Source organism: Trachemys scripta, chromosome 10 (assembly GCF_013100865.1).
Source record: "Trachemys scripta elegans isolate TJP31775 chromosome 10, CAS_Tse_1.0, whole genome shotgun sequence".
NCBI lineage: Eukaryota > Metazoa > Chordata > Testudines > Emydidae > Trachemys > Trachemys scripta.
Window position 1 is genome coordinate 49,751,967 of NC_048307.1, and position 144,179 is coordinate 49,896,145.

General features: G+C 42.3%; 2 protein-coding genes across 4 annotated transcripts in view; both read right to left on the reverse strand.

Annotated features, from left to right (window-relative positions):
• Positions 1-9,909: 9,909 nt before the first annotated feature.
• PSTPIP1 (proline-serine-threonine phosphatase interacting protein 1) lies at positions 9,910-102,317 on the reverse strand. 2 transcript variants are annotated; one of them, XM_034784613.1, is made up of 15 exons: positions 102,005-102,317; positions 65,512-65,612; positions 60,477-60,551; positions 41,942-41,976; positions 39,996-40,102; positions 36,607-36,669; positions 33,955-34,053; positions 32,233-32,278; positions 30,920-30,999; positions 26,044-26,142; positions 24,731-24,827; positions 20,696-20,780; positions 19,484-19,554; positions 15,200-15,300; positions 9,910-11,172 (listed from the first exon to the last, which is right to left on the reverse strand). In XM_034784613.1, exons 1-15 carry the CDS (start codon positions 102,035-102,037, stop codon positions 11,041-11,043), a joined length of 1,224 nt encoding a protein of 407 aa, XP_034640504.1. In that variant the 5' UTR covers positions 102,038-102,317; the 3' UTR covers positions 9,910-11,040. The 2 variants fall into 2 exon arrangements, with proteins under 2 accessions (XP_034640504.1, XP_034640505.1); XM_034784614.1 differs by lacking the exons at positions 60,477-60,551; positions 65,512-65,612; positions 102,005-102,317 and adding an exon at positions 48,008-48,095.
• Positions 102,318-133,756: 31,439 nt separating this feature from the next.
• RCN2 (reticulocalbin 2) overlaps positions 133,757-144,179 on the reverse strand; it is a 19,375-nt gene continuing 8,952 nt past the window's right edge. Inside the window, exons 5-9 of one of the 2 annotated variants that reach the window (XM_034784770.1) lie at positions 144,151-144,179; positions 142,403-142,516; positions 139,749-139,845; positions 137,176-137,318; positions 133,757-134,617 (exon numbers count right to left, since the gene is read on the reverse strand). The exon at positions 144,151-144,179 is cut by the window's right edge and continues 58 nt beyond it. In XM_034784770.1, the coding sequence (XP_034640661.1) occupies positions 134,465-134,617; positions 137,176-137,318; positions 139,749-139,845; positions 142,403-142,516; positions 144,151-144,179 (536 nt within the window). In that variant the 3' untranslated portion in view covers positions 133,757-134,464. The remainder of the gene's footprint in view (positions 134,618-137,175; positions 137,319-139,748; positions 139,846-142,402; positions 142,517-144,150) is intronic. The other variant, XM_034784769.1, reaches the window with a different exon arrangement.

Genomic DNA, 144,179 nt, shown 5'->3' on the forward strand with positions numbered 1-144,179 from the left:
GCTCTCTCCAAATCATTGGCACTGCAAAAGGCATAGATTTCCTTTTCCTGTTCAACCACTGGCGAAGATTTGTTGCACAAGTGTTGCAGCATATGTGTGGGGCCCACCTCTCGTCCTGATCTCCAATTTTGCAGCCAAAATAAAGGTGATAGGCTTTCTTAACCATAGTAGTTATACTGCGCTTTTGTGATGCAAAAGTCACTTCACCACAAACATAGCAGAAGTTATCTGCACTGTTCACACAAGTACGAGGCATCTCTGCTCACTTTGGCTAAACAGAAATGTGTCCCTTTGCAAAATCAAACACTGACAAATAAGAGAGCATGACACTGTATGATTTCTAGAGCTGATATAGGGCAATTTGTTCAGCAGAATGATGTAAGCTTCCTTATGATTGCATCATCCATGACTTCTAGGAATAACATGATGCAATTCATATCATGTATGATGCAATACCAGCTTCAGATTGCATCATTCATTGTTTTGCCTAAAAAGCAAGTACTGTCCAAACCCAGTCATAGATTTATTCATCGATCCAGTCAAAGATGTATTTTAGTCATTTCTGGTTTAAATTGAGATCCCTTCCCTTTATAACTCATAGACTCATAGACTTTAAGGTCAGAAGGGACCATTATGATCATCTGGTCTGACCCCCTGCATGCTGCAGGCCATAAAACCGTCCCTACCCCTTCCCTGGACTCTGCTGTTGAAGTCCCCAATCCTGTTTTAGGTGACTTCAATCGGCAGAAACCCTCCTGCTAGAGATCCCTGCCCTATGCTGCGGAGGAAGGCGAAAAACCTCCAGAGGCTCAGCCAATCTGCCCTGGAGGAAAATTCCTTCCCGACCCCAAATATGGCGATCAGTAAGACCCCGAGCATATAGGCAAGAGTCTCCAGCCTGACCCCTGTCAGCCATTATACAATTTACCTACCATTTCTTGGTTTTCCTTATCCTCCGCCATTCCCAAGTCAAGGGTCGTATATACTGACCCAATAGCATATCTTGAAAACTAGAGCCGATCAACAATTTTAAGCATCATTTTCGTTCTCAGTGATCCAGAATTATTTCAGAAGCATTTTGGCTTAGGAGCAGTGTTACTAGTGTTAACATCTTAACTGAAGGGAGTCAACACGTTGAATCTATAACAAAGACTTCCTTTATCCAAAATGTGAATTGATCATTGGAGTTAAATATTTGCCACCAAACCAAAAACAACAGTTTAAATTGTTGTAACTTAAAAGTTGCTTTGTCGTTTTTGATACTTGTGTTATTGTTTCACTAGTTCAGCAGGACGTGAATTTCTAATGTAGAAGAATAAGCCAAAGTCCTTCCCCATCATTTGGAAGAAAAAAAAAAACACCCCACAACACCTTTCAGCCATGTGATTTACAAGAAGCGAAGAAGAACCCAAGCCCAGTTTTTAATTTTCTTTTGCAGGTCACCTTTAGGCAATGTTCTGTGAAAGCCGCTTTCATTGGCCAAGGGGGAGTGAGGCAAAAGCCCAGCTCCTGTCTCCTTACTGGTGCTAAATATGCTGATCATGCTCAGTGCAGGTGCAATATAACAGCAGCTGAGTACAGTTTTTCCTTGCATTCAAAAGGGCGGTGAGTGGGGTTGGCAGAACAACAGTAACTTATCCTACTTCTGCTTTCAGTTTTGCTAATTAACAGCCTGCAATGTTTTATCTCTAACAGGGCTTAGTTGCCCAGTGCTGTAAGTATTACCTCCTATGTCAGCTGTAAGGGATAGTAAGAAACAAGTTGCTATGTAGGAGTAGTGGCTGATTTTTCAAGCCCTGACAACTTGTCTGTTTTATGGTCTTCAAATTTGGTACAAGCCTGGGCTAAAGGCTAATGGTGAGCTTTCAGCGAAGGAGTGGACAGCAAACTGCATGAAGTGCACTTATTGGAGCTTGGCTACTCTAAACTTGTAGTTGAGCCAGCTTGCTAGCCCTGATGACAGGGGCAGCAGCTCTCAGCTAGCAGATGCTGTGTGAGCAGCTGGGTGACACCCTACTCAACATACGCCAAACTGCTGGATTTATGCACAGGACATCTTCCCTGCAAGAGAAACAAAACAAATACAATTCTACACGTACATCACACCCTGGAAGTGTGTGTTAATATCAGCTATTCTATAGACTAGTGCTCAGGCTCAACTGCTCTCAGCCCCCTCCCCCCCTTCTTTTTGGCCTGAAGTAAGCATCACTTGAGGCCTAGCTCCTAATGAAATGCACGTTGATCTCCACCTGCTTTCACTTAAGCTGTATATAGCAATCAGTTAGTTTCCTGATGTAATCAGGAGTCTCCACTAGGGAAACAGCTTCCAGAGAAAGATTTCAGAGGAGGCAAAGATGCTTTTACCATGAAGGGGTAAAAAAATTTCTGGCTAATAAGGAAAGAAGACAGATAAGGTAGGAGCTGTTTTTGTTCATGTCTTGCTCACATGTTCTGTTCTCACTAAAGCTGAAGGAAGTTGAGTGTATTACCTGAGGCAAAGCTGAGGGTAAAATCTTTTGAGGTGGCAAACAGTTGGGGTGTCTTATGTAGTTACCCTATTGCATTTCTGCTAACTGTAACAAGAGCTGCTCAACTAATCTGCTGTGTAAGGTGCTTTCTTAGGCAGAGGTGATTGTAAAAACTCACTGGAAACACTTCTAGCTCCCTCCACTAAAGAGAAACTGTTAGACCAGCTGTTCAGGAGAGGGGCTGCCTTTATGTCTTGTAGAGCACTGCGCATGTTGGTGGTTCTTTAATAACAGGGGTGATGGGAGCCAGCTGTTTCCACCCACATGTCTGTTGCTTTTTATTACTGTATTTTATAAATAACTCTGTGGTGGTCCCCCCCCCCCCCCGCACCCCAAACCTAAACCCATTAGTTAAAGGATATGCTGCTCATCGTCCAAGGACTATTGTGGAACCATTGTGGTCAAGTACTTACTCCTTTTTCTTTTTTTTTAACCTGAACTTCCTATTCTTACTCTGTTTAGCTATGTATCTGTTTGAAATTGAGCTCATTACAAGGACAGGGCTGGCTGGCTTGATGTCCTGCGTCAGGGGTGGCCAACCTGAGCCTGAGAAGGAGCCAGACTTTACCACTGTATATTGCCAAAGTGCCACAGTAATACATCAGCAGCCCCCCCCATCAACTTCCCCCCACTCCTGCTTCCAGTGCCTCCCACCCACTGGCAGGACTGCCCGGGGGGGGGGGCAAGTGGGGCAACTTGCCCTGGACCCTCACGAGCGTTTTCAGGGGCCCCCACAAGAGTTTTCGGTGGGTCTTCAGCAGCAGGTCCTTCAGTGCCACTGATCACACCCAGAGCAAGTGAAGGACCCGCTGCCAAAGACCCGGAGCTTCTTCCGCTCCGGGTCTTCGGCAGAAATTCGATGGCAGGGGCTCCTTCTGCTCCAGGTCTTCGGCGGCGGGTCCTTCACTTGCTCCGGGACCCGCCGCTGAAGTGCCCTGAAGACCCGGAGCGGAAGGAGTCCTCGCCACCAAAGACCCCAGGCCCCCTGAATCCTTTGGGCGGCCCTGCCCCCCGGCAGCCCCACTGATCAGCACCTCCTCCTCCCTCCTGATCAGCTGTTTCGTGGCATGCAAGAGGCTGGGGGGAGGGGCGGGGAGCGAGAACATGGCAGGTTCAGGGGAGAGGATGGGAAGGGTGGGAGTGGGGACTGGGCCTGTGGCAGAGCCAGGGGTTGAGCAGTGAGCACCCTTCGGCACATTGGAAAGATGGCGCTTGTAGCTCCAGCCCCAAAGTCGGTGCTTATACAAGGAGCCGCATATTAATTTCTGAAGTGCCGCATGTGGCTCCGGAGCCACAGGTTAGCCCCCCCGTCCTACGTAATGCAGGATTTGCCATATTTCAGTGAGAATCTCTGTGTTCTTTATAAGAGGAGCATGTGACCGCCTGTCAGTCTGGAATAGAGAGAATTGGCTGGCTTCCTGGGAGCAGGACACGGTTCCAGGAACCTGGACTCTTGCAGAGCTCCGTAGTTCCATGAGCAAACTTGAAGATCCACTGGCTGCTGAGTTGAGGATCCCTAAAGAAGCATCTCTTCGGTTCCCACCTCCTTCCCTCTGGAAATGAGATGCCTGGCCTGAGAAAAGCCTGCTGGTGCTTTCTCTCTCTTGGCAGCTTTCCAAAAAGCCCAGAAAGCATGTGGCTTGTCCTTTAACATCTGGCAGCACCTGTGCAGTAATTGCCTCTGGCTAGCTCCTGACAGGTTGAAGGGACCTGTGCCCTCTGCACATCTTGCACCAAGACCATGACCCCATACACATTCCTCCCACTCTGGGGCACCCCAACTGGGTATTGCTCAGGCTCTAGTTCAGCCCTTCGTTCCAGGGCTTGGAGAACTGTGTGGAGGAAGCATGCTCAGACAGCCAGTATAGGAGAAGGTGCTTTCTGCACCTTCCTTTCAGCAGGGTTTTATGGGTAGAGGACCACGGCCCTCAGTAGTATCTTGTTGGGTTTCAGAAGGACTTTCAGGTAGGTGACCTTATCTGGAAGGATTCTGGACCTGCTACAAGGGAGACAGTAAAGAGGTGGGAAATATTAGTCTGAAATGCAAGAGGTGTGAGGAACTTCTGGCAATAATTAAAATGCCGTGGGTATTCTAGTTAAAAGACTGCACCAGATGTCTACATTGCAGTTAGACACCCGTGGCTGGCCTGTGCCAGCTGACTCGGGCTTGCGGGGCTGTTCAGGTGTGGTGTAGGCACTCTGGCTGCAGCCTGAGCTCTGGGACCCTCCCATCTCGCAGGGTCCCAGAACCCCGGGCTGCAGCCAAAACCTGAACATCTACACTGCAGTTAAACAGCCCCTTAGCCCGAGCCCCATGAACCTGAGTCAGCTGGCATGGGCCAGCTGCGGGTGCCTAATTTCAGTGTAGACATACCCTAAGTGTGTGTCTTTACGGCAGAATTAACTCAAGTCAGCTGCTGGAATTAACCTAGCTTGAGTGAGAGACTTTTCCTGGAAACGCTGTGAAATCTACACAGAGTGATTGTGTGGTCACATAGTAGTTATCTCACTGTAAAATCCTACCGGAGACAAGGCACATCATGTAGTTTTTTCCACAAGGTAGCTGGAAGAGGTGAAACTATATCCCTACCCATGACTGAGCTTGCCTAGCTACGTCACTGTCAAAACTACTGTCCCTTGTCTCCAATAGGATTTTACAGTGACGGAGATAGTATGCAGTAGTGATCCCATTGTAAAAACATGCTTTTGGCAAAGTGAAGACAAAGCCCTTTTGAAGAATATGGGGGAACCTTCAGGTTACTGCTGCCTGCCAACTTGTGTGAAAACTACACCTGGCTTTGTTTTCAATAGGATTTTACCATGTGATAGTTACCTTAAATTAAGAATATACCTTGTCTTTGTAGTAAAGACAACACCTTCATGGCTAGCTTGGAAGTGCTCAAAGGAGAGACTCAACAGGCTGTCAGGTGATGCGCCCTAAATAGGGCTATTTGCCAAAACTTAAATTCAGAACCAAAAATCAACTAAATCCCTGAGCTACAATTCGGCTCCTGTGTGTCCTGGTGTCCTGTGTCCTGGTATTTCCTGTCCCTTTGGTGGGGCACTGTCAGCTGGGTGGATTGGAGATGCCTGCAGGTTTCTTAGGGACTGGTCAGGATATCCAGAAAATGAATAATAGTCTATTGTGCAAACAGAACCCCACCCTCTGGAGTACAGTCTAACTCAGCTCAGTACACTTATTGCGTACCTGCCCTTTAATTACACTACAGGCTACGGTGGTGCTACTGGCAGTTTCTCACTTGTGAAGCTGTGGACAAACTCATGAGTGTTGGGTATTTCGCAGCCTGCATCTCTGAGAACAGATTCATGCATGTGAAAGGAGAACTCCACTCAGTCCCAGTCACACAGCTTACATGATGAAATGTGCTGCTTGCTGCAAGTGTCCCATGAAACAAAGTTCACTCTGAAACTGTACAGCTTTGTCAATAGTTGTCATTTTGGCATCTCCCATTGGAGGGAGCCAGTTTACTAAACAGTGATGCTGTCCAGGTGAGACCAGAAGTTTAACAGTCCAGAACAGTGAAACAAGATGCTTTAAAGTTAGTTTAACAATCAGAGAAAAGGTGATGATTAACAAAGATGGCCAGAAAATTGGCAGTTTACCTGCAGAAATTTTTGCAGGGACAATCCTCTTTTGAAATTTTCCCATCTTAGTAAAAAACTTTTCTCCCACTTTTTTACTTTACTTCCTCCCGCCCCATTTTTTCCAGGTTGGGGGGGGGGGATTAAATTGGCAGAAAATAGGATTTTCTCCACTTTCTTACTCATTGACTGTTTCCCAACTGAAAAAGTCAGTGTTACTTTGTGCCTAAATGAAAGTATTTTATATATACACTGTTAATTTCTTTTTTTCTTTTCTTTAATTCTTTCCCCCCTTTTCTAGGGGATTTTATTTTTGTCAAGGAAGGGGTTTTTTTTGGGGGGGGGGGGGGAACATCTTTTTTTTTTTTTTTGACACAGTTTCTCTTTCGGGACAAACTTCTTTTCTGAAAAGCTTTTAAACATGAGAACTGGTCAAAACATTAAACATGACTTTTACTGAGGCCTGTTCCTTTCTCTTCCCTGAAAATAGGGTAATATGTGTAAGCAGAGTCAGGATGAGCTCTACCCTGACATCTGGTGGTGAATTGTGGCAAGTTGTGGAAAAGAACTTCAGGGGCTGATCTTGTTTGCATAGGCACACCCACCCCGCCTAGCATGAGCCTACAGCAGCCCAGTGGTCACTTTGGCCGCTGTGGGATCCCCAGTTTCTCTGTTATTGGGGCAGGAAGAATAAAGTGGTGTTACCCTGATTATGTGAATTAAGGACAATGGAACTGTTTTATGACAGAGGAACTTGCCATCAACTAAGTAGCATTCACTAGGCAAGGGACATAGGTTCCAAAACCCAGTGAATTGAGAGAGGCTGAAATACCAATTGCACCTTCTCCTCTCTCCACTGTGGAATATCAGAGCTAATTTTGATTCCATTAGGAGTCTATTTACAGGCTGCTGAGCTGAATTCACTTTGGGCCAAGGGTGCACTAGCATTGAGGTTCCCCTACTACAAGCTGAAATCACTTAAGAGCTGAAATCACTGAGTGCGGGGGGGCTGAAGATATGTTGCTGAGTAGCTGGTGGAGCAGAGCAGTTCACAGGATGGCTGGAGTGGCTCACGGGACAGCTGGTGGAGTGCAGCGGCTGGTGGAGCAGAGCAGTTCGTGGAATGGCTGGAATGGCTCATGGGACCGCTGGTGGAGCGGAGCGGCTTGCAGTGAAGGCTGCAGCAGAACCCCACAGAGAGGCAGGGCAGTTGGCCTTGGACCACATAAGGTGCCCCTTAACACCCCTGTTCCTGCCCCCCCCCCCCCCCCGTGTAAAACTCTGCAGATAAACTTTTGAACTCTTGGGCTGCACTGACCAGGGACAGAGACTTTTGGATTGTTGGACTTTTGGGTGATTTTTGGGTTGCTGGACTTAGACCCTGATGGGAAAAGGACACTGCCAAACTTACTTGGGAGTGGGTCTTTTGCTATGAATCCTGTTTGTGGTGTATCCCCAACATAATGCCACATTTTTTCCCTCCTTTATTAAAAGGATTTTGCTACACTCAGACTCTGTGTTTGCGAGAGGGGAAGTATTGCCTCTTAGAGGTGCCCGGGGGGGTGGTATGTAATTGTGCCAGGTCACTGGGTGGGGGCTCGAGCTGGTTTTGCATTGTGTTATTGAAACGAAGCCCCTAGATACTGAACCCGGCCCTTGTTGCTGCCAACTCAGACAGGCAAAAGGGTTACATATGCAGTTTCACAACCAAATGTGAAATATTCCTTTTGCTGAATGTTTGGTTTGCTGTGAAAGCTCTGCACAGCTCTAGTGAGACTTTGTCTCCAGCCCAATGCAGCACCTGGAATTTAACCTTTCGGCCACTCACCAGGTGTGGGTGATTCCTAGAAACTGCCTGTGCTCAGGGGGCTGGGATATTTTGAGTGGTTCCTCAGTGTCCTATTTCTGACACATGCTGCCAAGGTTGATGGGGTGAACTGCATAGTTACATATATTTTTGTAAGCAATTATCAGCCAAGCCCTTCACTTTAAAGAAGGGAAGATAAATCATGAGACCATTGCAATTGCCTTTACACCTACAGAGCTATCCCAAATTATCATCCAGTGCCCAGATACTGTAGCGATGGGTAGATTATAAATACCTACATACATAACTCCTTCAGTCTATAATTTATTTCACTTAATCAAGGAATGACTGGTGGAGATGGCAAAGTATAAAATGCTTTTATGGAATGGCAAGAAGAGCCCGAGAATAGCAGTCATCACAAAACTGGTAATGACCTCATGATCAGAGATGCAGGTAATACCTTGCCCACAGCAAGAGAAGCTGCAGACAATGTGGTAACCAGGAGGGGTGCTCCCATGCTTGGTGAAATCCTCTGAGCCCTAAGAAGAATGTGGGCTTAACTGAATACCTGTGTTACTTATTTACAGATCAAACAAGATCTTGAGGGAAACTTTTTTTTTTTTTTTTTTAATTGAAATCTACAAAATGTCTGCCTGCATCAATTCTGGCTGAAAGACTTGCTATTAAAGGAGGCAAGTATCTAAAATCACTCATACTTTAGGTTTCATTTCAAGATGGTTACAACACAATTGTTTGACTAGCCACATTGCAGGTGTCAACTGGCATACAGTACATGCCCTAGTTGTGGCCTATTGTTCTCCATGATTCTTAGGTTATAAAATTCAGATCTGGCCACACAAGGCTGTCCCTGGCATCAGCAACCTGTAAGGAGCACTTTATTGTTACTATTTATACTGTGGTAGTGCTTAGAAGCCCTGATCAGGGACAAGCAGAACAAAGATAATCCCTGCCCCACAGAGAAGTTGTCAGTCACTCATGCTCTGCCTTTCCACAGCCAGCCCTGGGAAACAGCCCATCACTGCATCTCTTTGGGTTTTATGTTAAAACAAAACTGTAAGCACCCATTCAAGGCACTTCTAGATGTACTGTGTACCCAGGGCCGGCTCCAGGCACCAGCTTGGCAAGCAGGTGCTTGGGGTGGCCACTCCGGAGAGGGGCAGTAGGTCCAGCTATTTGGCGGCTATTCGGCGGACGGTCCCTCACTCCCGCTCGGAGCCGAATTGCTGCCGCAGATCGCGATTGCAGATTTTTTTTTTGCTGCTTGGGGTGGCCAAAAGCCTGGAGCCGGCCCTGTGTGTACCAGGTTTAGGAGCGGGGGGAATTGTAGGGAAGCCTTCCTCGGAGGGGGAAGTGCAAGGGGTGACAAGTGAGGGGGAACGTGTGTGCAAGAGAGGATCCCCAAAAGGGCTGCACTACTTGGTTTCTCAGCACAAAACTGAATAAAATCTGCTATGGGTTTCTATGGACTGATTCTAGTTCATTAACATGCTAAAGTCCTGTTGACTAAAATGCTGGAACAGTCCTTATAGATTTCTCTCCGGCTTTAAATTCCTCACTCCACACCCACAATGCCTCCTCACTTAAAAGATTTATCTGTTAATGGTGATTATTGTGCTTTAAATTGACTTTGATTCGATTTTAAAATCTGAAAATTTGGCAGTTCTGTCCCTAGGAAGCAGTTTTTTCCCCAAGCAAATCCTCGAAGGTTTGTACTGCGTCACTAAATACTGAAGGAGAATCTTATGGTCTCTATTGGGTAAATACTGTGGATTTTGGAAGTATTTCTAAATACTAGTCACCTGATAGAGTAGGAATGCTGTGGAGAAATTGATCTACAGTGTACAAAATAGCCAGCTTTGCTTATGAGAACTCTGTACTCACACTTTATGAATGTGAGGAAGGGAAAAGGAACGAGGACAGACCCAATGATCTTGGAGATGCAGAGGCTGCAGGAGGGTTATCGGGATAATCGGGAAATCATTGGGGAGGGGCCTCTGAAAGGGGTCAGGAGAAGATAATGTAGGCTGGGAGATGGGATGAGCAGAAATTAAATCAGATAACATATAGGCCAATTACATGTAAGGCTACCACGAGATTGGCAACTCCCCGATGAGCTCACAACAGGCCATTCTGGGTAATACAGCTCCAGTGAAAGCCTTTACTTAGCTTATTTTTAAACATGACAAATCATATTAAGGTTATGACACAATCCATCAAAAAAGGCCACGTCCAACAAAGATCAAGATCAGGGTCTATCCTTATCTCTTTGCCTTTGGATTCCACACAAGGCTGGAGTAATAAAGGACTTGGGGTTTAATAGCAGGAGGAGTTGGTGGTGGGGTGGAAAGGCTTATGTTTTCTTCTTTAGCTCAATGCATGGCACAATCCTTTTAATGTTCTTTAAAGCAGTGTTTCGTGTTTGATTTGCCCTAGTCGCTCTGATGATAAAATAGGTGGAGAATCCTTACCCGTTTCTCCCATTCATGCATTTGGGGCTGGGGAGGGGGACTGCATGAACTTCTGTCTCGTGTCATATAGCCAAGACCCTGCTATGTCTTCATCCTGAGCACAGCATACCTACACCACCATCCCCGTATTCCACACATCTGTCAAAGATGCCTATGCTATTTATGCAGATAAAGAAAAAGATAATTGGTAGAGAATGACGGTTAGCACAAGAGTGTCTCCAAGCCTATCAGGAGGTGATAGACTTACTGAGGGACACTTCTCATTTTCCATTTTTATAAGCAATTTTTTTTTTTGGGTGCAGAGAAATTTTTGTTTTTTTCCCATACTTGTCATAACTTTGAGGTGCTGATGGAATGTGTTCAATGCAATGTTGATGGAACAGTCAAAGGGATAAAAAGCCCTTGTAAGAGGGAAACACCTGCAGTGTCTCTGGGAAAACTCCAGTGTGGGGGGAGAGAGGCCTAAAGAAAAAGGCATGGACAATTTGTTAGCTCCAAGTGATAATCTTAGAAGACAATGATATGGGCTCCTCTTGGTGAGCCCTGGCCGACCATGTGTGCCATTTTAGAGAATAAGGTATTTTTAAGGTCTTAAAGTAGATGCATCTTTTTGTCAAAGCTTTTCGAGATAAGACCCTGGTACAAATCCTTGTTGACCATTCCTTTCTGCTGTCCACCAGCCATCCTCGCCTTCTGCGATGATTGCTATGATGTCTCCTGCACTGATGTCCAGTTCATCGGTGCTCTGAAAGGAGAGACCCAACAAAGGGAATGGAAATCTGGTTAGCCTCAGTACTCATACTCTTCTGCATGTTTTGGGGGGGGGGATTTTCCTAGCTTCCACGGTCCTAAAGTATATCCTATGCATCACACATTATTCACATAATGAATCTGAAATATCAGACTCACACTCAGTGTGTGGCTCCATTTTTACTGAGCTTGTCATATTGGGGGCTATCAACTTTCTTCCCATCTCCTCAAGATCTCCGAAGTGGAACAGAAATGTACCCATCCTGCTGTCACTCCCTGTGCAGATTAGATCTTGTATCATAGGAACATCCTCTGCCAGAAGAGACTAAGGCCAGGTCTATGCTATAAACTTACACGGGTATAATTATGCCACTTGGGGGTGGGGGGGTGAAAAATCCACACCCCTGAGCAATATAGTTATACCGACCTAACCCTTGGTGTAGACAGCGCTATGTCGACGTGAGAGCATCTCCCACTGACGTAGCTAATGCCTCTCGCGGAGGTGGATTAACTATGCTGATGGGCAGTGCTTAATTTGTAGTGAAAGAGGTACCAGGGTTTAAGCAATTTTTTACATTCATAACTGATGTGGAAAGGCTAGAAGTGCCGGGGCTCTGAACTGCCAAACCTAGAGGAGCCGGGGCTCTGAACCGCCAAGCCTAGAGGTGCTGGGCTCAGCCCTGGCACAAATTAAGCACTACTAATGGGGGAAGCTCTCCCATCAGCGCAGCAGCATCTTCAGTAAAGCACTACAGCATCACAGCTGCATGGGTGCAGCTTTTGAAGTGTAGACCTGTCCTAAATGCAACTCCCTCCTGAACCAGCCAGTCATGCTCCTTCGTTAGAGCAATACAAGGCTACATGCTCAAAGGAGATAAAAATGATGCCTCCAATAATCTCAGTCTGGGAGAGATTTCTCATCAGGACAATTGATCTCCGGTTACCTGCATGGTAGAACAGATCCCTGCTGCTGAGCAATAGTGGTCAACGGTGGTATAATGATTATTCATAAAACATGCTATTTTCCCCCCCAGGAAATAGCCAGACTGACTTGTAGTGATTCTATCAGCCCATTAAGTGATGCTGTCCTGTTTTCTGTGGGATGGGGCATCAATTCACTGTCCAAAAAGCAATGAAATTAAAACAGTGATAGCAAAGCTCCAAAATTTTTGCATTCAACAGATCAATCTAATTGGAATATAATGCTCAAGTGTGTGGCAGTCTACCCCCAGGTTAGGAATAGTCCATCTTCATGAAAGGAATTCAATAATTCCCCTTAAGGCAAAATGCCATGAATGCTGAGGTACATTAAAATGACCCTGAACAGGCCGTAAAGCAAATATCTCTCCAACCAATGAATGAGTAGAAAAAACATTTTAACACCCTGAACTACATAAGAAATTCTCTTCAGCGGCACTGACATAACCCAACTTTTGTTTGGCTTCAGTTAGAACAGGGGTAGTCAATTATTTTTTGTCAAGGTCCAAATATCTTGGTCAAGGAATAGTCAAGGTCCAGGCTCCAGATAAAAATGATGATGATAAATAAGTTTAAAAAAAAAAAAAAGACTTTGGGGTCTGTTCAAAAGCATCTGGTGGTCTGGATTTGGCCCGCGGGCTGCCTATTGACTACTCCAAGTGAGGATCTGACTCATGTTGACCTCTTACAAAGAGTCTCTTAAGTGACGTGTTTTTAATGTGGGTCTCATAACACACGAACAAGGGCACTTTCTATGGAGCCGAAAGGTGGCCAATTCAAAACTAATAGAAGGAAATCTTTTCCCAAACAACGCATCATTTGACTGTGGAACTCTTTGCCAGAGGATCTTGTTGAAGCCAAGAATGAGCACAATTCAAAGAGAGATTGGCCATTTGTATGGATAGCAAAAGTATCCATAGTTCATGCTAAGGAAAAGAATATTGGAAGGAAGGTTAAACCCCATGTTTCTGGGTGTAAACCAATCTCTTGCTATTGGGGATTCGGATGAGATCATGGGGGCAGATTATCCCACATCTGCATGTGGGGCTTCTTGCACCATACTTTGGAACATCAGGCCATTGTCAGAGGCAGGATGATAGACTAGATGGACCTGGCCAGTAGAATGACTCCTATACTTCTATGTTTCCTGTGTAAGAGCATTAAGGGCAATCGTAAGGCTAAAGGCTCTTGGGCTGCTTTGGCATTCTAATTTATAAACATCATCCCCACTTTACCTCCTTTTGAAAAGCAGTCTAAAATCTACAGATGAAAAGGTGCGTGGTGTTAGCAAACTCTTGCTTTAGCAAGTCAGCTTGTCCCTGTTGTGACTTTACTCATGATGTCTAACGGAATTAGGTCTGAAGTCAGGAACATTACAGTACCCTAGTTGAGGACGCTGGTTGCTCATCAGCAGTGTCTTCAGATTAGTGAGCATGTCAGGCCAAGCTCCTTCCATTTGCCCAAGGGGCCTGTGCTGGGACTGGCACTTGGCAGGAGCAATCAACAGGGCACAGTGTATTTCCATGGGACAAATGTGAGGGAGGGCTGTGCCGTCTGACTCCAACATCAGAATGTCAGTGTGTGTGGTGTGTCGGTAGCTTTTTCATTGATCTAGTCCCTCCTCCTGCATCTGTTTAATGGAGCTGGAATAATACAAGCTCATAGTATTTCCACCATGCAGGAACTGGAGTAGCATGACAAAGCCAGATCTTGTGGTGTTGTTTCAGCTCCTTTTAAAAAGTGCCTCAGGGGTTATTTAAGTAGAAAATGGATACAAATATTTATATTGCAAATCCCCCACAAAACCATAACTAAACTGAGGCAAAGGCAGAAGACAGGCTGGGAGTCTGTCTCTGGCAATAGTTATGAACAGGAAATCAGTATGACTTGTTCTAAAATCCTTTTGTGCAGTGGAGATTGTGTTGGAAGTCTGCCCCTGCTATGGAATACAGACAACACATCAATCTGGTCTTGGGGTAGGATTCTCCAGATGAGGATGGGGTCAAATGGAGAACAGCTTTTAGATAATATTTGACAGACTCTCACTCCTCTTTTCTAGGCTGAATAAAAGCCAGGGAGGATTTTATAACATGAGCTGCAACCTTATTCCCTTGGGCTGTAGTCTCAAAAATTTCACAAGTGAAGTAGATTCAGAATGAGTCATTACTTGGATGGGAGATCACAAAGGAAAACCCAGGTGCTGTACAAAGTGGCGGTGCCATTCCCTGCTGACCTGCTGTAGATTCAGTGTCTCAGTATGGTGTCTGAGGGCGCTGTTTTCCAATGAGCTGTAAAACAGGGTCCTGACCATTTTGTCAGTAAAGATCCTATTGTCCTCTTCAGCAAAAACAGTAAGAGGGGACTCGTCTTTCTATGCTGCCAAGATTCCACTTGGAGTATATGCATTCTTCTACCCTAAACTCCCTCTACATTTGTAACTGGATACAGTAGTCATCATTTCCTGCACTAAGTTGCTATCCAAATGTTCTGGATTCCAATCCTACATCAAGATCCGCTAGTGTGTACCTCTGTAGAGACCCATTGATTCATGGGATTAGGGGTTGCACTAGCAAATCCTGATGCTGGATCAGGATCTTAACTAACTTCTCTTACATTTTTATTGGGACTATTTTTATACATCTTCCTGTAAAGCCAGGTGGTTTAGTTACCATCAGCCAAAATGTACAAAGCTTCTGTGTTGAATGAGTCTCTTCTATCCCTAAAGAGACAAGGGTTGGGATGGTTTGGCACTGTTATTGATGAAACACATTAATGTGCAGCAAATTGAAATAAACTTTTAGATACTGTTATCTTGGGGGCAGTATGGTCTAGTGGCCAGAGCAGAGACCTGGGAGTCACAACTCCTGGCTGCCACAGACTTGCTAGGTGACCTTAGTTAAGTACTCTCTGTTCCATCTGTTTCCCCATCTATAAAATGATAATGCATAACCCCTAGGGGTGTTGAGAATTAATGGGCTCTTCGAGTCAAAGGTACTATTTTAAGCCTAGTGCATTACGACATTCGTTTTTAATCCTTTGACTACCTGGGCTGTGTAGTCGTAGAGCACTCTGTAATCCTGTGATGGTGTGGTCGCTGCTTGTTCACCCACATTAATAGCAGCGTAGACTCCATCCACTTTCTCGTCTAGAAAAACAGTGAAACAAAGGAATATAAATGCAAGGAATCATTTGCAAGAGTTCACAAACACAAGGGTGTCTACTCTTCTCTCTCTGCACTAGGATGTGTGTGCCTACAGAAACTGCTATGGACTCCAGGTAAAGCTATGCACAACTGCCACTGTCTAGAGGAGTCAGAAACTAGCTTTCACTCCACTACATGGTAAGACTGCAGGGTAAATGTTTTCCCTGCTTAAAATATAGTCCCAAATGGTCTAACAAATAATTATAATAAAACTGGTTTGTGGTGGGATCTGTGATTTTTCTGAGGGGAAAAATAAAATTATCTAAAATATAATGCAGTGCAAGAAAAGTTCAGTGAGCCTTAGTAGTAATTTAGATGGTGCCATGATGGAATATGTTACTGGCTTGACCTTTCTGAAACATATTGATTATTTAATCCAACCTGTCATAACTGAGAAGAGGAAAACATTCATTCAGTGTTATTGCAAAAACAGATATAAATGCCTCGGTGAAATAGTGATAATTAGGCCTTGTCCACACTGTGTTTTGGTAGTATACTTAATCTAGAAAGCCCTCCCAGTGTGGAGATAATTATGTTGCTATAACTGTGTCTACACTAGTGCTTATGCTGGCATAACTATGTTGGTAAAAGAATCACACCCTTATCTGCTACAGCTATACCAGTATACCATAGCTATACCAGTATAATTTTTAAGTGTAGACCTGACCTAAGGATTGTTCAAAAAGAGTTTGATCCTGCATCTCTGTAGCCAATGAGAGTTTTGCCATCAGTCCAAAACACCTACCAAGGCACTTCTTCAAAAGCATTTAGCACTGACCTAATTCTGCTCTCATGGAAGTCAATCCCCTTGCTTCATAATAAATTAATGGCCATTAAGGCAAAAGAAAGCTGCAGTGTATTAAACAGGCAAATGTCACACTATTGTTTGTATTGTCAGATTTTTATCTCAACACTATGACTTTAGGTGTTTGCACTTAACCAGAATTTGGAATGTAATTAAGTCCTGGCTGGTTAAAAAGAACTTATTACAGCATTCCTCCACAATGCTATACCTGCCGGGTCTGTCCTCCTGCTGAGGCATGAGGGAATTTCCCATGTAAACTGCCTGTACATCCCTGGGATAATAGACCCCTTGCAGAGGGCTGAGAAGATAGGATCCTTGTAAACCAGCCCACAGTAAATCCTGATCCCATCCCATTCCAAGAAGTGGCTTGGATTCTTCAGATGACTGAAAGAACAATGTAGCAGGAAGTGAAGAAGCTGAATTCAGGTAGATAACCACAATATGCACAAACCTCTGAAGGCCTTGTCTTCATTAGGAACAAAGTTGTATTCTTAACTTGAGTTAACTAACTTGAAGTAAAATCTTAGTAAAGAGCAGGCAGTCTATAATTTTCACATGAGTTGTAAGTCACGGTAAACCCTAGGCTCCCATAGAGTTGTTATCTCAGCCTGCTAACTCATGTGAAAACCACAAATTGCCTTGTCCTTGGTAGGATTTTACCTCATGTTAATTACCACATGTTCGCTAATGTGGGCTAAGAATTCATGTTTTTTTCCTAGTGAAGACACACCCAGAGTCTCAGGCATACCTGGGCAAACTGCAAGAAGAATGTAGGTACCAAAATCCCATTAGATTACCATGCATATTCTCTCTAAATTTAGGGGCATGCTCCTGCTCCCATAGAAGTCCATGCCAAAACTCCCATTGATTGCAGCGGATGCAGAACCTGGCCTCAGCTCACTAAATGAGACCCATTCTGTCAATGGATATGAGTTCCGGGTTCCCACAGGCGCCCCCAGAGCCCATCTGTGCATAGTATTTGGTCCCAAGAGTAGCATCTCATTTTACAACGAGCCTGCTCTGATCCTTCAACAAAGTCACAATCCACCCTTTGTGACATCAGGATTTACTATCATGGAAGCAATTATGACAATAATTATCCGATAGTGGCCTTGATAAATAGCATGATCTAAACTGGCAGAAAGGAGAAGTTAATATAATGTAGACCGGTTTCAGTGGTAGCTGTGTTAGTCTGTATCAGCAAAAAAACCGAGGAGTCCTTGTGGCACCTCTAAGATGCCACAAGGACTCCTCCATTTTTTTGCTAATCTAATGTAGACGCACAAACAGCTGTGAACAGATCGGGGAGGCATTAAATGTGACAGGTGCTGTTCATATACTACTGTATAGACATGTGGGACCCGATCCTGGGAGGCACTGAATGCCTTCAACTCTCATTCAAGTTGTATTCACAGGGACACCACTGAATTCTATAGAAATGGATGGCACTTGGGCTCAGACTTTTAAAGAAGCCTAAGTCTCATTGCAAGTCAGTGGGACTTAAACTCCTAAATGCCTATTTCATTCTCAGAAATGAGACTGAGGCTCCTAAATCAGTTAGACATTGTAACTCTGAGCAGAGCAACATCTATGTACCTTTAAAAACCCAGACCTTGCAGATCTAGCCTGCATGAATGGCACTGAAAATTCCCACTCTTCAGGGGAGTCAAACAAGGGATTTAGGAGAGACTGTATTCCATTTCTGGGTGGCCGCGTGCAGAGGCAGATGTAGTGAAGGAAACTGGTTCCAACAGCATTTTTTTTTTTTTTTTCATTAGGGGACAATCACAGTTTAAATCTCCTTTGCTGGTTTTAAATCAAGCCAATAAAAATGTCACAAACCATTATTTCCTGTGCTGTCAAAATATTATGCTTTGATGGCCTCTAATGAGTGATACAAGTGACGTGCACGGCCATCCTTAGGCATACTGCATACGCGGCTGCATAGGACACCTGAAAATTTGGGGCACCCCTGGGCTTAGTGTCCACCCTTCCACCTCTTCCTATCCCTGTTCTGACCCTTCCTGCAGGCTCCCACCACAGCTATCTGTGGCAGCCTGGTGAGTCTTCTCCAGAGGAATTTGTTAGTCTCGAAGGCCTGGTCTACACTGGTGGGGGGATCGATCTAAGATACGCAACTTCAGCTACAAGACTAGCGTTGCTGAAGTCGATGTATCTTAGATTGATTTAGAATCACTTACTTTGCGTCGTCACGGCGCGGGATCGACGACCGCTGCTCCCCCGTTGACTTTGCTTCCACCTCTCGCCGAGCTGGAGTTCAGCAGTCGACGGGAGAGCAATCGGGGATTGATTTATCGTGTCTACACTACAAGTAATAAATCAATCCCCGATAAATCGATCCCCAATAGATCGATCACTACCTGCCAATCCGGCGAGTAGTGTAGACGTATCCTAAGGTGCCACAAGTACTCCTGTTCTTTTTGCGGAAACAGACTAACACAGCTGCTACTCTGATTCCTCCAGAGGGGATCTAGTATTTAAAAGTGAAAATGCCTGCCAGACCTATTAGCACAACACTGAAACTGTTAAAGAGGCATTCAAGTAGTAATGAAGTCATTTAACAGGCATTTGCCAACCCCCAGGTATACACTGTCAGTTTCTGAATTTACTGACAAAAACAGTTGTGCATTACTATAATGTTTACTCACCACATGTTTGTCTACAGGACCTTAGTTTAAAATTTGCTTTAAAAATATTTCATTAGTGTGTTGCTAAAGATTATAAATAACATCTCTTAAAAAAAGTCTTGCATAGATTTTTTTTTTTTTTTTTTTTTTTTTAATAAATCCTTCAAATGACTACCTTCATCTAAAATACACATCCGAGCCCAGGCTGCTGTCGGGCATAAGGGCACCAGTTTAATAATACTGCATAGGGCCCCATAAATCCTAAGGACCGCCTTGGACATGGGATTGGTAAGGCAACATAACATTTGAAGCAGTACGGATGCCTGTGTTCACTGGGACACCAGGCTGGGCCACAGGAAGGCTTCGGAAGGTTTCCCCATGCTCTACGTAAGTAGAGGAAAAAACTGTGTTCCTAGACCTTGAGGTCTCAGTCAGAATTTAAACTTCACACATCCAGAGGAATAGTACAGCTCATATCAGTCTCCATGGTGGGGGAAGCTGCTTGCTACATGTTTGTGCTGTACTGATGTTTAGATTATAGTCTCAAGCTAGCTCATAGGATAGGTAACATATTAATGTCTTATCACATAGTTTATTCTCCATGCAACAAGCATGTAAATGATTGATTCATAGGACCAGATACATCTTTTGATTTACATCTGGTAAAACATACCTATAGGAGGGGCTGTGGGAATGATGGTTTCACTGGAGTTTCTGCTATTTCCATGTAACAATCCGGAGAATCTGTGGAACCAAAAGAAGCCGGTCATAGAATGTACAGAATATGTTGTATATTCCTCAAACTTCCAGAGCGCTAGTCCACTGCCATGTAATCTTCCTCATTCCTCCCATTTGTCACCAAAACTTTTGGCCAAATGTTTCCTCTTTGGAAACTTTTTTGTTTTGTTTTGCACTAGAGCAACAGACACACTTATTTTCATTTTAAACAAACCCTGGTAAACTAGCAAATCTTTTGAAGTTTGCCAATCACTAAACTGTACACAAAATAAAGTATATTTTTATATTATACATTTATATTTTTGTGATAGTTTTATCTTATGGACAATTCAAGATCTAAAGACACATGAAGCAAAGCTTAAACCATCCCATCGTGACAACATGATGGATCTGTTGTCTGGTCAATTTCAAGGGGTGACATCCTTTTTTTTTCCCCTTTCCTTTTCTCCTCATGATAATGCACTTGAACATAGAAAAAATGCTGGCTTTTGGAATGTTGTAGACTATAATACACTTGTCTAAAAACTGTCAGTTTTAAAATATAGCAAACTATTTATATTTTTCTTCCTGGATGTTTCCCCAACCAGCATAAACTGTACTGGTATAAACAATCTTCTACTAATATAATTGGGCCCACATTAGGGCTTTCATCGGTATAAATATTCCTGTATAAATCTGATCCCTAACCAACAAGTCTATATCTCTGAAACTTTTAAGCGCAGGCCAGGCTTAAAGCTATTTGCTAATCTGTGGCATGGTAGTGCACTATGGTTTAGCACAGAAGGTATGGCTGGAAAAGACAACTGTCTGTCCCCCTCTCACCACTTAAGTCGTTTTTGTCACTATATGTCCGAGTCCTATCACATAGCAGAATTAAGTGTGCCCCAATTACTTGCTGGCTGGTCAGTTTCTTTTAAAGCTCTCCCTTCCCGCCAGCAACAATGTGAATAGCTAATCTTGCTTCACTTTAAATTCTGCTAAATTAATTATTGGTGTATGTATATGATATGCATGCATATCACATCTGCCTTTCACCATGATTATGGAAGCAATTACTTTCAAGGTCTGTATTTGTCTCTTGCATGTATGTAACCATATATTGCTTTCTACACAGAAAAGCATTTCCATAAGGAACCAATATACTCACCTTTTCATCATCCCATAAGACTGGACTGGGCTGTTGCTACATCTAGGAGATTCTCTGGCATAATAATTCTCATATCCTATTGGAACTATAATGGGATAATTGTTAAAAACAAGGGAGTAAACAGGCAGAAGGTATGCATTTTCCCCCCTCTACCAGCAATGCAATTGATTTGTTTCCATAGCATGGTGGTTAGTCTTCTAATCTAGAGCAGGAGTGGCCAATGGAATTCTGCAGTGTAACCACGCTCCTCTTTAATACATAGGTGCAGCCCACGCAGACCTCTGAGCTCATCTATGCTAGGAAAACTACTGATGACAGATGTCAGTAATGGGTACTGCTGAGCTGATGCTTAATACAGTTCTGCTGCAAGTATAGCACAGCTGCAGCACCATTTCAATAGCTATGGTCAAATTCTAATCAGAAAGGCTGCTGCCTCAATAATAGGACTTCTGCCATCTTTGTCATAGATCATAGGACTGGAAGGGACCTCGAGAGGTCATCGAGTCCAGTCCCCTGCCCGCATGGCAGGACCAAATACTGTCTAGACCATCCCTGATAGACATTTATCTAACCTACTCTTAAATATCTCCAGAGACGGAGATTCCACAACCTCCCTAGGCAATTTGTTCCAGTGTTTAACCACCCTGACAGTTAGGAACTTTTTCCTAATGTCCAACCTAGACCTCCCTTGCTGCAGTTTAAACCCATTGTTTCTGGTTCTATCCTTAGAGGCTAAGGTGAACAAGTTCTCTCCCTCCTCCTTATGACACCCTTTTAGATACCTGAAAACTGCTATCATGTCCCCTCTCAGTCTTCTCTTTTCCAAACTAAACAAACCCAGTTCTTTCAGCCTTCCTTCATAGGTCATGTTCTCAAGACCTTTAATCATTCTTGTTGCTCTTCTTTGGACCCTTTCCAATTTCTCCACATTTTTTAAAATGCGGCGCCCAGAACTGGACACAATACTCCAGCTGAGGCCTAACCAGAGCAGAGTAGAGCGGAAGAATGACTTCTCGTGTTTTGCTCACAACACACCTGTTAATGCATCCCAGAATCATGTTTGCTTTTTTTGCAACAGCATCACACTGTTGACTCATATTTAGTTTGTGGTCCACTATAACCCCTAGATCCCTTTCTGCCGTACTCCTTCCTAGACAGTCTCTTCCCATTCTGTATGTGTGAAACTGATTTTTTCTTCCTAAGTGGAGCACTTTGCATTTGTCTTTGTTACACTTCATCCTGTTTAACTCAGACCATTTCTCCAATTTCATCCCATCTTTGTTTAAGGAGCAAAAGCTAAACACCCTGCAGCTCTCCGCTACTAACTGAGGATGGTGACTCAGTCAGCTCTTCTGGGTTTTTTTTAAATGTATAGACAGAGATTCAGGAATTCCAGCCACATCTGGGGAATTTTTTGGCCCTGTTGTCAGATGCTGTAAAGTAAGTATTTCCTGGTATCCATGTGTAGATAAATATCAGCCTACCTCTCTTGTCCCCAAAGCGAGAGAGAGAATTTGCTATCCACCATGGGGCTAGTCAGGGCTAGTCGACTTCACACCCACAACTCACATCACAATTAGTTTTGAAGAGAGAACTTTTTTTTTTTTTTAACAGCAAAGTCCTCGTCTGTGGTTCTCTTGTATAACAGAATGCATGTGGTTACCTATGTATCTTGTACTTTAAAATACTACAGCTTTCAGGCCAGAAACTAGCCACAAGCTATGCTGGGAAGTAATGAGCCGCAACTGAGGGTGAAGAGTAGCATTCATACTGAGAAACTGCTGATGTGTAAAAGTAAAGAAACATGCCTCTGTGCCTCTCTCTGTCTCTTTTCTTCTCTATAATGTTTAAAGGAGGTCTGAATGCTTTTTTTCTGTTTATTTTAGAAATAAAGGGTGGGCAAACTATGGCAAACTATGGCCCGCAGGGCACCTCCAGACCTCCAGCCAGTTTAATCCAGCCCTCGAGCTCCTGCTGGGGAGCAGGGTCTGGGGCTTGCTCTGCTCCCACGCTCCAGCAGGGGAGCGGGGTCAGAGGCTGCTCTGCGTGCGCAAGCGGCGAGGCTCCTAGAAGCAGCAGCATGTCCCCCTTCTGGCTCCTAAGCTTAGGGGCAGCCAGGGGACTGCGTGGGCTGCCTCTGCCCCAAGCTCCACCCCCACGGCTCCCATTGGCTGGGAACTGAAGCCAGGGCCGGCTCCAGGGTTTTTGCCGCCCCAAGCGGCGCAAAAAAAAAAAAAGAAAAAAAGCCGTGATCTGTGGCGGCAATTCAGCGGGAAGTCCTTTGCTCCGAGCGGGAGTGAGGGACCGTCCGCCGAATTGCCGCCGAATAGCTGGACGTGCCGCCCCTCTCCGGAGTTGCCACCCCAAGGACCTGCTTGGCAAGCTGGTGCCTGGAGCCGGCCCTGACTGCAGTTAATGGGAGCTGCAGGGCCGGTGCCTGTGGACGGGGCAGTGTGCAGAACAGCCTGGCCGCGCCTCCGCATAGGAGCCGGAGGTGGGACATGCCACTGCTTCAGATAAGCACCGCCTGGAGCCTGCACCCTTGACCTACCTCCCATGCCCCAACCCCGTCCCAGCCCTGATCCCCCTCCCACTCTCCAAACCCCTAGGTCCCAGCCTGGAGCACCCTCCTACACCCAAATCTCTCATCCCCAGCCCCACCCCAGAGTCCGCACCTCCAGTCAGAGTCCTCCCCCTCACCCGCTCCTGCACCCCAACCCCAATTTTGTGATCATTCATGGCCCACCATACAATTTCCGTACCCAGATGTGGCCCTCAGGCCAAAAGTTTGCCCACCCCAATCTACACTGTTTTTCATAGAAGACTACTGACAGCTGGAGAACTGGAAAGCTTATTCATCAGAGATACTAACACTAGTCAAACCTAACTGAGGGTACATCTACACTACAGCAGGGAGTCGATTTAAGATACGCAAATTCAGCTACGTGAATAGCGTAGCTGAATTCGACGTATTGCAGCCGACTTACCCCATTGTGAGGACAGCGGCAAAATCGACTTCTGTGGCTTTTTGTCGGCGGCGCTTACTACCACCTCCGCTGGTGGAGTTAGAGCGCCGATTCAGGGATCAATTGTCGCGTCCCAACGGGACGCGATAAATCGATCCCCGAGAGGTCGATTTCTACCCACCGATTCAGGCAGGTAGTATAGACCAGACCTGAGAGAGGAAGCTTAATTTTACTCAGGGCTTGTCTAAACACAAAAGTTGTAACAGTTTAACCTATACCAGTGTAGATAAAGTGGTACAACACTTTGTGCTGAGTCTGTACAGTGCCTAGCACAATGGAATCCTGGTGCACAACTAGAGTGTCTAGGTGCTATGATGATGATGATGTGGACACAGTTATAGCAGTGTAAATATACCACTATAGCTTGTTTCTATATGGGAAGAGGAATAAGCTACAGTAGAACTGCAGATTTATGAACACCTTGGGAATTGAGGTTGTTTGTAACTCTGAACAAAAAGTTATGGTTGCTCGTTCAAAAGCTTCTAACTGAAAATTGACTTAATACAGTTTTGAAACTTTACTATGCAGAAGAAAAATGCTGCTTTCCCCTTTTTATTTATTTTTTTTTATTTTATTAGGATTGTTCCATTTTACAACTGCTGTCCGTTCCACTCCATGTCATCACCAAAGTCCTGATCCAATGCTCATTGAAATCAATGGCAAGAGTCCCTTTGACTTCAGTGGATGCTGGTGGGCAGCCCCCCTACCCCTCCCTTGAGCTGTAGGACTGTTTCTATATTCTGGCTCTCTCCAGCTGAGGAAATCTTCCCAATGTTTTTGATGATAGGATCTAGCAATGTGCCTCTTCAAAGCCTTCTATAAACACCATCTATTTAAGCTGCCTACTTTCCCTGTGAGGTCAGTATGTATTATTTTTACAGAGGGGAGAGAATGAGGAACAGAAATGTAAGTGATTTTCCAAGGCCACAATTAGAGAGGCAGCATTTCTGTCATGGGGACTCTACTTCTAATTGGTAACAAGGCCAAAAAAAACCCTGAGGTTTATTACCTGGTGGATCTGTTCCTGTCATTTTATTCTTAATGAAGTAATCCATGTCTGATTCTACATTGCAGTTCTCCAAGCTCACTCGAACCTCTTCATACATCTGCAAAACAGAAAAGAAGGATTTTAAGTTTCAGCTTTTAGTGATGAGCTCTTAACACAGAATCCTCTGCTAGGATTTCTCTCCATCTTAAAGGCACACTGTCCACTTTATATACACACAGACACACCATGATTAAACACATTTCTCTACTTTTGCTGTGGACAACATCTTAGAATATGAGGAAGAAGGGAGACCCAGCTTTAAAAGCTTATAAACCCTGGTTCTAAAGGGTTCTTTTAATCCACTGGAAAGAGGCATCACAAGAACCAATGATTGGAAGTTAAAGCCAGACAAACTAAAACTAGAAAGAAGATAAACGTTTTTAACAGTGAGGATGACTAGAACAAGGGAAGTGGTGGAATCTCCATCTTGAAGTCTTCAAATCAAGGTTGGTTGCCTTTTGAGAAGGAAGGCTTGAGCTCAGTAACTTGTGCTGACTAAATACAGGGGTAACTAGGCCTGTGTTAGAAAGGGGTCAGACTAGATGATCACATGGTCCCTTCTGGCCTTTAAATCTATTAGTCAGTTTCAGCAATTTGTTATTTCCAAATGTATCTCTGAACATTTTCTTGGGCCCTGTGCTAGAAGACCCAGGCCCCGACCCTGTTCAAAGAACCAAGTCTCCCCCACTGAAGTTGGTAGAGCTCTGCATTTGTGCAGATATGTGAAGGATTACACCCGGATGAGTGGAGGAGCAGGGGCAGAAAAGATTATTTATTTTCCCACACACAGACACTCTTAAGAAAACTGTATAACGCAAAAAATTCCAGGGGACATGCCCGAAATTTCTCATCCAAAGAACTCATGGGAGCAGGGGGAAAGGGGAGATAGTAGTTTGATGGTTCACACATGTAAAGATTTTCACTATTAAAATGGAAGTAGTCATTTTTTCCCTGTATAAAAGGAATAACAATAAAAAAATACTTGGAGGTTTGAGATTCTACCCCATAGCTTGGGAAGAGGGGACAGAAGCTTGGTGGCACCAAGTTTGCTATAGAATCTCTGAGTCTGTGCTGGCCTAAATATTCATTTGTAATTCAGTGGGGAGGGCAAACCTGGCTCGTGGTTTCTTGCCCTGGCCAAGTGGGGTAAGATGCACATCACCACTGCTGGAGGCATTTGATGCGTGGAGAGGGGCGAGCCAGTATGGTGGCTTTAGAGGACACATTTTTCTCCATGCACAAGGACTGGGATTTCTTGGGGAGAAAGCCTGTACCTCATCATCCTTCACACACTGCATGGACAGCTGGTTACAATGAACCCAAAGGGAGTTCCGGAGGATGGTGATACGATCACATTCCTGGAGCTGAAAGGCCTAAATCCAAAAGAAGAGATGTCAAGCATCATGGTTATTATTATTTATTATGTGTAATGTGGTAGCACCTAGAAGCCCAAGTCATGCATCAGGATCCCACTGTGCAATGTTTGTACACCTGCAAACCTTTCTGAAACACACTACAGTCAGGATGCACTATCAACTGTAGATAATAATCTTAAAAATAAATCCACTTTTACATTTAGTCACTCAAATTGCACACAGCAGATGAGGGGTTTTTACCTGACTTCTCTAAATTCACTCTGAGTATCTTTCCCAGACCTGAAGACGAGCTCTGTGTAAGCTCAGAAGGTTGTTCCTTTCACCAAGAGAAGTTAGTCCAATACAAAATATTATCTCACCTTTCACTAAGTTAAAGTATTGTTACCCCTTTTGACCCAAGCGGCTAGCCAAATATTCAGGGTCTTATAGGTTGCAAGTTGGGAAGAAGAAATTGATGGTGGCATTAGATACCTTTTCATGCAGTTGTGTTTATTTACAAATAATGTACAAAGTCCTGTTTCCCTGAAGACAAGAGGAATGAAACAGGAGATAATATCCTTGCTCCAAACCTCTTTTAGCCAGCACCAAGTCCAAAAGATCCCTCTCTAGTCTGTTCCAGGACCATATATACTGTGCTTGATTAGGCTGTGCTTGGCTTTCTGCTCCTTCTCTGGGCTGACCAATACTACACAGGCTTTGCTGGCATAGCTATGCCAGCAGAGCTCCCTAGTGGAGGTGCAGCATAAACCATCAGAAGAAGTTCTGGTGATATATAAACACCGCCTCACCGAATGATACTAGCTAAGCAGATAGAAGAATTCTTTGTCGTCCTAGTTGAGTGTACCCATGGGTTTCAGCTGCATAGCAATACTAGCAAAACTCTGTAGTGCAGACTATAGCCATGTCCAGGGGCGGTTCTATGGTTTTTGCTGCCCCAAGCACGGCAGTCAGGCAGCTTTCAGCGGCAAGCCTGGTGGGTGGTTTGCTGGTCATGCAGATTTGGCGGCATGCCTATGGGAGGTCCACCGGTGCTGCGCCTTCAGCGTCCCTGCTGCCGAATTGCCGCCGAAAGCACAAGACCGGCGGACCTCCCGCAGGCATGCCGCCGAATGCAGCCTGACTGCCACCCTCACGGCGACCAGCAGGCTGACCCCCGCGGCTTGCCACTCCAGGCACGCGCTTGCTGTGCTGGTGCCTGGAGCAACCCCTGGCCATGTCTACATTACCAACTAAATCAACATCACTGCAATCGATGCAGTGGTGTCGATTTAGTGGGTCTGGTAAAGACACACTAAGTCAGTGGGAGAGCACTCTCCAGTTGACATCTGTACTCCACCTCCCCGAGAGGCAGAAGCTATGACAATGGGAGAGCATCTCCTGCCAACATAGCGCCATGTAGACACCCCTGTAAGTTGATCTAAGTTCTGTTGACTTCAGTTACGTAACAGATTGACTGACTTACAGCATTAGTGTAAACTAGCCCTAAGCCTCTATGGTTGTTTCTGTGCTGTCTTGCATGTGTCTCTCACATGTACCCCTTACCCAAAACGATACCCAGCAAACCTCCCCATCCATATAGCTCAAATTCCTGAGTGGCTTTTGTGGCATTACACCCCATATTCTTCATTGTAATATTATGATTATATGAATATGGCATAATTATGATGTATTTTGTGCAAGATGGATCATGTGAGATCATTGAAAAGGTCATGATGTACTGAATATGATCATCCTATTTGTATGCATGTATCATTTTTGTATCTGAAGTTAGGAATATTGTCTATGCATCTATTACAAATGTGTTTACACTTGGGGAACGCCCACTAGACAGAATGTAATCAGTCTAGATGGCTAGCTGGGAAGGGCCATTAAGGAGAACAATAGGTCTTAGAAGATGCTAATCCCCCACCAGGGAGCCTTACTGGGGATACTGAAAACAGCCTCTGAGTCATGGCTGCGGTGGCCCTACAGAGACATGTGACCAAGTCACCTGGTACTGGACTCCATCATAATGCTAGTGTTTTTCCGCTGGCTGGGGGTGGAAATCAAACTGGGAGACAAAGGGTTCCCACCATATGCTAAAACTAGTTAAGGCAGGGAGTGACATCATCGTGGTTCATTCTTCACTGACTCCCCACCCAAGAAGAAGGCTGCTGGAAACTCCTGAGAAACAAACACTGAGTTGGGGGAGAAGGGCTGAACCTAGGCTAGAGGCTAGAGCCTGTGAAAGGAATAACTGGAGTTTTAAGCTGCAAGCAAGTGGAGCTTGCCTTCAAGAATCTCTACAATCTGCCTAAAACAACATTTAGGGTGAGAATTTGCTACACATATACAATTTCTTTGGTATATTAAGCTTAGTTTGAGTGTGTTTTATTTGCTAGGTAGTCTGCTTTGATCTGTTTGCTTTCCCTTATAATCACTTAAAGTCTATCTTTTTGTAGTTAACAAACTTGGGGTTTTTTGTCTAAAACCAGTGTGTGTGGAAATCATAACTTGGGGAAGAAAGCTGTGTCTATTCCTCTCCACATTGAGGGAGGAGGTGAATTTCATGAGCTAGCACTGCACAGAATTCTGTGCAGCACAAGATGGTATGATTTTGGGTTTACCCTCGAGTGGAGGGGGTGTGCACTTCAGTACTGGGCAGTTCCTCAGCTGAGCCTTCCCATGCAGAGCTGATCTCAGCATCTGTGTGAAGCTGCAGCTGGATGTGTCCCTACCTGGATGTGTGCTGGTAAAGGGCATTCTAAAGCCTGAGGGAGGGCTTGAAAGGTATGCACAGCAATACAGTGTAAAGGGAACCCAGGCGAGGTCAGTGATACCCCAGTTCCAGGAGTCACCCTGGGGGGCGGGGGAACCCATCACAGCCTTAGGTGTGCCTTTGATTTGGATGGTGTCACGTGCCTATATTTTGATTCGGAGACTGCTGTTATTTCACAAAGGAGCTTAACTGTTCCTGCTATCTTAATGAAGGGTCGTGGGTTACACTCAAAGCTTCAAGAAAGTTTAACCCAACCTTTAACAACATTTCCCTGACAAAAAATAAAGGGGGAAAGAGGAGAAGGGGACGGCACTGTGATTTGAATAGCAAATGATCCCAAGGATTTAGAACCCAGAATCCTGTTGTAACAAGATGAGGGGACAAGCTTTTTGGATTTATAATACAGGTAATCCCCTAATGGAAAGCTTTGGGAAAATACTGTATGTCGAAACTGTTGGACTATTTGCGTAGCAGAACAGAGTTTTTGTTTCTTCTGAGTTCACTTGCTCCTTTCTTCCTCTGCTTGAAGTCATAATACTTTAGCAGAGCTGGGGGGGGGGGGGGATGCAGCTTTCAGTGTGGATTCAAGAGGAGAAACTATTTTTACAGCAAAGTCAGAAATAAAATTGATCTCTAAGCTGAACTGTTCTTCTAAATAGAATGTGCTTATTTATTTTCTGTAAGGTGTGGGAAGCTCAAACTCTTCTAGCCATCTGCTCCCTACTTTTGTTACGATGCACATCCATACCACCACAAAACTAAGTACATATAACGTTTTACAAAATATTGAGTAAGATACATTCCCTGTCCCCTAAAGATCTCATTGTGTAAGAAATAAGGCATGGCACAACTAAGGAAGGGTGTGGAGAAACCAGCTGGTGAAAAGAAAAGGGTAGGAAGCGTTTCTGGGAGAAGTAGCTTTTAAGAAGAGATTGAAAGAATGAGAGAAAGTATTTCATTTGGGGCAGCAACTGGGCAAAGTACTTAAGCATATGGCTAAAGTTAAGCACTACAGGGACTTCTGAACACAAGAAGCCATTTGCAGTGCATAACAACTATTCTATTGCTCACAAGTGCATCAGTTCATTAAAACAGACACTATTATTTTGATGTAGATGGTGAACTTAACATGCCAACTACATATGCGCATGTCCAAATACTGGTTTTTATATACATCTTTCATAAATTGCTAGCTTAGAATCCCCTTAGAAATTTAGTAGTCCTGGATTTAGCCACAAACACATCAAGAAGGGACTCAATGACTCCATTTGCTGAAGAGTGATAAATCTGTACTAATTGCAGCGGGCAGGCTCTGGCCAGGTTCCGAAGAGCACTCCCAGTCTGGGATATGTATAGCAGTGATGGAAAGGGGGGAGGGGAGGAAATCTGAATCTTAGAGGAAACTTCAGATTTTTTGACACCATTTCTGTAGAATGGTTGCCATGCCAGCTATGGGAGAATTCCAGAAAGTGAAAGCTACAGGGAGGCAGGGCTGATGTAAAAATACCTGGCAAGCATACAGAAGCGGACCACAAACAAATTCTCTGTGGGCTAAGAAGAGTTGGTAGCTCCTGGACTTAAACTGGTGTTCAGGCACTTTTAAATTGTGTGCTTCTAATCAGTCACTTGAGAAAGAGGTTTAATTTGGCTTTGATTTAAATAAGGCAGCCCTAAAACTAGCAGGATCTTATATTCCACCCTGGGTTAGATCCTCAGCTGGTGGAAATGGGAAGCGTACTGCTGTAACTATGCCAATTTAAACCAGCTGAGGATCTGGCAACCTAAATTTAATGGGCAAGCAAGAAACGCATAAGCAAGTCAGAAAGCTAACAGCTATAGTTTAAATCCATGGTACTGTCAAGTGTACTCTTGCAGCAGTCATCTCTAGCTAATCACAGACCATCAACAGTATGTATCAGATCCCTCAGCGGTAACACTGCATCTGGGACTGAGATCCGTGAGTGAGTAAAATAAAAAAATGCACAAACAAATGATTCCAAAGGTCAAAGTATTTACCTCACAGGTGCTGATATGTTCCTTCTCCCACTCCATTCTGGCCTTATCCAGCTGTTCTATATACTGCTTGTACGCCCTTTCTGTAAATAGAGAGATGAAATGGAAACTTCCTGACTGAGAAAAAATAATACAGAGCCCCACATCTCCTCCTGTTAGGTATGGTGTGACTTTACTTTGGTAAAACATAGCCCTAACCTATATCCTACAGAATATAGTATAATAGAACCTGGTTAAGCGGAAAGATGCCTGGGTTAGTTCATGGTATTTTTACTGGAGAGAATGATCTCTCTGACTTGCCCACCAGTATGCCACAAACATCTCAACTGGACAATGTGTATGTTGATAGCAGCCATGGATTCTTAGGCTTGAGTGATATTGTAGGATAGCATTGTCCTAAGTCAGGGGTCCGCGAGTGCCATGGCGCCTGCCAGGGGGTCTAAGTGCGCCCGCGTACTGGCTGGCGGACGAGCATCTGCCGAAATGCCGCCGATGCGGCTTGTCGGCAGCATTTCGGCGGATGCTCGTCCGCCGCCACAGTCCTCTGCGGCTCGTTGTCTGGCACCCGCCAGACGAGAAAGGTTGAGGACCACTGTCCTAAGTGAACCAGGTGCCCAAGAAGGATACAGAAGGACCCACCCAACTGGCAGAGGAGACAAACACGTGAAAGTTCTGCTTGATTTAGCATGCTAAAAATCACATTGTGGCGAAGGTGCAACAGGCAGCTGCTCAGGCTAGCTGCCCAAGTACAATCCCACCCGACCCCTTGGGTATGTACTTCAGCAGCTAGCCCGAGCCGCCATCCGTGCCACTTCGGCTGCACTGCTATTTGTAGGCTGAGCTAGTGCACATCCATCTCCTGAACTGGGAATTACACCTCCCTGCTGCAGTGTAGATGTACCCTCCCTGAGTTTGGGCTCATAGCCGGATTCAGAGAACATAGCCATACTAGCTTGCCCATGTGTAAGCATGCACACCTACGTCTTCCTTGCCCTGGGTTAGGGTGGCTGAGGACCCAAACAATGTTAAAGAACAAATGGAAAAGAAACCCCATTATTAAAGTGTTTTAAATAAACTGTAGAATACATAAAGGGCATCTCCTAAGTATATGCAGCATCATATTTATCTTCCTTTAGTGGAATGTAAACTTGGGGTCTAAAGTAGCTGATAGTTGCCTTTAACTGTACTTTCATTAGTTTAGGAGTCTTTAGGAATCTGCATTTTTATACATGAGTTTTTTTTGTTTGTTTGTTTTTCCCTCTCTTGATAGCATGCCGTTAAATCAACTGGGTGTTAGACTTTATGTAGAATGGTACCTGCTTCATTGGCTGTGTCTTTGCATTGCTTGGCTTTGTTCTGACTCTGAAATATAAAAAGAAAACATTGAAATTAAGCCCTTTCCATTTTCATATTTTTTTCCCCCTCAGGTCACAAAATCCCCCTGATAAAATATGAAGTGTCTGTCCCTGCAAATAATTGCTACTTAGTTTATTGCTACAAATCATCCCATTGACTTTGCATTATTCAAAGTAGGGGCCAGATCCGCAGCTGCTGTAAATAGTCATTGCTCCATTGACTTCAATATAGCTATGACAGTTTGACCAAGGGGAGGCCCTGGTCCTAGGTACTGCACTTGCAAAGACTCTACTTTCTTATTTTGTTTTAAAAAACAGTGTTTGCAGAATCTGGCCCCATTTTTGTTCCCACTGATAGATAACTTTTATAGAACGTTCAAAATACTGCTGTGTAACAGAAGTTTATAAATAGAAATAAATGGCAATTGAAATTCCTCATCTCCTCGGGTACCGTTCAGAGATAAGTAACCAGACTTTTTAAAGGAACACTGTCAAACTTTTACACTATGTTCTGAACGCTAATGTTTCCTGGCTGTTTCCAATAACACATTCATGATTTCAAGGCCAGAAGGGCCCACTGTGATCATCTAGTCTGACTTCCTGTATAACACAGGCCAAGAAATTCCCCCAAAAACTGTCCTAAACTGTTCGCTGTTGCTCTGCAGAGTTAAACAGCTGGTGTGTGTGTGTGTGTGTGTGTGTGTGTGTGTGTGTGTGTGTGTGTGTGTGTGTGTGTGNTGTGTGTGTGTGTGTGTGTGTGTGTGTGTGTGTGTGTGTGTGTGTGTAAGTAAGTAAGTAAGTAAGTAAGTAAGTAAGTAAGTAAGTAAGTAGCCACCCTAGGACTGTTCTGGGTAAAATCCTGACCCCATTCAAGTCAATGGGAGTTTTGTCATTGACTTGAATGGGGCCAGGATTTCACCCACTATAAATAAAATCTAACTTGTGACTTGTGGAAGATTTTTGGAACACTGTGGGTATAAAATGCATATTTCTAATGCCATTTTTAGATTGCTCCTCCCCTCTCCCCTGCAAAAAAAGATGAGTTTGGATCTCTGCTTACGCTACCCTGAATTTATGGAGAAAAAGAGAGTTAGTTTATTTTTTTCTCCATCTGCTTCATTGTAAAATGTTCTCATGAAAGGTTAGTAGGTTGTCAGCTAAACATGTAAGATGATGCAATGAGGGATTGAAATGTCTTGTTTTCAATTATTTATTTTCAAATTTGTAAATTCCGATGAAACTAAACTATCTACCAGGAGACAGTTTGATAAAGAAAGGGCATTTAATGCAAGGTACTGTACCTACTTTGGTTAACATGGGATCCAAAGGTGGAAACAGCAGATTAATATGTTTCAGACTTTTCCTTTCATTTTTATGAATAATTTGATTCAGGAAGAAACTGAATTTGCATTCTAATGATAGGCCATACCAATTGTCTCCCTAAATCTCTCAGCCTCCCATGCTTTTTAAAAACACAGGCAACTATGAACTTGTTCCAATTCTATTGATTGCTCAAAAGGCACAGCCTATCTGTGGAGGAAAATTTCCTAGTGAATTTTACAATGTTTATTAGAACAGAGAGCAGCCTCTGAAATGTGCAAGCTCTGATGCAAAGCGGATTGTCTATGAAAACTACAGAGCTGTCTGCTACCATTGCTTAAATAGCACAGTGGTTTCCGATACCTTTTCTGTTTGCTTTTGGTTGCCTGAAGCGCTTATCCTCTCGAAGGCCTGCTCAGCCTCGTCTGCATCCTTGCACTTCTGCTCGTAGGTCTTCTTCGACTGCATTAAAATAAATTCAAAAGAATGTTTTCTTTTTGGGCTAGATAACCCTCTCCACCCTGACATGGTCTCTTCTGCAGGCAAGGGGAACAAATCAGGCATTAGATTGGAACAATTTACATTTTAAAAACTTTTAAACATTAATTTAAATTTTAAAATTGAAAGGGGCACAATATTAAATTGATATAAGAATGGCCATACTGGGTCAGACCAAAGGTCCAGGTGCCCCAGAGGGAATGAACAGAACAAGTAATCATCAAGTGATCTATTCCCTGTCACTCATTCCCAGCTTCTGGCAAACAGAGGCTAGGGACACCATCCCTGCCCATCCTGGCTAATAGCCATTGATGGACCTATCCTCCATGAATTTATCTAGCTCTTTTCTGAACCCTGTTATAGTCTTGGCCTTCACAACATCTTCTGGCAAAGAGTTCCACAGACTGACTGTGCGCTGTGTTAAGAAATACTTCTTTTTGTTTGTTTTAAACCTGCTGCCTATTAATTTCATTTGGTGACCCCTAGTTCTTGTGTTATGAGAAGGAGTAAATAACATTTACTTATTTACTTACTTCACACCAGTCATGATTTTATAGACCGCAGTCATATCCCCCCTTAGGCGTCTCTTGTCCAAGCTAAAAAGTCCCAGTCTTATTAATCTGTCCTCATATGGAAGCCGTTCCATACCCCTAATCATTTTTGTTGCCCACCTAATCATAGATGGACATAAAAGAGAGAAGAAAAAGCAACCTGGATGCTGACATATCAAATGAGCAGCACACCAAGCAACCCGCTCCAACATCCCCATATGTGGTCCTGACACTAGTCACTGTAATTATTTATTTTATGACAGGATGCCTAGATGCCCTATTGAGCAGGGCACTGTACAGCCACACAGCTCTTCAGGGTAGGGACTGTTTCTCATTAAATGTCTAAATACTAGAGCTGGATGGGAATTGGATTTTCCATTTCTTGGGAAATTCTGCAATTTTGAGGGGGGAGGGGAAATGGAACAAAACAAAAAAGATTGAAATTTCATGCAAAACAATAGTTAGAGGGAGAGAGAATATTGTTTTGGGTTGATAGAAATGTTTCTTTTTGATCAAAAGGAAACGCTTAAAAAAAGGCATTTTGATAAGGTCAAAGTTTCATTTAAACTATAAAGCTTCATTTTCAAAGAATCAGCATTTTCCAACAGAAAAACATTCCATCTGAAAACTTCCCACCAGCTCTACTGAATGCACAAGACAGACAAAGGGTAGAAGGGGAAATGACTTGCCCAAAGTACACACCAGGTGAGTTTCAGAACCAAAAGCCAGGTCTCCTGAGTCCCAGTGACCAGTGCCCTATCCAGTAGACCACACTGCCTCCCAGGCATCCTACAGGGTTAACCATGACCAGTTTAACACATTTTTAAATATGACATGCCCTGTCCACAGTAGGTGCAAGGTCCTGTTTAAAATGGTTGGTGGTTATTTGCATTGCAGTAGCATCTAGGTGCCCTACTCACAGACCAGGACTCCATTGTGCTGTACAAACACAAAACAAAAAGGCAGTTCTTCCTCTTGCCCCCCAGGAGCTTACAATTTAGGTAACAAGAAACACCAGGTGGGTATAGCAAACGTGGGGAAGCCTAACAAAACAATACTAATCAGCATGGTAGGCAGTGGCCTCAAAACACCAGCTGCCTATCTGTCATCAAGTTTTTTGTGGCATCGAGGAAAAGGAGAGTTGTAAGAAGGGATTTGAAGGAGAATAAGGAGTTAATTTTATGGATTTGACAAGGAGCACCTCCCATGGATAGAGGCAGCATGGGAGAAAGCACAAAGGTGCCTGGTTTGAAAACTGAACGAGTGGGTGATGGTAGCTGGCATCATTATCAGAGTGGAGTTTAAAACATGACCATTTTCCTAGTTCTAGACATGGCACTACTTAATCAACAGAGCTGCTCTCCGTGTTTATCCAGCGTTATAGATGCCAACCTCAGCCCAAAATAGGTTTTCCCTGCTTTTCACTCTAGTTAGCCCTCCAAAGTTAACAACTCCAGCAGAGGGCACTAAATTCCATTGTTGCTCATGCATCATCATCGTTGCCATCTAGTTCAACAGCTGAGCCAAATTCTCTCATCGTTTATACCATTGGAGTTGCACAAGTGATCCTCAGGTCGCACTTGGCCTGTAGAATCTTCATTGATGGTGATGATGCATGAGCCTGTAGGAATTCACTTGACTTTCAGATCCCCAGGCTGAGTAGGCCAGGCTGAATGGCAAAAAAAAAAAAAATCTTAGCCTGTAAATTTGTTGAAAACAGAAATAACGGTGGCAGTAACTCAAAGTTAACCCTCAAGGTGCTGTAAGAGACCTTTAACTAGGTGTGGCAGGGAAAACATGTTTCCATGTCTTAACCTTATGGCTTGGAAACACATACTCTTTACTTTATTTCATCATGTTCTTGACATTCCTTTAAGATATTGTCTGCAATGAAAATTTCACCCTCCCACCCTAATTTTCCTCCGTGTGCAACTGGATGAATGTATTATTAAACCACATAACTTACCTCCATTGTTTTCTTATAAAGGGACACCTTGCTCTTTTGCGCACGTTCCATTGCAATCTCGTACTGTAAGAAACACACAGGACTAAACATTTCTCCTTTTAGTGGCAGGATTAGAAGAGCAATTGTTTCACCATTTCTAAGAACCATGTTCCTGTGCAGAAAATGCCTTGATGTTGCTTTTGTAACTCACGCCCTTCTAAATGACACAGTGCAAAGCTAGGAAAAATTAATCCAAGATCATTTTGCTTCAGTGGCTTCCATTAATAGCCAAGAGGATAGGTCTTCGTTTTCTCTACTTATCTGAAGAAGCTTAAATTGCATAACACCCAGTCACACTGTACATAAGCTTTGCCAGCCGAGTTCTGCGTAACAGCACAAGCCCTGGGATAGGATCTTGTGCTGCTGCTGCTGTGTTTGTGCAGTCAAACTAGTGCCCCACCTTGCTGAGTAAGGACTTCTATCCATTCCAAATGTGAGCATATCCTGTATGATTAATAACAGATCCCATTACCTCTGTCAAATGACTATATTCTACCTAATTTCCATGGGCATCAGCAGGTTAGCTTGAAGGGCATTGGTCCCACCTCCTCTTCTTCAATTTGACATGGTTTGAAATACCCAGCTCCAAGCTTAAAAACAAGAGCCTTTCCTATTCGGCAGCCAGACATGACTCTCATCCCATGACACAGTCTTTTTAACAGAGCTTGATCTGAACACAGATGGCTTTGTTTCAGATTATGAAATTTCAATATATGTAATGCTTCTCTCCCAACAGCCTTGGCTGATCACCAGAGATCCTAGTTTTCCATGATTAAAAAACTCCAAAATTCTCTGATTTAAAAAAAAAATGGATTTCTGAGGTGGCTGCTGATTACTGCTGTAAGTGTTTAATCCCTTTTTTTAAATTTGGGTAAGAAGGTTACTTCTATAATATCCTGCCGGAGCACTAAAATATACTGCAATTGAAGTAGTAGCAAAGAGTTTGAGCCTTGTGTTGAACTCAATGTCTAGATCATCTCATCCATGATGTCAGGGAAATGCTGGGAATCAGGGTTTCTTCCCTGGAGAAGGTGGCGGGAGGAGGGGCATGGACGGCGGGTGTTGAAAGCTGGGGAAGGCTGAGCCTCCCCAAACAGCCTTGGGTGGCCCTGCCCATGCTCCGTCCCCAGGGCCCTTCCTGCTTCCTGGCACTGTGCTGTGGGGAGCTCTTTCCCCTGTGGCAGGGACTAATGGGGGCTGGCCTGTGCTCCAGGGCTGGGAGAGGCCACGTCGCCTGTCTGTCCGGCGCTCCAGGGCTGGGGGAGGGGTGATGACGGCCATATGCGGGGACCCTCTGGGCTTCAGCAGGCCGGGTGGGGGTTCACCCGAGCCCAGGGTTCACCCGCCGCCCATGGGGAGGGGAGTCTAATTCTGCAGTCTTTAGACCTTATTCAAGCAAAACTCCCCCTGGTGCCAACAGAGGTGTTGCCTGAGTAAGGGCCAAATGGTGCAGTCCAGAATGTTGCTGTTGCAGAGCTAGCACAAAGACCCACACTGCTGTGTTTTGGGAGATCACCGGAAATGCTGGCATGGTTTGCTCTAGTGCTACTTTCTTGGCAGCCAGCCAATGGGTGACCGAAAGAAAAACCTGCAACTGACATGGAGAATCCAGAAGAGATCTTTGCCTTGCTCCCAGTAAAGGTTTCTCTTAAAGGCTTCCAATGCAGAACTATTTCAAAAAGATACAGCCCCTGTTTCCATGCAGCTCTCCAAGTAGTAAATGGGGTGGTGGAGAAGATAAATACTGATTCAAATATGAAACAGACATGGAATTGTGTCTAAATTGAATGTGCTTCATGAAGCAGCTGTGGAGCTCGAAAATCAGACAACAGCACTGTCAGAAACAGGATCGTTTTTACCCACTCTGAAATTCTGGAGTGTTTCATTGGCTAAGTTCCCATCTGTGCTATAGAGATGATGAGGTTGGTGCACTTGGAACTACCTGGATTTGTCCTGTTTTGTTTTAAAGGGGCATGGGATGTGGAAATTTTGCATGGCTGCCAAAAACCATCATTGTTTTCAGTGGCAAGGCCACGCCCTTTATTTATTTCCAGATAGAACCAGAGAGGGTGTAAAAATTAACATTGTCACTCGCTTAGCAGATACCTTGTTCAAAGGATGCTGAATTTGGGAGGATCAAAGGGAATGAAAGCTGGCTTGAACATAGCTGGGTTCTTTTAATACAACACCTCTGGTGAATACTAGATTAATATCATTTATCTTGTGGATTTCTAACACACTCATCACCTTATTACTTAGGCTTCAAGTTCAACACAATGCACAAACTTTTGTTACTGCATCAATTTCAGTGTATTGCAATGCTCTTACAGGATTTTTACTGAAGCAACCTGCTTAGCAAGAGTTTTAAAAAGGGATTATATACTTAGGGCATAGCTACACTTGCAGATGTAGAGCACTGAGAGTTAAACCCGCCTTCGTAGAGCGCAGTAGGGAAAGCACTGCAGTCTGTCAACACTTACAGCTCCTTGCGTACTGGCGTGGCCACATTTGCGGCACTGGGAGCGGTGCATTATGGGCAGCTATCCCAGCATGCAAGTGACTGCAACGTGCTTTTCAAATGGGGTGGGGTGGAGTGTGACAGGGAGTGTGTTGTGTGTATGTGGGGGGAGAGAGAGTGGGGTTTTGGGGGGGCTGAGAGCATGTCAGCCTGCTGTCTTGTAAGTTCAGACAGCAGCAGACCCCCCCATTCTCCCCCACACCTCTCTCTCACAGCATTCCACACTAATGGCTTGCATGCCGGCTGTCAGAAACAGAGCTTTGAAAGGGCATTTCCGCATTCCTGCAGGAGTTCAAAACAATGACAAGAGTGGTCACTTGACTTAAGGGGATTATGGGATGTTTCTGGAGGACGATCACAGTGCAGTAACCCAACCCCTTGTTCACACTGACGCCCGTGCGTTGTAGCCAAGGCACAGCAAACGTTATTCCTCTCGCCGAGGTGGAGTACCAGCAGCGCTGTAGCCGTGGATTCAGAGCGCTCTACGTGCCTTGCCAGTGTGGACGGGGAGTGAGCTAGGGCGCCCGGGGCTCCTTTATTGCGCTGTAACTCGCAAGTGTGGCCAAGCCCTTACAGGAATAAGAATAGCATCTGCAGTTACATTAGCTAGAAAGTGACAAGGGCTCTCAGTCTTCATAGGTTCAGAGCATTATCTCATCACCAGCTGTGATCACAGAGAGAGAGAGAGAGAGATTCACCCCAGTATCAAGTTAGCTAGGAGCCTGGGTGGAAGGGGGCGATTATCGTGCATTGAAACATCCATAGCACACTGCTAGAGACAACCTATCTGAATAAATGGGCCATTGGTCTGACAATTCTTATATTTCCTCACCTTTTTTCGTTGCTCCTTCTGTCTTTCTCTGAAATCCTCTATTCCTTTCAATTCATCCTTCAGCATCAATGCCAGTTGGATATGAGAGTTTCCAACATTTTCAATTTCTAAGGCAGATGAGAATTTATAGACAGTCAATGAAAAGGCCTCTAATAAATACAAAGTCAGGTTTTTCAGCATGTATTTACTGGGAGGTGGCATGAATGTATTACTTACATGCACCTGGCAGTCTTAGAAACTTAAGGAGGGCTTTTTTTATTCAGATCGTTGTATTATCTCATCAATTAATGGAGGATAGGACTCATCACAATCCCCTTGATGCCTGCAACATACATGGGCCAGAACTGCTGCTGTTTCTGACACTTGCCAGGAGAATGTAAATAGAAATACTTTTAGCTGGCCCCCTTTCACTTCTTCATATTCCCACCACGCACTTCCAATCTTTCCCCTTTCTTTTTAAGGGCTCTCGCTCTTCCCCCTCCATGTCTCCCTATTGACCCCAGGTTTTTTATCCACATTGTGATCACCTTCCCACTCATCACACTGCTTGAAATCAGTCTCTCTTGTCAGCCACTTCTCAATTACAGTCAGGCTTGTCCAGCACTATCATCCAATTAGGGGGGCTGAAAATGGGCAGGGTTCAGTAGAGATGGAAATATCTTACTCTTGAAATTAAATTTTAAAATGTCTGGCCAAGATTTTAAAAAATACTTAGTGATTTTAGGGTGCCCAACTTTGAGATGTCTTGAAAAGGGCCTGTTTGTCAGAAAGTGCTGAGCACCCACCTTTCTGAAAATCAGGTCCCTTCAAACCAGGAGTGACCTTAAATCTCTAGCCACATTTGAAAATCTTGGCCTCTTTATCTAAACTGTAGGCAGTGTGTGCAACTGCACCGCCTCATTGTATACTAGGTAATTATACTATTATGTCTTAGGGGTGTAAAAACTTTAGCATTTAGCCCTTGGTGCACAAGAGAGTGCATATTCCGCTGTTTTGATGAGCCTGGGGCTTAGATGAGGGTTAGTCGTCTATGCCCAAAACAAGGAAAGACTGAGCAAGTGTTGGGGAAGCAGCCTAAAAAGTTGGCAAAAATTCCATCATTACCCCTAACTAGGGGAGTGCGGCCACAGTCTGTAGCACAGACGAACAATCTGAGTGTGTTAGACCCTGGAGTGTCTCTGTGTGTCCAGGTTGTGACCATGGCGAAGGGTGCTTTCTGCCGACTGTGCTGGTGAGATGGGTGTGCCTTTGCTTACTGTCATTCATCTGGGGGGATCTGAAGCACCTTACAACTGGGGGGTGTATGACAGCCCCCATTTTACAGATGAGTGAACTGAGGTATAGAAAATTAAACATCCTGATTGCTGGAGATGCTGCCTTAAATAATTTGTCCAAGGTCACACAGCAAATTAGTCTGCTAGGGGTCACTCATTGGCCAGCTGGTCCTTTCTGATTATGTTTCAGCCATGTGTGGTCAACTCATTGGTGCGGGGTTGGGATCCTGTTTCCAAAAAGAGGAGGAAATCCCTTCCCTTATTAAGGGGTTGGGCTGGGAGGGGAAGCATAGTTCTCAGTGCAGAGACCTGAGGACCAAAACTGGAGATGGTTTTAAGGCTCTTTGGTTTCTTAGGAATTCAGGAGGAAGGGGGGTAGCAAAGGAACTGGGATGGCAGCTTGGCTGTTCCTCTGCTAGTGGATTATAGTGGGTACAGTGCAAGCTGTTGGGGAAAGGGCATTTGGACTAAATGTGGAGCTACTGAGGAGGATTGTGATCCCTGTGAATACCCATCTCTGTATATTGTGGATTAGAGTAAAGGGTGTAAATAATGGGCAGTAAAACACTTGGAATAGAAAATCCGTCTTCCTCAGTGATGGCTTGGCCCCAGGACAAATCAGCCATCCATGAAAGAACTCCCACAGGGATGGGAAGGCGGATATAAACTTACGTTGCTTTAGGACCTCGAATGCTGCCTTCAGAGTGCTGAGAAAACAAACACATACTTATTGGTATAATGTCCTAATGACAGACTGTGAATCTAAAAAAAAAAAAAATTACACTACCAGACCTTTACCCTCAAAGAAACACAAAAATAAATAAAACCTTTAATAGCCCTATCAAAAAAAATTGACCATGCAAATGGGCGAGAGATTACATTTATAGGTTATCATTAGGCCATGCAATCAAATGCTTCATGAAGCAGGGAATTAAAGACTTCTGAACTCCTGGTGCACTGGACTGTTTAACCCCTTAGTATTCGTTATTACACGTGTTAATATTAACTTGTCTGTACCAATGTCTTGGTGAGAACATGAATACAGGGAAATACAAATGACCAGTATAACTGATATTTGGAATAGTAGTCCAGAAGAGGAGATCTCTGAGGACAGAGATAAGTAAGACCTCTGTAGTCAGAGATCAGTGCTAGTATATCTTGTTTTTAACTCCTTAGTAATCCTCACAGCAGGAGCAATGCATTGGCTGTATAACATTACCTCCCTCCTGCACTTCTGTAGCACCCCCTTGTGGTACTGTCTCCAAATTCTTTAAAGAAACCAAATTAAGACCAATGGTTTTCAGAGCCTTACACTCTAGGGATCTGAAATCATGGACCATACAGTGGCTTTTCACAGTTGCACAGTGCAGTATGAATAAGCTCCAACACCAGCCGGAGCCCTCAGCACCAGGCCATGAAATACAGGTGAGACTAGCAAGACAAAACATTACACTGGTCAATATGAGCAGTCAGATGGAGCTGGGTCAAAGTAAGAGGTGGGGCCTTATAATGGTGTTTCACAGGGGGCTGGTAAAGGCAGTAGTCTATTGTCTCTTGTTGTCCTGGGTTGAGTAAATGATGATCAGTCAGGCAGATGAATAGGGAACAAGCTGCAAACGTTTTAATGAAGCAGCAGAAAGAACAGCAAAGAGGTAGAGAAGTAATTCAGAGAGAGTTGCCATAGGCATAGTGGGCACTCCCCACTTCTGTTGCAGCATTGCTGCTCCAATTGCACACAGGTCTGAAGAGCCTGGTCACCAGTGGTTTTACTGGGGGCTGTATTGTGAATTTAGAAGGTAATCTTTCCAGGGCATGGACTGTGTGACCTTCCAAAGGTCTGTACAGGGGCTTGATAAAGAGAGAGCCTGATATGGCCCGTGAGAGGGGAAGAAATATTCAGCCAAGCTTGTGAGTTGAAATACTCAATGGCTAAAAGCATAACGTTTTGCCACTGAGGGAGTGGGGAGGGATGTGTGGTCCTGCCAACCCCTGGGGGACAGAGATCTATGAGGAAATCATGTACATCCTGGACCACCCTAGGAGGCCAGAGACACACATACGAGAGCCCACATTCTCTGTGGTACTTTGGACGAGGTGCAGGCTCCTGATGGCAGCCTGGCTTCCAAAGAAGTGTTCCTGCAGGCACCTGGCTCAAAACCCACACTTTGTACCCCGTCTGATGCAGCCTCCTGCCCTCTCCAATACTGATGCTTCCTGTGGGAATTCCAGATGCTTTTCCTTTGGCTGAGACTTGGAGCTGTGTTTAAAAACATTCTAGGCATGGCCTTCTCATCAGTTTTAAAGAGAAAGCAAATCCCTGGCTTCTGCTTTGCCGCACTCAGGTTTCATGTTAAAAACACCACCACCACCACACGCAATCTTGGCAGAGCTGGTGCTGAACTAGCCAAGTGGTAGCCCTCATCCTGTCATGTCAGCATCTCCAGTGCATTTAGCATTGACTGCTTCAAACATGTAATCCAGTCCTGGAGCAGAGGGGTTGCTATTTTCAGTCCTTGGGTGGACTGTATTTGTTAAGCACCACTTGAAGGTAGCTATCGACATCTGGGCAACAATTAGGTTTGCTTCATCACATAGACCTTCATTCTGCTCTTGTATGGATGCATGCAGCTCTCAATGACTTCAGTAGTGCACAGATCCAAGGGCAGAAACTGGGCCTGCTATTGGAGAATTTCCCTTAATACAATCTGCTTGTGCTACTGGACCTGAGGCTGTCATCTTTAAAGATCTGCTGCCTCCCCATTCTTCATGGCACATGCTTAGCCAGAAGGGCAAGAAGTATAGTCTATATACTGTATGCCCTTCCAGAGGGGCCTGTTTAGGGTTTAAATTGGACATAAAGCAGCAAAGAGAAATAGGACCCTTTTTCAGGTCTTGAAGCACCCTCGTGGACTCTTAGGGGAAAAATATAAAGGGAAATGGACACCATCAAAGAACATCATGAAAACCTTGAGTCTTGATTCAAAATTTGCTAGCACAGCTACCTGTAAAATGTGTGACCAAAAAGCCTTTCAGCCAAAAATGATCAATATACATCTTATTTTCAAACTGTTTCAGCTTTTTGTGTGTAAACCTACAAAATATTTTCCCTGAAATGAGTTATGAATTACTGGTGGCTCTAAACAAAAAAATCTTTAAAGGCTTGAGTTGGTGCTCTCAAAATCCTCTGCTGTAAAAGCGGGCTCCAAGCCGGCATGCAAAAGCTTGTGACTCTCCTTGGATCACTAGGATATAACATAAAAGATTGAATGTCTTTTAAAATATGCTCCTTTGTTGTTGTGAAGGTGCCCTTGGATTTAATTTTGTCCCTGTGTTCCCAAATATGTATAACTTGGCTGGTGTAAACTTTTGATGCAAACTGAAACTTGGAGCATAAGGGCTCAGAAATGAAGGAGTCTTTTTACCCAAATTTGAAATTAAATAATAAATTGAGTACAGTGGGTGGCTTATCCATTTTTGTTCTAGATGATAGGATTGGGATTTTTTTTAAAAAGTAAACATAACTTACAATACAAATTGGCCCTTGCTTTTGCATATATCTTGTAGTGAGGGTGGGGCACTTTATTAGATACCTCATCAGAGTAACATACAAATATTGATATAAAAAACAAACCCAGGACATTTACTGTTTGCACATGCTGTTTGCACAGCATGTTGATCTATCATTTCCAGAGTTTTTTCCTGGAGCCTGAGGTGTCAGTTTCTGCCAGATGTAGTTAAATTGCTGTATTGGATACTGAAGAAAGATACAATCTCAATACCAGGGGAAAAGGAGTTTAGTCCTTGAAGTGGTCTATGCTATCAGAGTGGTTTATGAAAGGAAGCCAGATGTTGTAATTTACTTTCTTCTGTGGGCCCTTTGAGTGGAGGAGGGTTAGTCTGTCTTCCAGTAAGCTGAATAATGCCCCTGGCTACAAGCAGATGGGAGTGACTGAATCTAACCCTTTTTGTGGGGTTTGGGGGAATAGACATGCACATAAACTTTGTAAACAGATAGGACAGAGAATAGGTAGATCAAATTTTAGGCCTAAGAACCTTCAAATATCTCTTTAATCACTTGAGTGCTGCCCAATATACCAGGTACAGTCCTGTGTATCAGCTATGTATCACCTTCTGAAGCTCTGACATATGGATGGAACATCTCATTCCAGGACACCAGGATGTAGCTGTGAGGGTGAAGGAAAGTATCCCATTTGGTAGAGATGTATGTGTGAGATGCTTGTAATTTAATTTTGCTAATACTCTTGAATGCATGGTATCTAAATAAAGCGTCTCATTTCCAGGGGCGGCTCTATGTATTTTGCCGCCCCAAGCACGGCAGTTAGGCAGCCTTCGGCGGCATGCCTGTGGGGGGTCCGCCGGTCCCACACATTCATCATACTTGCTGCCAAATTGCCGCCAAAACCGCGGGACTGGCAGACCTCCCGCAGAAATGCCGCCGAAGGCCGCCTGACTGCTACCCTCATGGCGACCAGCAGGCCACCCCCAGCGGCTTGCCGCCCCAGGCACGTACTTGATGCGCTGGTGCCTGGAGCCGCGCCTGCTCATTTTAGAGCCTCTCTCCATGTGGGTGTGATTTCCTATTGAGATTTGTAATGTTTTTGTTTTGATGTCTGTGGGGCTGGGGATACCTCAGTTTTAGTCCCGTTGAACAAAATTCATTGTCCCCACATACACGTTTTTAAGGTGGCGGGGAGGGAAGTGCCACTATTTTAAGTCAGGAGGGCTGTTAAACTAAGTTACAGGCAAAGCATCAGCCTTCGTCTTGAACCTCCCCACAGCAAGCCCGCTTGCTGGCATCCTTGTGAAATGTCTATAGAAATGTATTGTGTGTAATTAAAGCCTTGCACTTAGTCAAGCATGGATTTAAAGACCCAGTTTTCATATGAAACTTTGGCAGAGAAATGAAGAGGCTGTATTTGGGGTTAGAGTCAAGGGAGCTGTGGCAGATGGAGCAATAACCAAGCACCAACTTCAGGTGATTTTTGCCATCTAGTGGCTGAAACCTTTTTCTGTTAATCAGGCTACAGATGTCCTAGAGATTTCATTCCTTACAGTATTCTTAAGACTTTTAAAATATTCAGCACACTGTTGAAAGAAGTAAGTGTTTTCTGAAATATTTTGAAATGAGCACATTAAAAACATGAGCATTGCTTTTCCTGGGTACTTACATATGGTGATTGCTTCCTGAGCGTTTCTTTCCTAGATGAGCTTATACCTTGTGTGGAAATATGAAGATGCGGGATATGGAGTAGGGAAGACTTTCACTATAATTAATAATAATACCTGGCTCTTATATAGTGCTTGTCATCAAAGTGCTTTACAAAGGAATGAAGTGACTTGCCCACAGTCACCCAGCAGACCAATGGCTGAACCAGGAATAGAACCCAGGGCTCCTGAGTCCCACTCCATTATTTTATACATTAGGCAACACTGCTTCCCCTTGTAGCTTTCTTGACTGGATAGACATTGCAGGGATTGATCACTTGAAAACTGACCCTGGTTTTCTTCCATCAGGGCCTGTTCTCTTTGCTGCCCCACCCTCTCAAGGGTGGCCCTTGTTTGGTGCCTAATTTCCCATGAACCAAATGCAACTGCTGAGAAGAATTGGATCAGATTATAAATCTATTTTCAATGCAAAGTATCCATTGATCAGAAGTAGGATTTTGTACTGGGATGTGGGATGGCGATCCTTAAAACCAAGCTCTGTCCCTTATTTTTCATACAGATGTCCTTTGTTTCCTTGAAGGTCAGGTTGCTGCCCTGCAGCCTTTCTACTCTCGTCCTTTTGCCTTATCTGCTGTTAAGCAGAGAGAGAGAGAATGCTTTATGGATCTAGTCTGCACTAGAAAATGTCATACCTGTTCTCCAGCAAAAGTGCAGTTGCACCTGCACTAGCAACAATGTGCTGTTGATGGGATTCAGGGTGCTTTCACCACTGTGTCATGAAAGCCTGGCTTCATGACAAAGTGATAAAATCGCCTGCATCCTCTCAGTGCTGGTGTTTGCACCCTTGCTAGCACCAGTGCACGCTGTTGTGAAACAGCTACAAAATGTTCTAGTGTATACTAGACACACTTCCTGTCGCTAGCAACCCAGCTCCCTGATTAGCTTCTCCCGAAGCCCCAACCTCTCACTCTTTCTGCTCCACGTCTTTTTTTCTATATCCACTAACGTTTTTTGTCTGTGCTGTTTTTTACCCCTGCCTGCCCACTAAAGTGTGTTCAGCTGCACGTGAATGAGCTGTGGCTCAAAGCACCAGCTTCCTTCCTCAGTTGTTAAAGGAACAGTATATCTCAAGAAACGCTGGGCTCAGACTTGGATCCAGCTGAAAAGTGGAATGTTTGCTGTGTCAGTTTGAGTTTTTCTGAATGTCTTGCTCCCTCCCTCAAGCTCAGAATAGCCTAACACAGTAATTTATGAAGTGCCTTTACTATTGATATACAGGAAGATAAAACAGTGACTCTTCTGACAGGAAAACCACAGCTTATATTTTCCTTCGCTTAGTGAATAGGAGTGGAAAATACCATCGCCTCAATCATATTTATTATAAATAACAGCAACACGATACACCATGTTCTCTTTATAAAAAGTGTGGCTTTTTCAAAATGGAGAGTGAAACCATTGCCTCTGCTATGCAGACTCTTCAGCCCTAAGGAGAACACTCCCCACTGGCTGTTGTACTCTGTGCCCAGGGTGAAAGTAACTTAACAGACTTACCAGTACACAGGGTGGCCAGGGTCCTGGGCAAGGTGGAGGGGGGGAGCAGTTCTGGGCCCCTGGAAGGGGCGGTGCCTCCGGTGGAAGGGGCAGGGCTGGAGCCAGACTCCCCCAGCTAGCCCTTCAGTGCTGCCCGGCCCACACCGCTCAGTGCTCCGGTGGCAATTTAAAGGGCCCTGGGCCCTTTTTAATCACTGGGCCCCAGGGCAGCTGTCCCTTTTGCTCCCCCCCCCCCATCAGCGGGTTCAAGAAACCTAAATTGTCCCATTACTGACTTTTGCTGAAGGAAGACAACTTGTTTATAAGTACTTACATGGGAAACAAATATTTAAAAATATATCTTCAATCTAGCAGAGAAAAGAACAACATGATCCATTGGTCAGATGCTTGACAAATTCAGACTGGAAATACTACATAGATTTTAACAGGGAGGGTAATTAACCACTTGAACAATTTACCAAGGATCATGGTGGATTCTCCATCACTGGCAATTTTAAAATAAAGACTGGATGTTTTCTAAAAGATGTGCTCTAGGAATTATTTTGGGGAAGTTCTATGGCTTGTGTTAGACAGGAGGTTACATTTTCTGGCCTTGGAATCTATGAATTAAAACCTAGTTTAGTCCAAATATTGGTAGATTAGAACCAAGCCAGATGTTAACCATGGCCATTGAAGGAAGAGAGGGGATTGATATTTAACTGGTCTCCTGATATGTAGCTGGGACTAATTCACCTGGGGCACAGAGGTGAAAGTAAGCTGGTACGGTCCTGTATGGCATACCGGTAAGAAAGTGGCCACCGGTACACAGCCAACTATACCAGCAGGGCCGCTGAATGGGGGGGGGGGGAGCAAAAGGGGCAGAACTGCTCCCCCCACACACACCTTGCCCAGGACCCCGGCCGCTCTGTGTACCGGTAAGTCTGTTAAGTTACTTTCACCCTGGGCACAGAGTACAACAGCCAGTGGGGAGTGTTCTCCTTAAGGCTGAAGAGTCTGCATAGCAGAGGCAATGGTTTCACTCTCCATTTTGAAAAAGCCACACTTTTTATAAAGAGAACATGGTGTATCGTGTTGCTGTTATTTATAAGAAATATGATTGAGGCGATGGTATTTTCCACTCCTATTCACTAAGTGAAGGAAAAAATAAGCTGTGGTACCTCTTTCATTACAAATTAGGCACTGATCCCACCACCCAAACAGAAGCCTCTGAAGATGTTGAAATGGTGTTGACGCAAAACCAATCCGATGTGTGACTTCTTTGGGTAAGGAATGTCCTGCTGTCAACTGACTATCCAGATAGATAATGACCTTGAATGGGTGAATAGTTTTGCCATCTACATGCAGCGTTGACAGGTTATTGGTTTCTGTTTTATAAGGCATGTATAACTTTGGTTTTATCACCATTGAACTTAAGTCCCATAGATTCTGGCAGTTTTTCACAGCTCTTCCAGCATTAGCTGTAGTTGGTCAATAGTCTCTCCAAGTAAAGCATCATCATCTGCATACTCGAGATCCTCTAAAGATGAATCTTTAAATTTCACGCCTCCTACTTTGGCTTCAGTCAGCTTTGTAATCAGACAGTCGATCTTTATCAGTGATGATTTTAAGTTTTCTTCAGGTAACTGATAAAAATGTTAAATAGTATAGGTCTAAGAACTGATCCTTGCAGGACCCAGCTGAAAACACACCTGTTCGGTGATGGTTCGCTGTTTACAGTTACATTTTGAGACCTATCAGTTAACCAATTTTTAACCTATTTAATATGTGCCATGTTAATTTGATATTGTCTTTTAGTCAGAATATCATGAGGTACCAAGTCAAATGCCTTACAGAAGTCTAAAAGTTTATTATTATATTACCTCAACACTATTATCTTTAATCAAACTTGTAATCTCATAAAAATCATTAGTTTGACAGGATCTATTTTCCATAAATCCATTTTGACTGGTATTAATTGTATTACTCACCTTTAATTCTTTATTAATTGAATCCAATATCAGCAGTACATTATCTTGCCTGCAATCAATGTCAGATTGACAGACCTATAATTACCCAGGACATTCCATTTACCCTTTTAAAAATATTGATACAACATTAGCTTTTTCCCAATATTCTGGAACTTCCCTGGTGTTCCTAGACTTGTTGAAAATCAACATTAGCCATCCAGCAAGCTCCTCAGATAATTCCTTTAAAAAGTCTTCGATACAAACTATCTTTGCCTGCTGACTTAAAAATGTCTGACTTTAACATCCTCATGAGATACTAGTGAAATGGAAGGAGTGATAGCCTCCTCATATGGTATGACTACAACATTTGTTTTTTCTTCAATAAATATTTCTGTTTTGTATTTAACACTTCAGCATCTTTTGAATTATTATTGATAATTCTACCATTTCCATCTACTAATGATCTAATGAACCAATACCAATACCATTGTTAAGATTCTTTTTGTTTCTAATACACTTTAAAAACTCCTAAATGTCTCTAACTCTGCTGACCATAGATATCTCCTATATCTGCTTTCACTTCCCCTCTAAGCCAGGTCAGTTTTTAAACCAATTCAGCCTTCTTCCTTGATTGTGGGATTGTGGCTTTTGGGGCATCTAATAAAGTGTTCTTAAACAACTCCCAACTATCATTTACATTTTTCTGATTAAACTCTTCCCCCCAGCTGATGTGGCTCAGAAGTGTTTTCAGCATTGTGAAACTGGCCCTCTTAAAGCCCCAAATACATATGTTACTGGTCTGGACTTTATTCTGTTTGCACTTCACAATGTGATCAAGTCATGATCAACTGTACCTAAGCTACCATTTTTAGTTCTGTGATCAGTTCCTCTATATCTGTCAAAACAAGGTCTAATATAGAATTTCCTTAAGAAACTATCATCTATAATATTTAGAAATTCCAAGGATGTTTTACTACTGGCAGCATTTGAATTCCAACATGTGTCACTCAAACTGAAGTCCCCCTTGATCATGCAGCTTTTGTTCCTACACATTATAGATAGGTGCACAAGGAAGTGGTCATCCTGTTCCCTAGTGTAGTTTGGTGGTCTGTAGCAAACACCAACTAATACCCTATCTTGTGCTTTATTTGTTAGGACATTGATCCATATTTGGTCAAGGTCACTTCCTTGTGAGTTGCCAGTGACCCGGAACAGGTAATGCCATTTTTGACCTAGTGCCACTCTTTTTTCTCCCCTTCCCCCTTTTTCCCACATGATCCTTCCTAAATACGTTATAACCACCGATTTTAACATTCCAGTCATGTGACTCATCCCACCAGATTTCAGTAACACCAAGTAGATCAAATTTGTACTCATAAATAAGCAATTCTGATTCCTTTTGTTTGTTACCCAGGATCTCGGAATTGGCTTACATAGGCAATTAAAGAATTTTTTCGCTTCGTGTCCTTCGGTTCCTTGGCTTAATTTTGTTCTCAATAGTCAAGGTATCCTCTTGCAAAGTCTAAGGCTGTAGCATGGTTTGGGAAATGAGTTAAAAGGCTGTTTGTTTTGTCCTATGTATTATGAATCTGGAGCTATGTCCACACTGCAAAAAGAGGTGTGTTTTTACCTGGCAATAGACCTAACTAACTTTTGCTGATATAATAATGTTATGGGTGTGACTATTTGTATGCAATTTGTATATCTGCAAAACCCTTAACATACACCCTATTATACCAGCAAACCCCCATTTTGATGGTACAACTCAGGAAACTGGTATAAGCACAGTTCTGCCGGCATAAGCTGTGTTTATACTAAGAGGGTTTCCCAGTGTAGCTATACTAGCAAACCTTTTATAGTGTACACTAGACCACACTGGGGAAAAAGCACAGAAAACTTTTATCTCCGTGCAGCTAGTTGAGGTCAACCCTATATCCCACACATGGGATTGACCAAACTATGCCAGGTTAAAAACTATGTTGGGGAACTAGGCCCTCAGTAGGAGAGCTTAGTCAAGACCAAATCTTATGTCAGGTTAGAACATACAGTTAAAAAATTTGGAGACCAATTTTGCTAGTTCCTTTAGGTGTATTATGATCCATCATAAATTTAGCAAAGACTTTGCCTCTGATGCCAGGATGCTTAGTCGTATGCAAAGTATAAGAAAATGCAAACACCCTCAGAATCACCTATGACATTTGTATCATAAAGTTAAAAACAAAATAAGGCAAGTAACATAATGGCTTTAAACATATAACCAAGGGTTTTAATTCATTTTTATTTAGGTAGGTGGTAAATCCTTTAATCAAACCCATAATGAGAGCCATGAAAATATAGGTTAGTTGAAAGTCCACAACTTTTCAACAGGTAACTGTGACTGAAAAAGGTACACTTTATTCCTTAGTATCTTCAACAAGACCCACATTCCTACACCAGCCTAACAATATCTAAACTACAAAAGGACCTATGCAGCATAACCACTTCCGCCCTCTATCGTCTGACAGCTTCTCTCTGCCTCATTTCATGTCAAATCTAATCTAGTCATAGATCCTGCAATGGGATCATCCATACACATGGTCCCTTACTCTTTCATAGAGTCCTGCTGACTTCAAAGTACAATGTGCAGACCCTTTCAAAGATCAGGGCCTTAGAGTGGAGAATAAGAGCTCTGCTGTAAAGTGACCATGCAGGGAAGCAACTTTCAAAAATGATTTGAGCTGCAAATCAAAGAGCAACTTGTTGACGTTCACAATACGGAAAAATTCAACACGACCTGTATTGTTCTATGTATGTTCTTATACTGTGCTTATCAACAGAGTATCTGAGCTGCTTCCTTTGTTCACCATGTATAAATATAGCACATCTTTCAAAGTCTGTTATGAATTTTGCTTTGTATTTGTGAGACTCAAGTATATGCTCAGTGCAGGATTCTCACTATTTTAAGCACTGAGGAGAAGTGCATGGCAGAAGTGGGTTTGCAGGCATGTCCCTTCCCTGGTGGCAGAAGAGGATGGCAGAATAGGAAAGGGGGAGGAAAAAAGAGGGGAGATAGCATACACATGAGAAGAGACAAGGAAAGGAGAAGCAGCGGCATGAATGTCTGAAAATCAGGCTCTCCAACTCATTTGCTCAGTGTAACTCAGTGGTCCTGGTGTCACTCAGAGCCAGGGAATACTCCTGAGCTCGAGCATGGAGCCACTTTGCAGCACAAAAGGACTCTTTCCCTTAAACACAAAGGACACAAGTTTGGCTGTGAATCAGCCATAATGTGTCAAGGCAGCATAACTGTGCACATGTCACCCAACCAGGACAAGGGCAGTCTAGCCTGGTGGTCAGGGTGAGCGTCAGGAATCAAGGACTAGGGTCAGAAGCTGGAGCCAAGGGTCAAGCAGCAGGTCAGGAACTGGAGCAAGCAGAATAGCAGGCAAGGAGGAGTCAAGGCAGGGGAAGGCAGAGGCAAGGCTGGATGTAAGCACCTAGGTCCAACAGTACTAGAACCAGGTACCACAGGAGCAGGCACAGTGGTGGGCATGAGCATTGAGCAGCCAGCAAGCTGCTGCTGGCTTATGAGCGGGCCTGCTGGCCCCTCCAGCCAATCAGGTAGCCTGCAGCAGGCCAGCTGTAGTGATGAGGCTGCCTGGAGACTAGCTCAACTGCAGGCCCTGATTCCTAACAGCAAACTACCATTGAGCACTTGCAAACTCAAAGTAGCTCATTATTCAGTTGAAAAACCCTGCAGTTTTAAAAAACCTTTGTGGACATCCTTTCCCAGTTGTGTGAAACGTATGGATGTGTTTCATATCTTTGCCACTTTTGCCCAAATATGACAATCTGGTCTCTCAGGCTTCAGAGTGATGTTCAAGTCCAAAGCCTGGAGAAAGTTAAAAGTCCTAAACCCGTCATCTCTCCTCCCCCATCTAACATTCATGCAGATGAGACTATGACTACAAATTTAGGTTGCAGACATGCAAATATCTCAGGCTTTATTTTAATTAAAAGCTCTTTAAACCTTGACTGTACTTGTACTGATATACCCTATTCCTCCCTTTGAAGTTCTGGTCTGGTGGCCTCTTTTTCCAGTTCTTTCACTAGGACCTCCCAACCCCTTGCATCCCAAATGCACAAATGATGGGAGGTCCCAAAGTACACTGGAGGATAAAGGTGATTAAAATATAAGGAGTGGCCAGCCAGTCTCTCCACTCCTTCCCTGTCACAAGAACCAAAGTGGACAGTTGGGACTCTAGTGTGAACATGCTTAGAGAAAAGCTCATTGTAAGGGAGCTGGGATCAGGCCTCTGTTCCTTTAATGTGTTGTAACAAATTAGCCTGGGCCCTGGCTAATGCCTCCACCCAACCAATGAGTTAAATTTGGACTACAAGGCTAGAGAGGGATACACTCACTCCACCCCAAATCGGAAGTAGCTTCCACAGCTGCAGAGCTCCAAGAACAAGAAGCTACAGTGCCTAAATTTGCCTGGATCAGGCTATCTGTCTAAAATAACTTTGTGCAGCTGGACATTAGCCAACAGTTTTATTACCATGGTAACCAGCAGCAACTTCTCTTATACTAGGAAATAGAATTACCACAGCAGGGCCCCCTCGGATCTCTGACTTAGAGAGGCTTCACAACTAGCGTAGGCCAGACATGGCCATCTTCAGTACCAATTCACAAAGAGTGATTGGCACTTCCTGGAGCTCATTCCCACATACGCCAAGTTTCAACTGTGCTTTCTGAGCTAGTGTTGAAAATGTTTTTGTTTGTCCTTCATTGACATAAATACTGAAGTCAGTACCAGAAGAGGGGACTCTACCGATGAAAGCCACTGTTCAGTGTGCTAGTGCCAATGGGGATAAAGATGGAGACACCACGTTTTCTTCTTCTTGCTAATTAACCGGTTTTGTTACTAAAATCCTGTTTAGCTCGCTGAGTGTCTGTAGTCAGATCTCATTCTGCATTGGTGCTTTATTATATTGTTGCCCCTCTGCCAATCAGTAGCAGATGTTTGGGTGGTGGGGGGCCTACAGGTCAGTTTCCCAATGGAGGAGAAATCAGTGATGTGGAGTCTGGGGAAATTCTAAATATGGCTTATCTTATTGAGACATATACACCAGTCCTGGGACTGAGGTGGTCACAAACTGCATGCAGGTTATCCCTTCTTCCAGGGATCATTTTAACACCAATGCCCAGGTCCCAGAGAGTAACTGCCACAAGAATTAACTCTAATCAGACACCAGTGCAGTGAGCACACTTTGCTGCTGGCACAGCTGCTTCTACCTAGAACCTTGTGTTATCAAAACTAACAATGCACAGCATGTCTTCTTAAGACTGAACATCTGCTCTCACACTAAGACAAGAAACGTGGAAGACAGCACCACTTGGTGATAACTGCCATTATAACGTATTTGGGTACATACAAAGCAGCGGGAAAAGCTACAGGGTTTTGGTTGTATTTGAATAGATGGCCACACCTTCTCTTGGAGTCATGGAGCAGCAAGTGGCTGGTAGTTACATAAGTAGAAATAATTGGGAAGGGAAAACAGACAGAGATTAGGTATGCAGGTTGCTAGGCCACTGGAAGAAAAGGACAATAATCTAGTTGAATAATAGTAGGGAGTGTTTAAAAAAGGGAATGATCTGCAAGCAAATTCTTCTTTTCTGTTAATAACAGACCTACATTATTATGGTTTATGTTCTTTCAGAGGTTTTGTACCTTTGTACAATTTTTATCATTTTGTTTAATTATTTCTACTACTTAAAATATAATAGCTTTAAAAAGTTGGTAAAAATGATCTGACAGTTGTCACTATAATACTTAACACATGCACGGTGCTTTTAATCTTCAAAGGGCTTTCCCATCTGCGCTGCACCCCTCTGAGCAGCAGGGAGGGGCCAGCAGGCCAAGTACTGATTTAAAGTTGTGGGCACCACAGAGAAAATGGTAGGTTTGCTAGGGAGGGGTGAGGTACTGTTGTATTCCTGGCTTCTATTGCCACCTCCTTGGGGACAGAGGTGAGGTTGTGCAGGGAGCATCAACGTATCTCTGTGTTCCCAGCTTTTCAAACTGTTCCGTTCTGGAAGGGCAGGTGGAGCATAGAGCGCTGCTGAGTACCTGCAACTTTAACTCCATGTTAATGATGTTTTTGTGTGTGAATTAGATTAGAACTTGTGTGGGAAAGGATTAGAACTTGGCAGTTCCTGACTCCTATGCCTGAGTTCAGACTGCGTTCTTCTTTGGGTTCATTTATAAATAATATTTTTGAACTAAAATTACATTTTGAAAACTTTCTGGCCTTGGTTATGGTAACTTTTCTGTTGTACAAATGGTGCCATTGAGTTATTAGTAATAACTCAACTAAGTTCTTGTCAAAATTCCTCTTCCTACCATTTCCCTAAACACGGCTGCTTTCCTGATTGTACAACCTTAGAATCCCCACTCAAGCCTTCTCATTGGCCAAGTAATTTGTTTGTGGTGAACCTGAAACAGTTACTATATTGAGTACCTAAGAAATCATTAGTTGTTACTTGTGATGCAGCCTCCTGAGCGAATACTGCTGCTAAACTCAGGAAAAAATTATTGAATGTGGTATTAGAAGGCAAGAACGTCTCCATTATCACTGGAGGCCAGGCCTTTGTTGTGTTGGATCCAATTTAGGAGAGGGGAATCTTTTTTTTTTTTATTTTACCAGGGAATTATCGCAGCAGACTGTCCTAGGTATATGATGCACAGGCAGGTTGGTTTGGATAAAATACAAGTAACTTCATCCAAAACTTCATTGGAGGCTTGAAAGAGAACTTAAAAACTAGCCTTGAGTCTCTTCCTCTGGGGTCCAGTCTCTGCATGAATCTTTGGTTCTAAGGATCCATATCTTGGCTGCTTGGTCCTCCCTCAAGCCCGAACTTGTCAGCCGGCAAGTTGCCAGCCCTCTGCTCTCCCCTCTCCATGGCACACAACGGTTAGCTGCAGGCTAACAACCCAAGATATCTGCTGTAAAGAAGAGGCAGCAAGCTCACAAAGGTGAACCCTGGTGGCTGCTCCCTCTTGCCAGTGTTCACTGGTGCTGCTTAGTCTCCTAGCCTCATTCCTTTCCCATCCCAGCTGGGCTGAGGTGAAGACCTGATCAGGCTTTCCTGTACTGCAGCTAGTTTCTTCTTGCAGCTCTTCTCTAGTTACCAGGCCACTTCTCCAGGTAGAGTGGATGTTAGAGAAGATCCCTGTCTCTAAGCTCCCTTGGGGGCAGGAGCTGTAAAGTGCCCAGTGGCAATGATTGACTGTGAAGTTGGGCAGAACTGTTCATATTGGCATCGGTATTTGGGGCTCTATTAGGCTGTTAGCAGAACTGTGACATGCAGCAATCTGTGATTTGGCAGATATAACTGTGTCTGCAAGGAAGGTTCTCTTGGCTACGTTTCTGTCTGCAGTGTAGGTCTGCCAGTGGATCTTTGTCAGTAGGCCAGCTGTTCCTAGACTGGGGCTGTGTAAATTTTATGCCTTAAGCACTCCAGCCCCTTTTGCCTTCCTGCTTCATTTCATCTAAGTTCTTCAGAGAATCACTGACTTGCGGGAGCCATGGGGATATTTTTCAACCAGTTCATCAGTCACTTCAGTCAGCAGTTGTTGGTAATGATCCATCAGATTAACATCTTGGCCTTGCCATTGTTTCTCTCTGGAGCCTTCTGGGTGTTCTCTGGGATTGGGTATTTATGGGGGTAAATTTTCCTCCCTTGTATCAAGCTAAAAAACTAGGAGTAATGGGATGAAATTAAGAGAGGGAACGTTTTTAGGCTGAATATCTGGAAAAGCTTCCTGACATTGAACTCTACTAGAATATGAAATAATCTCCCAAGAGAAGTGATGGAAAGCCCCTTCCCTAGAGACATTTAAAACTGGACTGGACAAAAGACTAGGGCACAATCTTTTACTGGCAAGAAGATAGACTGAGTGACCTGAGGTGGTTTTTTTCTTTCCACCTCTAGCTTTTATGATTCTATATATGGCATGACACAGGAAGTTCACTAAAGTGTTCTGCAAGAAAAACTGAAGCTGTTTTTCCTGCTAATTGTTGAATATGAGTCACAAATTCAAATGCTTAGCAAAATCCTTAGGTTACATTTCAGATTTACTGCTGCCCAGATGCAGCTTCAAAAGCTGCATTTGAACACGCCGAGACATTTTATTCCTAGTTCAGTCTAAATTTTGGAATACTATTGGGAGTGACAAACTATTCACTATTTCACATAGATGTACAAGTTTCGTTTAAATTTAATGGCTAGGTAGTTAGAATGTGGAATGTGAGGTTAGTTGTGGTGCAATTCTTTTAGAAACTTTTTGACTATCACTAAAAAGCGACAAAGAGTCCTGTGGCACCATAAGCTTATGCTCCAATATATCTGTTAGTCTATAAGATGCCACAGGACTCTTTGTCACTTTTTACAGATCCAGACTAACATGGCTACCCCTCTGATACTTGACTATCACTAGTATGTTTGTTCCCTCTCTGAGTCTCTCTGACTGAATTGCTTCTTCAGAGTTACTGTCTGCAGCATATATCCAGGCAAGCAAACAAAAACATGACATGGTGTCAAAATATAGGCTATAAAAACTACGTATTATATTTTCATTAGTCATGCCATTAAGTGCCATGCTTAGATCTCAGTTTTGTCTGGTTTATATCCCCGTATTCTAGACAAGAGTCCCTTCTCAGTCCATCTGTGTAGCTCTTTAAACAATCAGAGAGGATGCTGAGTGACGAAAGGTACTTTCTTTCCTTCTCAACCCCAATATACCACTACAGTGAGACATCTGGGACAATATGCATCACAGCGAAGAGGATCACTACCACTAGGCTGGCCATGGTTTTATAGAAACATTCCTCTCTAAATGAGCTTTGCAACACTTACAACACACTGTGCCAGTGTATTCACCTCTGTGTCCATGACAAAGTATTATAAATACCGGTATAAAGTAGAGATGGGCCTGAACCCAAGCCCTGGATCTGAACATCCCCAAACTTTAGGGAAATTCAGATTCATATCCCAATGCTGAAATCTAGGCCTATCTTTAGATCAAATTATTATAGTTACTGAGGACACAATTTCGATAGGTTGCCTATTGAAGTTGTAGGACAGCAGCGAAAGCCCTTCATTTCTGTAGGCACGATCTCTGGCGGCCCTACTTTGCCAGGAAGGAAATTTTGAAGAAATTTTCTTGCAAGTCCTGGACTTTTAAAAGTCATACAGATTTACTGGAGACAAAACAGTCCATCATTAATCCACTCTCTTAATTCTGAAACCACTAGTCTTTTTTTTTTTTTTTTTCATTTTCACTCTATGAAATGGACCATCAGAATGTTTAAAACCATCTTCAATGGAAATTGCAAGAATTGCAAGAAACTGATTTCCCCAGCCGAAAGAATTCTTCCTTTTAACTTACTGGATTTTCTTAGAGACCCACAGCAAAGGAGAGGGAGAACATGCGAAGAAAAATAATGCCTGAGATGTCCCTTAGTGTGAGCCTCAAATCTCTACGCTGCTTTTCACTAGGCTTATCTAAGAGTTCAAATTAATAGCCAGAGTCAAATTCAGCATTTCCCCATAGGCCCTTTAATCTGGGATATGTCACAGCATATGAGGGCCAGTGATACAGGTGATTGATTCGTACTTGCATGCTATGATGGTGCCCAGGAAATAATCCACGGGTTTGAGGTCAGATTTTCCATTAAAAACTAACAGAAATTCATATGCACGTTGGGGGAAGTGAGTGATAAATTGACAAAACCAGTAGGATGCAATTAAGAAATCAGATCTGGGCTGGAGGGGGTGGGTGACCCTGGGGATCCTTAGTGCAGGTTTGTGTAGATTGGAGTCCACTCTTTCAGCCCTAACTACTGTGACCCCAAATCTTCATCCTCTTCCACCTTAATACACCATTACTACTACTTATTACTTATGACTGTAATGACAGGATGTCTCATTACTGCCGCGTCAGTCAGAAATAGCAGGGGTCTTGCAGTGCTGTTTATGAAGTAGAATTCCCTGCCAACACATACCTCTCCTCTTTCCCCACACTTTATACATACTGTCAGCAAACAGTAGAGGGCATGGAGAAGCACCATGTGTTGTTTTGAACATGCTGCAGTACATTATAATAGAGCTGAAGAGTGAAAGCCTTTCAAGTGGCTGTAGAATAAGCTTTACCAAGATTTCTAGATCTGCCCAAGTCCAAATCTCTTTTCCTTTTCATTCCTTCACAGAGCAGTTGCAGAGCTCAGTAATACTGAAATAAAAACTTGTTCAAGAAACGCCCAGCAACAACTGCCATTTTATTACCAAGCTGCCGAGAGGGGCCAAATGGAGAAAGAATGCTTCATGAGGTGAACTGAGCTTTACTGGATAATAAGGCTTCCCAAGCCAACTGAAATGTAAGCTTAGTTCAGTGTGAAATGCACATTCCTGACCATTTCTTCGGTGAAGCCATGTCTCTAACAGGAGGTACTTTAATGCAACAAACTCGAAAAAAACTTACTTGATTTCGGTTTGTCCTCCTGCTTTTCGGGCAATTTGAACCAGCTCTTTCCCATATCTCTCTTCTGCTTGTGCCCTGTTAACAAAATTCCTTAGTTATTTTCTTCTGTTGAGGTTGGGCCCATGTTTGCAATAATGCATTTGTAGCCGACTCTGAGATGCAAACAATTGGTTTGTAGCTGTCTTTATTCTCTCTCCCCAGTGCCACTGCTATCAAGAGCTCATCTAAAAAGACACCCACTGAGGTTCTCCCCTGACTTGGAAGAAATTCTTATCTGCTTAAAGAGAATACATTTTTGTATTAAACTGGCTCTTCTATTTTTGCTTGGCTCACAGTTGGGTAGAAAAGTTGGTCTATAACTGAGTGGCGTATGCTTGGTGTAAACAGGTGCCTTTTTGCACATAAGTCCCATTTTCAAAAGTGACTTAAACTCTTCATATCGGGGGGTAGCCGTGTTAGTCTGTATCCTCAAAAACAACAAGGAGGCTGATGGCACTTTAAAGACTAACAGATTTATTTGGGCATGAGTCATAATCAGTGATTTTATCACAGCAGCTGCTGAAAGGGCCTTGTTGACACCAACAATGGCTGCAGTTTTGCCACCTATATCAAATGCAAACAAATTCTGTCCACAGCTAACCTGTTCTATGCACAAGGATGGGGTAAGATTATGGGGAGGATTAGGACAATGGTTCTTTAGGACAAACAGCAAATTTAACTCACTCATTTTACCATAAATGCTATGCATGTAAGATTGTTAGGTACTTCCATCCCTGTTCCTTTCAGTCTGGTTATGTTTTCAGGCGCTCTTCACCGAGGCTTAGAAACCTACTTTTTGTTTTAAATGAGAACTGTGGTTCTCCTTTATGGGACCCAAACATTGATTCTATTAACAACTCCTGTAAGTCCCCTCCAGCTTATCAGCAGCCTTGGTCAACCTACACAGAGATCCAGTACTGTCAAACATGGGAATTCAAAAGTCATGTCATTCCCTCACCCCGGCCCCCAAAACCACGAGGGTTTTAAAAAAATGCTTTTTGCCCTCTGATTTTAGGACCTTTAAAGGTTCACATTCTGTGCAACTTTCATTTAAAAAAATGCATCTGAGGAAGTGGATTTTTTACCCACAAAAGCTTGTGCCCAAATAAATCTGTTAGTCTTTAAGGGGCCACCAGACTTCTTGTTGTTTTTTTAAACACTTAGAAACCCAAGTTGCTTTTGGAAATGGGACTGAGGCTCTTAAGTCAATTGGGCACTTTTTGAAAGTTATCCCCTTTATCCAAAAGGAATTCCCAGACAAGTGTATGGCTATTTGGCCTAACAGGCCCCATTTAAATTAATGTTAGCCCCATTTCCCTAATTTGTCACTCTGACCTTTGTTGTTTATCCGGCACCAGGTGTTCTCCATATGGATTCAGACAAGTCCCTGCCACAAGGAGATTATTTGATTGATTCTGTCTTTAAAGATACCTAGTTGCCTTTCAAACACTTCTCTGTATATACTTGCTGCGATAGGCCTTACTTTACAACCTGCTGTACTCGATTTCAGATTTTGAATAAATTATTCTGCTAACATTTCACATCTTTACCATCGCCCTCTGAACTTGCATAGTGGCTCCATACCACTGGCCCATCCTTGCATCTGGGGGAGGGGCATGGCTGGGGAGAAGGGTTGTAGCCAGGGCTCCCCAGTAATTCTTCACCTGCTACAATGGCCCCTGGGGGCCAGACCTGCATAGGATCAGGGGAGTGCAAAGGTGGATTAAAGCCATCTTTCTGTACATGCACCCTGGATGCACTGTGTGTTTTGTGGCCCAAAATGAGGATTGGAGCCACTTTCATATTTTTCAAGATATGATTTTTAACCTGGCCGTCTCTCTTTTTTAAATACAGAAAATATCTAAACTTTAATTTGTAATTACTGCCTTAATTCCACATACAGGAAATTGGTTCAAGCAAATGTGTATATTACACACACACCTTGTGTTTTAAACTTTTGCAAAGCAAAAACCACAGCACAGTGCATTGCAAAACCACTAGTGCTTATGCAACGACTAGAGGTCCTTGCCAGCAATGCCATGTCAGTGTTCAAAAGAGGGTGATGCCTGGACTACCAAAAGCATTTAAAGTGAAAACTGGAGTTGCTAAGGAAGTACTGAAAACAGACATCTAAGAGCTCTGAGCCTTTACTGTTTGAAGTGGGATCTTGTCATACATTAGCTTATTGTGTCCCCTTGTATATGTGCAGCTCAAAGAGCAGATAATTTTTTTACAAGGTGACAAGATTCTCCTTCTCTTCTCTCTAATAATGGCCTTAGAAGCCAGTTGGTTTATGATTTGTATGCAATACATGTGTGTTCTGAAGAAGAGGACTGTGTTTGAATAATAATAGTTGTACAGCAAGGAGCAGCCAATTAGACAGTTTATAGTTCTCCTCCCTGCACATGGGAAAAGAGTGATTAATGTTTGTTCTGTTAATACATTCTGATTCTTCTGTGATTATAGGCATGAAAATGTGGATAATCATCCATGAACAAAAACTGCATGGTAAATGGAGGGGTTTGTGACAGGGCTCTTTGTTTGTTTGTTTTGAATTGGAGATTTGGAATCTTTTAAACTCAGGTGGTGCTATGGTGATCAAAGGGTGTTGCCAGCTCTCATTATACTGCTGTTTTTCCGGAAGCCCCAGGTCCTGCAGTCGGGTGATTTGCATGAGACTCTCAGCTTATGTTTTTTTTTTTTTTTTATGAAAGTTGCACAGAATGTGAACCTTTGAAGGTCCTAAAATCAGAGGGCAAAATGCATTTTCTTGAAACCGCATGGTTTTGGGGGCCGGAGTGTGGGAATGACTTATGACTTTTGAATTTCCGTATTTGACAGTACTGGATCTATGTGTAGGTTGACCAAGGCTGCTGATAAGCTGGAGGGGACTTACAGGAGTTGTTAATAGAATCAATGTTTGGGCCCCATAAAGGAGAACCACAGTTCTCATTTAAAACAAAAAGTAGGTTTCTAAGCCTTGGTGAAGAGCGCCTGAAAACATAACCAGACTGAAAGGAACAGGGATGGAAGGACCTAACAATCTTACCTGCATAGCATTTATGTAAAATTTGCTGTTTGTCCTAAAGAACCATTGTCCTAATCCTCCCCGTAATCTTACCCCATCCTTGTGCATAGAACAGGATAGCTGTGGACAGAATTTGTTTGCTTTTGAGATAGGTGTCAAAACTGCAGCCATTGTTGGTGTCAACAAGGCCCTTTCAGCACCTGCTGTGATAAAATCACTGACTGAGACTCATGTGGCTTCCAAGAGTAAAGGTTTGGTTTGTCCCATCTTTCTCCCTCTTCTGTCCTTCTCACGAACATGCACTTGCAACACTCTTGGAAGAGGCAGCTTCAATCATTTCTAGCCAAAAGTAAAGAGATTCTGACAGGCGCCGCACGTGTGCACATACAAGTACAGGACTACGGATCAGAGGAGTAGGTTGGAGGAGGGTGAGAATTCATGGAAAGAACAATTCTGAGAGATTTCTGCAGCTATTTGTTTCAGAATGGCTTTGAGATGAATCTTTCTCCTGCTTTGTGGAAAGTCCTTTTTGCACATCCTGCAAGCCATGGTTAGGCTTATCCTGCAAATGATGGAAACCCCCCACCTCCACCCCTCCATAATCTCAGTCACATACTATAATTCCTAGCGACTATGGACACATGCAAGAAAGGGTTTGATCTACAGGAGTTTAAGGAGCCACAACAAAGTCTCTTCAAATGGGTACAGTTCATCTAATGTCGTTATGAGACTGCTGCGGGATTGTGTGACACAGTAAAAGACGTTTCCATTAGCGTTCAAGGAAATCAACCCAAACCACTTAAATGTTTGTGGGAGACTATTTACATTTCAATGAGTTAATAGCCTTGGGGTAGCACGATACAGCGTACATGGTGGCTTAAAGTTGTTTAAACACAGCCAATTAAAACTGGAACTAAATACTGAATAGAACTTTTCTAAGTCTCAGCTAAAAATGAAGGACAAAAATGAGACAGAAGAGTGGCCTCGGTTTCTGTGTATTTTCTAACCAAGAAACTAATGGCAACCACCACATGTTGCTGTGGGACAACCTGTGAGAAACAGGCTGCAGATGGACACACATGCATACAGTATGTTCAAAGAGGGTCTAGGAACAAGAAAAAATGGGAGAATTAATATGGTCAATCCTAGAATGCCTGGGAAAGGTCTACGCAGAGCTACCATACGTACCCCTGGTTACACCAAAAGAAAGATCAAATTTCAGTAATTATAGGAAATTGACCCAATCTGGATAATAGCATATTATAATATGTGTGAAGCACTGGCTTTCTGTGAACGAGGGAAAACAGTGATGTTTCACTTCTGGATGTTAATAAAGAGGATTGTCACTTCAGTCAATAAATTGGGCGTGTGCAGTTAAGTATGTATTTACAACACAGAACTGATCAGAGATGGGTCTGAATGGAACTCGGGATCTAAAGTCCTTCCAAACCTCCTCCTATTGCACCCCCCTCAAAAAAATCTTTGGGAAAATTTGGATCTTAACTTTGAAACTCAGGTCTATCTCTACATACAGTGCAAGGGGGAAAATCCTGCATTGGTAGAGAGGGGTAGATGACTTAGTCTTTCCTCTTGCTCATGTCTATGATTCCTCCTCCAAGCATTGTTTAACTGCATGACAAGGTGTAACTCTGACATTGTTTATTTTCATTCATTTCATTTTCGGAAATATGTCTTAAATTAGCTATGCGGAGTGTGGGGGAGGGGGAGGGATCATCATTCAAATGATTCATATGCCAACGTGGTGTCTGACTTTGCTGCTAAGAACTCGTTGGCTCTGAGATCATTTCTGTACAGACTTCTCTGTTAAAAACATGTATGACTGTACTCTCTGAATCAAATTCTGAAGTGACCCGCAGAATCCTCCTGCAGCTCCTGCAAGAGTGTTCAGGAGTAGGTGAGATGAGTTCATAAATAGTTTTTCATACCTCCTTCACCACCACTTCTTACCTCTGTTTGAGCAAGTCCTCCACATCTTTTGCCATCTTTCTCCCATCCAACATTCGCTGGAGAAGCACCTCATAGCCAGAGTGGACAGTGAATTCCTTGCACTGAAATCACAAAGGCGAACAGTTATGTAAGTTGATTAGCAGACACCATTCTGAAGTGCACAACAAACCTTCTGTAAGTAGTGCTAAACAAATCAGTTTGGAAAAAATAAGAACTAACTTTAACCTCTGCCCAGAATGTAAACAATCAACAGAACTTAAACAAAGTAACTTTTCAAAAATTATTTTTCCTACTGACTCTACATATAATGGTTCTCACCAAAGGTGGGTGTGCTATCTTACTACGAGAGAGCCTATTCTTATGTTATTGTTGCTCTCCTGCAGAGCAGGAACAGATGTCCCCAGGGTCTTGCAGTTCAGTTTTGCAGTGGTGGAGAAATTAGTGACATGGTGTCTGGGAATGGTCAAGCATAATTTGCTTTATTTACATGCATATATCAGTCCTGGAACAAACATGGTCAAAAGCATGTAAGCAATTTCTTCTCTCAAGAATCTCAGCTCAACACCAATACCTGGTTCCCAGGGAGCAACTCTACTTTAAGAATTGCCGCTAATTAGAGACCAAGTCAGAGAGCAAACTTTCCTGCTGCTCGCAAAGTTCAAATATAACAACACATAGCATGTCTCTCCAAGACTGAACATTTGTTCATACGCTAAGAAAGGACTAGGAAGACTAAATGTAACAGTGTCACTTGGTGACACCTGCCATAACATTACTTTATATCCCATCCCATCCAGATGCAACAAGTACTGAAATATCTTAAAGGAAGGTAGTGCATCAGAGATCTCCAGCCCAATTTAGCTGAATGAAAAGGTCTGACAAGGACAGTATCTGAAATGTTGGCATTTATCAGAGAGGGAGAAATGGTTTTGAGCACAGATCTGAAAGTCAGTAGTTCCTCTGGCCTCTCTCTTAAACAGACTCCTGCTGTAACCGTCAGCAGGTCATTTAACATCTTTGTCTCTGTTTCATCATGTGTAAGATAATTCTTAGGTTCCTTCCAGGGCTTTTGTGTGACATTTCTCTGGTTGTCAGATAAGAGCTGAAGCTACAAAGTGCTAGATAGAGGTTACGCATTAATATCTGAATTTCCAAACATTCAGAGGCTCACACTTCAGTATCTATAAGGAATGCACATTAGAAGTTACATAAATAAAATTTTCAGGAAAATATGATTGTTTTAGTCCTTATCCCAGTCTGTGATGCTGATCCATAAGCACATAAGAATGGCCATACTGAATCAGACAAATGGTCCATCTAGCCCTGTATCCTGTCTTCTGACTGGCTGGTGCCAGATGCTTGTAGAGGGAATGCACAGAAGAGGGCAATTGTAGAGTAATCCACTCCCTGTCATTCAGGCCCAGTGTCTAGCAGTCAGAGGTTTATTGTCCAAAGTCAGCTGGATTTTTTTCTAAAGCTTACCAATGGATTAGAGAGCTTAATTATCCAGCCTACCTCAGAAGATCAACCAAGTTTATCGAATAAAATATTGAATTATTTTAAAGCAAAGATGTAATGTAGAAACAAAGCTAGTAATAGCTCCACTGACAAGCAAATAATGCCTTTTTGTGTTTCTCTTTGGTTTTTACTCTAGCTTCATGGGGCAGGTTTTATTCTGGAAATCTGTCAGTTCTGGCCCTTTGGAAAAGGACTTCATGATTTCTCCTTATTCAATAATAGTCTAAAACTTCCATCAGCTAAGCCAAGAAAGTGATATACAAACACTTTCCCCAAACCAGCATTATATCTGTGCTTTAAACACTAAGGGTGAAATCCTGTCTCCATTGAAGTCAATGACAAAACTCCCATTGACTTCAGCAGGGCCAGGATTCCACCCTAGATGTGTAGTTAGAACTTCATAACCTTTAAGTATATTTGGAGTTAATTTTTATGGCAGCCATACAATGTATTTTATTTGTACCTCAGCTCATTAGATCTACCATTATGGTGTTTTTCCTCCTTTTGAATACGTAATTTAATTACTTAGATGTTGATCTTGTGTTTGTTCCAATACAACCTCAAGCTATTTGTCATCAGTGTATTGGTGGCATGAGAGCCCATGGCATTTCCCTGTCTCTCTCCAGGAGGTCTCAGATATGCTGAAAAGGTGGAGAGACTATACTGATCACTGGTGGGTTCCATTTCGAGTAATCTTGTGGAAGAGGAGCTATTGCGCACATCAGTTCTCTGAGAAGAACAGACAAAGGCAGACCACTCCCAGACTATCCACTCCCGCCAGGGCTTCCCTGCAAGACAGCAACATGCTGTAATGCACTCAGTCTATGGCAACTTGATAGCCTAGTTGTAAAAGCCTGAAGAACTTGTTTCACAGCCATGGGGTTGCACTAGTGCTTTTGGCCCATCTTAGTTTTTGCATGGGAGGCTCCATTAAAGCCTACACAGGAGAACAGCTGAAGTATTTTATCATCATGCCAACATATCAGCTACTCTATTTGTGTATTATCTCTGGAATTGCTCAAACTGTGAAGAATCTTCCCATCACTAAATCCATCTCTAGCTAACGTAGATGCAGCATCATAGGCTCTAAAAAGTTGCTGCAATGCATGGATGTGCAATGAAACTATAAGTGTTCACAGGAAACCTATGGAGTATTAAACTGGTCTGAAGCACCAAGAGTAGCTGCCAAGAACCAGCTTCTCCTTCACTGTTGCATGCAGTGATTATTTTATTTTATATTTTTTAATTGGAGGCTTTGCAGTACCCGGGTCATTTTTACTTGCATTTGGCCACTTCTTACTGACTTGCAGATTTGTATGGAAGTGTCAATGGTGAATTATATTCACAAAATTGTGAGGGCCACCAATCCAGGGAAAGTCCAGAAACCAAAAAAAACAAACAAACAAAAATGGGAGGGAAAGCAGGGGGCTATAAAACTGTCAAATGCTTAGAGCATAGCCCTGGGAGACAAGACTCCTGGGTTCTTTTTCCAGGTTCTGCCACTGACTCACATTCTGGGCTCCATTTTAACTTTTGAGTAGTTTGGTTTATCTATCTCTAGAATGGCTATAGTATAAAAATATGGTGCCATACATTACATGAGTGTTACAAGAATTAAATAGTAGTATTGCATTCTGTAGCATATAAAAGCTTAAATGAGCTGGTGTACAAGCACATACAGAACATTACAGGCCCATCTCCAAATTGCTTACTGTCCAACATGAAGTTTCCAAAAGCATTCATTACTCTTATAGTTCATCATCTATTCACAGACCTCAAAGGATTTATCATTTTTTAAATGCCTTGACATATTGCCTTCCCACCAGAACTACCAAGAACTAGGTCTCTTTGGCAAGACTTGAGTCTCTGGAGGAACCATTTGGCAACTAACAGCTAGATTCTTACATTTCATTTTAAAGCAAATACATTGAGGCTTCAGCTACTGACTTTAAGAGAAAGGAACTGAGCGATATTCAGGAATGAACGTCACAGACTGATTACTGGCTTGTACCCTTGTGCAGCTGCTGTTATGCTTCTGAACTAAGGACCTGGGTTTCAGTGGCTCTGAGCAGCATGTGGCTCCTTGGATTCGGAAGCTTTTGTTTCCCCCAGTGCTAAGTTTAACTTCTGTGGTTAATCTTTTGCTACCACTTGCACATTTACAAGCTTCCAATGCCACAGTTTCCTGACAGCGGCAACTCCTTCCTCTCTAATGGAAACTTACAGTGAGCCCCGGGATGAAGAGAAAGAGAGGAGAAGGAGAATGGCCCATACTAGTCCCAGACAAATGCCTCTACCAGCAAAATACACATTCTGTAGAAACTGAGGCAAAACAACTTGCATAGAAGATGCTGTGAAGGGGATGGTGAATTCATCCCTGCCACTGGTGTAACCACAGGAAATTTATATTGTTAGAGATGCCTATCTGATCCTTGCCAACAATTACACCCTCCCACACTCTAGCATTATTTCTTGTTCTGCTGTAATATGTTTAACACCTCACATCTATTGAGCAGATAAAACCCTGAGCCATTGTCCCAGTGGTTAAAATAAAGAACAAAAAACAAACCTACACTTGCCATTTGAGGACCAAAGTAGAAAAGATACTTAGTAACCCCACTGACAGCTGATTGCCACCTGCTTTCGTCCGATGTCTTGAGAATTCAGGTCCTGATGGAAGCTTTGTTGCTGCTGTTGTGATAGAATCTCATGTATCCTTCCCCTGGTCTACTTCTGATAGAAATTGCTTCAGTCATATACTCCACACAGAAGCCATAGCCCACAGCTGATTGAATTTTTCCAGGGAAGTTCCATCATATTCTGGAGGAGCATTTCTAGGAGGGTTTTTTCTCTCCATTTAGTTTTGTTGCGAGCTGCTCGTTCTAGTGTGGTCTTAGGGCTAGTCTACAGTCACTATCCAGGCTCTGCCGATACAGCTACACTTACACAGCTATTTGTGACATAGCCCTGCTGGTAAAGTAACACCACCTCCCCAAAAGACATTAGCTATCCCAACACCAGCACTCTTCTGTCGGCATAGCAGCATCTACCCTAGGGGGTTGCCCGCATAGCTATGTTGGCTAGGAGGCAGGAGGAGGGGGGAGGGAGGGGTTTATATACCTAACTAGCATAGCTGTGCTGACAAAATTTTGTAGTGTGCACTTGGCCTTAGATCTTATCTATGCTCAAAAGTTGTACTACTTCAGTTATCCCTGTGTAGTTAAAGCTGCATAACCCTCCAAGTGTGGATGCAGATATACTAGTATAAGAATGCTTATAGCAATACAGCTTTTCCCCCATACAGGAAGAGGAATAAACGATATCAGAATAAGGCATCTTCATGTCAATGTAATTGCATCCACTGGGGTTGAACTAGATCAGTAAAAAATCACACCCCTAATCAACATAGTCATGTCAGTACAACAACTGTGAAGGTGGGCCTTATTATTCACTGTAGTCTTCTGCTTAGACCAAGCGAATTGGGAGTCTAGCCTACAGCTGAGTGAAAATAAAAGGTTTAGTTTCACAGGGTGTTCAGCACATTTTTACTCTGATTTGTAAGGAATATAGACATGGTGGGTGAAATAATATCTTTTATTGGACCAACTTCTTTCAAGCCACACAACTTGAAGCTTTCGAGCCACAAAGTGCTTCTTCAGGTCTGGGAAAGGTACTGAGAGTGTCACAGTTAAATATAAGAGACAACAGATTGTTTAGTGTAAGCATATATTGTAAGGGACCATTCAAGATAGAGTCGCCCATTAACACCTCTGCAGTCATAGGACAAAAGAGGGGATGAGGGGGTTATAGATTGTTGTAATAAGCCATAAATCCAGCGTGTCTGTTCAGTCCATGATTTTTAGTGTCTAGCAGCATTATGAATTTAAGCTCCTGGGTCATCTTTTGAAAGTGTTGTGCAGGTTTCCTTTGAGGATGAGGACTGAGAGGTCAAGTATACAGTGACTGTTTGTGAAGTGTTCCTCCATGGGTGATGTGGTGTTTTTATCTTTTATCATTTTCCTGTGTGAGTTCATTTGAGAGCATAGTGATTGTCTGGCTTCACCGTCATAGTTTCTATTGGGCCATTTAGTGCACCAGAGGACTTGCACAACATGTTGTGCTAGGCATGTGTAGGAACCATGGATCTTGAAAGGTGTGTTGTGGGGGGAGTGTTGATCATTGTACCAGTGGTGATATGTATGCAGATATTCTATAATTGTCCATTATAGTGATTCTAGAGCCTTCTTCTGGAAGCATCTGACAACAGTCACTGCTGGACATGAGATACTAGTCTGGCTGGCCCACTGGTCTAGTAATCAGTATGGCAATGCCTACATTCTCTGCATTGGGTCCCTTTTGTCTCATTATGAGATCTGTGCAGACCACTGGAATATGGCCAGCATGCCAGCTCCGGGACTAGGAGCTCCTAGCTCCTGGCCAGCATGCCAGCACACGCATGGCCAGCTCCGGGACTAGGCCACCTCTCAATGGCTAGCTATGCTCTCGGACACAGGACATTATGGGTCAAGTTCAGTGCTATCCACAGGAAAGGGAGTATCCTTACTCATCAAGGAAGTGAGAAATTGATCATCTGCTGTGCACCAAGCCAGGGTATACCAGGTACCAGGTAATCAGGATTGCACACAATGGGACATTTGGGCACACTTGTTTATCTCTCTGTAGTATTTCCTTAATCTTCCAAGACTGACATTCAATGCTTAATACCATCTCTAATGCTGGAGATGCAGTTAGAAATGCTGGGTAGCAGTGCGTTGTTAAAAAGCCCGAAGAAGAACCAAAGCTCCTTTTCATGCCCAAGAAAAGCTGCCCAGAGGAAATTAAACAAATTGCACACATGGCGCATCCCAACCCCCCACCCCGGAGCAATACACAATGCTGCAAATTGTAATAAGAGCTTAAAAATGCAAGAAAGAAAACTTGGGAAAATAAAGCCAGATCTTTAACCCAAGAGTTAACACTCATAACAGCTGCCAAAATATTCTATGATAAATTCCCAGGCCAAGTGCCAGAGAAAATGTGGACTTGTCTACATGGTGCATTAGTCCTCACCAGAGCAGTGTAAATTCTAGATCCTGCTGGCACGTGCTCAAAATTCCCTTAGTGCACATTAATGTCATCCCGTTTCAAGCAGACTGAGGAGCCATGTCAGTGGTTCTAGCTAATGTGCCTATCCTTCAACTGCTAGAAGTCATTCAAAGTATCTGTTTGTAATGGAGTGATTGTTCTAATGTATAATAAATGTAAGAAAAAAGTGTTACTATATTAAAGACTAAATCGTGATGCCCTCTGCATGAGTAATCTAGGTTCTAGGCAACAAGAGGGAGCCATGAGTTTCTGCAGCACATCTACCAAGAGTCAGGCCAAGGTTCCCTGAAGAACTATGCTTCTTCAGGTGGCAGGGCTGGTCCGTTTAGGGGCATGGGCATGGAACTGCTTAGCATTCTTGCTTGAGTCCCTCAGGTGGTAATGGGACTAGCACACAATATTACTTTTAATAGCAGTAATCATGAGAGTGGACTGCTCACAGTGATTCCTGAAGGGTTCTGGGCTACACCTGGTCCCCTTCTTATTCCCCTGCCTCAGTACACATCCGAGTACAAACACCAGAATTCAGCCCTTAATGTCTGCAGGAATATTTTATCCCATTAGTGAGAACACAGACAGTTCTTTTAAAGGACAGAGTAACTATCATCAGTAATTTAATTTGCATGGTTCTGTCTACATTCCTACCAAACAGCATGTGGAGAGGATGCCTTTGTCATTCACTTCTTTTGGAAAGTGAGTATGTACAGTGCGGATCAAAATGGATCTGCTTCCTGTTTGTTGCTTACTGACTTTTCTGACAAAAAGTGAGGTTTTTACACACAGGCTGCCCTGGCTCTGCAGTGCTGTGGGAGAATGAGCTGGCTTCTGTTCTGCTTCACGCATCAGTTATTATCTGTCAAATTCTGATCTCTGTTCTTTCAGTCTCTCAAGAGTCCCCACCCTGATTTTCAGATGTTGGGGGGGAGGGGAGGGATAGCTCAGTGGTTTGAGCATTGGCCTGCTAAACCCAGGGTTGTGAGTTCAATCCTTGAGGGGGCCACTTGGGGATCTGGGGCAAAAATCAGTACTTGGTTCTGCTAGTGAAGGCAGGGGGCTGGACTCAATGACCTTTCAAGGTCCCTTCCAGTTCTAGAAGATGGGATATCTCCATTAATTAAAGTTTAATTTTGCTGGGCTGGCAATTAGAAGAAATATTTTTTAACATGCAAATACAGTAAATTTGATATTCAGGCTAAATCACTAACCAATGGGGGGAAGGGGAGAAGCAATTATGATTTCAAGTTATTTATTAATAAAGTGCCACCCTTGCTAAGGTGCTCAGAATTCACACATTACATTTCATAATGTTCTAAATAAAAATAAATTCTAAAAATAATTTTCCCAATGAAACAAAGTATCTACTAGATCAAACCCTGTTACTAATTTGCTACATTAACTCCAGTTTCTGACCACATACCAGAAGACACAACAATATATACATGTTTGAATGATAAATTGTGGTTCTTCATTACAAATTTTGAAGGTCACGGCTAACATTATTAGTTTCTTGTGAGATGACTTGGAAGTATATTTGTATTTAAAAATGACAAAGCAATTAAGCCATTTCATTAAAAAAATAGGAGAAATATTTTAATAACTAATAAATTATATGAGTGCTAGATTTTGTCACAGACAGTATTTAACAGCTGTCTGAAATAAGAAGAGATGTCCATCTGTAAAGCCACTGGGATAATTTTGTGTCTGGCTGTCAGGTAAGAGATTCCAATTAGGTGAAATTTACATGAACACAAAAGAGGATTTGCCCTTAGTCGTGTCATCAAAAAAGAGTACCTAATCTACCTTGTCCAGCAGATCTTAAATCTCTAAGAAGAAACTGCTTGACAATTTTAGTGTAACTGAGATATTTGCGTATTGCTTTGAGCTTATTCCATTAATAGTTTGAATCCATCTTGGTCTATGATCTAAAGCCAAAGGTTACCAAACTTCTTTCATGGGGTGGACCGCATTTTGAGTAGACACAGTCCTGACACCATCTTCCACTCCCATTCATGATTGCAGAAACTTCCTCCCCTCTCATTCACCATCTTTGTGGCAAAGTCAGCAATTGCTTACATGAGAAAGTACATATAGGGAAAGACTTGATGTCTTTTCCCCTTCCTTCAGCTAAAAGTGAGGAGAGAGGGGAGCCAGAACAATGTGGCCAGATGGTTCTTTGTGGACCAGCATCAAGTGCTCCACAGACCACAGCCTGGGAATCTCTCATCTAGAGGTTGTTGTTGTTAAAGGCTCAGTCCTCCAAGGAGCTCTGCCCTCTGACCCCAATCCAGCAAAGCACTAATAAGAAGAGCCATTCTGGATCTGACCAATGGTCCGTCTAGCTCAGTGTCCCATCTCTGAAAGTGGCCAGCACCAAATGCTTCAGAGGGAATGAAGAGAACAAAGCAATATTGATTGATCCATCCCCTGTGGTCCAATCCCAGTTTCTGGCACTTGGAGGTTTAGGGACACCTGGAGCATGGGGTTGCACCCCTGATCATCTTGGCTAATAGCCATTGATAGACCTATTCTCTATGAACTTATCTAATTATTTTTTTAACTCAGTTATACTTTTGGACATCACACCATCCCATGGTGACGAGTTCCACTCAAACCATGAGATTACTAATGTGCCTAAATTTAAACACATGCTTAGGTGATTTAAGGATTGCAGGACTGAACCTTAAGAGAGTATTTTGTGAAGTTTATTGCCTGGTCTGGGGATTCTTACTCTATCTTCAATTTGGACCTCCCTGGAAAGTATTGTTGCTAACGCTGAGTGCTGAATACACCTAAATCAGCTGAGCTACTAGGTAGAAGCATAACTGTGGCATTGCAGGTTTCTGCAGTACAAAAGAGATCATAACACAGAGAGAAAATTGAGAATAGTAGTTCAATATTCGTCCCCAATAATTTTAAATTTCAAGGTGAAATCAGCCTGTATATTGCTAAATAATACTTACTAAAGCATCCATTTGATTAGAGCTCGTCAGATAATGAAAAAGGGCCTTAGATGCTCAGGATAAGGTTCCTCTCTCCAGTGAAAGTGTCTAGCCCACTGGGCAGTTTGTGTTACGTGATCCATAGAGCATGAGAGTCTGCTCAGCTACCATAGGTTAGTTCTTTAGCTCAAGCTGTCCAGACTTGCATTTGTAACACCAACGTGGTTTAACAACAGCTCTACTCTGAAACTAACACACTAACGTGGGGTTTGGAAAATGACGTGTGGCTTTTTGTTTTGTTTTGTTTTTTTTCCTCCCCTGCAGCTTTGACCAATGCCACTTTTGAAACTGAGTGAAAAGCTTTTAAGAACATAAGAATGGCCATACTGGGTCAGACTAAAGGTCCATCAAGCCCAGTATCCTGTCCTCTGACAGTGGCCAATGCCAAATGGCATTCCCCCAAAGGGAATGAACAGACAGGTAATCATCAAGTGATCCATTCCCTGTCACCCAATCCCAGCTTCTGGTAAACAGAGGCTAGGGACACCATTCCTGCCCATCCTGGCTAATAGCCATTGATGTACCTATCTTCCATGAATCTGTCTAGCTCCCTTTTGAACCCCATTATAGTATTGGCCTTCACAACACCCTCTGGCAAGGAGTTCCAGAGGTTGACAATGCAGTGCATGAAAAAATACTCTCTTGCGTTTGTTTTAAACCTGCTACCTATTAATTTCATTTGGTGGCCCCTTGTTTTTGTATTATGAGAAGAAGTAAATAACACTTCCTTATTTACTTTCTCTATACCACTCATGATTTTATAGACCTCTATTGTATCTCCCCTTAGTCGCCTCTTTTCCAAGCTGAAAAGTCCCAGTCTTATTAATCTCTACTCATACGGAAGCCGTTCCATACCCCTAATTATTTTTGTTGTCCTTTTCTGAACCTTTTCCAATTCCAATACATCTTTTTTTGAGATGGGCAACCACATCTGCACGCAGTATTCAAGATGTGGGCGTACAATGGATTTATATAGAAGCAATATGATATTTTCTGTCTTATTATCTATCCCTTTCTTGATGATTCCCAACATTCTGTTCATTTTTTGGACTGCCACTGCACATTGAATGGATGATTTTAAAGAACTATCCACAATGACTCCAAGATCTCTTTTTGAGTAGTAACAGCTAATTAACTTGCCAATTCCTGGATTTATGGTCCTACATTTTTCTTGCAACACCTCTCCCGCGCATTTCAGGTGGGATTTTCAAAGAGACCTAAGGGAGTGTAGGAACCCAAATCCCAGCCTAAAATAATGAGAAATGGGTCCGGGCTACACAGTCTGGATCTGAACTTCCCGACAGGTTGGGAGGTTGGATCTGGGGTTTGGGTTTAAGGGGGAGAGTGGCAGGAAACTACACAAAATTATCCTCAGAGTTTTTGGATAATCAACTCCTCATGATGAAGTGGGCAAGTTGGAATATATTTTCTTATTGCTGTTTTCTCTCCCCCCTTCATCCCCAATGCTTTGTAGGTGCTGCTCCTCATGCAATAATGCTTTAAAAAGGGAACTGGGTAGCTGAAAAGTGTGGTTTTTCTAGGAGTTTCTCCATCATAAATAACTGGGTAAATGTCAGGACTGACTTGAGAGCAATAACCCATAACTGGGTGTGTTTCACATAATGATTCATGTGATGATTGGTGGTAGAGCTGTGGAAATTTGGATTATATAAAGAATCAGAGGAGCCTGTGGGCAGGGCATCTTGCGTAGTTTCAATTCCTTGCCCCTTTAACAGGAATAAAGTGGTACCTGAGTGCTAAAACAGTGAATGTCTGGTCTCTTATCTCCTCTTTAAGGCACTTGCTGAAGGTCCTTGCAGTGGTAATGCTCATGTCCTTACACCTACGCAAATAAACCTAATGATTAATACAGTCCCTGTACCCTGTCAGGCTTGCATTAAAAATTTAAAAAAGAAGACCGCTTGGAACAACTTGAAATTCCGATGTTTCTATATATCACTGCACTAGAAAAAAGCTCCTAAACAGAAACAACTAATTCACAGCTGCTTAGAAGGAGGGGTGTTTTTGCAGGGCAATTGGCCAGCATCAAACCTTTGGCACTGGGTTGTTAACACGTAGTTCAGTCGCTCATCTCTGTCTTGCAGAGACTAGGGGTAGTGGACTGGAGCACAGTAGAGGGGGTCTGGAAGTTAAGGGGGAGCATTTTTCAAGTTTGTTCCTTTATGTTTGCAAGTGATAAGGTCCTACTGGAAGAGGACAAAATTGTGACAAAACTAAAAAAACCTCAACCGGTTAATCAGAGCTTAGCTTTGGACAATGAACCTTTGGAAAATTCCCCACTGACTCCTTCAATAAGAGGATCCTATATAACCAGTCATGTGTCCAAATACCTATTCTAATGAGATATGCACTTGCTTATCTATCCCTGTATAGAGACGCTTAGGCCTGGTCCACACTAGGAAATCAGGTTGGTTATAACTACGTTGCTCAAGGGTACGAAAAACCCAGACCCCTGAGCAACGCAGTTAAACTGACCTAACCACCGGCATGAACAGTGCTAGGTCGATGGGTGTGAGAAGCAAAGATGAGCAGCGCAGATGGAAAAGGCACCCCAGGAGTGTGACCAACACACACACACACACACACACACACACACACACACACTCTAGTTCAACTCCTCTGCAGAATACAGGGAATCAGCCCAGCCTGGCTGCATTCTCCCAGAACTGGGCAGAAGCAATATCTGAGGTGGGGGGGATGAGAGTGGAGCAGAGGTCTGAGACAGTGTCCGGGAAATGAGCAGAGGGAGATGGGCAGGGCCTGCAGCCAGGGAAGGAAGAAGGAACTGAACAGGGGACTGTAACCTGGGGTGGGAGCTGGATGGTACATACACATCTAAAAGAAAAAAAAGGGGTGTGTGAGGGGGAGAAAACACTGCACAATACCCACAATTCCCCTGTTGTGGCAAAGGTGAATGAAAGAATAAACCACACGTGACATACTAGATACACAGCTTAATGTGCTAGGGGAAGGCACTCAGATATGGCCAAGAGGGTGGAATAAAAATCTGGATAGAATAAAAAAAGAATAGATGAGGCAGTGCCCAGTGGAGAAGAGTGAATGGGGGGTGCCCACTAGAGGGAAGAACTGTGGACTGCACTGGTCCACAGGGCATGTCACCAAGGAGGCAGCTGAGACCAGTGCCTGGAGAAGAGATGGTGTTGAGGAAGTGTCTACCAACCAACCAGAAGTGAAAGGGAGGTGGAGGTGCCTCAATTTGTGGGTGGATTTATTGTGCGTTTCAGGCTGTCTCCTGAAATATGCTCATATGAAAAGGGGTGACTTCCCCCCGAGAGTTAAAGTAGATGAAAAAGCAGTATGAATTTTAAACATAGACATTTTCCTAAGTGTCTGTCTCATAATTTTGGACATTTGAGGTTGGCAACCCCGGCTACAGGTCTACCTCTGTGACGCTGTGTCTCTGGATTTGCATTCCATTTGAACATGTTCTGCAACTGCAGCTCCATGCCAGAGCCTGAAAACCACATTGGCAAGCTTTCCAGCTTTGAAGTGCATGACAGTTAGGCTAGGCTCTTTGAATGTGACCCCTTCTTACGATCCATTCACGCTGAGACACCTGCAAGAAGTCAGCCAATGTTTCATGGCTAGCCTGTGGGTAGTGGTTAGGAAAGTCATAATTTATGCAGTTACCAAACTAAAAAAATTAAGTGTATATATTCATATGTAAAACTGTGGGACAGATCCTCAGTTAGTGTAAATTGGCATAGCTCCATTGAAGTCTATAATCATTGAATCAGATGAGGATCCCTCCCTATATGTTGTCTCATTCTCTCACACTTTATTTGTTGCTCATTTCTTCTTAGATAGACACAGGCCTTGCCCTAAAGAGTTTAAATTCTGTTTCCAAAGTGCCTCATACCATAAGGACCTGTCAGGGGCTTCTGGAATCTTTGACATTATAATTAAATTACATGGAGCCTTTAGACACTCTATTATCATTAATCCTTCTTCCTTGGTCATGCTGGGGTTTTGCACAGAGCTGACTGAATTTTTTTGGCTGAAAAGTATCAGAGGGGTAGCCGTGTTAGTCTGAATCTGTAAAAAGCAACAGAGGGTCCTGTGGCACCTTTGAGACTAACAGAAGTATTGGGAGCATAAGCTTTCGTGGGTAAGAACCTCACTTCTTCAGATGCAAGTAATGGAAATCTCCAGTCAGATATCAGGAATGGCAATATACAAAAGCCTGTAGGAGAACACTTCAACCTCCCTGGCCACACAATAGCAGATGTAAAGGTAGCCATCTTACAGCAAAAAAACTTCAGGACCAGACTCCAAAGAGAAACTGCTGAGCTCCAGTTCATTTGCAAATTTGACACCATCAGATCAGGATTAAACAAAGACTGTGAATGGCTATCCAACTACAGAAGCAGTTTCTCCTCCCTTGGTGTTCACACCTCAACTGCTAGCAGAGCACCTCATCCTCCCTGATTGAACTAACCTCGTTATCTCCACACTGATTTATACCTGCCTCTGGAGATTTCCATTACTTGCATCTGAAGAAGTGAGGTTCTTACCCACGAAAGCTTATGCTCCCAATACTTCTGTTAGTCTCAAAGGTGCCACAGGACCCTCTGTTGCTTTTGGCTGAAAAGTTGTCTGAAAAATATTTTTTTCACAAACAAAAAATTTCCCCCTCAAATTTCAACAGCATCTATCATTCGGGGGAGGAAATTGGTGTGCTTTATTTTTAAATGAAGTTTTGAAAAAAATATTGAAATCATTTTCAATATGGTTATCCATTTGTTGTTGGCTGAAAACCCAGTTTTTGGTAAATTAAAAAGTCTAAAAAAGTTTGTATACAAAATAAAATCTCAAACCTTGAAAAATGGGTCCATTCTGAACACTTCAAAACAACAACTTTGAATTTTTTCACAAAAATAGGTGTTCATTTTTTCAAACAGCTCGAGTTTTATTTCACAGGTTGTCTTCGATAGATTTCATAGATTCTAGGACTGGAAGGGACCTCGACAGGTCATTGAGTCCAGTCCCCCGCCCTCATGGCAGGACTAAATACTGTCTAGACCATCCCTGATAGACATTTATCTAACCTACTCTTAAATATCTCCAGAGATGGAGATTCCACAACCTCCCTAGGCAATTTATTCCAGTGTTTAACCACCCTGATAGTTAGGAACTTTTTCCTAATGTCCAACCTGGACCTCCCTTGCTGCAGTTTAAGCCCATTGCTTTTTGTTCTATCCTTAGAGGCTAAGATGAACAAGTTTTCTCCCTCTTCCTTATGACACCCTTTTAGAAACCTGAAAACTGCTATCATGTCCCCTCTCAGTCTTCTCTTTTCTGTTTGGTGAAATTGACAGATAAGATATTGACTATTTTAGCAAAGCTAAAACTTAATACTTCATTGTCACAAGCTTATAAATGAGAGAATTACCCGCTAGAATTATGGAGGAGCTCCTGGATGATAGTTTTGGGTCTGGCTTTTATTTTTATTTTTTTGGAAGTGAAGTTTGAATCTATATCTTCATGCCAGTATCTTTTTTTTCTTTTACCAGAAGGAAATCCATATTATACAACCATTGCAAAATGATATATTAAAAGTGTGTTGCTCTAACAATAAATAATGTATTAGATTTTGGAACTGTTTAAAAACACTGGGGTTTTTTGAGGGAGGTGTTTTTCCCCCCCTAATCTTTGATCCTTGGGGGTTATTTGATTCCGTTTAGGAGCTCCAACAAGGACCGAATTTCAGAAATTTATATGTTGTTGGTGAATCACACAAACAAATTTAATTTGTGACTCTGTTGGTAAACAATTAAAGGAGCTTTGTATTCCCAAAGTGCATTTGGTTGTGCTGGTGACTTTCTCTTGATTGCTGTGATCCTTATTGTGACTGGATCACTGCCTCTTATTTGACAGGGTACCTTTACATGGTCTAATAGCCTCAGTACCTGGTGCATAAGGAGGAATTAGGGGGGAAAAGAGAGAAATATCTATTGTTGCTATTCAAGTCCAAGCTCTAGCATGGTGCACAGTAGTGTAAAATGATATTGAGAAAGGAGATGTGCAGGGACTTCAGGGTGCCATCTATGGTAAAAGAATCTTAGATATTTCTCCCAATGAAATAAGGAAAGAGACAATTGTAGTTCTGCACCCTGGGAACCTGGGTAGGTCGGTGAAGGCTGGAGTATTTCCAGTACAAAAAGTCTATCTGGTCCTCTCAATACATTTTATGCTGGAAATAGTTAATGGCCAAATGCTGAAGGTATGCAGCTTAATTGGTAAGCAAGTACACATAAATAGCACAGATGGTGTAGGAAGAGGTTTAGCTCAGGGAACCAAGTAGCGTGAAATTAGAATTCTGAAACCCGAATAGTCACTGCACTTGTCCGGAGTTATATATGTACTTTTATAGTATTATTCTTATTCCAATAATCACATGGTTAATGATTTTTGAAATGTATGCCCATGTTCTAAGCAGTTTACTAACAAATTATCTCCTTTGCTCATATTGGCCAGAGCTGCTTGGAGTCCATTGAAAGGTAACCATTGTTCACAGATCTTGCACACTGTACTTGCTTTCCTAGTTAGAACTGGTTTTGGCTTCTGTGTACAAAAATAGACCTTTTTTGGATGGGGATCATCAGGAAAGGGTGCTGAGGAGCTGTGCTCACATCTGTTCTCAAAATCGGTTATACCAGTGTTTCAATCTCTCTCACTCCTTGGCAACTCTCTTTACTAGAAATGTAAGTGGTTGCTAATGATCCAAAAGGCTATGCTGGAATTTTATGTATGGAAATTTTTTTCAAAAGCACCTAAGTCTCATTTTCAACACTAAGTCACTTAAGCAGCCTAAGAGCCTAAATCACTTGTGAAAATAGGACACAAGATTCCATTCCTAAGTCACCTAGGCACTATTGAAAACTGTTTCATACATATTGTTTAGCAAATATTATTGCCAGCCCCGAGTATTTTAAAAATCATGAGTCAGGCCCCCTAAAATCATGAGAACAGCTTAAAATCATAAGATGTAACTTTTTTTAAAAAAAATTGTGGGGTTCTGTTTGTTTACCTTCTGGCTGAGTCCTTAGATTATGCTCTGGTTTCATTTTCATGCTTTTGTAGGCAACCTTGAGGGCCAGAAAATTAATTATTTTTAAATGAAAGCTGAGATTCTCAATTACTTGCAGGCATCTGGGAGCTGGAGCTCTAAGAAACACCAGATATCATGAGACTCATAATATTGCAAGAGTTGGCCACACCGAGCATTTCAGCAGCCTGCTCTGTAGTGCATCTCTCTCTCTCTCTCTCTCTCTCTGTCATAGTGGGTGTTAGCAAAGTAAATGCATGGCATAGTGTACTGCTAAAAAGAGTAATTAACTTTTCACCTTTGTGCTTCTTCATCCTCAGTCGTCCTCTGGACTAGTAAAGTTATATATATTTGTCATTCTTGTCATTGCAGTACATGGTTTGGCCTTTCTATGTTCTGCTACTCCCACATTAGTGTAGCTCCAAGTCGTCAGTTGCAGAAAATTCTTCTTGATTTTTGCTTTTGGTTTGTTGGGTAGTAAAATAAATGGATACAGAGATACAAGTTCAAAAAAATCTTTAGTTCAACTGTATCCTACAAGCAGGGCCGGCTCCAGGCACCAGCTTGCTAAGCAGGTGCTTGGAGCGGCCACTTGGGAGAGGGGCAGCACGTCCAGCTATTCGGCGGCAATTCGGTGGACGGTCCCTCACTCTGGCTGGCAGCGAACGACCTCCTGCCGAATTGCCGCCGCAGATCGCGATCGTGGCTTTTTTTTTTTTTTTTTTTTTTTGCGCCGCTTGGGGCGGCAAAAACCCTGGAGCCGGCCCTGCCTACAAGCACCCTGCCTGAACTTATTAACTTCATCTTAAAAAAACAACAAAGAGTCTGGTGGCACCTTAAAGACTAACAGATTTATTTGGGCATAAGCTTTCGTGAGTAAAAACCTCACTTCTTCGGATGCAACTTTAAGTCTTAGACGAGCAGTACCTTGATATCTTAGTTCTCCCCTTTTTTGCTTCTCCCAGAAGCTGGACATCACAGAGTTTTTACTTTTTTAAGGACTTTTCTGTTTGGATTTTTGTTTTTTGAAATAACAGAAACCTCATGTCTTGTCTTCCCTGTTTTTCTTGGACAACTAGAGAACTTTGAGGAAATGGTTTCTCAGTCTTCCATTAAGGGATTTTGAACCCTTCACAAAAAGCGCTTTCTAAGTTTAAAACAGAGCTTTAAATCATACTAACTATCCATTCCTTTCAATTGCTCGGCTGTCAGTCTCTTGGGTTGTTGTAATGCATGAGTTCTCCAGTCTTCCAAGGATCCTCAGCGAAACCAGGGAATTGGAGACCTGGTATTTTCCAACATAAAAAGATGCTAGTTTTTCTGATGGCTGGGAGTGCCTTCTTCATCCCAAATATAGAGCTATATAAAAAGGTGTTAAGAAAGTGGTATCCACTCTGCAGACAATCTTTAATGGTTTTATTCTAAATAGCAAAACAGGCAGACGCAGCCCAACCTCTCTTGAAATAATCATGATCTTTTCTTGCTGTCATAAATTGGCTCAGATTACTTATTAATTTGCCAGTTTCATTAACCCACTTTCAGATGCTGCTGGTTTTCACTGACTCTAAAGCCTTGAAATGAAGTTCCTGCACATTGGGCCTCATTGTTACTCCATCTCTGTTCTCACTGCAGAAGGAGGGGTGGTATGGAGAGAGGGGATGCAAAGGTGACTTTAAATCTCCTTTGCTCTGCCTGTATTCTGTGGCCCTTTAGGGGCTTGCCTGACCCTCAGAGTCAGTTAGAGCAGCTGCAAGATTGCTCTAAATTGACTTTGTTTCCAATCGCCTCTCACAGGGCATCGGAAGTGGAGAATGGCTGGAGCACAGCAACACGTCTCCAGACCCCTGATACTCTACCAGTGCTGGAAACTGGGATAGGAGGCTAACATCATGGTACCTTTGCAGAAGCTCTGTGCTGACCAGGGAGGCCCTTTCTGCAGGTTATATTTCCTTGGGGCCCTCTTCACCAGCTTTTAACCCCCTTTCTGGTGCTGGAGTGATGCATAGAACACAGGTCACAATGGAGATTTGGAGCCATCAACCTCGTATGCTGTCCTGCACTATGACACTATCAGCTCAAAGGTGTTTTGAAAAGACTTAATCTAGAAAAATTCCAATTTCTTAAATAGTGTGTCCTGAAATGTGTGTTAAGTCCTTTAGAAATTGTGATAAGGGATTTTCTGTTCACCTGTTCTGGTTTTTAAGGGTCTTTTCAGCAAAGAAAAAACTGACTGATAGATCATACAGATGAAACAGGGAAACTATACATTTCATCAAATGCTGACGTAAAGGGGAAGGGATACAGATTGGGGATAAGTAAAGAACACATGAATTCAAATCAGCAGGGCCAGAGGGAACTGAAGGAATTAGCTGAAGAAATCTCAGAGCCATTGGCAATAATATTTGCAAATTCATGGATGACAGGAGAGGTCACAGAAGACTGGAGAAGGGCTAACGTAGTGCCCATCCTTAAAAAGAGGAAAAAGGAGGAGCCAGGGAACTATAGACCAGTCAGTCTGACTAAGGGCCGGCTCCAGGGTTTTGGCCGCCCCAAGCAGCCAAACAAACAAAACAAAACAAAAACAAAAAAGCCGCGATCGTGATTGCAATCTGCAGCGGCAATTCGGTGGAAGGTCCTTCGCTCCAAGCAGGAGTAAGGGACCGTCTGCTGAATTGCTGCCGAACAGCTGGACATGCTGCCCCTCTCTGAAGTGGCCGCCCCAAGCACCTGCTTGGTAAGCTGGTGCCTGGAGCCGGCCCTGGTCTGACTTTACCTGGGAAGTTACTAGAGCAATGTATAAAACATTCAATTTGCAAATACCTGGGGGATGTAGGGGTAATCACTAGCAGTCAGCATGGATTTACCAAGAACAAATCATGCCAAACCAGCTTGATTTCCTTCTTTGACAAGGTAACTGGTTTGATGGATAGGGGGAATGTGATGGACATAAGATACCTGGATTTCAGCAAAGCTTTTGACACAGTCCCACGTGACATTCTGATACATAAGCTGATGTCAGATTGGAGGGAGGTCTCAAGTGGGGTTCCACAGGGATCTGTTTTGGGTCTGGTGTTGTTTTAACATCTTATTAATGACCTAGATGCAGGAATAGAGAGCACACTGATCAAATTTGCAGATGACACAAAGCTGGGGGGAGGGGTTGCCAATGCTTTGGAGGATAGAGCTAAAATTCAGAGGGATCTTGATAAATTGGAGAACTGGGCTATAGACAACAAAATTAAATTCAACAAAGACAAATGTAAGGTGCTACACCTAGGGAAGAAAAACCAAATGCACAAATATGGAATGGGGGTAACTGGCCTGGCAGCAGCACTGCTGAGAAGAATCCGGGGGTAGTGGTGGATCACAACCTGAACATGAGTCAGCAATGCGATGCTGTTGCAAAAAAAAGCAAATGCAGTTTTAAGTTGCATTAACAGAGGCATAGCTTGCAAGCCATGGGAGGTGATAGCCCTGTTCTATTTGGCACTGGTTAGGCCTCAGCTGGAGTACTGTGTCCAGTTTTGGTCACCAATGTATAGAAAGGATGTAGAAAAACTGAAAAGGATCCAGAGGCAAGTGACAAAGATGATCAAAGGGATGGAGTGCAAGCCATATAAGCAGAGGCTAGAATAACTGGGTATGGTTTTTTTTTAGTTGGAGATTAAGGGGGGACATGATAGTGGTCTTCAAATACTTGAAAGGCTGCCATAAAAAAGATGGAGAAAAGCTGTTCTCTCTTGATACAGAGGGCAGGTCAAGAGGCAATGGGTTCAAACTACTGCATAGCAGATTTAGATTAAATCTCAGGAAAAAAACTTCCTAACTGTAAGAACAGTAGGACAATGGAACAGACTGTCTAGGAAGTTATGGAAACTTCTTCACTGGAGGTTTTCAAAAGGAGGCTGGATAGCCACCTGTCTTGGATGGTTTAGCCACAACAAATCCTGCATCTTGGCAGAGGGTTAGCCTAGATGACCCTTGTGGTCCCTTCTAACCCTATGATTCTAAATGCAAAAGCAAACTAACTATGTAGAACCTCAGAGTTACAAATAGGATGACCAGATGTCCCGATATTATCAAATCAGTCCTGATTTTAGGGGACTTGTCCCGCGTGCCAACCTTACATAGGTCGGGACACCCTTTGTCCTGATATCGGGGACTATATGGACCGCAACTGCAGCAACGCTTCCTGGGGCAGCTCCCGGCACCCACCCGCCAGCAGGAGCACCGTGTGCTGCAGGGGTAGGGCTTGCAGGTGCCGGGAGCAGGCAGAGAGCCCTCCGCCCTCCTCCCCCCCCGATCCCTGACCCTAGGAGCCAAAGGGACCCACCTGCCGGATGCTTCCCGGGACGGGAGCTGCCCCAGGTGAGCACCGCCGGGACTCCCCACCACGCCCCTGGCAGGTCCCTCTGGCTCTTAGGGTTGGGGGGGCTGTGCATGCTGCCAGCGCGTGCAAGCCCCACTCCGCGGCTCCAGCAGCTCCCATTGGTGCTTTTCCCGGCCAATGGGAGCTACAGAGCTTGCGCTTGTGGCAGGCGCAGCACATGGAGAGTCTGGAGTCTCCCCTCGCCACTCTCACCCCAGACACCTCCCAGCAGGGCTGGTGAGTGCAGCCGGGGAAGGGGGCAGGGTGTGATGGAGTGAGTGTCTGGGAGGTGTGTGTGCGCTGCTGGACTGTGAGGTTGTGGAGGCCGCTGGGCAGTGGGGGAGGTTTGTGTGTTTTGGGGTGCTAGACAGCAGGGGCCTGTTGCGGGGGTGCTGGGCAGTGGGGAAGATCTGTGTGTGTCAGCGCACTGGGCAGTGCAGGTCTGTGTGGAGCATTGTGTAGTTGTGGTGGTGGGGCGGTGGGGAAGGGCACTGGGGGGAGGAATAGGGTGACCAGACGTCCCGATATTTCGGTGTCTTTGGTCGGGACGCATTTTGTCCCGATATCTGCCGGCAGCCCTTTTTTTTTTTTTTCCGCTCAGCCGGCGGGACTCAGCTTTTTTTTTTTTTTTTTTCTCTGCGGCAGACATCCCCCCCCACCATGTGTCCCGATATTTTCTTCCCCTCATCTGGTCACCCTAGGGAGGAAGGAAGGGAGGGAGGGGAAATCTGTGTGTATTGGGAAACTAGCGAGGTGGGGGTTCTGTGTGGGGTGCTGGCAGCTGTGGTGGGGTTGTGGGAAGGGGGGTGCTGAGCTGGGTATGTGTGCACAGCACTGTGCATTTGTGGTGGAAGGGTTTTAGGGGGGCTCTGGGCAGTGCCGGCTACAGGCACCAGCGAAGGAAGCAGATGCTTGGGGCGGCCAATGGAAAGGGGTGGCACGTCTGGGTCTTCGGCAGCAATTCGGTGGCGGGGACCCTCTTCTGTCCCTCTTGGAGTGAAGGACTTGCCGCCAAATTGCCACCGAAGAATGAAGCGGTGCGGTAGAGCTGCCACCAAAGTGCCACTGATCGCACCTTTCTCTTTCGCTTCGCCGCTTGGGGCAGCAAAAAAGCTGGAGCCGGCCCTGGCTCTGGGCATAGTGGATCCAGGGAGCGCTGGGCAGGGGAGCTGTGTGGCGCAACATGGGCCCACCCTCAACAGGAAGGGGCATGCTGGTAGCACAGGGCCAGGCGAACCAGTGTGCCTCTGGCTCTGGTCTGGGCTGTGCACTTGTGTCTGTCTGTTCTCCCTTCCCTCACCCCTCCCCACTCGACCAATGTGTCCTGATATTTCACTCTTGCGATCTGGTCACCCTAGTTACAAACACCTCAGGAACAGAGGTTGTTTCTAACTCGGAAATGTTTGTAACTGAACAAAACGTTATGGTGGTTCTTTCAAAAGTTTACAACTGAACTTTGATTTAATGCAGCTTTACAACTTTACTATGCAGAAGAAAAATGCTGCTTTTAACCATCTTGATTTAAATGAAACAAGTTCAGAAACAGTTTCCTTACCTTGTCAAATCTTTTTTTAAACTTCCCCTTAATTGTTTTAGTAGTTTACGTTTAACACAGCACTGTACTGTATTTGCTTTTTTTTGTCTTTGCTGCTGCCTGATTGCGTACTTCCAGTTCCAAAGGAGGTGTGTGGTTGACCAGTCAGTTCATAACTCTGGTGTTTGTAACTCTGAGGTTCTACTCTACAAAAATCAAGACTCTTTTGCCAACTTCTTTTGTTTAGAATGTAGTTACCTACAGGTACAGTTTGTGCAAAATGTTGAGATAAGTGAGATTTTCAAGGTAGTGGTGTTCCTTTAAACTTTTCTGTCATCAGATGACTTATGCCTCAGCTTAATCAACAAACCAAAGTTGTCCGTTACTGGATAATCTAAGGACAGAGAAATCTGACTCAGTCACTTCCACCTATTTGTTATGGAGTGAGGCCAGAGAGTAGTGTTGTTTTTCTGAGGGCATTTTGGTTTCTGGTAGATACATGGGCTAAAGGCTAGGTCAAAGGTTGTTCCAGCATATTATTAGATAATATTTAACCACGTAAGAGAAACTGAAAATAAAATTTGGGGAAGACTCTTGGTCTCAATCTAACTTCTGTTAATAGTGAATATGCAGATATTACAAAACTCAGGCCAAAAATTTTCCCCACATTTATGTATCTGTTCCTCCCTGTTTTATTTCCAGTATCTCTTTTTAAGAAAAAATCTTCTCCTGTCTTCAGATACATGTTCGGCTCCATCCTGAGCTGCAGCTGGGGCGGGGCAGCATTAAGCAGTCGTACAGTTCTGAGCAGCTCAGGTGTGAGGGCAAAGGTACCTTTTTACACCTCCCTAAGTGGTCAGCCTGAGCATACGCCAAACTGTCTCTCAACGTAATTTAGAGCATCCTGGTCCTTATGTAAAATAGATACTAGACCAGGGGTAGGCAACCTATGGCACGCGTGCCAAAGGCGGCACGCGAGTTGATTTTCAGTAGCACTCACACTGCCCAGGTCCTGGCCACCGGTCCGGGGGGCTCTGCATTTGAATTTAATTTTAAAAGAAGCTTCTTAAACATTTTAAAAACCTTATTTACTTTACATACAACAATAGTTTAGTAATATATTATAGACTTATAGAAAGAGACCTTCTAAAAACGTTAAAATGTACTACTGGCATGCGAAATCTTAAATTAGAGTGAATAAATGAAGACTCGGCACACCACTTCTGAAAGGTTGCTGACCCCTGTACTAGATTTTCAGAGATCCATAAATATATTATTTTTAAGTAGCCAGACGGTGCCACTGTTGTGAGACAAACAGATACCCCTTTGGAGGTGACATTTTCTGTTTCCATAGTGCTTTAAGCACTTCCTGGCTTGAGGATCGAGACAGTCAAGGGTTTGAACTGAGGATTCCCCCCGTTAGCATGATAACCATTCTGAGACAGCAGGCTGGCTGCAGTAGTGGTTTTGAGATGTGAGACATCATCAACTGAGGACTAAAAGTGAGACCACTCAATTCCCTTGAATTTACAACCTAAGCAGGATTTGATCCCAGATCTATAAAGGATATGGAAAATATGTTAATCCACTACAACAGGGACATGCCTCCTCTCTCTCCTCGCTAACAAACTTTTCTGTCAATTCTTCTTACAGAGCTTTTAAGTACAAACTGCTTCTTCACATTGATTCATTTACTCCTTCCTGAACTTGTTTCACTTTAAAGTCACACAGCCATTCTCTAGGCCTTTTCCCCATCTGAGCCTCAGTTTTCTCAGTGAGAGGTTTGTGTGTGGTAGATCTCCAGAATATGAAAGGACACGTGTTTAGGAAATTTTCTCTATTCCTTGTTGTATATGGGAATGAATTCCTCTGGCTCCTAGCAGAGATTATCCACATGGCTAGATAGTCCTCTCAAACCACAAAATCCACATTTAACTAATGATCTTGATCTTCCAAATAATTTTCAACACATCCTGTTACTCAATATGATGCAATATGCCAACTCAATCTATCAGGATGGTGTGTCACAAAACCTGAAAAATTGTGCAATCTGACGACAAAAAGAAATTCCGCACAACTAACAAGTGTTTCATGAAAACATGGAACATTCTACTGATACAACTTTGCTTTTTCAGGCAGAACCTGCCTACTATCCACACACAAATTGTCTTACATTGCTTTCTCTTGCACTTTATCACAGAATAACTAAACTGCTTTGGAACGGAAAACTCTATTTTGGTAGGAAGTTTCATATGGACACATCCCTATTCTGATACAAGCTATGATATAAACACTTTCATATTGACATAACTGCATCCAGACTAGTGATTACACTGTATTGGTTTGAACAGCAAAAACTATTGTTTAGATCAGCCCTTACTAGCAGGCATAGTGGCATTGTGAATGGTCTCATTGACTCGGAGCTGCAGCTCCAGCTAACTAGAATGAAATGCCTGTTCAACTGGAAGAGAAAACTAGACAATGTTGATCCTTAGGAAACTTTCCCTTTCGCCATAAGCCTTTCTGGTATAAAACAAACTGATGCTGTAACTGGTCAGTCCTGTCTGCTCCATAGTATATCATGCTGTAAAGAACTGCAAGATTGTCTGACTGCTCTCCCCCTGTGACAGCCACATTTCATGTTGGTCAATCTCCCGAGGCTATCCCTCTGAGCGCGCTCTACTCACTGAGTAACCCCTCCCTGTGGCCAAGTCTCACTTGGTTATTACCTCTTTGGTCTAATTTCAGTTGTTGGGTTTAGGGTGTGGGTGCTGGATGGAGTTGGTGTTCTGTGATATATTTTGTGTTTTGTGGATACAGACTAACACGGCTACCCCCTGATACTTGTGATATACAGTCGATCAGGCTAGAGGATCTGGTGGTCCCTTCTGGCCTTAACCTCTATGACTCTCCTACTGTTCCCTGAGGCGCTCGGAATTGTGATAACAGGATGGAACTATGTAACCAATGTCTTGATTTTTGCTGCATTGAAGTCTCTTGGAGTTTTTATTGTTTGTATCACAGTAGTGACTAGAACCCCCCAATCAAGGTTGAGAGCAAGATTGGACTCCAAGTTTGTATTTGTCCTTTGTTTTTTGTTTTTGTTTTTTTTTTGTTAAAGAGAGCCTAGCAGAGAATTCCAATCACTGTTTCACATGTGAGGCCTCCTTGAGGTGTTCAGGATGGAATGAAAGCATAGCTCAGAGCAGGAAGAAAACATTTTGTCAAGAACAAATCATGTCATACCAATCTAATAGCTTTCTTTGACAGGGTAACAAGTCTTATGGGTGGGGATGTGTGGTAGATATGGTATATATTGACTTTAGTAAGGCTTTTGATACAGTCCCACATGACCTTCTCATAAACAAGCTAGGGAAATACAGCCTAGATGGAGGTACTATAAGGTGAATGCATAACTGCTTGGAAAATCATTCCCAAAGAGTAGTTATCAGTGGTTCACAGTCAAGCTGGAAGGGCATATTGAGTGGGGTTCTGCAGAGAATCAGTCCTGGGTCCAGTTCTGTTCAATATCTTTGGGTATGTCTTTTTGGGCAATCCATTTATCCGGGATCGATATATCGCGTCTCGTTAAGAACGCGCTCACCATCGACTCCGGAACTCCACCAGAGTGAGCGGCGGTAGCGCAGTCGACGGTGGAGCCGCGGCCGTCGATCCCGCGCCGTGTGGACCCCAGGTAATTCAATCAAAGATACTTCGACTTCAGCTACGCTATTCGCGTGTAGACCAGCCCTTTGTAAATGATTTAGATAATGGTATAGAGAGTGTAGACCAGCCCTTTGTAAATGATTTAGATAATGGTATAGAGAGTACACTTATAAAGTTTGTGGGTGATACCAAGCTGGGAGGGGTTGGATTAAAATTCAAAATGGTCTGGCAAACTGGAGAAATGGTCTGAAGTAAATAGGATGAAATTCAGTAAGGACAAATGCTTAGGAATGAACAATCAATTGCACACATACAAAATGGGAAATGACTACCTAGGAAGGAATATTGTGGAAAGAGATCTGGGGTCATAGTGGATCAGAAGTTAAATATTAGTCAACAGTATAACACTGCTGCAAAAAAAGCAAACATCATTTTGGTGTGTATTAGCAGGAGTGTTGTAAGGAAGACACGAAAAGTCATTCTTCTGCTCTATCCCACACTGATAAGGCCTCAACTGGAGTATTGTGTCCATTTCTGTGTGCCATATTTCAAGAAAGATGTGGACAAATTGGAGAAAGTCTAGAGGAGAGCAACAAAAATGATTAACAGTCTATGAGGAAAGAGAGAAAATTGGGTTTGTTTACTGTACCCTGAAGTGTCCAGCCCTCTCCTGAACAACTCAGAGAAATAATAAGGTTCATTTGTTCCTCTAAAGACACAAAAACACATCCCAGCTTATCAATGTAGCTGAGGTGAATACATTCTTCCCTTGAAACACCTCACTGAGTTGGATTATAGTAAAATAAAACTAATTTATTTACAATAGAACATAGGTTAACTGATGCTAAGTAAAAGAAATGAAGTTAGAAAGGGTTACAAGTAGGGCTGCCAAGCGATTAAAAAAATTAATTGTGCGATTATTTGCAGTGTTAAACAATAATAGAATACCATTTATTTAAATATTTTTGGATGTTTTCTACATATTCAAATATATTAATTTTAATTACAACACAGAATACAAAGTGTACAGTGCTCACTTTATATTTATTTTTCATTACAAATATTTGCACTGCAAAAAAAATAGTATTTTTCAATTCACCTAATACAAGTACTGTAGTGCAATCTCTTTATTATAAAAGTTGAACTTACAAATGTAGAATTATGTACAAAAAAAACCTGCATTCAAAAATAAAACAACATAAAACTTTAGAGCCTACAAGTCTAATCAGTCCTACTTCTTGTTCAGCCAATCGCTCAGACAAACAAGTTTGTTTACATTTGCAGAAGATAATGCTACCTGCTTCTTTTTTACATCACCTGAAAGTGAGAAGAAGTGTTTGTATGGCACTGTTGTAGCCAGCGTTGCAAGATATTTACATGCCAGATGCACTAAAGATTCATATGTCCCTTGATTCTTCAACCACCATTCCAGAGAACATGTGTCCGTGCTGATGACAGGTTCTGCTTGATAACAAAGCAGTGGGGACCAACGCATGTTCATTTTCATCATCTGAGTCAGATGCCACCAGCAGAAGGTTGACTTTCTTTTTTGGAGGTTTGGGTTCTGTAGTTGCCTTACCAGAGTGTTGCTCTTTTAAGACTTCTGAAAGCATGCTCCACACCTCATCCCTCTCAGATTTTGGAAGGCACTTCAGATTTTTAAATCTTGGGTCGAGTGCTGTAGCTATCTTTAGAAATTTCACATTGGTATCTTCTTTGCATTTTGTCAAATTTGCAGTGAAAGTGTTCTTAAAACGAATATGTGCTGGGTCATCATCTGAGACTGCTATAACATGAAATATATGGCAGAATGCAGGTAAAACCGAGCAGGAGACATACAATTCTCCCCAAGGAGTTCAGTCACAAATTTAATTAACACATTATTTTTTTTAACAAGCGTCATCAGCATGAAAGCATGTCCTCTGGAATGGTGGCCAAAGCATGAAAGGCATATGAATCTTTAGCACATCTGGCATGTAAATATCATGCGACGCCAGCTACAACAGTGCCATGCGAACACCTTTTCTCACTTTCAGGTGACAATATAATTAAGAAGTGGGCAGCATTATCTCCTGTAAATGTAAACAAACTTGTTTCTCTTAGCGATTGGCTGAACAAGAAGTAGGACTGAGTGGACTTGTAGGCTCCAAAGTTTTACATTGTTTTGGTTTTGAGTGCAGTTATATAACAAAACAAAACTACATTTGTAAGGTGCACTTTCGTGATAAAAAGATTGCACTACAGTACTTGTACGAGGAAAATTGAAAAATACTATTTTTTATCATTTTTACAGTGCAAATATTTGTAATAAAAATAATATAAAGTGAGCACTGTACATGTATTCTGTGTTGTAATTGAAATTGATATATTTGAAATTGTAGAAAAACATCCAAAATATGTACTACATTGCAATTGGTATTCTATTGTTTAATAGTGCGATTAATCACGATTAATTTTTTGAGTTAATCACGTGAGTTAACTGTGATTAATTGACAGCCCTAGGTACAAGAAGATAAAAGTGAAAACATTTAAATGTCTAAAACTCAGGGCCAGTGCGACCATTTAGGCAAACTAGGCAGTTGCCTAGGGCGCCAAGATTTGGGGGTGCCAAAAAGCAGTGCCCCCAATTTTTTTTTACAGCGTTCCTATGCCCCCTCCCCGAGCGCGTGGTCGCCGCTCCACTTCTCCTGCCTCCCAGGCTTGCAGCACCAATCAGCTGTTTGGCACCACAAGCCTGGGAGGGGAGGAGAATTAGAGCAGGGGGGGCGGCGTGCTCAGGGAGGAGGCAGAGCAGAGGTGAGCTGGGGTGGGGAGCTGCCGCACAGCTCCCCGGGCCGGGGGGGGGGGTGTGAAGCTGCCACGGGGGTGCCTCAGGGCGGGGGGGGGGAGCTGCCGCAGGGCTCCCCACCCCAGCTCACCTCTGCTATGCCCCCTTTATTTGCTCTTGCCTCTGTATAGAGGAACAACAGCTGATGTCTCTAAACCCTTTTTTAACCCTTGCTGTGAATAGCTCTTTGCTACTGAGTTTTCTAAGGCGTTAGAGCACTTTGCTTCTGTTTTCCTTTAAGACAAAGATAAAGATGCTTTAAGACTGCTCAGCTGCAGCCATGGAACTTTTCAATTTCTGAGACTTATCCAGTTAGGTTTCTTAACACATGGAAGCAGAATTCCATTTCTAGTAAAGAGGTAACTTTTTAAGGAACTGAGAAACTGCTGGAACTTGGATGCATATTTTCAACATTCTTTTTCTTTTTTTCTTATCCTGGACCTCCAAAATAACACTGAATGATTACAGTGCTGGGTTATGTACCTTCAGTGTTTGACTCAGCCCAGATGGAATTGTATTGTCAGCTTTACGTTATTTGACTGTAGTTGCTGAGAAATGTTTTACAACAAAAAACAGATGAGCCGCCTGAGATTAAGCAAGTGTATTACATACCATCTGACAGTCAGAATCCGCCTTGCTGCACTATGGCATGAAAGTAAAACCAAAAAATGACATTTGTGAGATAAAGACAGAGGAAGGAACCAAAAATCTGCTGTTTCCTAGGCAACCTGATGTGCCATCCATACAAATGCCCAGTGAGTGTCAAAGAACATTCCACAGCATCTTCAAAGCAGTACAAGAGAACATGCCCCTTAAGTTAGGTGATGTAAGACATTTTTCTTGCTACTTCTCTTGAATCATTGCAAACTTCAATGAAGCAGGTATGTGGCTGTGCTACTATGATCCAATCCTGGCAAAGTAAGACATGAGGTGGGGAGGAGAAGGTTAATGATGCAGTCCACAGTGAGGGAAAAACTTAAGAGATTAGATCTTTGAATCTAATTGATTTTACTATATACGAGAACAAGTTTCCCAGCCGTGAGTCAACGACATTTGTACAAAGCTATGCCCGCCTAATAATAATTGAAATTTGGATGTAAAGAGAATGTAGGAAACATGAGTAAAGAAAAGAAATTGCCCATTTGTGCCCAATAGAGTGTGTAGAATTGGGACAGATTTGTCATTTTGAGTCCCGTGATGGACTGCACAAGCTGTGACAACTAGAAGATCTGAGTGCTGGTGGCAGAAATGGTAGTGGTTAAACAGCATTCAATAAGAGCTCCATGACTCTTGCTCTGAACTTGAATATTCTTATGGCAAGATACTCTTGTTGCAAAATATTGTTTTAATTTGAAGTAACTCTTTCTGTTACTGTCGCAGCCTCTGTCCTGCTACATTTGTTTAAACGATTGAAAAACTTTACTGTGTAGATGTTAAATAATGTTAAAAATTCTTATGTTAAACTTCCAAACTGGGTTTACAGTCTCATCCGCTGGGTTCTCCTTCTTCTTCTTCTTCTTGAATCATTGAGGTCACTTTTGAGCAAGATAGCGGTTCTCCAGATTAAGCTCAGGAAGCAGGAGCAGTATTATTGTAGACTGTATTCTCATCAGTACCTGCACTTTTTACGCATGCACTCACTGTTGCGGTAGAGATGTAGGTCAGAAAAGGAACCATTAGCTCCAGTCTATGTTTAACAGCTGGTGTTGACTGTCTATTATTTCTCTTCAAATTAACTATCCCCAAAATAACTTGAGCACTAGTCTCATAGGACAAGATCATTTGTTCTGATAAGTTTGCTTATCAAAGGGATCCTGCAGACTATAGATTACAACATTTTTAGCACCTTTTTTGATGGCCAACATACAGTACAACCCCAGATGTATACCATCAGACTAGTTCCATTTCTCAGTTTTGTATTCCAAAAGCATAGACAATGTGTCCCAGTATTTTCCTGGCTTTCAATATTTTTCTTTTTATGGCATCTGGACACCCACAGCAAAGGCATTCTTCATTAGTTCAGTGTTTCCCTTTCAAAGCTTTCATAATGCTGTTTCTGAAAATTGGCAGATGGCCCTTTTCATTTGTTGATTACTCTATGTATTTTTTTTTTATTTCACTCCCTTTAGAAAGGCCCAGACTTCTCTTAAATTGCTTTGGGAACTCACTATCCAGTCAAAAACTGGGATCCCTAATTTGCAATAATATTTCTGGCTAATGAAATGTTTCTGTTCCCCTTGAACCCAACTTGAGTCTGCTGAAACTCTGGCTGTATTGAATTACTATGCTGTATCTACAAATATTAAAGCTCAGAAGACCACTGTGAAATGGACAAGTGCTATGCTGGTTTTCCAGATGAGTAAACTGAGACTAAGTGACTTGCCTACAAGATCACAAAGCGAATCTATAGAAAAAAATAGGGAAAAGACTCAAGAGTCCTGCCTCCCAGATGCCTGCTCTAAACACTGGCCTGCCTTACACTTCCAGATGCTTGATTCTAATAGTTTTCACCAAAAGAAATCAAAACAATATTAGACTGAACTAACCCGTTCTTCTAGTGGCAGGAGGAATAAGCTTATAGGAGCCATCAAACTCTATCTGTTGCATGTGAAATCCAATGCACTGAAAATGTACTACTAACCTAGTCCGTTGTGATGAAATAAAGCTAATATAGCTAGACTATTCTTGGATGGAGATCTGCACAACCATCCATTTTGTTCTTCTGCACAGGAAGGGCCACAGATCCTATTCAGTGCGTTTCTAGCTTCTCCCTTGCTGCTGTGGAGACATTAAACCCTGCAAACTGTGGCTGTGTCTTTGCTTGGGGGTGTGGGGGGGAGAACGAATGCGTTTTTACACAGAGATAGCTACTGCAATGCAAAATCCTAGTGGAGTCAAGCCACAGGTAGCTTTTACTTCAGTGTAGAGAGTCTAGATCAATATCGGGTGGCAGTTGACCTTCATGTAGCTACATCAAGGTGTTTGTATCATTCCTACACATAAATACAATTTTTTCCAGCTCTCTTTTATTATTATTATTTATTATTATTTATTATTTATTATTACAGGAAAGTAGGCAAACATCTTGAATGTCTAATGGTTTCACCAGGTAAAAAAAGCCTCCTTGTAAAATAAAATATCAATCAGAATAGTGTGTACTAAGTATGTGTCTGCTAAGTCTCTCAAACAGTTCTTATTATGCCTGTGGAAATGTTTGACTCTTAGGTTTGTTTCTGCGCCTGCATATCATGGGCCACAGCCTCATTAGAAATCAGAACTTTTACTTTAGCCATCTGTGTACAAATAGTATACCTGTGTGCAGAAATATTGAGAGCAATCACAAAGCCAAAGTAATGTTTGGGGTTCACCTCGGCAGTAGATTTTGCAGTGTATCTTGCACAGAATGTATTTAAAGTTATGAGAGAGAGGAATCAGCTTGTTTGCCAGTAAAATTTGCTAATACTTTTCACTCTGAATGACCAGAAATTGAGAGTGCTGTGCTCAGTCCAGGGTTGGGAAGCAAGAACCTCATGTTGCTGGTCACATTTTCAATAGCATCTAAATGATTTATGACTAGGTCCCACATTTAGGAGCTTCAATTCTAGTGACTTTCAATGAGATTTAGATTCCCCAGGGCCTGATTCAAACCCCGCTGAAGTCAATGGGAAGTCTTTCTATTGACTTCAGTGAACTTGGGATCATGCCCTAAATGCCTAAGTCACTTGAAAATGAGACATAGGCTCCTAAGTCACTTGGGTGCTTTTGAAAATTATACTCTGTCTTCCAAGATGATTAAGGAACAGCATTGAAAGGTGCCAGCAAAAGCCGTATCCAGTTCCAGCAAATTTTACGGAGAGTTTGACCAAATTTCCTTCAGCAGTTGCTGAGTTTGTAGACAGTTTTAAAAATACTTTGCAATTAAAAAAAATCCTACTGATTTTTGTTTTCCCCAAGTCCAGTTTACAGCAAAAATGGCTGAAGCGTGAAATTTAGCAAAGTAATTTCTGTGCTAAATTTTCCATATGTTTGACTGGGGGAGGAAATGAAAAATTAAACCAGTTGTAATGATTCATTTTCCGGAAAGAGGGTTCAGCTTTAAAAGTATGGGCAACACTTAAGAGGCAGGGTGAACTGTGTGTTTTCTCTACCCAGCCCTAAAGACACAGATCTGCTGCTCTCAGGTCATGTATTCACTGCAAAAGAGTGTGTATGAGTGGGTGTTCTGTAATACAACAGTTGTTAACACAAGATAGCTCCCTCAATATAGAACCCTAGTGGAGACAAGGTACGGTTACTTTTTATCTCCCTGTCAAGGTCAACCCCAGCAAAGGGTACAGTGTTGACTTCAACTAGCTATGACAAGCTAAAAGCTATCTTTGCCTCAACTCCCTCAACTTAAATCCTAGTGTAGATGAAGCACAGGTAGTTTTTACCTCATAATTGCTAGTTGAGGTGAACAGTATACCCCTCACCTGGGGTTGACCTTGACAAGGTACATTGAGATAAGAACTACCTTTGCCTTGTCTCCACTAGGTTTTTAAGGAGCTATCTCAAGATAGCTACCATGAGGTGAAAACCACCTTGTTTTGTCATGAAGACATAGTCACTGCTGTTGGGGCCAGTTGAATGTGGGAGATGAATCTCTCATTGAAAGAGACACAGCAAATCTCTTCCAAAACCTGTCTTGCTATGGACATAGCAGAAACTCATGGATGGGAAATAAACTGCCGATCCTGTGATTTATAGTGCCTCGCTGTGAGGTGTTGCACATTGTGCAATATCCTGTACATTCTAAGCTTTTATTTTAGTTTTTTTAATTGTGAAGATACAGCCACCGGATGTGTTTCTACCTTATTAACTAAGCCCTGCAAAAAACCTCTTTGTAGTCAGACAATAGCAAAAACAAAGGTATGTTCACTTTAAGGAGGTGTAAACTTCAAAGCCTAGTAGGAATTATTCAAATACTAACATTCCAAAATACAGGCAATGGGCTTTTACTGGGAAAAAACACAACCAAAACCTTGCTAGGACCAGATTATCAACTGGTGTAAATTAGCATAGCTCCATGGACTTCCACAGAGCTATGCTGATTTACTCCAACTGAGGATCTGGCTCCTACATACAAAAAAAGTATTATGCAAAATGTAAGTTGCACAGTTTAAAAAGAAGTCTCAAAATGCAGAAGCTGAAGTTACAGTAGCGCTGACTAGCTACATTTCCCCATCCTGAATATTACACTGTACATTTACCAACCTTAACAGAAAAAACAGGCCTGGAAAATCTCTCCTACGTGCACCCACGGCTGTGTTAGCATTACAATAGGAACTTTAATTTTTGTATTTTCGGGTCCTATTTTAACTGCTCAAAGTTCCTCCTGTGGGAAAACCCCCAGAGATGATTGAAGGGAGAAAAGCTCACCCAGGGAAACCATTGGCACCCACCCCAGGAAAGAATCCAGTGGCTGGTCCGTGGAACTGTGGAGTCTCCAATATTCACTGGAGATCAGGATCATCTGTGCAGAAGATGAAGAAGGCACCAGGGCCTGCTGTGTGCCTCTTCTCCGGTAACCAGGCTTTGCAGCTCTCGTAGAGACAAGCTGCTAAGGAGTTGGACTCCCTTTCCGGAGTGTAATTGCAGGGAAATGGAGTTTGCCTACTTCTCATTTGGGGAATATGGAGTTTTGTTTAGGTTAGCCATTTCTATTTTTTTACCTCTGCACCACTTCTCCTTTTTCCTTATCTCCCCACTCCACTCCACCCATGGTCCTTCCCCTCCACTTCACCCACAGGAGGTTCATTGTGCTGTGGGTGTGACATGAAAGTTAATGCAGCATCAAGGTTGAATTAAATTTTAAATGGATTCTCCTCAGGCTTGGTGAGGGGATGATGGGGGTAGTGCACTCATCTTCACTCCCTTCCCACATGTAGATTCCTGATCCTTTGCAGGTGCTTTCCAGGGCTGGGGGAGAGGCAAGGAGGGAAAGAGGGGTGGGGAAGAAGTGTCATTTTCAGCCTCATATCAGAGGGGTAGCCGTGTTAGTCTGAATCTGTAAAAAGCAACAGAGGGTCCTGTGGCACCTTTGAGACTAACAGAAGTACTGGGAGCATAAGCTTTCGTGGGTAAGAACCTCACTTCTTCAGTTGCATCTGAAGAAGTGAGGTTCTTACCCACGAAAGCTTATGCTCCCAGTACTTCTGTTAGTCTCAAAGGTGCCACAGGACCCTCTGTTGCTTTTTACAGATTCAGACTAACACGGCTACCCCTCTGATATGAGGCTGAAAATGACACTTCTTCCCCACCCCTCTTTCCCTCCTTGCCTCTCCCCCAGCCCTGGAAAGCACCTGCAAAGGATCAGGAATCTACATGTGGGAAGGGAGTGAAGATGAGTGCACTACCCCCATCATCCCCTCACCAAGCCTGAGGAGAATCCATTTAAAATTTAATTCAACCTTGATGCTGCATTAACTTTCATGTCACACCCACAGCACAATGAACCTCCTGTGGGTGAAGTGGAGGGGAAGGACCATGGGTGGAGTGGAGNGAAGAAGTGAGGTTCTTACCCACGAAAGCTTATGCTCCCAGTACTTCTGTTATTTTCAGCCTGTAAGCCATACAGCGTTGGTTGTTTTTCTTAAAGCCCCAGCTCCTGCTTACAAATCTCAGCTTTCATTAAAAAAAACAAATTGTTTCTAACCCTTGTGTTTCCAGAGAAGAGATTGAAAACATGACAACTAAAGGCTCAGAAACCAAAAGGCAAATTAATATCCCCCCGCTCTAAAAATTATTATTACTGAAATTCTCATGATTTTAAGTCCATTTCCATTTAAAAAAAAGCAGGGGGGGAGGGAAGACCTTGACTCATGGTTTGGCATACTGAGCCCTTAATGCAACATGAATGCCCTTCTGCATGTTTAAGTTAGATATACACACAGCAGGTGGGTGCATGGTAGGATTCTGTGTGGGGCTGTTAGTTTGGCTGATGCTTGAAAAATTCTAAAAGCAAGTATTAGAGAAATCATAATACCATTAGCAACAGTTCACCTGCTCAGAGTAGTGACTCCCTAACTCCAACAATTCCCTATAAGCTAGTGGTCTTGGGGCTGCATGACAAACTAAGCCTTGTTCCTTTCAAAAGGGTTTGAGTACTTAGTTTAGAAATAAAGCATCAGAACTCACCTGTCATATAGTCCAAGTTGACCATAACGCTTTAGAATGTGTCTTAGGTTAAATGGTTATCATAGCAAACAGTATATTTTTTTGGGGGGAGCATAATTTGCTTCTAAACTCAGTTTGAAGAGTGAACTATAATTAAATTAATAGAAAATCTCTTTAGATGTATAAATGAAGGTATAACACAGGAAATATAGAGGAACTGCACACTTACCCAAAATGCATCTTTGAACTGCAGCTGTGTCATGCCTATTGATTTATGGAGGGGGGAAAAATCCTTTAACAGGTTTGCTCTGAGAGCAGAGTAGCAGCGGCACTCAGCTTTGCTGCTGTTACTATACACCAGCTAGAGCAGAAAGTGAAACACTTCCACAGTCCTGTCTCTTTTAAAATGAAAAACAGCACTGGGCAGTTTGAGGAAGCTCCATCTGCTACTGTGAAGAGAAAAAACCTCACTAACCAAAAAAAAAACCAGCCTATCCCCAAACCTGTTTCTCTTCTGATAAACAGTTAATATTGAAATGAGGAAGCAGAGTGATGTCAAATGATGTCAGTTTGCTCCTCGCCATGTGTGCACGTGAGCTACTGGCAAAAAAAAAAAAAAAAAAAATGGTGATCACAGGATCTGATCAACTACACAAAGAGAGAATGAAAAAAATAATAATAATAATAATGAGGAAACCAGCATAATAGAAAGAGACAAACCAGGGAGGAAATCAGATTAAAATAGTCACATGCTGAGGAGGCATTGCAGAAAAAATCATGCACCGCATTTCTTCATAATCTTTTTGGCAGAAGTTCACACACATGCACAGGAAGTGTAGCTGCAAAGTTACATTTTGCAGCCCCTTAGCAGGACTGAGGAAATCACAATGTCTTCATTGTAAATATATATATTTCTCTGATTTGCAAACTGCCTTCATACAAATGTCTTTGTGACTATTTAAAAAAAAAAAAAAAGGCATGCACACTGACATTGGAATGCTAATCCAGAGCTTCCTCCTGACATCATTGTGTAAAGAATTTTAAAATGTGATGATTCAGTAAAATGAGTGCTAGGAATGCACCCTGGGTGATCTGTCAAGTCATTTGCAAATAAAATATTACGGGAGGCACTGTCTTATTTACTAAGAAGCTGGATAAGTGAGTCTAGAAGTAGACTCCAAACTCTTTAAAAAGTGAGGCGTGAGTGAGAGGTTAGTTAGAGTTAACAGCTTACTAGCACAGAGATCTGAAGTTGTTAACCATTTTGAAGAGCAGACATTTAAGCTAACAGTGCGCAGAACACCTCACCCACTGAAGCACTGAAATGCAGTGTTTAAAACAAGTAGCTAAATCGGATGACAGATATTTTTATAGGCCTGGAAATAATTTGTACTAACTTGGTAATTTTCTTTATTTGAAACTATGACTTGTCTCTGCTTTCCTCTTTACGCCATGATCAATGCAATTTGTCTGTCAGTCCCTTTCAAAATTTTTGAGGGGGTTTTATTTTAAAATTCTGACTGGAGTTTGAACAAGGAGCCTTTTGAATGTGGAGTAGGGAATAGCCCATACAAAGCTCTGGAAATCTGGGTTTCCCAGCAGCATACTATCCACTTCCAAACCTGGCCCTCTATATGTTCATTTAAAATGCCTGAGGTGCACTCAATTAATTTTTAAATCTGATCTATTGAAACAGTACTTAGAACTGGTCTCTTTCTTTGAAGGATCTCAAAGCATTTTGCAGGGGTTTCCCCTGATCCTGCAGTCAGTTCCACACGGGTAGTCCTTGTGGCCACACAGAGCCCTCTTGACCTCACTGGTCCTCCCCGTGGGCATAAGTGTCTGCTTACAGTGATCTAATTGTAGGATTCGTTCTGCAATTATTGTTACTAGACATGCATGTAGTGATGCAAATGTAACATAAAATTGACATGTTTCCTCGCCTCCAAAGTTTATAATCCGAGAGACTAGTCACAGGACAACTGGTCAGATCAAGAAAGATGAGCAGAGGGTATTGGTGAGGAGAACAAGGTGAGAAGGATTTGTGGAAGTAGTGGGATTTCCGAAGAGGCAGGGCACTTGGTGGACTAGGCATATGGGACTGTTCAAACCAGCATGAAAGAGGCACGGAATCATGAATGGCAAGGAGAAGACTAAAGGCTCAGTCATGCAAGGTGCTGAATACGCTAGTCCTGATCAAGCACAGCCCTTGAGCAAATGCTTCACTTCAAGCATGAGAGTTGTCCCACTGCCTTCAATGGTCCTGCTTGCTGGCCCCAATCCAGCAAAGGATTTAAGCATAGACTTAGCATCTTGCACAGTCAAGCCCTAAGGGAATAATAAGGAGAGAACATTGGGAGAAGCATAGAGAGTGTAAAAAAGGGCAGTAGAAGGAAAGGAGAGCAGAGATTTACAAGGACACATTTATCCTCAAATTGAGCCTCCCTTCTCCTATGAGAAAGAGAAGTATTATTTCCATTTTAGAGAGACAGCCTCCCTGTGCTTCAGTTTCTCTCTGGCTTATAGTCACAAAAGACAGTGGCAGAGCAGGAGTCTTGGAGCCAGGATTCCTGGGTTCTATTCCTGGCTCTAACTACATATTCTAGTTTAATGATCCACAGCTGCAAATATATCATTTCTCCTTTTTGATCAGAGCAACTAGTCAAAGTTTAGGGCTCTGTGGGTGTTCCAGTTGGGAGTAGAAATTGGTGGTAGCCAGGTGTTTCTTTGTAAATAAACAAAACTACATCAAGGAATGTACAAAGTCCTGTGTCTCTGAACACAGAAGGAACCAAGAACAAAAAGGAGTAATTTCTTGTCTTACCAGCCCCCCGCCCTCTTTGAGCTAACACCAAACCCCAAAATTGTGACCTCAGTAGGTGTGTGTTCTCTCTCACACACACCTACCCAAAACAATACTCAGCTCAAAAGCTCCTAGGCCGGTTCACATGCACTTTTGTCTGCAGGGCTTATGTTTCCAGTTATGTTAATTGAGGGATGAGTTCACACCTATCAATCCCAACAGGGGTTTTAACCAAACTCAACAAGGTTTCTTTCACCCAGCTCATTATTTAAAAAAAAAACAAAAAAAAAAAACCACTACTATTGTCAACTAGCCACATATCTACAGCATCAGGGTTAGAAATCCTGGCCTCTCTCACACAGATTACTTCCTCATTAACTAGGGACTTGACCCTGCATTGTGCTGAGCATTATGGTGGCCCAAACTGAAGCCTAGGGAACTACTCACATGCTTATACTATTAAGTACATGTTGATGTGTTTTGCTGGATTGGAACCAGAGTGCCCAGAACCTTGCAGGATGGAGTCTTTAGGGAACCGTTCCTCTATCTCAGTTGTTAGAGAGAAGCTACATATGAATGAACAGATTTGACATACTCCATCCAGCAGAAAGCAGTCTTACATAGCACAACTATACAGGATGAAATATCTGGAAAAGTATTGCTTAGCCTGGCAGATGACTGATATTAATAAAGTACATATAGGCTTTGTTATGCAAGGAAGGGATAGATGCATTTCACTGCCACATTAACAACAATTTAAGAAAGCTATTAACTGTAGACTCTTCAGTTTCTCATTTAAACTTATGTGCTGTGCTATTCTATTTAGATTGAGGCTACTGTGTAATGAGGATAAATAGCATTCCTAGTCTGAGGCTCTTGAAAACTGCACGAAGAAGTGCTGAAGTGCATTATGTGAAACGATTTAAGCAAATTATTATGCACTCCACTTCCAAGGAACTTGTCTTATACAAATAATTGTTTGTAGCTCTTGAAAAGTAAATTGAGAGCAGGTTTCTAATCTCAAAAATACAACAGGTGTCGATTAACTCTGCTAGTGCAGATGCAAGCCCAGGCTGGGTATCAGATTTCTCAAACTTCTTAGGTGAAACAAGCTAAGATAAAAATCTGGCCATCCAAAAGTTTCCATTTAACATCCTTAAATATATGAAGGGACAGCAACTCCTTTCTATTTAGCATTTTCTCAGAAGAGGGATGAGAAGTAAAAGTGGAGGAACAATAATCTACCTAAGCTTTGGGGAATAAAATATCTTTTAAAAAAACAAGCCAGAATCATACCACCATGATGGATCTTTCATGATAACAATTGCATTTCAACAGTAAAGACAATGAGAATGTATGCCTCTCTGAAATCTCTTGATCACCACTCTTTGACCACAAGGTAGATCTCAGTACAGCATGTGTGTATACGTGCTGCTAGGAAGGTTCTAAAGTCATTCTTTTTCTGCAAAACATTTTAACACATTCTGCCCTATTATTTTTAATCCTCACCAGTGTGCTTCACAGCTCTGTCCCTTTGTTTTCATGGTAGCAGCGGGGACTGGAATGACAATAGGAGAAAAATGGAAACATAATATGGCCAGTGCAATTGGCCTCCGCTGTGCTTGAATCCCTTCATTAGCAACATGTTACTTGGCCTTCAGAGGGCTGTGCTTTAAAGCTGGACTTTCTCACATTATTAAATAGAGCAAGATGGTTCCAGTGTCATTTTTAGAGAGAAGTTATTTAAGAGGGCAACATGCAGTTGTGGAAGGAGGACATCAGTTCAAAATTACACCTGTCTGGAATTTCACTGGTGGTGGTTGGAAGTGAAGATTGTTTGCTGATAAAGTCTGAAATGGTCTCCGTCCGACAGGGACTCTCTCTCTCTGGTGTGCTCGTGGCAGGGAAGAAGGAAAGGACCACATGGTTTAGGTTCTAACAAGGCCACAACTTTATTGGTCAAAAATTACATCCGTTTCCTTTCAGGAGACAGCCCAGAGTAGTCATTTTTAGCCCATTAATGCTTTACCAATTCTTCGTGTGATCTCATCACAGGGGCAGCCAATCATAACACTAGGAGGTTTTCTGGGTGCCTCCTCTCACCTGCTAGTATCCCTCCCCTTCAGGGGTTGAGGTGAGGGGACCTTTGACACCTCCTCTCACCAACACTGCTATAAAGCACATTGACGGGGCAGTCCCCCCAGATATTGTCCTGGACCCTGGTTCACATTTGCCCCCAGGAAGCAAGACATATTGCCCCCATCTCATAAGGAGATGCCCTCAGGCTGGCCACCATGTTACCTTTTTTGATCTGGAGCCTAAATCAGTGAGTTTCTGCACTGGGCACCTGCCGAAAGGTGTGACAACTAAATAACTCTCACATAGGTCAAACTGTGGCCTCTGGGAGCGGGACGATCCCAGCCCTCTGGTTGGATTTTGCTGTCAGAAAGGTGAAAAAACATTGTCCAACCTCAGCCAATCTGGTGGTATGAGGGAAAATTCCTTCCCATACCCAAAGCAACAACTAGCATAGCCTTCACTGATCCAGATAGGGGAGCAGGCTGTGGAAGCCACCAAACTCACCTTTTGCTGGGCTCGGCACCCTGTCTATACTCTCCTTTGGCATAATTCACTATTTTTTCAACTTGTCTCAATGGATTCTTGTTTCTCTCCCAGGCTTTTTTTTTTTTTTTTAAACTGAAATACTGTTTTTCATTTCATCACAAACAAGTCCCATAGGTGTGAACACTTAGTATTTCTTATCATGAATAAGGGGATGCATGCACACACACGCACGTACTTGCAAGGTTTTTGTATTTTGTGTATTGTATTTTGTAGTTATATGTGTGGAGGCTGATAGAGGCAGTGTGCTGGGAGAGAAGCTGAGCCCTGATTAGGGGGAAGGACTTCTCTGCTTAGGGGTCCTATAAAGGTAGCCAGGCAGGCAGCGCCATAGACAGCTGCAGCGGCACAGGAGCCAGCAAACAGAGCTGTAAACAGGGGAGTTTCAGTGGGAGTTTGCAAGGGGAGTTTCCGGAGGAGACTAAGTGGGTGGTGTTCTGCCAGTGTTCTGGTGCCTATTGGGGGTTGATTTTGCTGTGGGTGGTGGTGGTTTGGTTTGTGTTTCCCGGACTAACAGGTTTTAGGTGGGAAGGCTATGACCGATACAGAGGCAGCAGTGGAAGACACAATGAGGATGACTGGATGTGGAAGCTGCAGCATGTATGTGATCCTGGAGGGGGTACCTGAAAAGAGTTTCGTCTGCATGAAGTGCCGCCTGATAGAGCTGATGGAAGAAAAGATCCGAGGATTGGAGATGCGGGTGGAAACTATGGTTGAATTTAGAAGGGGGTTCAAGCGGATGATGGAGCAAAGACATGAGGGGGCTGAAGGGAAAAGCTCAGACTTGCAGATGGAAGCAGGACCAAAGAACTCTGAGGGGAGACTGCTGGGTGAGGAAAGTGAAAGCATGTGACTAAGAGAACCAGTCAGAGGAAAAGACAGGCTAGTGAAGGAGAACTAGAGCTCAGGAACAGGTTTGCGGAGTTGGAAAATGAAGAAGGGGCACAGCAGGTGGTCACTGAAGGTGAGAGGGCAAGGAAGAAAAGAAGAGCAGCTAGTCCTATAGGAAGAGGGGAAGAGTCAATGGAGATAAAAACACCAAATATGACCCCAGGAGGATACGGGATGGGTTGCAGAGGATTGCAAGGGACAATAGAAATCGAGAGGACTTGCAGCAAGAGGGAACAGGGGATAGAATGGAGAATTGCACCATCACCAGGAAAAGGCAGGTCTACGTGATTGGGGACTCCTTACTGAGAATAGACAGGCCTGTAACTAGAGCTGATCCGGAGAACAGAAGGGTGTGCTGTCTGCCAGGTGCTAAGATACAGGCTGTGGCCCTGAGGCTGAAAAGGATCCTAATGGGAGCGGGAAAGAATCCGCTGATTGTCCTTCCTGTGGGAACAAAGGATACAGCTAGATTCTCGCTGGAACATATCAAGGGAGACTATGCCAGGCTGGGGAAGATCCTTAAGGAAATTGAGGCTCAGGTGATCTTCAGTGGGATTCTGCCTGTTCCTAGAGAAGGGCAACAAAGGTGTGACAAGATTATGGCGATCAACAGATGGCTCAGGCAGTGGTGCTATAAGGAGGGCTTTGGGATGTATGGCCACTGGGAAGCATTCATGGACAGAGGACTGTTCTCTCAGGATGGACTTCACCTGAGTAAGGAGGGAAATAGACTTCTAGGATGAAAGCTGGCACAACTGATTAAGAGAGCTTTAAACTAGGAATTTGGGGGAGATGGTTGGGAGATGTCCAGGTAATCTCCATGCCGGAATTTAACATTGAGAGGGAAGAAAAAGTAAGAAAGGATACAGCCATGGGTATAAGAATGGACATAAGGAGGAAGGGTAGTGTAGATACCAGTCTAATAGGTGATACTGGTAGTAGAATGTCTGTGCCTAATCGGGTAAAGAATGTCAGTGAAGCCAAACGGCAAAAATTAAGATGTTTGTACACTAATGCGAGGAACCTAGGAAACAAAATGGAGGAACTAGAGCTACTGGTGCAGGAAGTGAAACCAGATATTATAGGGATAACAGAAACATGGTGGAATAATAGTCATGACTGGAGTACAGGTATTGAAGGCTATGTGATGTTTAGGAAAGACAGAAATAACGGCAAAGGTGGTGGAGTAGCATTGTATATCAGTGATGAGGTAGACTGTAAAGAAATAAGAAGGGATGGAATGGATAAGACAGAGTCTGTCTGGGCAAAAATTACATTGGGAAAGAAAGCTACTAGAGCCTCCCCTGAGATAGTGCTCGGGGTGTGCTACAGACCGCCAGGATCCGATTTGGATATGGATAGAGATCTCTTTAGTGTTTTTAATGAAGTAAACACTAATGGGAATTGAGTGATCATGGGAGACTTTAACTTCCCAGATATAGACTGGAGGACAAGTGCTAGTAAGAATAATAGCACTCAGATTTTCCTGAATGCGATGGATTCCTTCACCAAGTAGTTGAAGAACCAACAAGAGGGGATACCATTTTAGATTTGGTTTTGGTGAGTAGTGAGGACCTCATAGAAGAAATGGTTGTAGGGGACAACCTTGGTTCAAGTGATCATGAGCTAATTCAGTTCAAACTAGATGGAAGGATAAACAAAAATAGATCTGGGACTAGGGTTTTTGATTTCAAAAGGGTTAACTTTAAAGAATTAAGGAAATTAGTTAGGGAAGTGGATTGGACTGAAGAACTTTTGGATCTAAAGGTGGAGGAGGCCTGGAATTACTTCAAATCAAAGTTGCAGAAACTATCAGAAGCCTGCATCCCAAGAAAGGGGGAAAAATTCATAGGCAGGAGTTGTAGACCAAGCTGGATGAGCAAGCATCTCAGAGAGGTGATTAAGAAAAAGCAGAAAGCCTACAAGGAGTGGAAGATGGGAGGGATTAGCAAGGAAAGCTACCTTATTGAGGTCAGAACATGTAGGGATAAAGTGAGAAAGGCCAAAAGCCATGTAGGCAAAGGGAATTAAAACCAATAGTAAAAGGTTCTATAGCCATTAAATAAGAAGAAAACAAAGAAAGAAGAAGTGGGACCGCTAAACACTGAGGATGGAGTGGAGGATAACCTAGGCATGGCCCAATATCTAAACAAATACTTTGCCTCAGTCTTTAATGAGGCTAATGAGGAGCTTAGGGATAATGGTAGGATGACAAATGGGAATGAGGATATGGAGGTAACTATTACCACATCCGAGGTAGAAACCAAACTCGAACAACTTAATGGGACTAAATTGGGGGGCCCAGATAATCTTCATCCAAGAACATTAAAGGAACTGGCACATGAAATTGAAAGCCCATTAGCAAGAATTTTTAATGAATCAGTAAACTCAGGGGTTGTACCGTACGACTGGAGAATTGCTAACATAGTTCCTATTTTTAAGAAAGGAAAAAAAAGTGATCCAAGTAACTATAGGCCTGTTAGTTTGACATCTGTAGTATGCAAGGTCTTGGGGGGGAAAATGAAGGAGAAAGTAGTTAAGGACATTGAGGTCAATGGTAATTGGGACAAAATACAACATGGTTTTACAAAAGGTAGATCGTTCCAAACCAACCTGATCTTCTTTGAGAAGGTAACAGATTTTTTAGACAAAGGAAAGGCAGTGGATCTAATTTACCTCTATTTCAGTAACGCATTTGATACAGTTCCACATGGGGAGTTAGCTAAATTGGAAAAAATGGGGATCAATATGAAAATTGAAAGGTGGATAAGGAACTGGTTAAAGGGGAGACTACAACGGGTCATACTGAAAGGTGAACTGTCAGGCTGGAAGGAGGTTACTAGTGGAGTTCCTCAGGGATTGGTTTTGGGACCAATCTTACTTTATCTTTTTATTACTGACCTTGGCGCACAAAGTGGGAATGTGCTAATAAAGTTTGCGGATGACACAAAGCTGGGAGGTATTGCTATTCCAGAGAAGGACCGGGATATCATACAGGAAAATCTGGATGACCTTGTAAACTGGAGTAATAGTAATAGGATGAAATTTAATAGTGAAAAGTGCAAGGTCATGCATTTAGGGATTAATAACAAGAATTTTGGTTATAAATTGGGGACACATCAGTTGGAAGTAACAGAGGAGGAGAAGGACCTCGGAGTATTGGTTGATCACAGGACGACTATGAGCTGCCAATGTGATATGGCCATTAAAAAAGCTAATGCGGTCTTGGGATGCATCAGGCGAGGTATTTCCAGTAAAGATAAGGAGGTGTTAGTACCATTATACAAGGCACTGGTGAGACCTCATCTGGAATATTGTGTGCAGTTCTGGTCTCCCATGTTTAATAAGGATGAATTCAAACTGGAACAGGTACAGAGAAGGGCTACTAGGATGATCCGAGGAATGGAAAACCTGTCTTATGAAAGGAGACTCAAAGAGCTTGGCTTGTTTAGCCTAACCAAAAGAAGGCTGAGGGGAGATATGATTGGTCTTTATAAATATATCAGAGGGATAAATATCAGGGAGGGAGAGGAATTATTTAAGCTTAGTACCAATGTGGACACAAGAACAAATGGATATAAACTGGACATTAGGAAGTTTAGACTTGATATTACATGAAGGTTTCTAACCATTAGAGGAGTGAAGTTCTGGAACAGCCTTCCAAGGGGAGTAGTGGGGCAAAAGACATATCTGGCTTCAAGACTAAGCTTGATAAATTTATGGAGGGGATGGTATGATGGGATAGCCTAATTTTGGCAATTAATTGATCTTTGATTATTAGCCGGTAAATATGCCCAATGGTCTGTGATGGGATGTTAGATGGGGTGGGATTTGAGTTACTACAGAGAATTCTTTCCTGGGTGCTGGCTGGTGAGTCTTGCCGACGTGCTCAGCGTTTAACTGATTGCCATATTTGGGGTTGGGAAGGAATTTTCCTCCAGGGCAGATTGGCAGAGGCCCTGGAGGTTTTTCGCCTTCCATTGGGCATATTTACCTGCTAATAATCAAAGATCAGCGTGGGGCACGGGTCACTTGCTGGAGGATTCTCTGCACCTTGAGGTTTTTAAACCACGATTTGAGGACTTCAATAACTCAGACATAGGTTAGGGGTTTGTTACAGGAGTGGGTGGGTGAGATTCTGTGGCCTGCATTGTGCAGGAGGTCAGACTAGATGATCATAAAGGTTCCTTCTGACCTTAAAGTCTATGAATCTATGAGCTTGCCATGTATGGAGTACAATAGTGTAGATCCACAACCCTAGTATTTTATATCTTTTTGTTTTATGTATACACTATGTAGGGAGTTCACCCTGAAGCACTTAATCGGGGAAAATGCATTAAAAGACACATGTTAAATAGACTATAATGTTAAAAGTAACCAGAATGAAAGTAAGGGCTTGCCTATGCTTAAACACTACAGCAGCACAGCTGCGTCACTGTAGCGCTTCCTATGCCAACAGAAGGGATCCTTCCATTAGCATAGGTCATCCCCCTCTCCGAGAGGCAATAGCTAATTTGACGAAGAATTCTTCCATCGACCTAGTAATGGCTACACAGGGACTTAGGTCGGCTTAACTACGCTGCTCAGAGGTGTGGATTTTTCACACCTCTGAGCAATTTAGTTATGCCAACCAGATTTTCTAGTGTAGACCAGGCCTCAGGATGCAGTAACTGCATGCAAAGAGTCATTAAGAATATTGTGTGGGTTTAACCACTCTCCTTTGTCTGGAAGTTAAAGCTCTGAGATTCCTTAGTATTGCAAAGCAGCTCTGGAAAAGGATGGTAAATGGCGAGGCAATCTGTCCAGACCATGTGGTCTGATGGGGTTCCTTGGGCTGGATTTACCCAGTTGAAAAACTCGGAGACTAGACTGGACAGCACTTGGAATGCCCTACTGTAAGCAGAGACATGTATGAGACCTGGCCTGGAGAAAGCCAAGGCAGCTGCTTCTGGGGACGGGGTCAGGGATGTCTTACCCAAGCTCTCTGTGAGAATTGCCTGTAAGCTGTTACCATCTCTTTTCAAGTAAACAGGACGTTAATGTATTTTGTAAATAAACAAATTTCACCAAGAAAATAACTATCTCCATCTCACCAGTTTCTGCTCAGCACCAGGGACAATGGTATCTATAAAACTAATCATTCAAGAGACGTTTTCAGTTAGTCAGAAATGTCATTGATATTAACCCCAGGGTAATCACATATAGAATTCCTTCCAAATGAATTGAGTCAATTATGAGGATGAGAGTGTATTAAATTTATTGGACTTCATCATTCATTCAGGCTCTCCCCCGCCCCTGTGTAAATTTAAAATGTAAATTGCATTTCAATGTATTTTCGTAACTTTGGTAAGGTGAATAGAAAAAATTGTGGGGAAACAAGATTCGTGTTTATATTTTTTAAAAGCTATACTGTGAAACGCACCTACAGTGAACTCTAGAGAAACTCTACTATTAGTGAATAGAATGAAAGTCTCAATTCGTGTCTGTGTTTGTGCAAGTGTGAAAATAGCAGTTTTTGTATTTGGGAATAGTTGTTTTTTAAGTGACTTCATTTTAAGAGGATACCACTGTACAGTAAAACCTTTTGTAAGTAAAAATCAGTGACTTAGTAGAAGATATTTTTAACTGAAGTCTACTTAAAGCAGGCATTTGGCTATGGAATATGGTCCTTAGGTTTTCTTACCTTATAGTAAGCTCACACTATGAAAAATAATTGAATATATGGAAATTCTTCCTACTGGAGTGGGTGGAAATCATTATGCCATAATCCCACTTGCTACCTCTGCTGCCTTACCTGGGAATGGAATTTGGAAACACAGTTGAATCATGCCATCACTAATTCCTCCCCTCCTCCCTCCCCATTTGATTAGTGCTTTGCACTTCTTTATGCTTTTCATCTAATAATCTCAATGCTCTTTTCAGATGTATAATGAATTAAAGCCCATGACACCCTGTGCAGGAGAGAAGCATTATATTATGTTAACAGAGTAAAATGAGATTCAAGGAGGGAGGTTAAGGGATTAGTTTGGTCATCTGTATGGGACAAACCACAGTCCATGCAATTTAGGTCAGTGTACAGCCACCACAATTTATATGTTGCTCGGGCCCCTGTATACTTGCCCGTTTGCATTAGAGCTGCACATGTTCATTACGAGTGCTTGCATTGATTTAAAGTGCGGTGTACCATAGAATCATAGAATCATAGAATATCAGGGTTGGAAGGGACCTCAAGAGGTCATCTAGTCCAACCCCCTGCTCAAAGCAGGACCAATTCCCAACTAAATCATCCCAGCCAGGGCTTTGTCAAGCCGGGCCTTAAAAACCTCCAAGGAAGGAGACTCCACCACCTCCCTAGGTAACGCATTCCAGTGTTTCACCACCCTCCTAGTGAAATAGTTTTTCCTAATATCCAACCTGGACCTCCCCCACTGCAAATTGAGACCATTGCTCCTTGTTTTGTCATCTGCCACCACTGAGAACAGCCGAGCTCCATCCTCTTTGAAACCCCCCTTCAGGTAGTTGAAGGCTGCTATCAAATCTCCCCTCATTCTTCTCTTCTGGAGACTAAACAATCCCAGTTCCCACAGCCTCTCCTCATAAGTCATGTGCTCCAGACCCCTAATCATTTTTGTTGCCCTTCGTTGGACTCTTTCCAATTTTTCCACATCCTTCTTGTAGTGTGGGGCCCAAAACTGGACACAGTATTCCAGATGAGGCCTCACCAATGTCGAATAAAGGGGAACGATCACGTTTCTCGATCTGCTGGCAATGCCCCTACTTATACAGCCCAAAATGCCATTTGCCTTCTTGGCAACAAGAGCACACTGTTGACTCATATCCAGCTTCTCGCCCACTGTAACCCCTAAGTCCTTTTCTGCAGAACTGCTACTTAGCCATTCGGTCCCTAGTCTGGAGCAGTGCATGGGATTCTTCCGTCCTAAGTGCAGGACTCTGCACTCGTCCTTGTTGAACCTCATCAGGTTTTTTTTGGCCCAATCCTCTAATTTGTCTAGGTCCCTCTGTATCTGATCCTTACCCTCTAGTGTATCTACCACGCCTCCTAGTTTAGTGTCATCTGCAAACTTGCTGAGAGTGCAGTCCACACCATCATCCAGATCATTAATAAAGATATTAAACAAAACCGGCCCCAGGACTGACCCTTGGGGCACTCCGCTTGAAACCGGCTGCCAACTAGACATGGAGCCATTGATCACTACCCGTTGAGCCCGACGATCTAGCCAGCTTTCTATCCACCTTACAGTCCATTCATCCAGCCCATACTTCTTTAACTTGGCGGCAAGAATACTGTGGGAGACCGTATCAAAAGCTTTGCTAAAGTCAAGGAATAGCACATCCACTGCTTTCCCCTCATCCACAGAGCCAGTTATCTCATCATAGAAGGCAATTAGGTTAGTCAGGCACGACTTCCCCTTCGTGAATCCATGCTGACTTTCTTGATCCATGCTGACTGTACCATGGATAGGCATTCCTCTGTGCCATGCACCACCATCCAGTACAATGCCTTTTGGGACATTTTTGCAATGTTTTGTGGGATATTAATGACATGCAGGGATCAAGTTCCAAGCATGTAACTTTTTCCATTCCATAATACCATCCTTTTCCCATAATTTACACAGCATTTTTTTTAAAAAATCCCAGAAACCTGCATGGTGCTTTTTGGTCTCTGCATGCTTCTGTCAAAGATGTCAGCTCTCAGAGCTCTATGCTATTCTCTTGAACATTGCAAATACAGAAAGCCTGATTCTCCTGTCTTCAGAGACTCTCAAGAAGTCACGTCCCCAGTTGTTGCACTATGATATCTTCAACAGTTTGCTGATGGACATAGCAGAAAACAATTCAAGGCAGTGGTTGGTGTTCACAGAGTGGCTGTAGGTGGCGGAGCACTGCATCTGAGTCCGAGAAACAAGCACTGACTGGTGGATCACACCATAATGCAAGTTGGGACGCTGAATGGTGGCTTAGGAACTTACAGCTGCAAAAGGCTGCATTCCTGGATCTGTGTGCCAAGTTCATGCCAGCCGTCAAGCACAGGGACACCAGAATGAGAGCTGCATTGACAGTGGAGAAGCGAGTGGCGATCGCACTCTGGAAGCATGCAATTGATCAGTGGGAAATCAGTTTGGAGTTGGAAAACCAACAGGCCATTGTCATGTGAGTGTGTAGGGCTATTAATCATCTCTCACTATGCAGGACTGTGACTGTCAGCAATGATGCTCGCATCTTTAATAACACAGGATTTTTCAAACAAAGACAAGCAAGGACAATCGTTCCTAACCAGAGGATTAACGCTGACAATGTTGAAATGCCAGTAGTGATCTTGGGGGACCCAGCCTACCCTCATGTTCCCTGGGCTCATGAAGCTGTACACTGTTCACCTAGACAGCACCAAGGAAAGAGTCAAGGTTAGATACAATGTGTAATAGCATATGTTCTTATCAAGCTGTAAACCTGGCTAATCCACTCAAAATTCAAATATTCACTGTTCCTGACACCACCGATTTCTAGTAGTCTCTGTTTGCCACATGTCCACAACTATCTACTATTTTCTAGGCATTATTACTCCAGCTGGCCTTCTGAACTATAACCACCAGAGCCTAAAATTGACAGTACTCCTTCTGGATAAGGTTCTCTAATTTCTGGCTAAATAGAGCCTAAAATTCAGTGGAATATCAGTGGATCCCATTGTGACTGGCTTGTGTATACAGGTCAGATTAGATGATCGCAATGGTCCCTTCTGGCCTTGGGATCTGAGTTTATGGCTACCCCCTGACCGAAGTACTTTGCCTTACAATTCCACTGAAGTCCATCACGGTCATCTGCTTTGTATTCTGTAATTTGCAAAATCCACAGTTACCGGGGTTGCCCGGTATATATCTCCCCTTATCCGTCATTTCACATATCCATCGCTCATCAATAGAGGAATGTGTTCTGATTCATGTCGGTCCCGATCCACATATCTGTCGTTTGCAATTTACTCGCTTCACATTTGGCATCACTTTTCTGTGGGTGCTTAGCACCCACCAGCAGCCAGCACCCCTCCTCCCCGCCCAGTGCCTCCTGTCCGCCAGCGCCCCACAAGGCCACTGATCAACTCCTCCCCCTCCCTCCCAGCATCTCCTGCATGCTGCGAAACAACTGTTCAGTGGCATGCAGGAGGCTCTGGGATGGGGGAGGAGGAGCGGGGACAGGGTGCACTCAGAGAAGGGGGCAGAACTGGGCGGGAAGAGGTGACATGAGGTGGAGAGGGGGTGGGAAAAGGCGGGATGGGCCATTATTTCTTATGGGGAAAAATTCCCCGGTATCTGTCATTTGGTATCCGTCGCAACCCAGACATATACCAGGGATCCCCTGTACTCAGAAAAGCCCGCCGTACAGAAAATAAACTTTTTTCTGATCTCAAGAATATAGCAAATAACTTTACAATACATCTAAGCGAGTTTTTCTCAAATGTGGGCACCGTGGCCGCATGCGGCAACCAGGGGCTTTTCTTGCAGCCACAGCCTCCTGGGCAGTGACTCGGGGGGAACGCAAAGCAGTACCTCTCCCCCAGGGCCACCAGAAGGGGCTGGGCCCTCCCCTCCTCTGAAATCACAAACGCTGGAGGAGCAGGCAGCCAGTGAGTTCCCCACTTTCCCGGGGGTGGTCAGTCTGGGGCTTTAACCCTGGGGCAGCAGGCGGCAGGCTCCGGTCATGGAATTTTGGGCTCTGGCCCTGGACCCCAGCCACACGGCAGCAGGTGCCGGCTCTGGGCTCACCACCTCTTCCCCCTCATTGTCCCTGGCCCCCGCAGCCTCCTCCAGCCCTGGGCTCCAGCCATGTAGTGGCGGGCTCTGGCCCCCAGCCACAGGGCTTCGTGCTCTGGCCCTGGACCCTTGGGTTCACAGCCCCCCCCCATTGCCCCTGGCCCCCCCATCCATCTCACCCATCACCTCTGGCCCCCACTGTCTCCCTACCCACCTGCCCATCCAGGGCTTAATTTGTCCCCTGGCTTGCCAGGGTTGAGTAAGTCTGCTGTGAAAATTGATATTTGTACGGTTCTTAATATCACTTTTCACAGCTAGTTAGTACGTCTGCTATGAAAAGTGATATTGACAAACATACAAATATTACTTTTTGCAGCACCAGACTTACTAGCTAGCAAGTATAATAATAATAATAATAAAATTAAAAAAAAGCAACCAAAAACAAAAGCAACAACCACAAAATACAAGGATGTGCAAAGCACCTTATTTGTGTTTCTATTCTGTTTAGGTCCAGTAAAGAATAGAGAATTGTACATTATTTTTATTATTGAGTTTGCAATAAAACCCTATATAAATAAATTATAATGATTTGGGCCTATAGATATACATATTTATTAGTTTTTCCTAAAATTAATCAAGTATTTTAAGAAAATTTGTCATAGCAACCACCAGCAAGAGTTGGTGGCCGCACTCTGACGCCACCAAAAAATGTATTGTGAGAACCCTGGATCTAAGCGTGTATGTGTATTGAAGGATATTACATGTGGTTACAAACTCAAAAATGTTCCTTCTGTAAATTTGGGGTGGTTTTAATAGGAAAACACAAAGAAACAGAACATAGGAGAAAAGATGGTTTGAATGGTCTATAAACTAGTCTCTTCTGTCTGATAAGCAGCCATAATTCTGGTTAGAATGTGGATGGGGAAAGCAATAAGTTAGTTTCAAGACCGTTATGAACTGCTTGTTGCTGAAAGGTGCAATTGTGGCCATTTGTAGTAACAGCGAGTTATTACTGTATACTGCAGGTTTATGATCATGCTGGGTTGAGTACAGATTCCAATTGTAAACGCTGGGAAGGTTCAGATTTTAAACCCTTGAGTTTGGGATGGTTCAGAACAGAGTTTTGGTGTTTTGGTTCTGCCCACTGTAATGATATGAAGTTGAGAGTTAGCTTTTTATTTGGTCTCATCCTTAAAATATCAGTGCAGGGGGTGGGGATTGTACACATCCAGTGCTTCAAACATGACACTTTTCAGTGTTATGTTAATGTTTATAGTTCTCTGATAATACAGACAATATACTTTCTCTTCTTGATAGAGGTTGGATGGGGGGTTCTATAGATGGAAATTATAAAAAGAGGCATATAATTAGGTGGTAATACTTCAGACTGTGTGGGTATCTAGTTAATGCATATGTCAAGTCTCCTTGGATAAATCACTGTGCTTGTGAAATGGAAAATAGTAGGAAACTATCTCTGTCAGATCTAAAGCACCTATCACAATAACATAAGGAACCCATCTTTAACAGGCTTCTATTAATGTTAAAAAATAAAACAATACAGACTCTGTACAAGAATCAGAGCCTATTGGGTCTTAAAGTCTATAGACACTGATAACAGCAAAACAACACAATTTTCATCTCCCAGTGGGAAATCACAGCTAAAACTTCCAAGAGTTCTAACTGATTATCTGGAAGCTGCCATTTCTATTTCCATGGAAACGGATGTCAGATTTTCAATGAAGTGCTTTGAAACTATCCTCAATTCTGTCGATTTACAATTATTTTACACCACCTTATCCTCTGTGACAAGCCAATCTCTGTTTCTATGGAAACAGCAACTGCAGCCAGGAGGCTTCCGAGTGATTTGTTAGATCCCTTTTAAAGTTCAGCTCTTGCTGCTGGCTGAAAGCTAAATGTAAACCAGCAAAGTTTAGTATTCAGTGTTCTCAAAAATTCTGCAACAAATTAACCATGGGGAGGAAAGTTAATGTTTTGCTAGTATATTTATGGGGTTGGGTTTTTTTAAAGGGCCTTATTAGACTGCCTTGACACTAATCCACAGTTTGTTATAATACAGAATGTCTCTTTAATTGGTGTTTTGCTTTAATTGAATTTACATTTAACATGAAAATGAATCTCAGAACCCCAAAAATTCATGAAAGGCAAACCCATATTGAATTTTTTATTATAATTAATACCTAGCTCTTATATAGTGCTGTTTACCTGTAGATCTCAAGGTGCTTTACCAAGGATCTCAGCCTTGTTATCTCCATTTTACTAAAGGGGAAACTGAGGAATAGAGAGAAGTGACTTTCCCCAGATCATCCAACTGGCCACTGTCAGAGCCAGGAATAGAAACTAAGCTCCCACATATGCCAGTCCAGTGCTCTATTCACTAACTCGGTCCCACTGATGTCCGCGTCAGTTTTTCCATTGACTTCATGGCGAGCTGGAACAGGGCCCTGATGTTTCAAGTGTGCACTCAGCAGATCTATTAGTTTTGCCTACCAATTATGAGATTTATAAATGGATTCAGTATTGTATTAAAATCATCCCCGTTAATATTTCCCCCCAAATTACTGTGAGTATTTCAGTAGCCAAGTGAGGTGGGGGCCTCAGTGTGTTAGGTGCTGCTCTAATAGGTGATAAGAGACAGTCCCTGCCCCCAAGAGTTTACAATGTAAATAGATAAAGGGTGAGAGGGGAAACAGTAAAATGAAAAGACTGGCCCAGGATCACTCAGCAGGTCAGTGAAAGAACTCATGTATCCTTAGTCCCTGTCCTGTGTCCTATCCCCTGTACTTTACTTCTTCTCCATATGATATTTTCATATAAGGCTGTTGATAAGAGATCTATCATTCTTTTAGAAATGGACCCTGTCTTTCCAGTGCTGCAGGTTCATTAGGCTAATCAAAATCCAAAAGTGATTTTCTTTTCTTGTTAATTCTTAAAGTTAAATGCCCCAGTGCTTCTCTTTCACTGATAACCTATGGTGGTAGTTGGGCCATTCATAATGTTCAGGCAGCAGATGCCACACTCGTTTGTTTTATGGGGAATAAAGTGGCTGAAATAATTTCAGCACAGACTGGTAGCCTGAATTCTAACTTGCTGAGAGGGTCCTGTTATACTACAACATTGGATAAGGCACCAGTGCTCTAACCTAAACACATTGGTGTGTTCCACCAGCATTGACTGATGTGACTGAACTACTGGTGGTTCTTTGTACTTGTGTTTGAAACAAGTTTCTGTAAGTGCATTCCATCTCCCTCATTTGTCACAGGTTTGGGTAAAGATACTTTTTTATCACATTGCTGCTCTTTGCACATTCTACTGACAAAGTCTTCATGGTTGTTCATCTCTATAGTCCATTGCATTCAATAAAATGCAGAGTAACTATGTAATTGCTAGCTAAATAGGCAGCATGTGCAGAGTCTAAGAGGTTTGTGTCCTAGTCGGGACTCTTTGAATACTGTACTATCTTACACTTTGCAATGAGACCATATAAATGTTTTCCAACTTAAATTGATGTAAAAACTACATACAGAGATTGTTTTCTCTGCCATGGAAATGCAGTCACCTCTGAGGTAAAATGTGGCAATTGTTTAACAGCTCACAGAAAAACTAACCAGCAGATTAGGACAAAAAATGAAAAATATCCTATCTGACTGAAACTACAGGGGGAATGTAGGATGATAACTATTACCCAAGTTGGAGTTTACAAAGGCTCTCCTAGATCTTGTGAAAAATACACAGTATCTTTAACTGATCACAAGACATCAAGACCTTATTCAAAATATGCCACCTCCAGCAGTCAGTGTCTTGTGCCTAATACATTACTGCTTAGCACTGTGAGAGGCATTAGTTTGCTACTGACTTGGAGTACCTCTTCCCTGCAGCTAGGAAGTGTAATTCCCAGCTCCAGTAGACAGACACAGTGTGGCTGCAGTGACACAGGCAGTGGGTTGTGGTAGCCACACAAATGCAACCCCATCCAAGACCCTAGGGCTGTACTCGGGTAACTAGCCTGAACTGCCTTTTATGCCACTGCAGGTTGTCTCCAACAGAGCTAGTGTATGTACATCTACCCGAGCATGGAAGCATCCTTCCCCCAGCAGCAGTGTAAATGTACCTTTGGAGGGAAGAGAGACACTTTACTGAATCACCAGCACCATTTCCTGAAGCCTCCATATGTTTACCCTTCTAGCCTTACATTATTCCCCCTGTAAGATCACAACGCATGTGGCATGCATAGCCAGTGGCACTGGAACACTTTTCATAGAGGGGTGCTGAAAGCCAGCCAAGGAAACTGTAAAGCAGTGGTCCCCACACTTTTTACCACATGGCCAGGAGTGAAGCCCCAGGAGCCAGGACAGGGAGCAGAGCAGTAGAAGTAACTTTAAAATATTGCATCAGTGCTTGGTATTCAAATAGTTTATGTGCAAGCCATTTGTCCTCACCATCACAATCTACCTAAAGTTTTATTTCTAGGTCTCCAGTATAGCAGGAACAATCCATTTCCTTTCTACTTACCATCCATGTAAATTAGTGACTCCTCTTTCAACATTCCTCATGATCCTAAAGTCTAGTACAGATTGTTGCTCTGTCCCTGTCTAGGAGTGATTTGTTTCTGGGATTCAAATGCCCTTATCCTTGGTCTTGTTACCCCTAAACCCTATGTTCTCAGCTGGTGCTGTTAATTCTCTGGTATTGTAAATAAATTAATTTGTCTCCTCTGACTCTACCTCCTATACTCTCTGAGGGGAGGGTTCTAAAGTCCAGATAAAGGCGGAAAACTCATCAGTGGACCCAGCTAGATATTGTCAGAAACCAAGTTGCAAAAACATTTATATAAATCAGTTAACACATCCCACTTAACTCATAATTAAAGAATGCCTTTGTGAAAGCTCTGTTCTTAAAACAAACCTTCTTTAGGAGAAAGAAGGCAAAATTGGTACTTGATCCTGCTAGTGAAGGCAGGGGGCTGGACTTCATGACCCTTCAAGGTCCCTTCCAGTTCTAGGAGATGGGATATCTCCATTAATTTATTTATTTATTATTTATTAAAGTTCAGTCTCTAGTGGGTAAGATAGAGGGAATCAAATTCTGTAACCTGGCTCAGCCTGTGCGTAAAAGGGGGTCCTTTCCCCAGGGCCGGCTCCAGGATTTTTGCCGCCCCAAACAGCAAAACAAACAAAAAAAAACCAACCAAACAAACAAACAAAAAAGCCATGATCGTGATCTGTGGCACTTCGACGGGAGCTCTACCGCCACCGCTTCAGTCTTCAGCAGCAATTCGGCGGCTGGTCCTTTGCTCTGAGAGGGTGTGAGGGACCCACCGCTGAATTGCCGCCGAAGAGCCGGACGTGCCGCCCCTCTCCATTGGCCACCCCAGCACCTGCTTGCTAGGCTGGTGCATGGAGCCAGCCCTGCCTTTCCCTCTCAAATGTAAATAGAACATCTGGTTTACTTTCGTGCTTTGAAAACTTCCTTAGAGGTACAAGAAGCAGCACAGAAATGGACACATTCATCCCTGGTGGAATTTCAACGTGTTCAGTGCACATAAGAACAGCCATATTGGTTCAGACCAAAGGTCCATCCACCCCAGTATCCTGTCTACCAACAGTGGCTAATGTCAGGTGCCCCAGAGAGCGTGAACCTAATAGGTAATGATCAAGTGATCTCTCTCCTGCCATCCATCTCCACCCTCTGACAAACAGAGGCTAGGGACATCATTCTTTACCCATCCTGGCTAACAGCTATTAATGGACTTAACCTCCATGAATTTATCTAGTTCTCTTTTAAACCCTGTTATAGTCCTAGCCTTCACAACCTCTTCAGGCAAGGGATTTCACAGGTTGGCTGTGTGAAGAAGAATTTCCTTGTATTTGTTTTAAACCTATTGCCCATTAATTTCATTTGGTGGCCCCCTAGTTCTTATATTATGGGAATAAGTAAATAACTTTTCCTTATTCACTTTCTCCACACCACTCATGATTTTATATACCTCTATCATATTCCCCTGTAGTCTCCTCTTTTCCAAGCTGAAAAATCCTAGCCTCTTTAAACTCTCCTCATATGGGACCTGTTCCAAACCCCTCATCATTTTAGTTGCCTTTTTCTGAACTTTTTCTAATGCCAGTATATCTTTTTTGAGATGAGGAGACCACATCTGTACGCAGTATTCAAGATGTGGGTGTACCATGGATTTATATATGGGCAATAAGATATTCTCCTTCTTATTCTCTATCCCTTTTTAAATTATTCCTAACATCCTGTTTGCTTTTTTGACTGCCACTGCGTGGATGTATTCAGAGAACTATCCACTATGACTCCAAGATCTCTTTCCTGATTAGTTGTAGCTAAATTGGCCCCCATCATATTGTATGTATAGTTGGGGATATTTTTTCCAATGTGCATTACTTTACATTTATCCACATTAAATTTCATTTGCCATTTTGTTGTCCAATCACTTAGTTTTGTGAGATCTTTTTGAAGTTTTTCACAGTCTGCTTTGGTCTTAACTATCTTGAGCAGTTTAGTATCATCTGCAAACTTTGCCACCTCACTGTTTACCCCTTTCTCCAGATCATTTATGAATAAGTTGAATAGGATTGGTCCTAGGACTGACACTTGGGGAACACCACTAGTTACCCCTCTCCATTCTGAAAATTTACCATTTATTCCTACCCTTTGTTCCCTGTCTTTTAACCAGTTCTCAATCCATGAAAGGATCTTCCCTCTCATCCCATGACAACTTAATTTACGTAAGAGCCTTTGGTGAGGGACCTTGTCAAAGGCTTTCTGGAAATCTAAGTACACTATGTCCACAGGATCCCCCTTGTCCACATGTTTGTTGATCCCTTCAAAGAACTCTAATAGATAGTAAGACACGATTTCCCTTTACAGAAACCATGTTGACCTTTGCCCAACAAGTTGTGTTCTTCTATGTGTCTGACAATTTTATTCTTTACTGTTGTTTCAACTAATTTGCCCGGTACTGACGTCAGACTTACCGGTCTGTAATTGCCGGGGTCGCCTTTAGAGCCCTTTTTAAATATTGGCATTACATTAGCTATCTTCCAGTCATTGGCACAGAAGCTGATTTAAAGACCAGGTTACAAACCATAGTTAATAGTTCCACAATTTCACATTTGAGTTCTTTCAGAACTCTTGGGTGAATGCCATCTGGTCCCGGTGACTTGTTACTGTTAAATTTATCAATTAATTCCAAAACCTACAGACATTTCAATCTGTGACAATTCCTCAGATTTGTCACCTACAAAGGATGGCTCAGGTTTGGGAATCTCCCTAACATCCTCAGCCGTAAAGACTGAAGCAAAGAATTCATTTAGTTTCTCCGCAATGACAGAAGATCAACCGCTACAGATGGATATTCTAATAAACTTGTGAGACTTTATCTTTCCTAGAACATTCCCAATTTTTTCACCAACAGCTATAAGAAAGAAAAGATTGCAGAACTTTCTCAGGCACATGTTGTCTTTGGATGGTGGAGAGCTGCACTTCCTCAGCTCATCTGTATGCTGGGTGAGAATTAAAACTAGATACAAAATACTTAGAAGCACATATTGAGCCAGATCGTCCGCTGGTGGAAATCGGCATAGCTTCTTTGACTCTAATAAAGTTACACCAGTTTACACCGTCCCAAAATCTGACCTATTTTTAAAACTATTTATTGATTTAGGGAGTTTTAACAGGTTGATCTCAGAGACAAAACAATAATAATTACAACAGTGAGCTTTTGTTTAGAGAAACATTTATACGGTAATATAATCATTGGATCTCTCTATTTAAGAAGCTGTTACCATATTACTGAATGAGCATCTTTAGGACACATGTTGTTAATAGTGATTTTTTTACTACATTGAGTGAAATCTCTGATTATAATATTTAATAAGAATCTGGCCCATTCTTAATGGGACAAATCCCAAAGGGCACCGAGCTCCTGCAGTTCCCACTGACATCCCTGTACCAAGGTCTCAGTAAATCCGAAAGAACATGTAAGTTGTAGGTAATTAAAAGTGTAATCAAGATTGCAAAATGAATGCAAAAATTCCAACTGTGACTCTTGCTGCACATAAAAATATTGTAGGGTGTACTATGCCCCATTATCTCAGATTTGGTACTTTTACTTAAATGTAACTGTTTCACGTACTATCTTAGGTACTTATATGGCTCCCATTTCTGATGTCTCTGAGTGCTTCACAGGTTTTAATGTATTTATCTTCTCTCATGCATGTGAGACGGGGCAGTGCTATTATCTCCATTGTACAGATGGGGAACTGGGGCACAGATAGTGTTGACATGGCCTTAGCCTATCATTTATGTTGGCAAAACTTATGTTGCTGAGGGGTGTGAAAAAAACACACCCCTGATCGACATAAATTATGCTGGCATAAGTGGTAATGTGTGCAGCACTATGTTAGCGGGAGAAGCTACCACCGCTCCTTGGGGGTGGTTTAATTATGTCGAGAGGAGAGCTCTCTCCCATCGGCATAGAGCAACTACACCAGAGATCTTACAGTGGCACAGCTGTGCTGTTGTAAGCTCTCTAGTGCAAACAGAGCCTAAGTGACTTGCCAAAGGTCACACAGGAAGTCTGTGGCAGAGCAGGGAATTAAATCAAGGTCTCTTGAGTCCCATGCTAACCATTGGACCAAACTTCCTGGCTAATCAGTCAATAATCTATTTATTACTACTGTAAGAAGAATTCTCTACAGTGTCTACTGTAGAAGTAGAATCACAGACCTACTTCCCTTTATATAAAGGAAATAATAAGAATAAAAAATATGATCAGACCCATATCATTGAGTTATCCTGCAGAACTCATGTTTATCAATCAATCATTTCTGAGCAACCACTTTCTCTGATATGAGAAAAGGTTGAATTGGGAGTCACTCTTTTCCTGTATGTTACATTGCATCACATAGGATATCATTCAGTTTGTTATAAGATCAGTCTTGTTACATAGCATTAGTTGCAATATAGCACGTGCAAATATTGCTTGTCCCAGCCACATGGGAAGAAAGATGAGCTGGATTAATTAGGCTGCAACTGTATTTATTAATCGCTCACATTTATTTCATCTCTCTTGTCAATTGCTAATTTAAAATAGTATCCAGTGACTGAAAAATATAAATAATATCTGTGAATTGATTCTCTGCTAAAAGTGGTAGAATAATCTTTGGATACTCAACAGGAATTTTTGGAATTGTACAGTATACTTCCTGCATTAGAATTTTCCCCTGTGATGCCATGGAAAATGCACAAATGAAACTATTATTAATATTAGCTCAGGTTACTTTGGCATTTTTAAGCAAACATAAATATTCTAACAAATGTGTTCACTTAAGGCAGCAGGTTTGTTTTTTATAAATGCCTAATTTTATGCTGTCTGAGTAGAACAGCAAAACTGTAGGGATGTAGCAAGTCACAAGATAAAGTATTTGGATTAAAAAACAGGGAAAACCAAACCAATATGCTTTATTTTTTTTAAAAGGTAAATAATTATAGACTGCTTATTATTCGTAAACTTTCTCTCTCCATTTACAGAACAGTTTTCTTGACTTTCAGATAAAGGGTCACGCTTCAGACACTGACTAGCTGTTTAGTCTCAGAACAAATCAGTTAATTAAATTTCTCCACGTTTGAGAATATATTCACGGAGATGTTTTGTCATGCAAACATGCCCTTAAATATATAAAGCACCAGAAAAAGTAACAGTTATTTCCACCATCATATAGTAAAAGTATTTGTAGTATTTGGGCACCAACGACTGTTCTTTTTGCAAACTATGAATGCTAGAAATGTTGATCAGGTTGAATCATACTTCAGATGTTTAAGTAATTAGGTCTGTTTTTTCCATCAATGCTGCTCTTTTTTTTTCTCATTCTCCCTTAATAATAATAGTGGTAGAGAGATTCCTAGCTACCTTCAAACTTTTTAAATATAGAAATTTTTGTTACTTTAAATAAACCCCTTTTAGATTAATTTCGTCACCTAAAATTTTTTTATCTTAAAATATGGATTTCCTGTCCCCTTCGAAAATACTGTTTTCCCAGACTTGGGCCTCCTCCCTAAATATCATAATTGTGATACATGTATTTTGTCAGTACTGATTTGTTAGGTAAAACTCAGTACAGTTAAGACCATTTATGAAGAATGCAATTACTGCAAGATAGAATCCTCATAAAGGGAATTAAAGAAAAAATGGACAAATAATTTGAATACTAACAGTGTCTTCCTCACATGCAGAATTGAACAGATTGCCAGATTTGGGGTTGGACAAGAATGTTCCTAGGTGTCACAGTCAGATACCTGCTGCTTCACAAATCATCCACAGGCATCATCCATTAGAATCAGATATTTGTTTCTCACATGATCAATATCTCCAAACTATCAGGTGCATTGGCAAATTTCTGCCCTTCCTACCGTTCATCTCTCTGGTGCTTTAATCTATATAAAGCACTAACTTAGTACAATAAATAAGCAGCATATGCTGCTGGGAAGCCATTGCTACTGAAAACATTGCATAATTGCATTAAGTATAAACAACATAATGGATAAAGTAGGCAGTGAGGATGCTAGGGAATGAAAATTAGTTGACACAATGGACAAATTATTTAAGTGCCATTTCTGATTGTATTTCTCTATTACTGCCTTGAGCATCAGCCATATAGAAGCCGATAGCAGTGCCCTTTGAGAGATTATCTTGATTTTTTTTTAAACAATATGAAATGAAGATGGAAATATTCTTTTGTACACATATCCTGAAACATGCTGCTATGTTTCTTCAACAGTATGCTCCAGGTATGTTGGAAAGCACCTAAACAGAGCAAGGTGGATCCCCTTGCTGTCAGTGTAACTTGTACAGGAAGCAATTGCAATGAAATCACAGCCTATGTAGGAAAAGTTATGCTCTGATAAAAATACAGATCCCAAAATCCTTAAGTATAAATCACTTGGGACCTTCCAGCATTTGAGACCACTTTTCTCCTCTTGAACACAACTAGTGTTAGTGTGACATCAAAGCCCTCAAGCTGGATCCCCTTCGATTTAGGATTCATGGAGCTAGTGACGGAGCACTCTCCATGAACAATCTCCCACTCCAGTCCATTGGCAGCATTCAGGATGCTCTGACATATCTGTGTGGCAGGTGGATTTTGATGGGAGTGAGTTCTGCATGGGGGAAGGGAAATTTGTGTTGGTGGGTGGGGGGGTGGGTGTTCTGCTCACTGTAGGGTGGAGACTGCTATTTCATTTTATTTTTGTTCTTGTAATTTGTGGCCTGGTGCCTAGGGCCTTCGATATCCGTCCTCTTTTTTAGTTGTGTAAATCTAGAGAAATAATATTACTAGCCAGCATGTTGTGACAAAAGTAACTTCAAAGTTAATGAAATTCAGATCAGTTTCCATGACGTCTGACCCGAGAGAGAGAGCTCTTGCACTGTTGCTGCTGGCAGACTCGGATACATGCAGACAGGTGAGGAATGAACAGCTTGAGAGGGGAAACTATAAAAATAGTATTTTTATAAGATACAGAAATAGTCAGAATTTTCCCTATCCTTTGTCTAGACAGGTCAGAGTAGAGATGCTCCTCATTCCTCCTCCTCCTCTATATATGTAAGAGGCATTCTGTATTGTTCAACAGAACCAACAGCTGTTCTGTTCTATCCTGTACAGTTTCTTCTTGTCATCTTCTCCATAGCATCTGAGCACCTACCAGTAGTATAGTAAGTGATGTGAATCATATCTGTCATGTGTGGTTTACTCTGTTTCTTGTCATCTCCCCAGAATTGTGGATACAGTATAGTGTGGTGTTTTGATAGGTTTAAAATATGCATGCTGCTCTGTGCTCTGGCAAACTAAGTCAGATTTCACAAACCTTAGGTCCATAAAATGAATGTTTCAGTTGCTGTCATGTTACATTACTGCTCACCTGATACATTTGTAAATATTGTGTTCATTCAGAGGTCCAGGATGCTGAGTTGCACAGATCTTTGAGTTGATGGAGGGATTTCAGAACAAGCAGCAGAATTTTTTCCTGTTCATCACATTTTAGCAAGTCATTTAGTCACTGGAGCTGGAGTCTCTGTAGATCCCTCATGTGCAGGTTTGTCCAGGGAATGATGTCTGTACAATGCAGCATGACTCCTGGGAGATGTAGGCACAGGCCTTGTCTACCTGGTGACACTCAGGAAAGTTAATCTGCATTAACTCAAGGGGTGAATTGAAAGTGGATTAGTTAAACTGCATTAAACCCTTATGTGGACACTCATTCAAAATTAAGGGGGCCTTAATTCATTTTAGTTTAATTCACTTTGTAAGTGAATTAAGCTAAACCAAATTAAGGGCACCTTAATTCTGAATGAGGCCTGGTCTACACTTTAAAAAGTAGATTAAAAAAATGTCATCCCCTGAGCACCATATTTAGGTCAACCTAATGCCCAATGTAGACACAACTAGGTCAACTGAAGGATTCTTCTGACCTAGTTACCGTGTCTTGGGGGAGATGGATTATCTACATTGATGGAAAAAATCCCATCTGTTGACTTGGAAAGTGTCTACGTTATGGGCTAATTTATACTGGGAACTTACATTGGCATACCTATGTCACTCAGGGGTGTGAGAAATCCACACCCGATAGAAATGTAGCTATGTTGACCTAACCCCCTGTATACAGTTCTAGGTCAACAGAAGAATTTTTCCATTGACCTGGCTACCACCTCTTGAGGAGGTAACATTTGGTTTGATTAAAACTAAATGCTAAGCAGAAACTCTGCATATAGATCAAAAGTCAATTTATATAAAAACAGTAGTACTTCATCCATTAGCAGTTTTTTTTCTCCTAGTACAGTTCACTCTGATTATCCAAAACTGTTATCTGAAGCAGGTTGATGCCACCCAGCCTTAATTACACTCAAAATTTTCTTGATTATCCAAATCTTCAGTGTGTCTCCCTCTGCCAAAAACTATTTGGATAATTATGGTCGAATTGTATTTGTAGATTGCCACGTAGAACAACTTATTTTTCCATAACCAAGTTTAATCATTCTTGTACCTGTATTTATCCCAGGATATTAGAGACACAAGGTGGGTGAGGTAACATCTTTTATTGAAACAACTTCTGTTTAAGGATAGGGATGTAAAATAGTAAATGGTTAACCTGTAAGCATTAGTCTTACTGGTTAACATACCCTAACTGTTAACCCCAACCACGCCTGCAGCGCGACCCCAGCCCCAGCTGTGCCGGCCAGCAGAAGCAGCCCCAGCTGTGCTGGGTATTAAGTAGACCTATGTTAAGTCGATGTACAGCCACCACACTATTTAAATTGCTTTTGCATGTCCACACAATGCTCCCTGTGTTGGCAGCGCACCTTCTGACCAGGAGCACTTGCACCCATTTACCTATCAGTGCGGGATGGCTTCTGAAAGGTAGCAACAATCAATATAAGCAACAGCGTCTACACTGACATCGCTTCAACGTAACTACATCGACCTAAGCAGTATGGCTCTCATGAAGGTGGAGTTAAGTTGGTGTAGTGGGCGAGTTACATTGGTGGGAGCTATGTTCTATTGTTGACGCTTACAGAGTTAGGTTGTTTTACACTGACCTCTGTAGGTAAACCAAGGCTTAGGTCAACTTAATTTTGTAGTGTAGACTTCCCCTAAGCTGTAAAAGTGGACAGACACCTGCCAGAGATGAGTTTTTTCCAAAAAAAAAAAAAAAAAAAAAAAAATTCAAACAAATAGTCTGAAGTTTTATCTTCAGTCAAACACTTAAAAATAGGAGTCTTTAAAAGTACACTCTAATACATTAGATACAGTCTCCAACTCAAAAAACTTACTATTGGTGGGGAGTGTCCTGAGAATTATAAGTGTATTTTGTTAAATGTGTCATCAACACTATATTAAAAAGCCCTTTTACCCTTACACATTTGCTTTGCTAATAGAGTTAGCAAATCAAGGGACCACGTGCTAAAACCACCTCTGAGCATCATGGATTGTTCTGAAAATCATTAATACTATTAACAAGCAAACTTAAGACAAAACAACGTATGCTTTTACTCAATAATAAAGAGAAGGACTGGGAGGAAAGAAAAACCCTAGGAAAGTGCAACACAAGCAACAATAGTATGTTTTTAAGAGGGCTTTATTAAATATGTATAGACAAAATTAAATATCTCTTTCAGCAGTTTAAGATGCTTAGTTTTGCTATGACCCAAATAGCTGTTTTTATTCTGTTGCTGACTCTAGTTTATGAAGTAGAACAGTCAGCTGTTGAAGAGCCAAAAACCAAACACACAGTTCTCTTGGAAATCATCTTTACTTGATTTTATTCCTGCACCCAAATAAAACTTGGGGATTTTCAATATGAAGTTAACAACTGCATGTAGCTCTTTAATTAAACCATAGTGGCTGTCTATTACATCAGTGTTTGTGCAAAAATAATGTTTTTGAGCTGTTACATGTTGCTGCATCAACTTAATTTATGTAGCACATATACTTTTCAGAACATTAACTCAGATCTGTTACATCAATGGAATATGCCACACTATGCTGTGTTCCAAAATATATATTTCATCATGAACATTTTTATATGGGCATGTATGTTTAGCAGAGAATTATCAAGTGAAAGTTTTTTTCTGAATACTAAAAAAAAAACCTCTGCAACTCAAGCTATATTTAAATAGAAGTTAAAAGGTGTGACCACATAACTAAAGCCAGCAGACAGCGTTCATAATATTTTTAAGAAAAAGAAATGCTGTGTATGAGGATGATTGAATTTTTTTTTGTAGTTTCTATATAATTTCCTTTAACACAGAAAGCAGCTGTTCTCAAACTGGGGTCAGCAAGTCATGTCTGGGGCCGCCGGTCCCGCTGATCAACTCCTCCCCTTCCCTCCCAGTGCTTCCTGCATAACTGTGGAAGAGCTGTTCAGCAGCATGCAGGAGGCAGTGGGAGGGAGAGGGAGGAGCAGAGAAGAGGAGGGGTGGAAAGAGGTGGGGCTTTGGGGGCAGGGGTGCATTGGGGGCACGGCCTGGTGCTGAACAGGAGTTAAGAACCCCCCAGAGAAAATTAGAAGCTGGCTTTAGGGTCTGTGACAAATTTTAAATAAAAATGGGGATCCTCGGGTTGCTGAAAGTTTGAGACCTGCTGACAGAGCATGAAAAAAGGGTTTTTTTAAAAGTGTATTTAGAAAATACATTTTTTCCTTTAAAATTTTGTAATAATTAATGTTTCCACCACTCAGTTTTAAAAGGCTTTTTAACCTTTCTGGTACTTAGTCTTCAGCCTCAGTTTCAGATTACCACTGGAACTGAAAGCGAAGGGTGCTCACATTCTAATGCTATTCATGGGGTATTTCACCCCACCAAAATAAGGTATTAGATTATTACTCTAAAAATATTAGTGATAGGATTGTAGAATCAGTGCTTTCTTTCTAGTTCACTTTAGCCCAACATTCCATTTTTATAAAAAAAAAAAAAAACATTGTCCCATTCCATAATTCCAAGTTTTGTTCAGAAAAATGTCAAATGCATGGTTAGCTCTTCTTGAATCTTCTGTCAGGTATATAATGGCTGAGGATGCTACCTGATTTCTTGGATGGCGTTCCACAATATTGAAGATAATAGGAGAAATAAGGAGTTATGTTTATTATATCACATTTTTCTTAATTGGCATAGAAAAAAGGAACAGAGCATCACTTGATGTATAGCAGACACAGGAATACCACAGTTTTCACTGGCAATACTGTAAATGGATAAATTTTAATGTGTCATTGGATGGGGCACCTCTCATTATCCCTTAAAGCAACTACTGTAGTATATTTATTAGGTGATCACAGATTAGGAATAAGTTTAGAAAAGAAATATAGAAAGATGGAGCGTTTAACTGTTTTAATCTGACAAATGAAGAGGGTTCTGACACTGAAATACCACATGTACCTCTAATGATGTAGAATTATACATTAAAAATAATTACTATCTGTACAGATGCAAAAATATAAGGTTTTATATCATACAATTAACCCGCTATAGAAATCATTTAAAAATAAGCAGAAACCTCTTGAACAATTGAGGTATTAATCCTTTTGAATGTTCCTCCAAGGGTATTAAATAAAACATCTTTAATAGTGAACCTAAACATTGCTACTCTCCCACTCCCCACCATAACTTCTGAAAAACATTAACCACCTAAATAAATTATTAGTAATTTTTGCTTATCTCACACATTTTGCCTTTTTTCAGAATCATTAAGACTCTTCAAGTACGGTAGTACAACTCATTTCACAATACAGTACTAAACATATAGATTATTTAAGAATGTTTACTTTTTCAGATGCCAAAAATGTTAATGCTGCAATTCGAGGAATACTAAATATTTCAGATTAGTTCTGAAGGCTGAAAAGGCCTATGGAAACTTGCAAAAGTACTTAAGTAATTAAATTTAGAATGCAAAATACTTACACAAACACTAGTATTTTATAAATCACACAAAGTAAAACTTACAATGCAGCTTATAAATTTGAGTACCCTAAAGAAAAACTCCAGTTTAGGAACACAGAGGCAGCAAGATCACAAATGAGTAAACTAAAGTTCTTGATGGTAGAAACGTTCATCATGGAGCTGCCTGCCATAATCTGTTGCTTCACTTGTAAGGAACAAATCCTGGTTCTCAAGAATCTCTGCCTCAGAGAGCTTTTTATCATCATTCAAATCCATTTCTTCAATCAGATGAAGAGCCTTTAAAATAAATGGAACACAATCTGTTTTGTCCAGTAAGTTGATGCTTACATTTATAAATATGCTTTTAGCACGGATTTGTCTAATTCGTGCCATTAGTTTAAAGGGACTCTTGTGACACAAAATGTCTGTCACCTTTGAACCAAAAATCAACTCCCTTTGTATGTTTAAGGCACTGTCATTTTTCCCTCAATAGTCGAAACTGTACATTTAGAATACAGGTTTGTTTTCTCACAGTTCTTCTTCTGTCTTATAGCAAAGTGATAACGCTGAATGTCTAGCCTCACTCAATTCTACAGCAGCTTACCAATAACAAACAGGATCAAGCAGAAGATAGTATTAAAACAAACCTCCACAAGCAGCAAAAGACAACGAAGAATCTTACTGGAAGAGCAAGTTTCTTGTTTATTCCTCTGGTCAATGTATGTTACACATTCCCCTTTCTTTGCCAGATCCAGAAAATGAGTCTGTTACATCTCCTAACCACAGTGCTTCAGCAATAGGCAATTTTACTATTATCTCTGGAGGTCCCCAGTGTGTTGATTAAAATGGCTGCCATCACATAAGTGGGGCCTCCTCCAGGATTTGAACTCCTGGGATGCTTGTAATGAACTTGCAGAGGAAGTGTATAATCCATTGGTCAGCATGTGTCAAATGTCCACCTCTGTGCCTGATCCCCACAGGATGCACAGCTGTTACAACTCTCAGCTACAGAGCCTGGCTCTTTAGGTCAAGCTGTAGATACTCCTGTTTTCAGCTTTGGACATCCCTAGTTTGCTGGCCACACTTGCATATTTTCTTCTTTAATTCTGACCTAGTTTATGGTTTGCATAAGAAAGTTAAAAATCTCAGCGTCAAATATTTCTCCAATATTTGAAGATGGCTAGTTTTAAAATATCTGAGGTACAGAGCTGCAGCTGAATATTCTTTATATATTTGTGATCAGTTCAAAAAAAAAAAAGTTCTACTAAAGCAAAGGTTGAACTGTTAGTCTAAGGGGATTGAATGCGTGGGAGTTTGGTAATCTAGTGGTCAAGCAACAAGTCACTTGCAAATAGCAAAATGAAACCGCAGAACAACTTTCAAACTACATCCAATGACTCATTCAGTGTCACCGTCTCTCTAGTCTGAAGGCTCTAGATGAGCCCTTGGTACTGGAAAAGAAGAAAGGAACCATGGTACAAAAAATTTATTGAAATCCTTGCCAGGATGCAGCCTGAAAAATGCTATGGCCTCCTGGAAAATTAAGCTGTCAGCTTAATAAAAAAAAAAAATCAACTGGATAAGCAAAGAATTACTGAAAAGTTACAAGACAACACAGGATTTAAGGAAAGTACATGGAAAGACACAAAGCCAGTTATTCAGCAAGAATAATATGATCCTTGAAGAAAGAATGGAGCAGACTGAAAAATCAGATTTGGGCAAGTAATATCAGGATATTGGGGTTCTGCTGGCAAAGACTGATTGGACTTTTATCTTGCAGAAACGTTATTTCAACCATTTTGCACTTAACCTCAAAAAAGACCCGATACATTGAGAGCCAATACTGGACTCCTGGCCAAGTTTTTTTTCTCTCGTGACAATACAACAAAGATGTTAAGAGATGGCTTCAGTAACCATGCTTTCCAACACAGAGAACGTGCTATGACACAGAATGTGCTGTCTGTCTCTGAGACAAGAACAAAAGATGATCTAAATGTGAAGGGGAAACACATTCTTCCCTCCAATCTGAAATGTCAAATGATCTGATGCAGTCAAAAGAAGGAACATTTGGATAATTAATATAGTTATTGGGGAGAAAAGGGATAGGGAGAGTAGGTTTCTTCCTATCTGCTGTACTCAGCAATAGTGAGGACCGTTTACTAAAACAAACAATTTGGTTTTGGGACATTAGGTGCTTCAATTGTCTGCAGGAAAAAATAAGAGGAAGGAACAACAGCTAGACAAAGAATCCATTTAAACTCCTTATATCACATTACGCCTAATTCAACTGATTTAATTGTTTTAAATTTGGATTATGGTATACTTAGGTTCTGTTTTGATTTTATGTACATAGGTTTCTATTACCCAAGACACAAATGGCAGCAACTTATCCAGCTAGATGAAGGGTAGCAAGTTCTATCAGAAGAATGCATGTTATTGCCTCTGTATTAATATTTAATTTATTCATGTTATCCATCTAGTATTTTGGAAAGATTTATCATGGTTTTGATAAAAATACTGTATCTTCCATCAAGTCAGATTGACTATTTACCTTTGAGGAATGCGACTGTATTAATTTAATATTCTGACCAGCATTCATATAGTCCATAGGAATTCCAACTGCTGCACTATGCAACATTTTTGTAATAATCTTCATTCTTTATTAAAGTGAAAATCTTAATTTTATAAGAACGTTATGAAAAGTGTTATTAGATACTTTTCAGTTAATAAAATGTAAAATATACTTTTTTTGTACAATAGACTAAATTAACGCAGCATATATTTGGTCATTTTACACAATATTTTCAAGAAATTTCATTAAGTCTAAACAAAAGCCATGAACTCAAACCTCATACCTCCTCTTGTGCAATACCCTGATTATTAGGTACTACCCATGTCAGCAGTTCTTGAGGGTTGAGTTTTCCATCATTATCCTTGTCATAATCATTCACAAATCGATCCTTCTCGACAAGTATCCATTCTGGATCTTCATTTGCAGCTAAATAAAAAGTATTTTTCAAACTTTAAGACCATTCAGTATCTTCGAGACTGTTTTCACCTATTTTCTAATGCAAAAATTGACTAGGTTTAAGATTAAGCAATGTCACCAGAGCAAGCATTACAGATCTTTCTCATTGAATTAAATCAACAAAACTGTTTCCTATAGATGTAAACAGAATTAAAAACAAAGCTTACAGTAATGGAACTTTAAGGTTGCAAACTTAAAATTAAAGTCAAGAAATGTAATGAAGGATACAATCAACTCAATCATCACACTTTGAAACAAAAGTGTTTTAGTTAAAATTGTAATACTGCTTAATCTAACTGAAATAGGAGAAAGGTGTTTTACTTTGTGTATTTGGCAACCTTTCTCTGCCTCTTCAATAAATTTATTTAAAAGAGTAACCATTTGTCAGGCAATTTTTTTCCTGGTAACAAATGTTACAGTGAAGCATTAGCTGACACCTTATGAAACCTCATCAAAAGTAGTTGACATCATACAGAAGACTGAAAAAACAATCAATTCAAAAATAGATCTGTTTCCACTGTATATAAGGCATGGGTGAGGTCTCTTTCCTTGTTCCTCATTAAAAAGGATGTCTGTATGCAAACAGGCTCTCTCAGCAGCCCCTGCTGCTGAAGTCAAACTTGCATCATAACTGGGTGCTGCAGAAATAGACTCTTCAGGTGGGGCAGGCTAAAATTATGAAATGATCAACAGGTTGCCTACCTACTTTATATCAATCATTTTGGCAGAATTTAAGTTTTGCTTGAAAACTAGCCATTTAAAAAAAAAAAAAAGTAGTTCCCGGCACTAATAGCTGCTTCGGAGTCACCCCTGACAATTAGTGGTTTTATAACCACTTAAAAAAAAAGTGTTTTTCTCCTCCCTGTAAGCATCAGAAATGCCTCCCTCACCCTATAACTTCAGAGGTAGAGAGGTTGAGTCTCGGACAGCAAGGAAAGGAAGCCCCTTTAAGGATTCCAAGCACACCCCTCCTCTTTCCTCAGGATCGTGCGAAATTCATGTAGCAAGGGATGGCAGGGAAGAGAAGTATTCCTAGCTGATTGACTGGATTCACTAGCCCCTGTACACCTAAATGGCATAAGCCTTTTCTTATGCACCCAGGGAGTTACAACTCTCCCCTTCCCCACTCCACTGGGATTAGAATAGGTCTGGTGTTTCTGGCCCTTATTGTAAGCATCATGCTAGTTGTCTTATTGAGGCTGGGAAGGAATTTCCCTCACTGCCAGATTGGCATTGGGTTTTTTCCCCCATCTTCCCGAAAGCAGCTCTGAGACCTGGTGGGTAAAATGTTCATGTTGTTTCAACTTGGCAGTCAGTCAGTGCAGGTACATTTTAAATACAGGTCCAGCTTCCCAATAAACCATAATGGAGCAGGATTAGGGGAGGGCATCCACTGGAGAAAGCAGATGGGAAGCCTAGTGTCTGGTAAAGTGAGGGTCCACTCTCTTTTCCCTACACCATTAATCCTTGTGAAGGGGTCCCCACAACGATGGAGGCTTACAACAGTCCTCCCCAAGTGGTACGGATTATGGAAGGAAGGTTGACCTTGAGTTATTACTGGACAGTCTCCCAGATGTATTCTATTAATAATGCTGCAGCCTAGTTTTACTACATCCCTGGTGTCTTGTATTCCTATAACACCCAGGACAATGGCAAGAGAAAATTATTATTACTGGGAAAAAGACAATACACTAACTGCTATCAAACACATACACAAATTAGAGTAAAAGAAGCTAAAATGGTGTACTCTTGCTAGGCTCATGTTTGTACTATGTTTTTTAAATGAGTGTCAAGGGTACCTAGAGCCTTTAGCGTATTCTTTTGGTTTTTAAACTCCTAACCCAGGGGTGGCCAACCTGAGCGTGAGAAGGAGACAGAATTTACCAATGTACATTGCCAAAGAGCCACAGTAATATGTCAGCAGCCCCCCCATGCCCCCCATCAGCTCCTCCCACCCCTGCTCCCTGTGCCTCCCAGCCACCAGCAGCCCCACCGATCAGCACCTCCCCCTCCCTGCACCTCCCGCTCAGCTGTTTCATGGCGTGCAGGAGGCTCGGGGGGAGCAGGGGAAGGGGTAGAAGCGAGGGCACGGCAGACTCAGGGGAGGGGGCGGGAAGGGGTGGAATGGGGGCAGGGCCTGTGGCAGAGCCAGGGGTTGAGCAGTGAGCACCTCCGGCACATTGGAAAGTTGGCACCTGTAGCTCCAGCCCCAGAGTTGGTGCCTATACAAGGAGCTGCATATTAACTTCTGAAGACCTGTATGTGGCTCTGGAGCCACAGGTTGGCCACCCCTGTCCTAACTAAACAACCACCACACCTTAGAAAGCACAAAGAAGCTTCTTTGTTCATTTCCCGCCCTCTCCCCTCCCCCTGTCCCCCTCCCCCCCTCATTTTACTTACTTGGATCTCTTCTGTAGTCACCAAGGAACTCTTCCAGGCTCACAAGTCCATCACCATTTTTATCATGTTCTTCTAAAGCCTCCTGAATGACAAATTCCTTTTGTGTGCATATGTATATGTGAAAGAAACATTAGCTGGTAAAAACTTAGCATTAAGAAAAACAGCAATATATCATTCTAGAGGACTAAAAGAATATATCCCATATTCTAAACACTTATTGGTTTCAAACAAATTTCTCTTTCAGTGTAGAATAGTGTAACAATTAAAACAGCCACAAGTCCAGTCCTGGAGGGAAATAAGTCCAGACTGCATATTCATTTGATTTTTAATTCAATCACATTTTACTGAAATCAAATCTGAATGCGATGCTTGGATTTGAAATCCTGGAATTGAATGCAAGGCAATAGATATGTATATGAAATATAAATTTAAAAAGGGGCACTGCCACCTATTTAAACAAAATGGATCACTTTTCTCTATTACTTCCAATTTGGTAAATACTTTTTGATAGTAAAATTATTAGGGAAACATTTTTAAAATTATCTGCCTTTGACACTATATTTTCCAATGGAGTTAAAGTCAATGCGCCTGCTTGTCTAGTTTTACCATGCCTTGTTTGTTCACCAATATTAGCAATCATGTCACACAAACTGATGCCAGGTTTGCTTTGTGCTCCCTCTGGTGGCTGGCTCTGCAGCAGCAAAGAACTAAACATTACAGGTTCTATAGAGGAAAGAAGCTATTTCTTTTCAATTTCTTGGCAAGAAAGTATTAAAACAAACCCCCCAGCATATTTAAATTAAAGAATTATAGACCTCAGACTATAAAGAGGCACTTTAAAAATCATACTTGTGAGTGAAAATGTTTCATCTATCTGTATAATTACTTAAAATTACTACACGTCTACCCAAATATAACGCTGTCCTCGGGAGCCAAAAAAATCTTACCGCGTTATAGGTGAAACCGCGTTATATCGAACTTGCTTTGCTCCATCGGGGTGCACAGCCTCCCCCTCCCCCTCCCCCCCCGGAGCACTGCTTTACTGCGTTATATCCGAATTCATGTTATATTGGGTCGCGTTATATCAGGGTAGAGGTGTATAACTGAAAGATTAGGATTTTTTTTTCTCATTTTATTCAAAATGCTCTCAAAAGAAACAGTTTCACTGTTGTGCACATAGCCAGTTTTACCGTTTGTATGAATCTTTCATACAGCAATAAGGGAAAGGAAAATATTTTTAAAAAATAAGAAAATATGATTGTGAAACCACAAAAGTTAGCATGGAGATACAGGGGCTAGTGTGTTAGCTGAAATTTTTAAACTCTTTGAAACTGATAAGAATTCAAGTTGACAGGATCTCTTTAAAAGTAGATCAAAATTAACTTAGATAATTTAAGTAATTTTTTAAACAAAAGCATCAAAGGTACATAAGCAATGCATCCTCCATCTTGAAACTAAGAACTCACTTCTAATTTAAAACTGTTTTACTAAGCTAGGAAATCTCACATTCTCACTCAGGCCAGTCAACCAAATCCAGTCAATTCAAGTGAATGAAATTAACTTACTAATCTACGTTTAGAACTCTTAGGACTTTCCAGAGAAGTAGATACTAGTACAGACCTGTACTAGCTTATTTTGATTCTCTGGTTCTATCCCAGATGCTATGTTCACCTACAGTCTGCTAGTGTTAGTGATGATGTTCATAAAATTGATGAACAAATGCAAATAACTAAACTCCACAATAAATATATATAGTGCACGAACAAGTAGGGCTTAATTTTAAGACTTTGTGGCTACAAAATAAAATTGGGACAGCTGTATTGAATTAGCCTGAGCATATCTTTTGACAAGTGACTGAACAATTTTTCCCAGCCTGGCTGGTGCATAACTGGTCTATCATCTTACGCGGGGGTTCTGTTCCGCGGTTAGCGCGTAAAGCGAAAACCGCGTAAAGTCAAAATTACATTGAGTTCAATGGCGGGCAGAATCGCCCGCACTACAGGTACAGTATTAAAATTGTTATTTTTCTCTTTTTTTGTTTTTGCCGACCCCGTAAAGCTGAAATCGCGCATGTTAAATGCACGTAAGATGTGACAGACCTGTACAGCAATGAAGCTGAAATCGTTTCTGCTACATTTGCATGCAGACTCATTTTTAAAAATCACAGTAATTTATGCCCTCTCATCTCACCTAACATCAAACCTGAAGGCTTATCTGTAGTCAGAAAAGTGACTTTCTGCATCCCTTTTAGAGGGCTGAGTATTCCCTTCACTTAATCTTTTCCCATGCCAAAGGCTTCTTCTTAAGATGATTTATATCTTTCTGATGGGGACTCTTTTCCAAGCTAGACCTGACTCCCTCATCATAAAACAGAACGCTCTACTGCACTACTCCCAACCTAAGGGGAGAATCATCTAAACCCACCTCTCGTATGACAATTTAAAGCATCTCCACTACTCTACTGGGTAAACTCCTGAACCCCAAGACTGAGGACTAAGAAAGTTGCACATCATATATGTATGTTCTTCAAGAGAAAGGAATAGTAGTTGTTCACAGGCAAGTTTTCCAAGGTTCGTTTGACTAAGACAACCATTAAAAGGTGCAGCCTTGATCCACATTAACCTTTAGAACAAATGATTTTCCCTAAGTCTTACCGTCATATACTCAGCTTCTTCGGGATGCTCAAAAGCAATAAATTCATTCAGATTCAGACCAGGAACTTCATCTCTATTGGCTTTTTCAAACCGCTTCTTGTCCTTTAAATGAAGCTTAAAAAAAAGTTTTCAGAAAACAGACTTGATTCGATCACTTAATGAAGCAGAACAATATCTATAGCAACTGGTTTACAGGATTACAGCTAGAAAACACAGTATTACCGCGTTTCACATATGGGTATAATAGAACCTGTTATGTTTACACTAATACAGCTCATGCAGAGATAAAAGAGCAGTGCTCTTGGTTAAGGTAATTTGTTACAAGTATGCATATTGAAACTTGCTACTTTTAGACTCCAAGGGAAGATCTTAACACAGGTTCCTGGCCCAAGACCTCAAATGAAAAAGAGGTAGTGTGACCAGACCAAGCAGCAGGTGTATTCTTCACCCACATTACTCCTCCAAAATTCACCAATCCAACCACAAACACTAATCCAAATCATGGCTAGCTGCATAAATTGAGCCCCAGATTACCGAGGGTCGTACAATAATTATGTCAAGTAAGTGCTACCACAATACAAATAAATAAAGAACAGATGGGTACAGTACATAATTAGCATTGTAAAGAAATGAAACAGTGGTCAAAACTTTGGGGGACCAGTTAAAAATTAAAAGTGTATTGCGTGTAGAAAGATTTTGAGTTGTATTTAAAAGGGAGAGGGAATCCATGAAGGTCAGGGCGGGGAGCAGACATTTTCCCAGGCTGATGATGCAGCAAAATATAAACCAAATGTGGGAAATGAGAGGGGAGACTCACAGGTTAGCCTTGGAAGAGCACATGTGGAGAGAAATGGATAAAACTGTGGCCCGGAAAGGTCTTGTAGTCTAAAGGATTGTCCACACTAGGGAATTTTTCAGATTTCCCAGCCACCATGAGAACTGTAATGTAGACAGGGCTTTGGCTGTTGCCACTTTTTAACACCATGCTATCTAACCTTGCTGGGAGCAAGTCTAATTAACATTTTGCAGTCAACAGTGTCAGCAGCCTTTCTGTACTAACATGGCTTACAGCAGTTTAGCAGATTTATGGAAAAATGAATTGGCTGAAGGGTACAACAGCTCTACACTCTCTCTCTATCAGAATGCACCAAAACAATAGGTGGTATAGGCCTGATTCAGGAAAGCACTTAAGCATCTGCTAAAGTACTTTACTGGACTGGACCAATAATGAGCAATTCTCTGCTAAATAAATTAACAATGCAACAGATTTAGTCATTTCATTGGATAGAACAGAAGTAAGCTCCTTGTTATAGAATCTTGCTTCGGGATAAGGTCAGCAACTTTGACAAATTGCTATAGAAATGGCAAAGCAAAAGGGAGACATAATGTAGCATTTATCTTGTGACATTCTGTTCTATTGCCATTATCTCTTCAAATAGTTTACAGGACAAAACATAAACACATGTATCTATGATTTTATAAACTGGATTATTCATTTTTATAGCACCCATCACCATAATACCTGAGCCATGGACAAGGTTCCTTTTGACAATATTTTGTATTTTTTCCCCTTTTAGCTTACTGGGCCAGGAGATATACTGAAGTGAATAGTATTCTCATAACAGCAGAATTCAGGAAAGGATATGAACTCATACTTGGCTTATGCCCTAAACTATAATTAATGGGGGCTAGGAAGAAGATTTTCCTATGAGGTTATTCCATAGTTGCTTACTACAGGTATCTTGTACCTTCCTCTGAAGCAGCTGGTACTGGCGAC

What these genes read in the sequence shown, in the direction of transcription:
- PSTPIP1 (XM_034784613.1), bottom strand. Translation starts at nt 102,037, where the DNA reads ATGACACAGCTGCAGTTCAAAGATGCATTTTGG. An exon ending in ACCAAAAGCAAACAGAAAAG is followed by an intron (nt 32,279 to 33,954) that starts GTATCGGAAACC and finishes TTTATATTTCAG; the next exon opens with AGTCAGAACAAAGCCAAGCA. An exon ending in TCTACGACTACACAGCCCAG is followed by an intron (nt 11,173 to 15,199) that starts GTAGTCAAAGGA and finishes CTCTCCTTTCAG; the next exon opens with AGCACCGATGAACTGGACAT.